This window comes from Zingiber officinale, chromosome 5A, assembly GCF_018446385.1.
Source record: "Zingiber officinale cultivar Zhangliang chromosome 5A, Zo_v1.1, whole genome shotgun sequence".
NCBI classification, from domain to species: Eukaryota; Viridiplantae; Streptophyta; class Magnoliopsida; order Zingiberales; family Zingiberaceae; genus Zingiber; species Zingiber officinale.
Window position 1 is genome coordinate 74344841 of NC_055994.1, and position 144179 is coordinate 74489019.

The 144179-nt window shown below is 39.2% G+C and overlaps 1 protein-coding gene and 3 long non-coding RNA genes across 9 annotated transcripts in view; 1 reads left to right on the top strand and 3 right to left on the bottom strand.

The window, feature by feature from the left end:
* Positions 1-20666: 20666 nt before the first annotated feature.
* On the bottom strand, positions 20667-36998 carry LOC121980602. Of its 4 annotated transcripts, XR_006111617.1 has the most exons (6): positions 36452-36998; positions 32007-35474; positions 30939-31142; positions 29827-30373; positions 27157-29736; positions 20667-21238 (listed from the first exon to the last, which is right to left on the bottom strand). It is a non-coding gene; the product is annotated as an uncharacterized LOC121980602 (long non-coding RNA). The 4 variants fall into 4 exon arrangements; XR_006111616.1 differs by having other exon boundaries at positions 29827-31142; XR_006111619.1 differs by lacking the exon at positions 20667-21238 and adding an exon at positions 25219-25263 and having other exon boundaries at positions 29827-31142.
* Positions 36999-43576: 6578 nt separating this feature from the next.
* LOC121980603 (mannosyl-oligosaccharide 1,2-alpha-mannosidase MNS1-like) lies at positions 43577-67200 on the bottom strand. The gene is made up of 14 exons (XM_042532706.1): positions 66730-67200; positions 66352-66399; positions 66103-66267; positions 65871-65983; positions 64714-64779; positions 64335-64506; positions 47896-47985; positions 47216-47343; positions 47029-47094; positions 46810-46918; positions 46616-46714; positions 46028-46108; positions 45777-45947; positions 43577-44148 (listed from the first exon to the last, which is right to left on the bottom strand). Exons 1-14 carry the CDS (start codon positions 66880-66882, stop codon positions 43882-43884), a joined length of 1728 nt encoding a protein of 575 aa, XP_042388640.1. The 5' UTR covers positions 66883-67200; the 3' UTR covers positions 43577-43881.
* Positions 67201-97103: 29903 nt separating this feature from the next.
* LOC121980604 lies at positions 97104-99162 on the top strand. Of its 3 annotated transcripts, none has more exons than XR_006111621.1 (3): positions 97104-97744; positions 97853-98535; positions 98640-99162. It is a non-coding gene; the product is annotated as an uncharacterized LOC121980604 (long non-coding RNA). The 3 variants fall into 3 exon arrangements; XR_006111622.1 differs by having other exon boundaries at positions 97863-98535; XR_006111620.1 differs by having other exon boundaries at positions 97104-97953; positions 98030-98535; positions 98640-99161.
* A 44368-nt stretch (positions 99163-143530) lies between these two features.
* The window catches only part of LOC121980606, a 1702-nt gene continuing 1053 nt past the window's right edge, over positions 143531-144179 (bottom strand). Inside the window, exon 3 of the long non-coding RNA XR_006111623.1 lies at positions 143531-143737. This is a non-coding gene — a long non-coding RNA (uncharacterized LOC121980606). The remainder of the gene's footprint in view (positions 143738-144179) is intronic.

Sequence of the window (144179 nt, forward strand, 5' to 3'; positions counted from 1 at the left end):
TCCAAATCCTTCCCCCACACTTTAACTTTATTCATCTCAAGCATCCACTCATCAAGATAATCAACCAACACTCAAAATGAAATGGACCAAGCAAAGGTTATTAAAGGTTAAAATGCAAGAGAAAAGTGTTTTAAGAAAATTATGGAGAAGGAAATGGAAAATATGATGGAACAAAATGACAAATATCCTTTATCACCATGCACACAAATGCTATTGTGATTTTGAAAAGAAATTAAGCAAGTTCTAGAGTTTCAATTGTTGTAAGTGCATGTCACACAAAGAAAATAATAATGTCTAGGCTTAAAGTGGTCCTCTCTAGGTATTTTCATGCAATCAAGCTTGATTAATCAAAATGGAATCCACCACCATTTAACCGATATCATATAAGTAAAGCATCCACTCATGTCCCATGATCTAAAATTGATGATCAAATTTAATAAGCTTTTACCATCTTAAAAATATTACTAAACAATTCCATGGAGAATATTATTCAAATGACATGTTATGTATACCAACTAAATGCAAAGTATGAAAGTAAAATGCAAAGTGCAAAGTATAAAACTAAAGAAACGTATAAAGAATTTATTAAAGAAAAACTAAACACAAAGCATGACTCAAAATGCAAGAGAAAGCTAAATTAGAACCAACTCCCCTTTCATTCCCGGTGGTTGAAGAAGATTTAGAAGTAGTATCCACCCCGGAAGTGGAGTATGTAGGATCGAAAAGAATTTAGATATCTCCACAATAGCATGATATTGTTCACTTTGGGCCTAGACCCTCATGGCTTTGCTCTTGGGCTCTCCCCAAAAGGCCTCATGCCAATGGAGATATCTTTCTCTTATAAACCCATGATCTTTTCCATGTGTTTTCAATATGGGACTATGTTTGCAACCTTGCAACCCCAACAATCCCCCCCTCAAACAAAGGACCATGGGCTTCCCACGTCCGATCCTTGACCCACCAGGTCTTCCTGCCCCTCGGTCTACCCGACCTACTAGGACTTCCTTGCCTAGCCACAACTAGGACTTCCTGCCCCTCGGTCCACCCGACCTACTAGGACTTCCTGCCTGGTGTCTGGTCCTCTTGATCCAAACATAGGAGCCCCCACTTTCTTTGTTCGAGGTCAATATTGTACTCACATGGTTCAATCATACCATAGCTCTTGTGCACAGTCGGCGGTTAAACCTTCTGGCAGTCCGGGCTCTGATACCAATTGTAGGATCGAAAAGAATTTAGATATCTCCACAATAGCATGATATTGTCCACTTTGGGCCTAGACCCTCATGGCTTTGCTCTTGGGCTCTCCCCAAAAGGCCTCATGCCAATGGAGATATCTTTCTCTTATAAACCCATGATCTTTTCCATGTGTTTTCAATATGGGACTATGTTTGCAACCTTGCAACCCCAACAGAGTAATCATGGTTCCACTTAAATTCTTTTTATTCATCCTTTTTCCCTTGAAAACTTTTTCCGGAGGTCGTAGACGGTTCAGTTTTAATACCCACTCCGGAAGCTTATGTTCTCCTACAACATCAATAAAACAAAACACCTCCCATACACATGTGGGGCAAAAATAAAATAGGAGAATATCAGTGTGGTTTAAAGATATTTCAAGAAATGAATCACAACTAATAAAATCAACAAATGGTACCTCTATAAAATTCTCTGAAAAATTACACAAAATACTCACCTTGTCATCTTGAGAGGTACCTGGAGTGGTGTTTGTTACCTCTTTCTCCTCAAATAAATGCTCAGACTCCAGTTCAGGTGAATGTTCAACTTCATGTAGTGATTCTTGGGTGCTTGGCTCCATAGCACAAGTCCCTACACTTACATCCTCTATTCTTGGTGATTCTTGAGGTAATGCTTCCAGTAAGCATTCCCCTACACTTAAATTATCTCCCGCAACAATACATGCATCATTCACATCATCTAAAGCAACAACATCAGTAGAATCAGAAATTTTAACAACTACATCATCATCACAAATAAAATTAGATAAATCTTGTGAATAAATGGGAATAGGGTCAGGCCTGACAAAATCACTACTCTCCATCTCTCCACTGGAGTTCTGTGCTTGTAACTGATTAATGGATGATGCAATCTGATCTAACTGACTCTGAATATTCTGTATCCTTGCAAATTGTTGCTTTTGATGCTCTCTCATTTGTTGCATAACTTCATTGCATTTCCACATTGATTCTTCAATTTGTTCTTGTACTTCCTCATACCTATTCCGTAAATTTTAACAACTACATCATCATCACAAATAAAATTAGATAAATCTTGTGAATAAATGGGAATAGGGTCAGGCCTGACAAAATCACTACTCTCCATCTCTCCACTGGAGTTCTGTGCTTGTAACTGATTAATGGATGATGCAATCTGATCAACTGACTCTGAATATTCTGTATCCTTGCAAATTGTTGCTCTTGATGCTCTCTCATTTGTTGCATAACTTCATTGCATTTCCACATTGATTCTTCAATTTGTTCTTGTACTTCCTCATACCTATTCCGTTGCTCCATAGGTAGGTAGGACTGATATTCAAGCTGATAATACTGAATCTGAGGCTGATAAAAATAATTCTCCATCCCATCTCCAAAATACTGATGATATGGATCCATGGTCACATGAATTTCCTGTTCTTACACTGAAACACTAGCAAATAAAATCAGAAGACTCAGGAACAAATAAAATCAAACACATGGATATATAAACATGAAAGCAATCAAAACAATAATCCTAAAATGACTAAACATTGCATATTACAATTCCCCGGCAACGGTGCCAAAATTTGATAAGGCGAATCTGTCACATCCGCTAATCAAATTGTACAAATGTATTTTCCACTGAACCCCTTAATTTTGTAATAACGTTGTAGTAACGAGCCCACGATCGCTCTCGAGGAATCAACAGTATGATGTAATCTAGGATTGTCTTTTTATTCCTATTTTTAGGGTTCTCGATATAAAAATGGAGTTGGGGGTTTTAAAGCTTTGAATATAAATCTACAAAGGAAAACACAGCAGTAAAGAAATTAATCTAAAGCATAACTAAAACCTACCTATGTGCCAACAATCAAACCTTAACGCATTGTCACCCTACGTCGTGATTAAATCATTAACACACTTAAACTAAGCAATGAAATAACAAGACATAAGATAAATCTAATCTTAAGCAGAATTTAATCTTAACTACAGAAACTAACTACTCAACAATATTGAAATTTAAGCTAAAGCAAAATTAACAACAACTTCGAAATTGATTGAAACTAAATTACTCACTACACTTGAATTGCAACAATTAAGCTAAACAAAGAACTATATTAATGAATTCAACTAACATAAACCGAAATGTAAATCTATCAACAGTAAAAGAATGCAGAAATTAAACCCTAAACCATCTCAACATCAAACCAAGTCTCACGGCAACTTCTCCTTGCCGTCACACAAGGAAACAATGGAGAACACTCCAACTGTAATCGGAGAAGACAATCTCAGTAGCTACACTCAGCCCAACCTTTACCAGCACCATCGGAGTCCACTCCAAATGAAGCTGATGAAGATTGGAGCCGCCCAACTCTGGAAATCTGCAAATCTGCAACTGCAACCTCATATCTGAAATGGAGCTGATGGTGGATGGATTGTAGTCGGGAATGGTCCAGAAGCAGTGGAGGAACACCGCCAAAGCTCACGGATGGAAACGGAACCTCGAATCGGAAGAACACCTCCAAATCAGGTTCGGTAGAAGTAGAGGTTTGCGGAGCAGAATTCTCGCCGTAGGACCACATTTGAGCGAGGTCAGATCGCCGGATGTTGGTCGCAAGCAGCTGAGAGCGTCATCGCTGATGAAATTGGCCAGAAAATTGATCTAGAAGTGGAGATGGTGGTCGGAATCTCGGAGAACACCGCGGGACGCGAAGAACGGCGCTGTGGAGAATCGACGAAGAAGCTGGGTACTGTAGCTTCTCATTTAAATCAGATCTGGATCTGGAATGTGTTGGTGCAATATCCCTTAGGTCAAGGTTGACTGGTTTGACCAAGCTTGAGTCTTGGTCATAGTTTCGATGTTTGACAATACATGTAGACACATGGATAATGCAGGTGCAGTTGTTCATATGGGGAGATTCTGATCAGGGACTGATCAGTGTGAGTGAAGCTAGGCAGATGAAAATCCTGGTGAGTGAAGCCAGGTGAAAGTCCTAGTGAGTGAAGCTAGGCAGTATGAAAATCCTGGTGAGTGAAGCCAGGTGAAAGTCCTAGTGAAAATCCTGGTGAGTGAAGCCAGGTGAAAGTCCTAGTGAGTGAAGCTAGGCAGTATGAAAATCCTGGTGAGTGAAGCCAGGTGAAAGTCCTAGTGAGTGAAGTTAGGCAGATGGAAATCCTGGTGAGTGAAGCCAGGTGAAAGTCCTAGTGAGTGAAGCTAGGCAGTATGAAAATCCTGGTGAGTGAAGCCAGGTGAAAGACCTAGTGAGTGAAGCTAGGCAGATTGAAAACCCTAGTGAGTGAAGCTAGGTGAAAGTCCAAGTAGGTCAAGAGAGTGACCGGATACTTGGCATGAAAGAAAAGTCCAAGTGGGTCAAAGGGATTGACCGGACACTTGGTGAGGGAGTCCTAGCAGGTCAAGGGAGTGACTAGATGCTAGGCATGACGTACCAACAGGTTAAGTTTGACCGGATGTTGGTTTGGGAGGTTTGGGACTTGGTTTTGGGCAAAAACCAAGCTCTGGATTGATCAGTGGATCGATCCAGGCTCTTGATCGATCAGAGGATCGATCCAGACCTTTCCCAACGAACAGAAAGCCTCTGGATCGATCAGTGGATCGATCCAGAGGTCCCAATCGATCAGTGGATCGATTGGGACGCTGCTGCTTCGCGCGATAAGCGCTGGATCGATCTGTGGATCGATCCAGGCGTTTTTCCAGAGCACAGAGGCGCTCTGGATCGATCCAAAGCCTCCCCGATCGATTGGGAATAATCGAATCGATTGGGATCCGACCGTTGCGTCGTATTTGAGCCGCAGGCGAGTGTTGTCTTCGGCAATCACTTCACAGATTCATTTCAGATCTTCACCAGCTCCTCCACAACTCTTCTCAAGCTCGAGATCGCCAGTACTTGAAGGTTCTTCCAAGTCAAGAGGTGGATCAAAGCAAGAAGAAGAAACTAGGGTTAGGGTTTGTGCACTCATTGTAAGCTTGTAAGCTTGTATTTCTTTACTACCCTTTCTTCTTCTTGTATTGAGTCTTGTAGGGCTTCTCCGCCCTTGGTAGTTACCATAAAGGAGAGTTTCATTAGTGGAGGGTGCGTGCGTTGTGTGGATCCTTGGATTAGTCACCTCCCTTGGAGGTGGATACCAAGTAAAATCCAAGTGTTAGCGTGTTTGTATTTGTTTCTTTGTATTTCCGCTGCGCATCCTTGAAGAAACAAGCAACGCCGAGCAACGAGCACGCGAAGAGCTATTCACCCCCCTCTAGCTACTTTTCGGTCCTAACAAGTGGTATCAGAGCGAGGCCGCTCTTCACCGGAATCATCGCCGGAAGGGTCAAGCATAACAAGAAGAGCTAGAGGGTGAAGAAGTTGAAGCAAATTCATTAAAAGTCAAAGATTTCAAGAAGCTCAACTTCAAGATGCAATTCCAAGATGGACTTGGATTTGACACAAGGGTGGCTCCACCGTACACATCCACAAGTTTCGATTCTTGGAAATCAAGAATCGAAAATTTTCTTATGATGGATATAGAGCAATGGTTTGCTCTAATGGAAGGCTTCAAAGCTCCAACAAACTCCAAGGGCAAGCTTCTCAAGAAAAGCAAATGGAGCTTGGAGCAAATTCAAAGGAGCGAGGCAAATGATAAAGTGACCAAGCTTTTGGTCAACTTATTGGCTAGCCACATTTTGGCTCAAATCGGAGAATTCAACGATGCCAAGGAGCTTTAGAGCAAATTGGCCAAGCTTCATGAAGAGATCCCCTCCACTGTACAAGAGCAAGAAGAATCCAGAGAGGGTGACTCTTTGGAGCAAGACCAAGAGGAGGACTCCAAGGTTGAGAGATGCTCAACCTCCGAAGAAGAAGTCCAAGAAGAAGCTTCATCTTCAAGGGAGTGCAATGAAGAGAACAAGGAGGAAGCATACTCCTTGTTCCATGTACAAGATGATGAAGCCTCCACCTCTAGGATTGAGGGGGAGCAATCTTCATTGACACCGGATCAAGAGCAAGAAGAATCGTCTACATCCGGGTCAAGAAGAGAAGAGGATGAAGAAGCTTCCACCTCCACAAGTCAAGAAAAATCAAATGGAGGAGCATCACTATCGGATCAAGAGGAAGCCTCTACATCCACATCACATGGAGGAGAAAGCGCCACCCCTACACAAGAAGGTATAAATGTTTCAATTAAAAATAAAAATCATATAATATATTTTGAGTGTAGGGAAAGTGGGCACTACAAGAGCAAGTGCCCCAACTTGGCCAAGAAGAAGGGTCAAGTGACACGAAAGGGCAAGGAGAAGCCAAAGGAGACCACCCCCGGGACAAAGAAGAGCAAGGAGCACATTGTGTGCTTCTTGTGTCAACAAAAAGGGCATTACCGAAGTCAATGCCCCAAGGGGAAGAAGATGGTCAAGGCTCAAGGAGGCACTAGTCAAGGGGGAGCCTCCAAGGTAAAGAAGAAGGTAACATTTATTGAGTCTACCCCTCTACGTTATGGTAAAAAACATGATAGTTCAAATTTTTATCATTTTAATGCAATTTACCATAAGAATAGAAAGCATGAGGGCATTAAGGAAAAGAATGTGGCCCTACATGCCAAGACTACCCAACCTAAGGTTAGGAAGGTAGATAGACATTTGAGCAAAAACACTAAGGATAATAGATACAAGCCCAAGAATAAAAATGCTCATGGATCAAATGAAAAATCAAATACTAAGGACTTAGTAAGGGAAAATCAAGTCTTGAGGTCAAGACTTGATAAATTATAAAAAGATTGGAAAATATCCTATTAGGGCAAAATGAGCATAACCTAGGTTTAGGGGTACAAAAGCCATCCAATGGCCATAGAGATTTGGGATATAAACCTAAGGCTAAGAAGGATGAAATTTCGTACCATAGGGCTCCATATAGTTATGGAACTAACCCTAGGTCTAGTGGTCAAGTCAAGGATACAAGGGAAGATATCCCTAGAAGTACCTTTGCAACCAAAGTGACTAAGACTTCTAAGAAGTCTAAGAAAGTCACTAACAAGGTCACAAGGGAGGCTATCTCTAGAGTTGACCTAGAAAATGTGACCAAGGCTTCTAAGAAGCCCAACAAGGTCACTAGGAAGGTATCTAGGGAAGTTATCCCTAGTGAGTACCTAGAGCATCCAAGGAGCACCAATAGGTGTTGGGTTCCTAGGAGCATCTTCTCTACCCCATAGAGGGGTTAGAGAGTGTCAACTCCGATTGGAAGTGTAGTTAACCCAACTTTGAGGAAATTGACACTCAAGGAGCATTTTCAAGGTTTTTGTTAGCCTTTGAAAATGAAATGGAATTATTATTTACTCCTTAAAAGAGTAAAATGTGCCTATTGGGTGAAAATTTGATTTTATCTTAAAAGGGCATAAATTGGGAAAACCTAGAGAAATACCAAGTTGGGATTTTGGTATTCTCTTAAAAATTTAAGGCACTCCGGGCCTTGATTTATGTGCTACTCTTGTGGGAAAATGAAATATGCCAACACTTGAGGAATATGCTTAATCTTAAGTGGCATAAACAAATCAAGAGAAATAGAAATGTCAATTTAGGTTTTGGCATTTCTTTGAAGCATTTAGGGCAATCTAGATTTAACATTTTAAGTTAAAACAAGTGATATATTTTGGGTTAGCTAAGTGGTTAAGGATACTTAGATAGGTAATCTAGGTATATTTTATTTATGCTAAACCTTGCCATGATTATTTGCCCATCATATGTCATGACATCATGTCTATTTTTGCATTTATGTTTTATTATAAAAAAAAATCTAAAAATACCATGTCATGACATTCATACATCAAGTAGTTATAGGATATTTTCTTTTGAAAATTATTTCATCTTGATGTATGCCATAACATAATCATGCATTAAGTTTAAATTCCTTGAAATTAAGGACAAATGGCATTTAACATCACTTATTAACAAGTGACATCCTAGGTGGATGTTTAATATCTTTAAAATGCCTAGATAGGTATGCATGATCCCTAGAATAGGGTAAAATCAAAATCTCACATCTCACAAGGACTATAAGGTGACATGTATGTGTTTAAGTGCACTTTAGATACAAGTGAGATGTTAGGAAGATGAACAAAACTCAAGATGTTGATTTAGTGCATTCTTCTGAGTTTTAGGTTCATCAAAACACATAGTTATGTGTTTTCCCATCATTGGGAAAGCTAATGTACAAGTCATGTGCATTAAGCCCAAGGAACATGGTGGGATATTGGTTTTGAAAATGTTTTTAAAATGATTTTGGAAAACATTGGTGAAGGCTATCTTTTGATAGTAATCACCATTGAATAGTTAGACACAATCTTGAAGAAAAACACTAAAGTTTTTACAAGTTTTGAAGTTTGTGTCAATATTTGAAAATATGAAGTATTTTCATAGAAAACTATTTTTCCTTGATAGTATATGCCCTAAATAATGCCTACACGAAATTTCATGATTTTTGGATTTTTGTAGAATTTTCTAGGGGTTTCTGAAGTTGGCTGATTTTGAAATTCAGCTACTATCAGAGCTCCGATCGATCCATGGATCGATTGGAGTGCCTGAATCGATCCGTGGATCGATTCAGAAGGCAAGTCTCCCACGAGCAGAAGCTCGCTGGATCGATCAGCCGATCGATCCAGGAAGTCTGAATCGATCAGTGGATCGATTCAGAAAGGTTCAATCGATTGGAACCCAACTCCAATAGATCCAAGTTGCTGATTTTGGCTGGGAAAGCTTATTTTCAGCATTTTGAACCTATTTTAGTCTAGGTAACCATTTCAAACCCCTAAAAATACATTTGTATACATAAAAAGGGTGTTTTCGTGTGGAAAACAAGGATGGATTGGTTAAAGAAGGCTAAGTTGAAGTTTAGGTTGAGGTTTGTTTCAAATTTTGAATATTTGAACCTCAAAACTTCTAAAATTGGGTTTCTTAAAGTTTTGGGGATTCCAAGTCATTGTTGGTGCAATGACAGAAGTTACCACCATGTCTTTAGGGGGAGGGACTCTTTAAAGACATGAAAATTATTTTTCATGAACCTTGGAAGGTGGTCAACCTTCCGTTAAGAACATGCTCAAGGTTGAGCGTTTGAACTATAATGGGGAGTGGATATCCTCATTGTTCAAGTGGCTTCGAGTGGATAATGCTCAAGGATGGGCATTTGCCTACATTAGGGGAGAATGTAGGGTTAAGGTTAATGAAGGGTATGGGTCCTTCATTATCGTGTTGGTCACAACGAGTGAAGTTGTGAACAACGATGAGCAACTCTTCAGGGGGAGAGTTTTCAACGATGGGGCATTTGTTGAAGAGTGCCCAAAATTGAGGCACGGGTTGATGTGTGCTCAAAGATGGGTTGATGTGTGCCAATAGGGGGAGAATGTGTGGTTTAAGTTAGACCTTCATTACCTATGGGGGAGGTCATAGGGGGAGAATGAAGGGAACCAACATTCATACCTTGGCATGAATGGAGTTAAGGCTATGGGATTAGCTTAACTCAGAATGGTCCAAACTTAAAGGTATTGTCAAACATCAAAAAGGGGGAGATTGTTGGTGCAATATCCCTTAGGTCAAGGTTGATTGGTTTGACCAAGCTTGAGTCTTAGTCATAGTTTCGATGTTTGACAATACATGTAGACACATGGACAATGCAGGTGCAGTTGTTCATATGGGGAGATTCTGATCAGGGACTGATCAGTGTGAGTGAAGCTAGGCAGATGAAAATCCTGGTGAGTGAAGCCAGGTGAAAGTCCTAGTGAGTGAAGCTAGGCAGTATGAAAATCCTGGTGAGTGAAGTCAGGTGAAAGTCCTAGTGAAAATCCTGGTGAGTGAAGCCAGGTGAAAGTCCTAGTGAGTGAAGCTAGGCAGTATGAAAATCCTGGTGAGTGAAGCCAGGTGAAAGTCCTAGTGAGTGAAGCTAGGCAGATGGAAATCCTGGTGAGTGAAGCCAGGTGAAAGTCCTAGTGAGTGAAGCTAGGCAGTATGAAAATCCTGGTGAGTGAAGCCAGGTGAAAGACCTAGTGAGTGAAGCTAGGCAGATTGAAAACCCTAGTGAGTGAAGCTAGGTGAAAGTCCAAGTAGGTCAAGAGAGTGACCGGATACTTGGCATGAAAGAAAAGTCCAAGTGGGTCAAAGGGATTGACCGGACACTTGGTGAGGGAGTCCTAGCAGGTCAAGGGAGTGACTAGATGCTAGGCATGACGTACCAACAGGTTAAGGTTGACCGGATGTTGGTTTGGGAGGTTTGGGACTTGGTTTTGGGCAAAAACCAAGTGCTGGATCGATCAGTGGATCGATCCAGGCTCTGGATCGATCAGTGGATCGATCCAGACCTTTCCCAGCGAACAGAAAGCCTCTGGATCGATCAGTGGATCGATCCAGAGGTCCCAATCGATCAGTGGATCGATTGGGACGCTGCTGCTTCGCGCGATAAGCGCTGGATCGATCCGTGGATCGATCCAGGCGTCTTTCCAGAGCACAGAGGCGCTCTGGATCGATCCGTGGATCGATCCAAAGCCTCCCCGATCGATTGGGAATAATCGAATCGATTGGGATCCGACCGTTGCGTCGTATTTGAGCCGCAGGCGAGCGTTGTCTTCGGCAATCACTTCACAGATTCATTTCAGATCTTCACCAGCTCCTCCACAACTCTTCTCAAGCTCGAGATCACCAGTACTTGAAGGTTCTTGGAGGTTCTTCCAAGTCAAGAGGCGGATCAAAGCAAGAAGAAGAAACTAGGGTTAGGGTTTGTGCACTCATTGTAAGCTTGTATTTCTTTACTACCCTTTCTTCTTCTTGTATTGAGTCTTGTAGGGCTTCTCCGCCCTTGGTAGTTACCATAAAGGAGAGTTTCATTAGTGGAGGGTGCGTGCGTTGTGTGGATCCTTGGATTAGTCACCTCCCTTGGAGGTGGATACCAAGTAAAATCCAAGTGTTAGCGTGTTTGTATTTGTTTCTTTGTATTTCCGCTGCGCATCCTTGAAGAAACAAGCAACGCCGAGCAACGAGCACGCGAAGAGCTATTCACCCCCCCCCCCCCCCCTCTAGCTACTTTTCGGTCCTAACAGAATGGACGGTTGAGATGATTCCGGGCTAAATCCACGGTGAAAAGTCATCCAAAATCTGATCCAACGGTACTGATGTTGATCTAGGGTCTGGATCTACCCTCCCTTAGGTCGGATCGATCAGATCATCACTGGATGGCCCAGATCGGCCCAGTCTTCATTGAACGGCCCAGATTAATTCGGCTTGATCAATGGCTAGATCAACTCAGATCTGGATCAAAACTTCTGGATCTTCATCAATGGCTCAGATCTGCTCCCCATTAGGTTGGATCGGCCAGATCTTCAACGGATGGTTCAGATCTCTTCTATTCTTGATAAACGACCCATAATGCTTCAAAGCTTTATCTTCTCGTTTGAACTCCAAATTGATCCAAATCCAAGATCCTTTGATGTCTACAAAATAAGAATCAAATATTAGCATCAAATAACATCAAAAATAATATAATTTGTAATTAAGTCCAAAAATACACACTATGTACAAAATATGATGTAACCATGATTTAAACTATGAAATCAACCTCAAAATATGCATAAATGAATCAAAATAATGCAGTAAAATCATGGTTATCAAGCCCCCCTGAAGAGTAGCACTTAGATGAATGAAGTTTTAAAAATACTTAGCCAATTTAGAAATGCTTAAGTTTTTCAACAAAACTTATATAAGCATAAGTTTTGGAACTCTCATATTTGCTTTTTTACTTTGAAAAATACTTTTATCAAAGACTTAGCTAAACTTTTGAAAATAATACTTTTGTCAAGTATTTAGCCTTAAAAAGACTTAGCTTTTCAAAAAGAATTGTTTTGAAAAACATTTAGCTAAATTTTGAAAATGCTTTGGAAAATATTTAGCGCTTTCAACAAAAACTTAGCAAAATTTAGCATTTGAAAATAATTGCTTTAAGAAACACTTAGCTAAAATTTTAAAAATGCTTCAAAAAAACTTAGCTAAATATTTAGCTAAATTTGAAAATACTTAGCTAAATTTGAAATTCTTTTGAAAAGTCCTTAGCTAAATTTGAAAGGATTTTGAAAAAATATTTAGCTAAATTTGAAAGGCTTTCGAAAAAATATTTTTGAAACTACTTAGCTTAATTTCAAAAAAATTTAGCAAAACTTAAGCTTTTGAAAATAATTGTTGTTTGAAAAACTAAACTCTTAAGATGATTAAAAGTATTGATAAAAACTTGACTTTTAAAATATTTTCTTGATTTTAGTTTAAGTACTTAATTTAAAAAGGATTTACATAAAAGCTTAGCTTAAGTACTTAGTTTTGAAAACATTTAACTTCTAGAAATGTTTTAATTTTAAAGTCAGGTCATAAATAATTTTAATTTTAAAGCCAAGTAAAAAATAATCTATATTTTTTAAGATAAGTCAAAAATAGTTTTTAATTTTGAAGTTAAGTAAAAAAAAAAATTATTTTAAAGAAAAAACTAACTTGGGAAAAAAAATTTCATTCCCCCTTAATTAATGCCTATAGTCCAAGCATGTATTTAAAGGTAATTATTTTCCTAATTTACCATCTCACTCATTCTAGGATATTAAGCAAGTTCACCCATTCTTTGTTTAAATTGTAATTGATATTTAAAATAAGTTTGAGTTTGAATTTCAAATGAGTAAACATTTACAATTACGAATATTTTGAAAATTGAGTTTGAAATTATAATTTGAACATATGTTTTGAAAATTAATTAAGATTTAAAATTAATTTTCATTAAGACTCTTAATATAATTTAAAAATTAATTATTATTAAGATTTTGAATTGATTTGAAAATTAATTAAGATTTAAAAATTAATTATCATTAAGACTATGAATATAATTTAAAAATTAATTATTATTAAGATTTTAAATCAAATTTTATTTGAAAATTATTTAAGATTAAGATTTTGAATTAAATAAGATTTGAAAATTAATTAAGATTAATATTTTGAAAATTAATTAGGATTTGAAAATTATAATTTTGTAAATAATTATTTTGAATTTTGAAATTATTATGATTTATACCTTAATAATAATTAACTTTTTAAGATATAATTTAAATATTAAATATAATATGAAGTGATATTTTGAAATCAATTATGATTTTAAAAATTAATTATAATATCAAATTAAATATGTTTTTTGAAATAATTATTTTAATTTAAATAATTTTTAAAGGATTTTTAAAATAATTTTTTCAATAATTTTTAAAATGATTTTTAAAAATTTTTTAAAATATTTTTTTAAAATATTTTTTAAAGGATGTTTAAAAGGTTTTAAAATAATTTTTAAAGGATTTTTTAAAGGTTTTTAAAATAATGTTTTAAATAAATTTTAAAAGGATTTTTTAAAGGTTTTTAAAATAATTTTTAAAAGAATTTTAAAAAGGGTTTTAAAATAATTTTTAAAAGGTTTTTAAAATAATTTTTAACGTATCTTTAAAAGGTTTTTAAAATAATTTTTAAAGACTTTTTAAAAGGTTTTTAAAATAAATTTTTAAATATTTTTAAAGTATTTTTAAAAGGTTTTTAAAATAGTTTTTAAAATAATTTTTAAAGGGGTTTTTAAAATGTTTTTTTAAATAATTTTTAAAAGGTTTTAAAAATAATTTTAAAAGGATTTTTAAATTGTTTTAAAAATATTTTTTAAATGGATTTTTAAAATAAATTTTTAAATAATTTTTAAAAGAATTTTTAAAAAAAATTAAAATAATTTTTAAAAGTATTTTTAAAAGGTTTTTTTTAATAATTTTTAAAGGATTTTTAAAAAGTTTTTTTTAAAGATAATTTTTTAAAATATTTTTTTAAAAAAATTTTAAATTGATTTTTTTAAATGTTTTTAAAATAATTTTTAAAAGGATTTTTAAAATAAATTTTAAAATAATTTTGAAATAATTTTTAAAAGTATTTTTAAAAGGTTTTTAAAATAATTTTTAAATTATTTTTAAAAGGATTTTTAAAAGGGTTTTTACAAGGGTTTTAAAATAATTTTTAAAAACTATTTTTAAAAGGTTTTTAAAATAATTTTTAGATAATTTTTAAAAGGATTTTGAAAAGTTTTTTTTAAAATAATTTTTTAAATAATTTTTAAAAGGATTTTTAAAAGGGCTTTTAAAATTATTTTTGAAAGGTTTTTTAAAATTATTTTTTAAATAATTTTTAAAAGGATTTTCTAAAGGGGTTTTTAAAATAATTTTTAAAAGGATTTTTAAAAGGGTTTTAAAATAATTTTTTAAATAATTTTTAGAAGAATTTTTTAATGGGGTTTAAAATAATTTTTAAGAGGGTTTTTTAAATAATTTTTAAATAATTTTAAAAAGGGTTTTAAAATAATTTTTTAAAAGGATTTTTAAAAGGGTTTTAAAATAATTTTTAAAAAGTTATCCTAGATCCATCTCACTTGATTCTAAGTTATCAATCAGGGAACCTTATGTAGTTTTTTGAGATGATTATCTTTAATTAAGATTATTTCTAAGGATTAATTTACATTTGAGTTAGACTTAGGTTTTCCAATTAGTCAATTAAATACACATTTCACAAATTGGCTCCTAGGCTGTGGCGAGGTACTAGGTATTCTTGGGTATGAGATCATCCACCACTTCTAGACAAAGCCTTTCTAAGAAATTATATATTTAATTTTCTTTTTGAAACCCCTAGGTTTAACTAATCAAATGTAAATTATGCCTAGGTCCTTAGTCTATCCTAGTCTAAGTATGCATAAAGAAAAGAAGAAACAATCATCAAACAATTTTAATTATTAATAAAGATAGTTTTTCTATTGGCTCCTCCTGGATCATAGCCTCGATATGGTCTATCAAGGTAATGGACTTGATCCTTGGGGACCCAATATTTACCAAGTCCAACTTGATTGACCAAGTTGGACTTAGGTACCCATGCTTGGACTATCTTTCTATTCGGTCTATTAACAAGTGATAGATAAGATCGGTATTTTCTTTTAGTTTTAAATCCTAGTCCGGATCGACTGTATACTGCTTTTTGTTTTCCAAGAATCTAGTCAAGATTCTTGGAACCCAGTGCAAACCGTTCCAATGCTATCTTCAAATCCTTGACTTGAGTTTTCAAGTTGGAATTCTCTTCCTCAAGCTTTTGGACTTGAGTTGAGGTTCCAGTCTGAACAGAGCCAGTCAAGGATTCGGAGTTAGTCATTTTCTTAAGGGTTGTTACCTCCTTTTGGAGTGACTTGACCCGGACATTGGATTTAGCTAATTTCTTTAACAAGTACGGAACTAGGTTTTCTAAATTAATACCAGAAATTAAAGAGCTTACAGTGGAGTTTGGTCCTTCGGAAACGGATACGGATCCGTGGCTTCTCTCAGACTCAGCTTTCGATTCGTCCTTGCTTCCGAACTCGAACTCGAACTCGATTTCGACAATATTTGCTTATACCAGTAGAGCGAAGAAGCTTGCTTGTTCTTCTTTGTCGGATTCGGATTCGCCTGATGACTCAGACCACATTGCCTTCAACACCTTCCTCTTTCTAGCCTCCTTTGTCTTGTTTGTACCTGCAGCCAATGTAATACCATCCTCGACCAAAGTAGTATTAGTATGCTCAAATAGTTCGTCTATTAAATCATGCGTACTTACTTTCATATCAGAAGTACCTTCGTGTAGCTCAATTAGCTTCTCCCATAACTCTTTTGCACTTGAAAATGGGCCGAATCGGTTCAGCTCCTCCTTGGTTAGGCCACATTGAAGAGTATACGTCACTTTGGCATTTGCTTCTACCTTCGTTATCAAAGATGCATCCCAGTTCTCACACGATATCAGCTTGCCGTTGTCGTCAGTTGGGAGTTCAAGGCCGATTTTGATGATCATCTAGACCTCGAAATGAATCTGAAGGTACGAATACATTCGGACCTTCCAGTAGCCGAAGTCTTCTTCAGTGAAGAGCGGTGGGCGAGCGGTGTTATAGCCTTCTTGGAGAGCCATTGATGATTTAGCACACACTAAAAGAAAACAACTTCGTTCCAAGACTCGGTCTTTGATTAGTAGTGCTAGATAAATAAAGAATAACAATTCACTATTTTTGAAAAAAAATAATAAAATATTAAAAAAATATTATTGCAAATTTTTGAAAAAGAGATTTTCGTTAATGTCGACACCAATGGTAAAAAGATGAAAATTAATTTTTTGAAAATAGTTTTGGAGGGACCCCCCTTGCTCGATTGGTGATTTCACCAATTCAGAGCGGCTTGGCTCTGATACCAATTGTTGGATTGAGAAGCTCTAGAGGGGGGGTGATGTGTGTAGATTGTATACACTTGTTTAGTATGTTTTGACGCACATTCACCTATTTTACGCGTGCTTTATCTATGCATTTTTGTACTTCCAGCTTTGCTTTTAGCATGTTTACTCTTTTTGTTTGGAGATCTGCTTTTGTGCATTTTCTGCTTTTGCACACTCACTTGGCTACCATGATTCATAAACTCTACTACTTAGCCTGGAGGTCTAGAGTTCGAATCCTGAGGAAGGAAAAAAACCACTGCTAGGGGTGGAAAGTCCTAGTGAGTAACGACACGACCAAAGGGTCGTCGGTCGACGACATTAGAGGTTACCAAATGGGTCGACGACATAAGGGCCGTCAGTGGGCCGCCGCAAGGGTCGCCTAAGAGGCCAAAGGGCCGGGTCGTTACATAACTTAAGTCGATCACTGCTAATCTCGAAATTGTCCGATAATTGTTGTGCTGCCAACTGAGAATCAAAATAAATTCATACCCGAGTAGCTCCCACATGCCGAGCTGCTTGTAAACCAGCTATCAATGCTTCATATTCTGCTTCATTATTGGAGGCTCTATAACTTAGTCGGATAGAAAGTTGAATCTGATCCTCTCTTGGGGATATAAGAAGAATACCAATACTGCTACCTTGTTTGGTAGAAGACCCATCTACATAAATTTTCGAAGTCCCTTCTTCTTCGAGACCTTGCACTTCTATTATAAAATCTGTCAGAGCTTGTGCTTTAATTGCCGAACGAGGCTGATATTGTATATCATATTCACTAAGCTCGGTTGTCCACTTGATCAGTCACCCGGATGCTTCTGGATTAAGAAGCACTCGACCGAGAGTGCTATTAGTTAGTACAATAATTGTGTGCGATAAGAAGTAAGGGCATAATCTTCTAGCGGTCAAGACCAACGCATAAGCTAATTTCTTGAGTGTAGTATACCTACACTCAACTCCTTTTAATAAATAGCTGAAAAATTACACTGGTTGTTGCTCCTTACCCTCCTACCTCACTAGTGCTGAGCCTATAGCATGCTCATTTGTTGAAAGATAGACCTATAAGGTCTCTCCTACTACAAGCTTAGCTAACACAGGTAGGGTTGACAAGTAATCTTTTAATTCTTGAAATGTGTTGTCACATTCTTCATCCCACTGAAATTTATAGGCCTTTTGAAGTACCTTGAAGAAGTGAAAACTTCGGTCGGCTAATCGAGAGATGAAGCGGGATAATGGAGTGATTCGCCCGGTCAATTTTTGAGCTTCTTTCATATTGTGTGGGGGTTCCATATCCTAGATTGCTCGAACTTTATTGGGATTTGCTTCTATCCCTCACTCTGTCACCATATAGCCTAGGAACTTGTCACTTCTGGCTCCAAACAAGCACTTGCCAGGACTTAGCTTGAGTCCATACTGTCTTAAGGTTCGGCATGTCTCCTCTATATCTCTGCACAAATCAACAGCCTGAGGAGATTTAATCAAAATATCATCCACATATACTTTCATATTTCTTCCTATCTGTTTCCGAAAGACTTTGCTCATAAGCCTCTGATAGGTCGCTCCTACATTCTCTAGTCCAAAAGGCATAACCCTATAACAATAGGTACCTTCAGCTGTAATAAAACTAACCTTTTCCTAGTCGTCTTTAGCAAGAGGTACTTGATGATAGCCCTGTTAGGCATCCAACATACAAATATACTCGCATTCAGCGGTAGAGTCCACCATTTGGTCAATGCGCGACAGAGGATAGTAATCTTTTGGGAAAGCCTTGTTGAGGTCCCGGAAGTCAATACACACTCTCCACTTATTTCCTGGTTTAGGTGTTAGGACAACATTGGCCAACTAGTTAGGAAATTATACCTCCAGAATATATCCCGCCTCCAGTAGCTTATCCACTTCTTCCTTGATGATCTGGTTCTGGTTAGCTCCAAAATCTCTTTTCTTTTGCTTGACAGACCTAGCATCAGGATAAACATGTAATGAATGTTCCATTACTAGAGGAGAAATACCTGTGACCTCCTTGGGAGTCCATGCAAAGACATTGCTATTCCGACTCAAATACTGTATCAGCCCAGTCTTGAGTGGAAGGTCTAAGTCGGTCGCCACATAAGTTACAGCTTCTGGTCGCCCAGCCTATATCTGTACTTCCTCCTTTTCTTCGTATATCAAACCGGGTGATTTCTCATGGATAGCATTAACTTCCATCCTCTGAGTTTTGCGGGCGACATTAGCCTCTATTCGGATGATCTCCACATAGCATTTCCGTGCGAGTAATTGATCTCCGCGAACTTCTTCCACTCGGTCATCAACGGGGAACTTCACCTTCTGGCAGAAAGTAGAAACGACCACTCGAAACTCGTTCAAGGTCGGCCGACCCAGTATAACATTATATGCAGAAGGTGCATCCACCACCATGAAATAGGATCTTCTGGTTCTCATTAGGGTCTCCTCCCCTAAAGAAAAGGTCAGCTTTATCTGGACGAGCGGTTGCACTTCATTGTCCATGAAACCATAAAGAGGGGTCACCATGGGTTGGAGCTAGCTCGAATCTATCTGCAACTGGTCAAAAGCTTCTTTGAAAATAATATTAACAAAACTACTAGTATCAATGAAGGTACGGGAAATATTGTAGTTAGCTATGATAGCTTTTATTATCAGAGCGTCATCATGGGGTACTTCTACCCCCTCCAGATCTTTAGGACCAAAACTAATCTCTGGTCCCGCTGCTTTTTCTATGTTGCATCCTACTGCATGGATCTGCAATCACCGAACGTGTGCTTTCCTCGCCCGATTAGAATTGCCATCAGTAGGTCCACCCGTTATCATATTAATATTTCCTCGGGCGGCATTGCTCCGATTTTCCTCTTGTCAAGCAATCGCTATCTCGGGTTGTGCTGGTTCGAGCGCCCGAGATGGCCCGCCCGACAATTGCAATGCCCCCTATTGTGGCTCAGTCACCTGATATTCCCGCTTAAGCGGACTATTCTGCCTTAGATAGGGTTGTCGGTTAGGAGATCGCCGACGATAATGATTGTTATTTGTCCTCTGATTCCTCAAGGCAAAGCAATCTTCAGTGTAATGAGTACCCAACATATGGTAAGTAGACCATCTTCAGGGGACTTCTTGTGGCATCTCCACATGCTGGACTGCTTGAGGTCTTCATTCAGGCTGACGGTGTGGAGGGGGAGCTTGGTAAGCTCTCCAAATGGATGTCACGAATAAACTCCCAAATTAATGTTATAATCGAAAACTCACAACAATACAAGGAAATGTTATAGTATAAGGGCCGAGTCAAATTTTTCAAGGATCATGCTAAGATTGTATTTGTTTCGGATTCGAACACTCTTTTTGGGTTTTCGAGTTATGAAATGGGGTTTGGCAATAAACTGAAATTTTGAACTAGAAATGGATTTGCAAACACTAAACTAACTGCTGCAAAAACAAGGTGTCACTTAACAAGAGATCAAACTCCACAAAAACCACACTTACAATAAATGAATTTTAATCCAAATTGCAAGTATCAAAACTTACAGGTTCTGAATTACACGAAAACAACTGAAGAACTAGTCTAACCACCAGAAATTAATAATTACTAAATCTACTTAACCAACTAACCCTTCCCACTAAAAATCAGAATTCTTCATTTCAGCCCAGTCATTGCATAAACGAAACATAGCAGAAACTTAACACTACTACTAACTAGTTACACTATCAATTGATCAGTCTACTAAATTCTTAAAATCTATTAAACTAACTAACTTATCAACTAAAGGATTACTAGAACAGGCATTCCTAAACTAAATTGGGAAACAAAATTCTCAGCAGAACTACTGAACAAACAGACAAAACAGAACACAAAAACAGAACTTCGAAAACAGATTCATGCAGAAAATGAATCTACAAACAAATCTAAACTATAAACTAACAAATTCAAAAACAAAATTGCAAGAACAAGATAATCTAAGCTAAGAAACAAACTGCTAAGAACTAAACACCCCTACAATCCAAATCGTAAATCAGTTTGTCTCCTCTTTGCCGTCGCACAAAGAATCCGCAGAGAACACTCCAACAGAAATTGGTCTGATGTCCTCAAACTTCAAGATGAACCTAAATTCACTTGTATCAGCTCACAAAGTTTCAGTGAAATCAGGTTTTTGAAATGGTTCTCTGTCGCACGCTGCTGGGGTCACTGGCGCTGGAATCGCGAGATGGACCAAGGGCCACGAAGCATGAAGTGATGTCAAAAATGGATCAGAAGCACCGGAGGAATGCCGCCGATGGTTCTGTAGAGGAGTGGAAGCTCAAACCGGAGGAACGCCGCCGGACTGAGGAGAAAACCGTGATTCTCAGCTATAGTACCCTGCTCACCAAATCAATTCGCTGATGAAGAACGATGGTCGAAATCTGGTCGTCGGAGGCTGAGGAACTCCTTGCCGATGAGGACAAGCTGGCTCAAAGATCTGGGAGAAGGGAGGAGCAAGTGACGTGCCGTCGAGAGAAACGACACGATGAACAGTAGCGCAAGCTCACTGCTCACCGCGCCAGATTTTTCCTTTTATACCTAGGGTTTTAGCCAATTAAAACCTAAGTTCGTGTCAAGCTCATGTGTGATCTAGCTTGGGTTTAGGCTCCATTGAAATCAATTAAAGTCCAGGTTCAGTTGAGGTCCATTGGGGTTTTGCACTCCATTTGGTTGAGTGAACCAAGCCTCCAATTGAATCATGAATCCCTTAGTACCCTACAAGACCAAATTCACAAAATGAGGAATAAATCATGCATTAAAAGGAAAAACATCATAAAGCTCATAAAAACCTTGTTTGGGGAAACATGATCAAAATTGGAATTTAAAATGTGCAAATATATAAAGAACATCAAATATTAACCCAAAAATAATATATCTAATCGTAGCTTATCAAATCCCCCCACACTTATTCTTGCACGCCTCGTGCAAGTAAGCCAACTAAAATAACAACTAAGATGGTAATTCCTTCTCCTAACTATTTTTGATCATGTCCAAAAGAGAGTAAAAGGAAGTTACCTGAAATTATTAAGTTTCAATAAACTCATTCATGATCTCTATTCTTACCTTGGTTCAACACATAGTAAATTTCATCCATCATGAATAAAATGAAAATGATAACATATCTAAGTCTCACAAGGTAATTTGAAGTGACTCTCATCCTAATCTCAAATCTTTTAAAGGTGGAGATCACTCAAGCTACTCATAGCAAATCCACTACCATAAGCTTGCTTTTCATCTAATTTTTACCTCCATCACAGATATTAAGATGCACAATCATGAAAATTTCCACCCATTAGAAAGGAGAGCAAATTCAGATGTAAATGAAAGAATTAAATTTGGATAAACAAAGAAGAAGACAAGTTCAACTTGAGGTGGAAGACATGGAACTAGAATGCTATGTGGTGTTAAATTTTGGCTATGACATAAAATTCTGTTTTCCCAACTGAAAGATACTCCAATCTGCAATAAACCTCAAAGTCTCCATATGTCTTTTCAAACTTTAACTTGTTCTTTTCAGCTAGTCGTCACATTAAATTCAATCATCCAAAGTTTAATTCCTCACAGAATTGTAATTACTGCATCCTTGCAATTCTAGATCAATGTCGAATTTTAACCTCCCTTGAATTGCTGATTAAACTCGAGGTTAAATCATCAGTGATTCCAGATTAGGACATCAGTTGGCAACTCATTTCAGCTTAATATTTTGGGCAGTTCCAGCTTTTCATCTCTTGATTCTGAAACAGGACCATTTAAACAAAGATTTTCAGCAAATAACCTCCAAAAGATACTCACTAAATATTAATCACAAGGGTCTTGAATCTCATTCATCGCAGATTAGATTCTGTAGGACCGTTAGGCTGGCTAGAAGGGGGTTGAATAGCCCTGAATAAAACACAACCCTTTCTCGAACGATTAAGCTAACACTGAAAAAATAGATTAAGCAGAAAATAAAGCATAAAGACGAGGCACCGGATTTGATTTGGTTACAACCTAGGAGGTTGTTAATCCAAGGAAGATGGTCGCACTAATAACTCCTTCAGGCGGAGAAGCCTCGTTTACAGTAGTGTAGGCACAGAAAGAAAGAAGCTAATCTAAGCAGTGGAAGCACACAAGAGTTGTTACAATTTCTGAACTGATGAAGAGCTTCTGGACAAGGCTATATTTATAGCCTTGGTCAGGGCGCTTGGAAGGGGTTCCGGGCGCCTGGAGGGATAAAACTTTATCCCCAACGCTTAGATCGCGTTTCACGCGATCTGGTCAAAAAACCAGGTCCGGGCGCCCGGGCTGCTCCGGGCGCCCCGGACAGCTCCGGGCGCCCCGAACAGCTCCGGGCGCCCCGGAGCCTAAAAGTCAACAACTGTTGACTTTTTCATCCTAGACCTCTGCTCCGGTTCGGTTCGGCTCGGTCCGGGTCTTCTACTCCGGATCCGTTCGCTTGGATGATCTCTGCCATCCGGAAAAGGGCTCACCCGAACCCAACTTCCGGTCTTCTCGAGCGGGTTTCCCTCCGGCTTCTCGTCCCTCGGAATCATCGCGTGTTTCCTTCTCGTCCGGAGCCCCGAACAGCTCCGAGCGCCCCGGAGCCTAAAAGTCAACAATTGTTGACTTTTTCATCCGAGACCTCTGCTCTGGTTCGGTTCGGCTCGGTCCGGGTCTTCTACTCCGGATCCGTTCGCTTGGATGATCTCTGCCATCCGAAAAAGGGCTCACCCGAACCCAACTTCCGGTCTTCTCGAGCGGGTTTCCCTCCGGCTTCTCGTCCCTCGGAATCATCGCGTGTTTCCTTCCCGTCCGCCGGCGTACTCATCCGTAGTCTTCGTTCCTCGGACGCCCCGCATGTCGTCCTTCTCGCTAGCTGCGTCTCTTGCTCCCCGAGCAATCTTCCGCTCCGGCTTTCGTCCCTCGAAACCACCGTACGCTTCCTTCTCGTCCGCCGGTGTATTCTTCCGCAGCACCTTGTCCCTCGGACTGCCGTCCTTCTCGCTAGCTGCGTCTTCCGCTTGACTACCTATTCTCCTAAGCTCCTGCATACTTAGACACAAGGTTAGAAACACACAAGACCTAACTTAACTTGTTGATCACACCAAAACAACCTTGGGGTTCCAACAATCTCCCCCTTTTTGGTGTGATCAACCCAAGTTAAGCTAAGGTTAAAATAGACATAAAATAAGATGAAGTAAATTAACTTAATTTCCAATTTAAGGGCAAAAAGATAGACAAAAAAACAAAATTAAATCTATCTACCTCCCCCAGACTTATATTTTCCCTTCTCCCCCTTTGATCACAAAAAAATGGGGTTCCAAGAAAAATAATCTAAGGGTCAAAAATTTAGTAAATTTGAAAAAAATATTTAAAAGAAATTCTAAGTTAAAAATAATTCTAAGTTTTACAAGAATTATTTTGAGAAATAATTCTAAGTAAAGTTTTAAAAATCTAACTTAGGCAATTTAAAAAAAAAATTCTAAGTAATTTAGCATAAATTTCTAATTTTAGAGAATCTTTTAACTTAAGAAAAACACTCAAAAAAAAATTTCTAAGTAAAGATTATTTTTGAAAGAAATTTTTCTAACTTAATCATTTGAGAATTTTTAAGAAAATGTTTCCAAAAAAATGACTTAGTCAATTTAAAAAAAATTAAAGTAAGTAAATTTCTAAATTAAAAAAAAATGTTTTGAATAATCTTTTTAAAGCATTAATTAATTCTTGCATTAATGCTTTATTAGTAAGTTAATTAAATATTTATTTCAATATTTTGGCTTCCAGGTCGTGGCGAGGCACTAGCCTTTCTTGGTTATTGGAGCAACAACCACTTCCTTGACAAAGCCTCATAAAGAAATTCTTTGTTTAATTTTCTCACTTAAAGCGCTAAATTTAATTTTAAAATTAATTTAAGCATGACTTTGGAACCCAATATAGGTTCCAGCCTACTGGATTAACCAAAAAATTTTTAGGGACATATTTTCTTGAAATGTTCTTAATTTGTCCCAGGTGATATTTAAAGTACCAATTTAAATTATTAAATCTTTTAAAATTGGTTTTAGATGAACATGCATAGTTTTTCAAGTTATCTACTTGAATTTTCAAATCATCATTTTCAAGTTTCAATTTTTCATTTGCTAATTTTAATTTATCTAATTCTTCTAAGGGACAAGACTTAGCTAGAATTACTTTTAAATTTTTATTTTCACTTTCTAATTTGCAGCAATCTTTTGTTAAAAGTTTAACGAACTTAAACATTTTATCGGGAGGAAGAGATCGTACTTGACTTACCTTGTCGATCTCGTTGTCTGTTTCTCCCCCTGAGCTGCTGCTTTCTTCCGACGTGTCTCCCCCTTCATCGATGCTCTCGATGCTCATTTCGGAAGAGCTTGAATCACAGTCGTCGTCTTGATGACTTGCCATCAGTGCGAGTCCGGAGAATGCTTCGACTTCCGATTCGGACGATGTATCATCCCACGTCGCCTTCATGGCCTTTCATTTTTGGATAGGCTTCTTACCCTTTTCCTTGTCTTTGTTCTTCATCTTGGGGCAGTTGTCTTTGACATGCCCTTCTTCGTCGCAGTGGTAGCAGCGGATTGTCCTTTTCTTTTTCCCCTGCAGATGGTTAGTAGATCTAGATTTACAAAGTTTCTTGAATATTCTTACCATCATTATCATTTCCTCGTCGTCGAGAGAAGATTCCGACTCAGGTTCGTCTCTCGAAGCTTTGAGGGCGACGTTGTTCTTGGGCTCCTTCATTCCTGCACATCTTGAGCACTTCAAATGTTGAAAAAAAATTCTTCTAATGAAATTTTTTCTAAGTCCTTCGAAATGTAAAAAACATCTACTAGTGATGCCCATTTTGAATTTCTCGGAAATGAATTTAACGCGTACCTGAGCGAATCTCGGTTACTTACGAGATTCGTGAGTCCGGTGATGATTTCTTTTATTCTGGAGTGCAGATGTGCGACTGTCTCGTCTTCCCGAAGTCGCAGGCTGGTGAGCTGATTGCGAAGCAGATCTCGTCTAGCGAGCTTGACTTTGGACGTTCTTTCGTGCAGCTGGAGGAACTTCTCCCAAAGTTCCTTCATGGAGTTATAGTTCCCGATCCGGTTGACTTCTTGAGGCGGAAGAACGCTTAGCAGATGGTATTTTGCCTTACCGTTCGCCACGAAGTTGGCCTGCTCCTTTTTGTTCCTTTGATATATTTCCTTATTCTTTGGAGCTTCAAAGCCAAGTTTCATTGTTAAAGTTAATTCAATATCGGTGATAAAGAATACCTGCATATGCTTTTTCCAAGTGGTGAAATCCCCTTCGAATTTCGGCGGATGGATGCTTGGTCCGGCCATCTCTTTGTTGCTTCAGATGGCGGTTAGTCCTTTTGAGGCGTCTCGGCTCTAATACCACTTGTAGGACCGTTGGGCCAGCTAAAAGGGGGGGTTGAATAGCCCTGAATAAAACACAACCATTTCTCGAACAATTAAGCTAACACTTGAAAAATAGATTAAGCAGAAAATAAAGCATAAAGACGAGGCACCGGATTTGACTTGGTTACAACCGGGGAGGTTGTTAATCCAAGGAAGATGGTCGCACTAAGAACTCCTTCAGGCGGAGAAGCCTTGTTTACAGTAGTGTAGGCACAGAAAGAAAGAAGCTAATCTAAGCGGTGGAAGCACACAAGTGTTGTTACAATTTCTGAACTGATGAAGAGCTTCTGGACCAAGGCTATATTTATAGCTTTGGTCGGGGCGCCTAGAAGGGGTTCCGGGCGCCTTGGGGGAATAAAACTTTATCCCCAACGTTCAGATCGCGTTTGACACGATCTGGTCAAAAAAACTAGGTCCGGGCGCCCGGAAGGGTTCCGAGCGCCCCGAGCTGCTCCGGGCGCCCCATAGCCTAAAAGTCAATAGTTGTTGACTTTTTCGTCCGAGACCTCTGCTCCGGTTCAGTTCGGCTCGGTCCGGGTCTTCTACTCCGGATCTGTTCGCTTGGGTGATCTCTGCCATTCGGAAAAGGGCTCACCCGAACCCAACTTCCGGTCTTCTCGAGCGGGCTTCCCTCCGGCTTCTCGTCCCTCGGAATCGCCGCGTGTTTTCTTCTCGTCCGCCGGCGTACTCATCCGCAGTCTTCGTTCCTCGGACGCACCGCCTGCCGTCCTTCTCGCTAGCTGTGTCTCTTGCTCCCCGAACAATCTTCCGCTCCGGCTTTCGTCCCTCGCATCCACCGTACGCTTCCTTCTCGTCCGCTGGTGTACTCTTCCGCAGCACCTCGTCCCTCGGACTGCTGTCCTTCTTGCTAGCTGCGTCTTCCGCTCGACTACCTGTACTCCTTAGCTCCTGCATACTTAGACACAAGGTTAGAAACACACAGAACCTAACTTAATTTGTTGATCACACCAAAACAACCTTGGGGTTCCAACAGATTCAACTAGGAAATTAGATATAGAAATGGACTCTTTGAAATCAGTCTGCAATTTCAAAATTCTTCTCAGCTCAAATTCTAACTGTACACTCTCCTCAAGTTTTGCTAATTCTATTTCAATTCATTCCAACCAACTCGGAAGAAAGTTCATTTGATTACAAGTTAACATGGTTTAACTTCCATTCATTACATGTCAGATTAGCAAGAGGTCATGGCACAAATCAGCAAATTACCTTTAGCCAGAATTTGTCTGCCTTCAAATCAGAATGCAGTTTCAATTGCAGATGTTCACTTCTTTTGTCTTAACATCCTCTTCTACAATTGACCTACTGCAAAACTTAACCTCTTCTCTTGCAATAACACAAAAAAAAATCAGCTGAATTTAACTTCCTCTGCTACAATTTCAGTCCAATACCAAAGCTGCAATTTTGGTTCAGTTTTCAATTTTGTACTTTGTTTTTCCTATTCAGTATCAAATTTCTTGTCTAAAAATCTTGTAGATCTAGAGAAGCAAGATAATCCTTTATCAATACTAGAATAGCAGCTGAGTTTCAAAATTTTTAATGAACAAATGGCCTTGATTCCATTCTGCACAACCATTGCTTAGTCATTTATGCACATTCTGGTCTTTGTACCAATTGCCACTGCTTAGCCTCAAGAAACTTCAATACTTCTTTATATGGCCTCTTCAGACCCTTTACAATGCATAACTGGAAAACTTTCAGGTTTCAGCATCTTCAAACGGTTACAATCCATTTCCCAATTTGGCACAAAATTGCCCAATTCATCCTGCATAATCTGCACTTCTAGGTTGCTACTTCTCTGTAAATTTCTTTCTTTACAGCAAATGTACTATTTTTATCTTCATTACTCCATTTCATATCTGCAGTTGTTTTCCTTGAATTGAGTATCACTTCACAACCCAATCAACCATCACTGTTTCCTTCTATTTCCTCTTCCTGCATCCAGTATCATCCTTCACTGTTGTAAACTGTCATTACTATTTCATCTATGCAGTGTTAAAATTAATCTTGTTAGAAGCTATTGATGCCAACATTCCATTTGTTTCTTCACGTTACAAAACTTCATCTAAGCTTCTCCTTTCCTTGATATCATTTCTAACATTTTGATACTCCATTCTTTCCAAACTACACAGCTTTCCAATTCTTTTCAGAACTGCTCAATTCTACATCTCACCGAATTCTGAATTTCAACTTTGTGCACTTGATATCTTCATTTGATGTTACTGTTTCCTCACTTCAAGCTTCAACAATTTATTCCCATAGAACTTTACAACCAATAAATCAAATAGTAGCTTAAATTCAAATCTTGTCTCAGCTTATAACATCAATTAGAAAGTTTCTGCACTTCAGAATTTCAGCAATTTGTAACTTTCAGCATTTTGTCCAGTAATTTTATAAAGAATGGATAGGGGAATAAACACAAATTGTTGTTTCCATTTGTTTCTTAATTATGTTTCCAGCATTCTCCTCACTGTATAAAGGTCCAATTTGTTGTCCTTTTCTTCAACTTTTCCAAGTAAATGATACTATGTTCAAGTGATTCATTGATGAAATATTACCCACCAATTTGAATTCCTCATTATCATCCATTGTGGTCAGATTTTCAACAGCTACAAAGATTCACTGTTCTGGCATTCTTTTGTGTCCACATAAGTTCTTGAATTCATCTTTCCTTGTTTTGCAGATTCCATAAAGGGTAGCCTACCATTTGTTTCAGCATATTCTTAAATTTCAACTAAGCTTCCACTCATTTGAATCTTGCATTCTGAGTTTTGATAGATCTGCTCTTCACTTTCTACAGAATTCTGTTTCTATAAAAACTGGCCATGCATCAGTTTCTGGATTTCAATTCGTTCACAAGATTTTCAATCAAATATATCAATATTGGAAAAATGACACACACACAAAAATTTAATCCACTGAGCTTCCTTAATTCTGCAGAATTCACTTTCTCCACCTAAACTCAACAAAAGAACTCAATCAAACTAAATACCTCCCCCACACTTACTCTTTTGTTCGTCTCGGCCAAAATGAAATCATCACATAAAATCCAAGGTAACCACATTCAAAGAAAAAGACATTAGAAAAGAACAAAGATATGATGATTCATGACAAGAAAAAATAATAAAGATAAATGTGGGCAATAAGATAATGGAGGAAACTTCATCAAGGTGACTCAATTCTGATTCAGTGGTATTAAACAGATTTGAAGCAAATTCTAGAGTGAAATAAGCCACAAGAGCATCTCTCACATAGGCTCTAACCTCACTAGGTAAATAAAAATTAACATATCATTCCGTCAATCCAGAATCCAACACATAATGTGCACCTCATGTAGTCCTATAGTTCATTCATGCCATAAAGTCTCTAAACTCAATAATCAAATTTAACATTCTTTTTCAAATCTCTAAAGATGACACAAAGAATTGTCAAAAGAAGAAAGTACCATTTATTCCTAAAACAAAGATTACCAAATTCAAAGAAATGATAACTACCATGAACATAAAACCTAAAATCTGAAATACTAATGATGTAAACATAAAAACTACTCAAGAGACTAAGAATTTATTAATGCAACAAGAGAATTCAGATTAAAACCGTAAGCTTATCAAAAGAAATAAAAAGACTACTAGATCCCTAAAATTTATTCATTCTCAAAGAAACAAAAGATAAAGTGAAACCCCCCTTTAACTCGGGTAGATAGCATCGATATGGTCCATTTCCTCCACCACCAAGCCATTAACTCCTTCATGGAACTTCTTAAGCCTATGCCCATTCACTTTAAAGATCCTGCCAGTAGACATATCCTGGATCTCAACCACTCCATAAAGAAAACATTAGTAACGCAATAAGATCATTCCCATCTAGATCTCAACTTACCTTTAATCAATTTGAGACGAGATCGATATAGAAGTACTTTGTCACCAATTTAGAATTCTTTCACCTCAATTTGTTTGTCATGAAATCTCTTGGTCTTTTCTTTATAAATCTGTGAGTTCTCATAGGCTTCCAATCTAATCTCTTCAAGTTCTTGAAGTTACAATTTTCTTTCTTCTCCAATCGTGTCACTATCAAAGTTGCATGCTTTAACCACCCAATATGCCCTATGCTCAATCTCCACGGGTAGATGACAAGCTTTTCCATACACAATCCTGTATGGAGGCATTCCTATAGAGTCTTGAAAGCAGTCATATACGCCCATAGTGCATCTTCAAGTCTTTTGCTCCAATCCTTCCTATCCGGTCTCACGGTCTTTTCAAGAATCGATTTCACCTCCCTGTTAGACACTTCTGCTTGCCCATTTGTTTGAGGGTGATAGGATGTAGAAACTTTGTGTGTAACCCCATACTTATGTAGCAAAGCTTTCATGTGTCTATTACAAAAATGAGACCCTTGATCACTAATGATTGCCCTGGGTACTTCAAACCTGCAAAATATGTGAGACCTGACAAAGCTAATAACAACAGAAGAGTCATCAATCCGAGTGGGAATGACTTCCACCCATTTGGAAACATAATCAACTGCCAATAAAATATATGCAAATCCGAAAGAGACAGGAAATGGACCCATAAAGTCAATACCCCAAACATCAAAAATCTCACAAAATAATATAAATTGTTGAGCCATTTCATTTCTAAGTCCTATGTTCCTAGTTCGTTGACACCTATCACATGATCGATAAAAAGCAAAAGCATCACGAAAAAGGGTAGGCCAGTACAAACCACATTCTAATATTTTCCTAGCAGTTCGTTGTGGTCCAAAATGTCCTCCACACTCAAAAGAATGACAAAAAGTAAGTACAGACTGAAACTCAGAGTCAGGTATGCATCTCCTAATGAACTGATCACTACAAAACTTCCACAGATAAGGATCATCCCAAACATAGAATTTTGAATCACTTTTTAATTTATCTTTTTGAGCTTTCGAAAATTATTTGGGATAAACATGTGCTACTAAGAAATTAGCTAGATCTGCATACCATGGTGACTCACCTTGCAGCTGTAGAAGCTGCTCATCTCTGAAATCATCATCAATAGATGTACGATCCAAGTCTCCTTCAATTCTGCTCAAGTGATCTGCAACCAAGTTCTCCTTCCCGTTCCTATCACGTATCTCTACGTCGAATTCTTGAAGCAGAAGCATCCATCTGATCAACCTAGGTTTTGCATCAGGCTTCTTGAGGAGATATTTCAAGGCTGCATGATCAGAAAAAACAATCACATGAGAACAAAGTAAATATGATCTGAACTTATCTAAAGCAAAAACAATAGAAAGAAGCTCTTTTTATGTCGTGGTGTAGTTTGCTTGAGCTGAATCTAAAGTCTTGGAAGTGTAGCAAATAACGTGTGGTACTCTATCCACTCTCTGTGCAAGTACAACTCCCACTACATAGTCTGAGGCGTCACACATCAACTCAAAAGGTAAGGACCAATCTGGGGGTCTGATGATAGGTGCTGAAGTAAGAGCCTCCTTCAATATGTCAAAAGCCTCTTTACATCTCTGATCGAAATCAAACATAACATCCTTCTGAAGCAACTAAGATAAGGGTAGAGCAATTTTACTAAAGTCCCTAATAAATCTCCTATAGAATCCTGCATGGCCAAGAAAAGCTCTAACCTCCTGCACATATGCGGGGTAAGATAAAGAATATATAGCACTAACTTTAGCAGGATCTGCTTCAATGCCCTTCCTAGAGACTATATGTCCTAAAACAATGCCATGCTCTACCATAAAGTGACACTTTTTAAAATTCAAAACCAAATCCGTATCGATACATCTACTCAAAACTCGAGACGAGTTTTCCAAACATGAATCAAAAGATGAGCCATAAACAGAAAAATCATCCATAAATACTTCTATGCAATGCTCTAACAAATCACCAAAAATACTCACCATACATCGTTGAAAAGTTTCTGGAGCATTGCACAGTCCGAATGGCATCCTACGATATGCGAATGTCCCGAAAGGGCAGGTGAAGGTAGCCTTCTCCTGGTCCTCTGGGTTGATGCAAATTTGAAAATAACCAGTATAACCATCAAGGAAACAATAATGTGATTTACCTGCCAATCTCTCCAACATCTGATCAATAAAAGGAAGTGGATAATGATCCTTTCGACTTGCTTGATTTAGCTTCCTGTAGTCTACACAAACTCTCCAAGAATTCTTCACTCTCGTGGGCACCAACTCGTTCTCTTCATTAGCTACCACTATCACCCATGACTTCTTCGGAACCACATGGATGGGACTTACCCATTTACTGTCAGAAATCGGATAAATAATGCTTGCCTGTAAGAGTCTAGTCACCTCTTTCTTTACCACGTCCAAGATCAAGGGGTTAAGTCGTCTTTATGGCTGTCTCACTGGCTGCACATTCTCCTCCAAATAGATCCTATGCATGCAAATAGAAGGACTGATCCCAGGAATATCTGCCAGAGTCCATCCAATGGCCTTTCTATGGTGTCTCAGAATCTCTAACAATCTTTCCTCCTGATTTGGTTCCAAATTCTAAGCTATAATGACAGGTAGCTGCTGATTCTCTCCTAAATAGGCATACTTCAAATGCTGAGGTAATGGCTTCAACGCCTCCTGTATCTGGTCAACCGAAGGCGATCCTAGGGGTGGAGCTTCTCCTAAGCAATCCCCTACGCATAATTCTTCTTGTCTGGGCAATTCTAGGGGTAATGCTTCTCCTAAGCAATCCCCTACGCATTCATTTGAACTAACATCTGCTCCCACTTCTAAGATATTCTCCAACAATGAAACCAATTCATTCCCTTGGCCAACATCAAAAAAATTTGAATCTAAATCAACTTCTGAAGAGAAATCCATGCTGTCCAGCTCCTCTGAAATATCCAAGCTAAGAATAGAATGATCCTCTCTTGGATGCTTCATAGCCTCAAAAATGCTGAACCGAACCACGGTGTCTCCAATTTCCATGGAAAGAGTTCCTGCATGTACATCAATCTTTGTTCCAGCTGTTTTCAAGAATGGACGTCCAAGGATAAGTGGAGATATGTTTGCAAGCACATCACCCTCCATATCTAAGATGTAAAAATCTGCAGGAAAAATTAACTCTCTCACTTTTACCAAAACATCTTCTATCACTCCAGCTGGGTGTGCTTGACTTCGGTTAGCTAATTGAATTACTACACCTGTAGGCTACAAAGGTCCAATTCTTAATGATTGAAAAACTGATTTCGGCATCACATTTATAGAAGCTCCAAGATCTAACATCGCATCCTCAAAAATACAATCTCTTATAACACAAGACATTGTGAAAACTCCTGGATCTTCACACTTTTGAGGAACTGGCTGAAGTAATGCTGAGACATTTTCCCCCATACTTATCAATTCATTTCCCTTCAATTTCTTCTTATGCACACAAAGATCCTTAAGGAATTTGGCATATTTAGGAATTTGTTTGATCATGGTTAACAAGGGCACATTCACTTCAACCTTGCTGAACAATTTCACCAAATCTTGATATTCTTTAGCCTTTTCTTCCTCCATCTCTTTTCTTGATTGTATACTTCTTTAAGGGAAAGGTAATGGAATGGAAGACTCAGCTCCTTGCTGGTTCAGATTTTTCTCCAGATTCTGTGCTGAGTTTGGAGCTGAATTGCTAGCTGTTGTTGGATTAACTTCTGAACCAAAATCTGCTCCACCAGATTGTGTAAGTTCTGAAGTTGCAGGTTGAGTAAATTGTTGTTGTTTAGCTTTAGAAATGTCATTCTGTGCTGAATCTGTTTGCGCTGGATTTGCTGGAAAATTTTGAAAACTTTGTGAAGTTGAATCTACAGCTGGTTTAGGTAAACTCTACTATGATCCAGCCGAAAAATTTGGATTTGGGTCTAGAATTGTTTTACCACTTCGCAAAGACAATGCACTTATATTTCCTTTAGGATTTGGAGTCGGTTGTGAAGGTAACTGCCTAGATCCCTGATTCTGCATCTGATTAATGTTACTATCTAGCTGCCCAATCTTCCTTTCGATGTTTTGCAATGTTGTATCAGTCCTCTGCTAATGTTGCTGCTATTGCATCATTTGCTGCATCAAATCTTCTATTTTTGAGCTGCTAAAGTTGTGCTGAGGTTGCATTGATCTCGAGCTTGTAGAAGATGGCAGTGCAAGCTAAAATTGATGCTGATTTGCATTACTTGGCTACTGGAAATTCTGCACAGGTAGCTGAATCTGCTGGAAATTTGTTTGTTGATTCTGTGGGTTCTGAAATTGTGGCTAGATCGCATTATGTGACTGCTGGAAATTCTGGAATGGTTGAAATTGCTGATTTTGGCTGAAATTTTGTTGAAATTGTGGCTGCTGAAGCTGCTGATATTGCTGAGAATGAACTGCTGGATGACTCTGAAAATGGTGTTGATTTTGTTGATTCTGGAATGATGACTGATGAATCTATCCTTGTGGTGGTTGTTGATAAAATGTGTTCCCATACCTCAAATTAGGGTGATCCCTCCATCTCGGATTGTAAGTTAAAGAGTTAGGATCATATTTGTGTGATTGATATTGAGGTCTTGAGATGGCTACCATTGATTTATCTTGGTGTAAGTTAGGACAATAATCCGAAGAATGATCTTGGCTTGAACAAATTCCACACAATTTAATCATTGGTAACAGAAAAAATTTAAAACTTTACAAGAATTTTGCAATGCCATTTGCTTCACTAGAGAGGTCAACTCTTGCAAATTATTCCTGATTTCTTGTTGCTCAGTTGAAACCAAATGAGTTTCATTAACCACTCTAGTACCAAGAGCTCTCCTCCCAAATTGCTATGAATTTTCTGCCATATTTGAAATTAACTCTCTTGCTTGATTTGGAGTCTTATTCACCAAAGCTCCTCTAGCTGCTGCATCTATCATGCTTCTATCCATGGGAAGTAGACCCTCATAAAAATATTGAACAAGAAGCTTATCACTAATTTGATGTTGTGGACAACTCGAACACAGCTTCTTGAATCTTTCCCAATAATTATAAAGAGTCTCTCCCACTACTTGCTGAATACCACAAATACTCTTCCTAATAGTTGCAGTCCTAGAAGCTAGGAAAATTTCTCCAAAAATGCTCTCTTCATATCAATCAAACTTATAATGTATCCAGCTAGAAGGCAATATAACTAGTCTTTAGCTACTTCCGTCAAAGAGAATGGAAAAACCCTCAACTTAATGTCTTCTTCTGAAATCCCCTGTGGTTTCATGGTTGAACAAACCACATGGAATTCATGTAGATGCCAGTTGGGATCTTCTCCTGATAGATCTTGAAATTTGGGAAGCAGATGAATAAGTCATGATCTGAGTTCAAAATCGTCTGCCAAATCTGGATAAGTGATGCATGAATACTTATAAGCCACATCTGGAGCTGCAAGCTCTTTCATGGTTTGATTGCTTTCTGTTATTTGATTATCCATATCTAAAATTCTGCTCTCTCAAGTTGCTGCTGACCTAGCTTGCTTCCTCAATGCCCAAAAGGTTCTCTCAATCTCCGGGTCAAGTTCAAGCAATGTTGCAAAGGAAGACCTAGTCATGCAAGCAAATCAACAATCAAAATTCAATATAGATTCAATGAAATCAGTAATACCACAGCTGAGAAAAAGAAAGAAAGAAATTATTCACAATCCAAAACAAACAAACAATTCTAGCAAAGTTATGTATATGTTTCCCTGGCAACGGCGCCAAAATTTGGTAAGCTCTCCAAATGGATGTCACGAATAAACTCCCAAATTAATGTTATGATCGAAAACCCACAACTACACAAGGAAATGTTATAGTATAAGGGTCGAGTCAAAATTTTCGAGGATCATGCTAAGATCGTATTTGTTTTGGATTCGAACACTCTTTTTGGGTTTTCGAGTTATGAAATGGGGTTTGGCAATAAACTGAAATTTTGAACTAGAAATGGATTTGCAAACACTAAACTAACTGCTGCAAAAATAAGGTGTCACTTAACAAGAGATCAAACTCCACAAAAACCACACTTACAATAAATGAATTTTAATCCAAATTACAAGTATCAAAACTTACAGATTCTGAATTACACGAAAACAACTGAAGAACTAGTCTAACCACCAAAATTAATAATTACTAAATCTACTTAACCAACTAACCCTTCCCACTAAAAATCAGAATTCTTCATTTCAGCCTCATTTACTACAGATTACAAACATAGCAGAAACTTAACATATCTACTAACTAGTTACACTATCAATTGATCACTCTATTGAACTAACTAACTAACTTATCAACTAATGAATGGCTCGAACAGAGTGGCCAAACACAAACACAGAAAACAGATAGCTAAAAAAAAAGCTGTAGCACACTTTAAGCTAAATAGAACAAAAGCAAAACACACACAAACAGAACTAAGAAAACAGATTCATGTAGAAAATGAATCTACAAACAAATCTAAACTATAATCTAACAAATTCAAAAACAAAATTGCAAGAACAAGATAATCTAAGCTAAGAAACAAACTGCTAAGAACTAAACATCCCTACAATCCAAATCGTAAATCAGTTTGTCTCCTCTTTGTCGTCGCACAAAGAATCCGCAAAGAACGATCCAACAGAAATCGGTCTGGTGTCCTCAAACTTCAAGATGAACCTAAATTCACTTGTATCGGCTCACAAAGCTTCGGCGAAATCAGGTTTCTGAAATGGTTCTCTGTCGCACGCTGCTGGGGTCACTGGCGCTGGAATCGCGAGATGGACCAAGGGCCACGAAGCATGAAGTGATGTTGGAAATGGATCAGAAGCACCGGAGGAACGCCGTCGATGGTTCTGTAAAGGAGTGGAAGCTCAAACGGAGGAACGCCGCCGGACTGAGGAGAAAACCGCGATTCTCAGCTACAGTACCCTGCTCGCCAAATCAATTCGCTGATGAAGAACGATGGTCAAAATCTGGTCGCCGGAGGCTGAGGAACTCCACGCCGATGAGGACAAGCTGGCTCGAAGATCTGGGAGAAGGGAGGAGCAAGCAATGCGCCGTCGAGAGAAACGACACGATGAACAGTAGCGCAAGCTCACTGCTCACCGTGCTAGATTTTTCCTTTTATACCTAGGGTTTTGGCTAATTAAAACCTAAGTTCGTGTCAAGCTCATGTGTGATCTAGCTTGGGTTTAGGCTCCATTGAAATCAATTAAAGTCCAGGTTCAGTTGAGGTCTATTGGGGTTTTGCACTCCATTTGGTTGAGTGAACCAAGCCTCCACTTGAATCATGAATCCCTTAGTACCCTACAAGACCAAATTCACAAAATGAGGAATAAATCATGCATTAAAAGGAAAAACATCATAAAGCTCATAAAAACTTTGTTTGGGGAAACATGATCAAAATTAGAATTTAAAATGTGCAAATATATAAAGAACACCAAATATTAATCCAAAAATAATGTATCTAATCGTAGCTTATTAGAGCTCTGCGAGGCCCCCTTGGCGGATGAACAGGAGCTGCGGATCCATCGTGAACTGTGACTGAGATAGGCACGACATTTTCCTTCTTGCGAGCTGCTTGAGCTTCTTCGACATTAATGAATTCAGTAGCTCGCTCAATCAATAAATCAAAATTGGTTGGGCGATTACGCACTAAATATTTGAAAAAAATCGTTATCGTTGAGTCCTTGAGAGAAGGCACTTACCAAGATTTCTGTAGTAGCATTAGGGACATCAATGGCTACCTGATTAAACCTCTTAATATATGCCCAGATGCTTTCCTTGGACCCCTGTTTGATATAGAAAAGACTCCAAGGAGTTTTATGATACCTTCGGTTGCTAGAGAAATGATGCAGAAATACTTTGTGGAAATCCTTGAAATGCCGAATAGAGTATTTTGGTAATCGTTTAAACCATCTTTGGGCCACTCCACCAAGGGTGGTAAGGAACATTCGACATTTAACCCCATCAGAAAATTGCTATAACAGAGCAGCGTTCTCAAATTTAGCGAGATGATCTTCTGGATCGGTGGTCCTAGAGTACTCTCTGATATTCAGATTCTGATAGCGCTTTGGCAATAGATCATCAAGAACCCTCTAAGAGAATGGAGTAACAATTTTCTCAAGAGAACTATCACTAGTCACCATTTTCCCCTTGCGTTTTTCTTTTATTAGTGCTTCATCGGAGGATTCTTGCAGCACCGGCTTTCGTCCTCCTTGTTCCATCGGGGAGTGAAAGAATGTTCGAGGATGTCGAGTGGGAGAAACAGGAGCAGGAGTTATATAAGTCACATCATCCTCCTCCATACCTCTATTTTGCGGCGATCTGTAGTCGAGATCGCTGGATTTATCGCTATCGGTAAGGTGCCTCCAGTGTTTGCTTGTTGTTGTTGTTGTTGTTATTGTAATGCCTTTTGAATCCTAGAGTTGATGAGCAACTCCAAGTCTTCTAGGGTCAGAGTAATAGTGTTAGGCTTTCCGGCGTCCTCCATCACGTAGTCTCAGATTCAAGTGAGAGTTCCCACAGACGACACCAAATTTGATCCTGTCTGAGAGTTTGCGGGATGAAGCGTTGGGCGACGATGAGTGGTAACAAATAATGACCGTGATGCCGATGAACAGGGGAGGATCCGAGAAAACCACAGCAGATCTCACAAGAGCCTAAATGTAAAAAAGATAGACCCAAGAAAACCAAAGCGGATCAATGAAGAATACCTCACAAAAATGGACTCTGACGAGGTGCCTTCATGGATCAGTGATGACTCAGCAATCCAATGGATGATCTCCTCTTCCTGCGCACAATGAGACCAACCAACAAAGAGTTAGTGACCTAAGACCGGGGTGGAAATCTCTAGCTAGGCCCTCCCACACACAAGTCAGTTTCCGACGAGAAGAAGAAGAAGCAGTGTGGAAAAGATGAAAATTAGGGTTTGCTTCTGATGCAATGTGTATGTTTGCATACCTGGCCAGTGGAGAGGATTCCCCTTTTTATTCCACCTCATATAACCTCCACAGTCATGAGGTGGACCCCAGTTTGTTAAAATTTGTTAAGAGATAACGTAAGCCAAAACTACAATAATAGTTTAAGGAATCTTTTTCTTAGTCCAGATGTACCTATTTTGTCGTTTACCATACCTATGGAGACTTCTAGAAGCTATCTGCCACCAAATTAATTAAGCTGTCATATGATCACATATTATTATGGTTCACCTGTTACATACACTTGGTTAGTCACATAAGTTCATTCTGTATATATGAGGAATATCTTCTGTTTGTACTAGTCTCAGCCAGTATTCTATACTCGATTGGTTATTTATACCCGACCAGGACTTTACTATTATAAATATGCTAGAAATCGTGAAAGGTTGAAGACCTTTATGCTCGATCTACTTTTCATACTCGGCCGGTCTATTAAGACCGGTCGGTTACACTTTATCGACCGAGATTAACCAGTCCGGCGTATAAAAGCACTATTGCCCGGTAGCCCTTCCTTCGATCAGTCGTATGCTACTAAATGCCTCTGTGCTCGGCCGGTCTATTAAGCACGACCGATCCTAGCTTATTGACCGAGATTAACCAGTCAGGCGCATATAGGCGCTCAGGATAGCTTAATGCTAAGTGCTTCTACGTTCGATCGGTCTCTTACACTCGGCCAGTCTTTGCCTACCGAACTCATATGCTCGGCCGATCTATTGAGCACGCCCGATCCTACCTCATTGACCGAGATCAACCAGTCGGTCGTATAAAAACACTATTACCCGATAGCCCTTCCTTCAGTCAGCCGTATGCTAAGGATCGTGCGAGACTAAATGCCTCTATGCTCGGCCAGTCTACGGAACCCGACCAACCTTTGCCCGCTGAACTTATACGCTTGGCCGGTCTATTACGTTCGTTCGATCTTTGTCTGTTGTGCACAAGGTTAAGAACTTCTACGCTCGGTTGACTCTCTATACTCGGTCGGTTATTCATGCCTGACCGAGCACTCGTGTTATATCGGTCTTTGTTTACCAAACTCATTTGCTCGAGTGGCCTAAGGTTAAACTTTCTTTACACTAGGTCGATCCTTTATACCCGACCGACCATACATACTCAGTCAGTCTTTTATATTCGGTCGAGCTCCGTCTGCCGGTCTTATATGCTCCGCAGATCCACTATGCTCGACCGGTCTATGGAGCTCGATCGATCATGCTTTATCGGCTGAAGTTAATCAGTCGGGCGTATATAATCCTTCTTGCCCAGTCGACCCTCCCTTGGTCGACCTTTGCCTGCCGAACTTATATGCTCGATCAGTCTATTACGTTCGACCGATCTCTGTCTGCCATACGTGTAGCGACCCCCTTACCTGGTAAACTTTTTCTAAGCGGCCCCTCATCTCGCCCTTTTCAGCCTTCCTTGTCCTTGTTATCCCCTTTCCTTCTCCTGCAAAGGGTCCACTTATCATAACTCATATCAAGCAGTATTCCAGTTAAGGGATAAGTCAGTCAAAACTTACAGCAGTTAGGTCTTGGACAAACCCATTGGCCAACCCCATTATAGTGTGACCTTCCATCTGAGTCATCGAGTCCTCCCAAGACTCTGCTAGCAATCCCTTCAGTTGTATCTACCCACAGGCCGGAGAGGGATCCGAAGATGAGGTTACCCCTTGAACAGATGGCATGTCGAAGACTGCCAAGAATTAAAAGTGACTCTTTGACTTGCAGAACGAATTAGGCTCGGAGGAAGCTCCTGTAGGCAAGACGGTTGGATGAGGTGATGATGCTCGAGGAGTTGGGGCTATAGGGGACTAGCTCGATTGGGAAATCGTCTCCCCTTGGATTAGGCTATGGGAGGGCAGAGCGAAAGGAATCTACTCGGAAGATGGGGCCGACGTGCTTTACCTAGCCGGTGTGGATGGGGCGGAAGGCACAATGGACAAAGGCATCCACTCCACTTGGGAGATGGTTATTTAGTAGTGGTAGAGCGGCATCTCTTGTGTTTGACCCTTAGTTGTGTTTCAGGTTCGAGAGAAGGAATTTCCCCCACACTCGTTGTCATGGTTGTACCACCTGCTCGGTTGCTAGAAGCTTCTCTAGAGTGGTCGGCCGACTAATCTTCTCGCTCAGCCAAAAGGGTTTGGCCTCGTCGATTTAGTTCGACTTCCTCCAATCGTAGGATTCAGAAGCTAGAGCCTGGAACATAGTCCTCGTTGCACACAATGGAATGAACCTCAATTAGTGATAACATAAAAACTAAGTTATCAATCCTTACCAAAAGAGAAGGGAAGTGCTACTGGGGCTAGACTCAATCCGAACATATAAAGGAGGCCCTCCTGTAGTAGCTGAGGGATGTTGAATTGCAGATCGGCTAGCTTCTTCAAAGAATAAACGAATGCAAGTTCGTGGTGGTAGTCTCCTAACTTAGGAGGAGGGGAAAGGTCTGCTTGGCAATCGGTCGATCAAGACACGAAATCAGACACTTGGATAAAAAAGAAATGAGATTTCTATCCCTTATTAGACGAAGACAGTTTCTTGAAAAAAAAAACTACCTTAGGACGGGCTTAAAGCAAGACAACCCTATGCTTTGATTTCTTAGGATAATTAAAATAGTAAAAAATACGAGGGGTTAAGGGAGTATCATACAAACAAAATAGGATCATCATTTCACACATCGATTGGAAGGCATTGTAAGCAAGTTGTTGAAACAGAATATGGAAGTAGTGACTTATTTCAGATAGAAAATGGGGGAGGGGGAAGCGCAAACTAGCTTGAATTTGATCTTTGAAGAAGGCGACGTAGCCCAGCGGAGGACGGTGGGGACGGTCATGAGGGCCAAGAATGAGAATGCACAGGTTTTTAGGGATCTCCAACACTAGGTGAATCATCTCAAGGTCACAGCTATTGAAATCAGAGCAAGTGGATGTATACCAAGGAGTAAAAGTTTCTTGGACCATAGATGAACAAAGGAGAGATGCAGAAGAATAAGAAAAAGTACTTACAAGGAAGGTCACGAGAAGGGGAGCATAGTCAATAGAAATTGCCGAAGAAGAAAACTTAAGAAGACAAAACACGAATGAATTACTTCACGGATGTTTAGAGTTTTTAACAAGAGCCAGGAGATATCTTTAAAGCCTAATCATCCGATCAAAATGGCCTGCTTAGTTACAACCGTCGGATCGGAGGGAATGAATTATCATCGGTTCGTATGAAAAGACATGCATCAACTATCGCACCAGAGAAAAGGGAGTTGGTGGAACATGTTGTGCTTGCCCATAAAACTGCATTTATGATGGACAAGATAACCAAATGATTTCACTAGTGCACTCTCACTCGTATATCACCTGCGCCTTACCTTGCATATCAAGCACCTGACATGTATTTTTTTTTTTAGAAAGATAATGTTAACTGCAACATTGAGAGGCGATAAACAAAGTTGGCAGTCGATTGGGTGATCGAACGGTAGTAAGATTCGGGTTTAGTCAGTTGGTCATGAACCTCTTTCGATTAGACTTGAAGGGGAGACTTATGATATAACGCGTGATAAGTGGCCCCAAAGGTAATATGAGGTCAATAGTCAAAATGATGTGATAGTCAAACCCAAAATGATGTGACAGTCAAAGTTAGGGTGCGCACACCCAGACGGACCATTCACCTCCAAGGCTCAGCTCCCCATACTCATGGGTATGTCTTCCAGCAAAAACCCGACCGACCCCAGAGTCGATCGGACTTCGGGAGCTTAGCTCCCCACTATTCATGGGCATGACTCCCAGTAAACACCCGATTGCCCCCAAAGTAGGTCGAAGCTCCGGGGCTCATCTCCCCACTACTCATAGGTATGACTCCCAACAAGCACCCAACCGACCCCAGAGCTGGGTGGACCTATAGAACTCAGCTCTCCACTACTCATGGGCATGACTCCCAGCATACACCAGGTCGGGCCAAGATCGGACTTCCGGGACTCATTTCCCCACTCTCCACATGGGCACGACTCCCAACCTAAATTCGGTCGACTCTAAGTCGATCAGATTCCCTCTAGGAGATAGTATTGTCAAAGAATTGTAACTACATGTCAGAGAATGATAGCTACTCACTAGGGAATATTTCACTATTATGACATATACATGCAACAGAACCTAGAAGCTTAAGAGAGGGTTGTAATACATCGTCTATTACCTAACATATTCTAACATTAGACATCTCCGACGCATCATTATTACAGAGGTTATGAGAGTCAGTATAAAAATGGGTCCTCTCTGTTGGCCAAGTACGCGCACACATGCACACGCATCTACAATTTCTCGATTTTGCTATAATTCTGACTTAAGCGACGAAGTACCAGTGCCAGAGACCCCTCCCTGATTCTCGTTCTAATGCCCCAATTTGCTCTCTTTGTGGAGTGCGCAAATTTATAATTTCTAACTCTAGATCTTTTCTCCATCAACATTCCCACTTACTCACCTATATATATATATATATATATATATATATATATACACACACTTAAATGGAGCCTTAATGCAGTCTAATTAATTCAATATTCTTCCGGGCCAAATATTTTATAAAATATGATATCATGGTAGAATATTTAAATTGTCATCTAAATATTCATAATTTGATCTCAATTATGACGTATTTGTAAGAATATTTTTTCTAAATAGAATTTACAATAAAAAAATACTGAACTTCTGGATTGGCCACAGTACACGCTTCCCGATTTATCTTATTGGTCAATGAAAAATTTTTATAAGAATGAACCTGTCATCTTATAAAAAATTAATAAGACTAACTAGGCTCATCAATAGTTTTTTTTACAGGATCAATGTTATAAACAAGCAAAGTAATCTGTAATCATAGAGGACAGATTCTGTAAGTTAAATACAATTTCGGATAATGCTCCTTGGGTTCAGGGAACCAAATAATGATGGAGATTCTGCTAGCAGGAACAAACCCTGCTTCTTAGTAACATCTGAGGCTGCTATAAGAGGGAATTTGGTTGAACTGAAAATGAAATAAACTACAAAACTGTTAGTTGTGATCAGCTATTCTTCCTTCCTTTCGCCCGAATGGCCGCCGCCTATCGATAACTTTGGATTGAGGTTTTGCCTCATCTTCACCACCCAACTCTGGTACGGTGTCAGTTCTTGGAATGATTCTTAAAGGATGGGCTTCAGTGTTGAAAACCCACTCGTCTAATGAGACGACTGAGGGCGGGGAAAAGAGAAGGTAGAGATACTTGAGTGTCTCTGCTAGGAAGAAGCTCTGCATCATATCGTCCTTCATGCCTGTGTTAACCTGGAAACACAACAGAATATGAGTGAGAACTAATTAAAGATATGTTTGGTCTGTTATTTCTTAATCCCAATCCCAATGATTAATTATGCCAAAAGTGTTGGAGTGAAAGAATAACCAGACGTTTGTTTCAAATCTCATATCATGCTAGATGAAACGGTCGAAACTTTGATATCATTCGGCACTAAAGTTCAAAATTTTGATTTGTGTCATAGTTACGGTCTTTTAACGGAAAAGGATGTTATTCCAATATTGTGTTGACACTCCAATGAAACGGTCGAAACTAGATATCATTCGGCACTAAAGTTCAAAATTTTGATTTGTGTCATAGTTACGGTCTTTAACTGAAAATGATGTTATTCCAATATTGTGTTGACACTCCAATGAAACGGTCGAAACTAGATATCATTCGGCACTAAAGTTCAAAATTTTGATTTGTGTCATAGTTACGGTCTTTAACTGAAAAGGATGTTATTCCAATATTATGTTGACACTCCAATGAATAGTGTCGATGACAGATTGAAGGTTGAAAGTAGAAGAAAATAAGCAAAGGAAAGAGACATTATATGCAAAGTGGTATTGAGTAATTTATTAGAATGATATGTTTCGATTCTTTTGTCCAACATAGTATAAAATTTAAAACAGAAATTGTCTCATTCCTATACTTCATCTCATTCCTTCTTTAGCTCCATTTATTACGGGCATTATACATCAGAACATCGACACGATATAGAAATAATATGGTTCCAGCTAAAGATTAAAATTTCGACCCATCCGTTACCCGGATGGATATTTTGAACCTTGAACCAGACAATCAAAGTTTATAGTATCAAGAAAGCCTACCAAGATTCAGGAAAAAGCAAAGGACATGCTGGTAAACACAGATAAACAGTTTTTTTTTAAAAAAAAAAAAACTAATTATTTGTTACCCACTCAATCCCATTCTCTTATCTTGAGACTCATTATTCAAGTAAATTAGAAATCTAAAGTTGCTAGACTATATTATATTTAATTAGGACAAAAGTATGAAGGACCAAGCAGGTTACACTGGAACTAAAACGTGAACGAACCATGAAGAACCAGTCTAAAATAGCAATTTGAAATAAGACAATGGCCTGAAAAGCTTACGGAGCAATGTTACCCTCAGCAAAAAGTTCCCCCATTGCAAAATCCAGGGTATTGGTTATGGAGAAATCACACGTGCACTGTCAAAGATCGTCTAGCTTATCACTCTAAAGCACACCAACGATATATCTATAAGCCTAGTGGCTTAAACTGAAAATTCTCAGACTGAATCATCTTCCAGGAAGAACCAAGACCAAATGTTCACCTTTCAACACGAAATGAGGACATATTGAAATTATGAATGCAACCTTGTTGGTGAGAAGTAATAAAAAGAAGTTGTAAATGCATAAATTGGGTATAGTATCACCCAGGTTAGCAAAGGGTGATCTTTGGTAGAATTCACTATCAATTAAGAATGGTCTCATTATTGACAAATACAATTATAAAAGACAATCCAAATCCATGTATGGTTAACAAGAACTCATTTCCTTGCTATTTCCTATATCCATTATCAAGAACTTAACACATAAATGCAAATAAATTAAAGATGATATGAGTAGACTTACGTCCTTTAGGCCCACATAACCAGAATCTATACGAGAATTCTTTTCAAATGCTAGAAATATGTTCCAACCCCATTCTTGGTATGTTTTGTTTCCGGTTAAACGCCAAAGGTACATAAGTGATTCAACAGTTTCCGGTCTCAGTATATTCCATGAGGTTCCAACACTCATGTCCTGCAATCATATGTCCGAATCATCATAAACTGAACACTAAAATACCAACTTCAGTGCAGAAGTACAATGAATTATCTGACCTGCCCCTCACGAAAGAGGTAATTTTCTCCAGCTAATTTTGTCTGGGTTACTTGGTAAAAATTATAGCAAGTCCAAGCAAGCTGCACAAATAACTTCACGGTTATTGATAAATCTAAGAAAAAAAAGAGTTATTTGATCAACCATGATGTAAGAGACCTTTGTGAAATTAAAATAAGATAAATATAGCAGAGGATTTCAGCAAGCACCCATCATGGTAGCTAAATAAGGAAGAAATATTATCAAAATTATATAAAATAAAATAAACATGGAAGAGAAGCAAACAACAAGTTTCCAACTTTGTTTACACAATGGTTCAATATGAAATGCTACAATTATAACCACAAATATGCAACAGGTTTTCCTCATCCATAGTAGTAGTAAAAAGGTAGATTAAAGAGGAATTTTCTAGAAGATGAGGAATTTCAACTAGAAGATTTTAGCTTTGGACAATTAATTAACATCTTCCATTTCTTCCATCCCAATAGTGATCAAATCAATCTTTCTACCAGTTCAACTCAAGAAAATGAGATTTGGAATACGTTTTCATGCAAAGGAATAAGAGGGAAGGCAGATGCATAAAAAATTACCTCCTTTGAGAGTGATAACATCTTCTCAGCTTTTTCAGGGGCATAGCCAGAGGATCCTAAAGCTAACATGCCTGGCGCAAAGCATGCCAATTCATCCATCTGCTTAGGCCACAAACATAAACTCCACATCACCCAATTTTAGATAAAGACCAAGATGATCTCAATTTTTTCCACTTGGTTGCAGAAAAGCATACCTTGTCAGATAGAGAGTTTCCAGTTTTCTCACAGATATATGAAAAAGAAGAGGGAGTTGATTTCCGTATCAGACTAACTAACCCTTCCATTGATGTTTCCCACATTTCTCTGCAATCAAATGCTTCAAGATATTAGCAAGTTACCTTCCACCATAACTGCAAACTTATAGGTTACTGACATAATAGTGCCAATAAAAATCAATAACACAACCAACCAACCTATAATGCTTCAAACCTTCTGTTTTGTTTCCTTGTATCCACGCTTTAAGTAAATACTCATAGAAACTGCAGGTAAATAATTCTTAAAATCAATCATTCTAGAGAAGAGACAGAAAAAACAGATAGAAGGTATTAGAAACAAATATAGATAAACAATTAAAAGATGTATCTGACAAAAATTGTTTACCTGTCACCCATAGCACCAAATGTAATAGTTGAATAAGGTTTTGCTACCCCTGAATGTGGATTTATGTATATTGGAAGTAAACCATCACTAGGATATGTTTTCTGCAGTTGCCTGATGACCTTCTCTACCTGGCAAATTGAAAAGCAAGGTTTGTCAGGGAGGTCCTTGAAACTAATATTTATTTCAAGTATCTTATACACAACATGAAATAATAAGCTAGCTCAATGATTAGTCTATAATCTCAAGGGCATACCATTGTGTTGCAAGCACAGAGAAGAACAAATTCATAATAAGTTATTTCCATATTATGCAACCTAATGGAACAATTATGAGCATCTATTTAACTTAACTCTATGCTAATTACAGAGATCTTGTAAAACATAAAAAAATCTCACTTCTTAGTTGATTTGCACCAGAATCAAACAAAGAAAAATACAACAACAAAAGAATCTATTTGCATTATATATATATTAGATCATTTGTCAGCAGATCAGTATCATAAACCTGTTTCCATAATGCCTGTAAGTAGAAAATTGTCTAAATGACCTATAAGATGAAGCTGACAATCAAGAGAGTAGTGTAAAGTCCTCACTGAAACATACAAAAGTGATATCCACTCTATAGTGTCTTTGGCAACCAAATTATACTAAGTATAATGAGATGGAATTTATTGACAATACCTTTTGCTGGTATTTCAGATCTCCTGTTCTTTGGGACAAGGCTATAAATTCAAGCTGTTCAGTGCCAGAATCTGCCAGAATACTTTCTCCCTGCAAAGAAATGGTCAAAGAAAAAAAAAGTTGAAAAATAGTGTAAATGCACAAATAAGAAAAGGGGAAAAGTTAAAATTAAGAATTGTCAAGCAAGAATATCCTGCAATACAACAAAAAGATAAAAAGAAACACTTATAAAGTCCAATTGAAAATCTCGACGCATGAAAATACAATAAAGGTATTCCCCGAATATGATACTTAGTTGTTGATGAGTTCTTGACCATAAATGTGTTTCAAACTTCTTTACTTGAAGATCAACAACAACAACAACAACAACAACAACAAGCAAGCATTATCCTACTAGGTGAGGTCGGCTATATGGATCATTCTAGGCTATTGAGATCCATCCCCAACTATATTATCATTTATATTTAAATAAATTTTATTGTATTTTATTGTTACTAACCAAATCTTTTTTAGACTTCCTCGTTTGATTTGCATATTTATCATAGTTTCACATCGTCTAACGAGAACATTACCATCTTAAACGTGTCTTCAATAGGTATAATTCCGACTTTATCTCTAATATTTTCATTTCTTATTTTGTCCATCCTGTATATCCGCACATTCATAACATCATCATCTCTGTAACTCTCATCTTCTGCTCATGTGCTCGAGTCACAGCCCGACAGTCAGTTCCATATAACATATCAGGTCTAACCATTATTTTGTAAAACTTTCTTTTAAATCTTAGAGAAACTTTATAATCACACCTAACGCTTTTCTCAATTTCAACCATCCTATTTGTATTTTATATAAGACATCTCTCAATCCTTCCATCCTTTTGCAAAAATAATTTTAAATACTTAAAACTCTCGATTAAACACAATTCATCATCTCTTATCTTAACAATTATCTCATTACATCTAATATTGTTAAACTTAAATTTCATATATTGTGTTTTTACTCTACCAAGTCTAAAACCTTTCACTTCTAACATTTCACATCAAGATTCGAGTTTAGCATTTACTTCTTCATGTGTCCCATCTACTAAAACAATATCTGCAAACAACATACGATCAAATGAATTCATCCATGATTAGTGTAAAAAAATAGGGACTTAAAAGTTGATCCTTGATATAACCCTATCTTTATGAAAATGCTTCGGTTAATCTACCTGAAGTCTTCACTCTTGACTCTTGTCATTACATTCCATACATATTCTTAAGTAGTTCAATATATGCTATGATCCTGTCCAAAATCGAGGAAGATGGTGCGCTGGTTACGGGGCATTTATGTTGACCGTGAGAAGACTTCAAGCAACAGAGACCTGGCACCACTATCAGACCTGCATACCATAAAGAAGAACTAGAGGCAAAAAAATGTCAGTCACGGGGCCAGGGAGGGTCCTAGGCGTTGGCAACGCTCAAGTTAGGCGACTGGTGGTGGAGAAGATGAACAATAACGAAGAAGAAATGAACTTTGATAGCGAAGCTTCACGTACCTACGCTTGTAGGTGGAGATCCCCTTATATATTATTACTTTTCCTCTCTACATGAATCTCAATGCATTACCAAAATAGAACCAACCATTACGGCCTTCTGACACCTTTCCTAGAATATGCCCGTAATTCATAGGCTTTGCAGGGTAGAAGCTTCATGTGTACAGCCGGCAAGGGGAATATTCTTCTAATTCCCTGACAACAGTTACACAAGATGTCAAAAAAGAATATTGGGTCGTTGAGCTGATGGGCCCCCACTATGCTTTGATGATAGGCCAACCGAATCCTCTCCAAAGTTCGATCGGACTATGTACTTGGACGAGATTGGGTCGATTGAGTGTTGACTATTCTGAGGACTTAGCCTCCTTAAGGACTCGGTGCTCGTTCGAGCAAGTAGCCCAAGCCGGGCAGACTTGATAATCCATTCGGACAAGATGTGTAATTGAACAGATGGTTTGGCCGAGCCGTATAATTGTGCTGCTCGGATCTGAATTGAACTAGGTCGTAACTTGGGATTCTGTCAAGCTGAGTGAACTTGGCAATCTAATCGGACAAGCTGTCTAATCGGCTAGATGGTTTGCCTGAGCCATACAATTGTGTCGCTCGGATCTGAGCTGAACTAGGTCGCAACTCGGGATTCAGTCGAGCCAAGCGAACTTGGCGGTCCATTCGGACAAGATGTCCGATCGATTGGATGGTCTGAGCGAGCCGTACAATTGTGCAATTCTGTCGAGCCGGGCGAACTTGGGGATCCGATCGGATAAGATATCCGATTAGCTGGATGGTTTAGTCGAGCCATACGATTGTTGACCCCTCCTTGACTTGACCGCTACATCAGCTAGCTTTATTGACTTCGCCTCCAACTTCAAGGGCCCAACCTTATTCATCGTATCACAAACCTCCCCTTCAAGTATAGTCGAAGGAGACTATAAGATCGACTAACTAGATACTTGTGTATTTTTGTGTTTCTCATTTCCCAATCAGACTCGGTAGATTAGCATGAGAGTCTGGGATATAGGCGCGTGAGCAACCACGCTTATAACTCAGCCAATCAGCACGAGAGTGGACATAGGTGCATGAGCAAGCACGCTTATAATTCGGTCAATTGGCACGAAAGTCTGGGACATATGTGCGTGAGTAAGCATGTTTATAAGTCGGTCGATCGACACGAGAGTCTAGGACATAGGCGCGTGAGCAAGCACGCTTATAACTAGATTAATCAGCACGAGAGTCTGGGACATAGGCGCATGAGTAAGCACACTTATAACTTGGTCGATCGGCACGAGAGTCTAGGACATAGGTGTGTATGCAAGCGCCTTATAACTCGGCCGATTGGCACGAGAGTCTCGAACATATGTGCATGAGTAAGCATGCTTATAACTCGGTCGATCGGCATGAGTCTAGGGCATAGGTGCGTGAGCAAGCAAGCTTATAACCCTGTCAATCAGCACGAGTCTGGGATAAAGGCACGTGAGCAAGCACACTTATAACTTGGTCGATCGACACGAGAGTCTGAGACATAGGCGCATGAGCATGCACGCTTGTAACTCGACCGATCGGCACGAGAATCTAGGATATAAGCGCGTGAACAAGCACACTTATAACTCTATCAATCGGCACGAGAGTCTGGGATATAAGCGCGTGAGCAAGAACGCTTATAACTCGGTCGATTGGCACAAGAGTCTGGGACATAGGCGCGTGAGCAAGCACGCTTATAACTTGGTCGATTGGCAAGAGAGTTTAGGACATAGGCATGTGAGCAAACACGCTTATAACTCTGCCAATTGGCACGAGATTCTAGGATATAGACGCATGAGCAAATACACTTATAACTATATAGGCGCGTGAGCATGCATGGTTATAACTCGCTCGATCATCATGAGAGTCTTAGACATATGCACATGAGCAAGCATACTTATAACTCGGTCGATCAACACGAGAGTTTGGGATATAGGCGCGTGAGCAAGCATGCTTATAACTTCGTCGATCATCATGAGAGTCTAGGACATTGGCGCATGAGTAAGCACAGTTATAACTCGATCAATCAGCACGAGAGTTTGGAAATTGGGCTTCTTGAGTTGAGCTTACCTGCGTTCATTAAGCATAAATATTTAACAAGATACATTAACTAATCATAGGTATATTCTCAAGCAGGATAACACTTGATTTATGCTCTATAGCCAATCCAAATTCCTTCCTTTCACATTCTGAAGATACTAGGAGCCCGAGGCGAGCTTTTGCATCACTTTGTATGGCCCGTCTCACTACGGCTCCAACTTACTAACATCCCTAATCAGCTTGATTCGCTTCTAAATTAGGTCGCCCACCTGAAAAAATCTAGGGATGATCATCCGATTATAGTTCTGCTTCATCCACTGGCGATACGCCACCAGCCAAGCTGCTGCCTTATCTCTGACCTCGTCCACTAGATCAAGTTCCATGAGGTGTCGACCGCCATTATCTTCATCATACAATTCCCTCCGATCGGAATCCATGCCAACCTCCATCGGGATAACTGCTTCTCCACCATAAACCACAATATACTAGGCAGTTCATCCACCCAACTCCCTCCAACGTGATCCAACTTGGTTTTGAGTCCTTTGAGGATCTACCAGTTAATGACTTCCGCCTTATCGTTACTATGAGGATAAGCTACAAAGGTGAAAGCTTGTAAATATTATAACTTGAGCACCACTCCCTGATTTTCCGGCCCTGGAACTACCTTCCATTGTCTGAGACGAGCTTGTAGGGAATTCCGAACTGACAAATAATGTTCTGCCATAAGAATTTGATGACCTTTTGTTCGGCTATCTTTGCCAACTCCTTAGCTTCTACCCACTTGAAAAAATAATCCACGGCTACTAAGAGAAATTTTTTCTGAGCGGGTGTCATCAGAAAGGGTCCTATAATATCTATCCCCCATTGATCAAATGGGCATGAAACAATTGCAATCTTCAACAACTCTGTGGGATGGTGCGGGATGTTCTAGTGCTTCTGACACAATAAGCAAGTGGCTCCTAGTCGAGCCGAATCGGCCTACAGGGTGGGCCAAAAATACTCAGCTAACAAAATCTTTTGAGCCAGTGATCGGTCGTCCGCATGGCTCCCACAGGAGCCCTGATAGACTTCTTGTAGAATATACAGTACATCTTCTGGACCTACACACTTGAGCAAGGGGCGAGAGAAAACTTTCTTGTACAAGTGATCTCCTACTAAGATAAACTGACCGGCCCTCTTCTTGATCGTACGCGCTTGCTCTTGACTTGAGGGTAAAATTCCTTGATGGAGGAAAGAAATTAAAGGTGCTCTCTAGTCGCACTATAGTTCCAGCTTGGCTTGCCACTTAATATGGACTATTAAAAGTATTTGTTCCACCAGCCTGTCTAGTGCCCAAGGGACCAAGGCCCCGATTAACTTGGCTAGCTCGTCTGCTTTCTGGTTCTCCGCTCAGGGATTTTCTATAAGGTCCCTTCTTGAAATCCCACTTTTAAGCTCTCAAAGGCATGCACATATAACTTGAGCCGCTCACTGTTGTCTGACAATTGCTAAGCCGTCAGCTGGGAATCTGAGTATATTAAGACTCGGGCAGCTCCCACATGCTTTGCAGCTTGCAGACCGACTATCAATGCTTTATATTCGGCTTCGTTATTAGTGGTCTGGTAATTCAATCGAACCCATGAAAATTTATCGAGTTTCTTCTGACTCCGGGCTCTGTATCTCGGTCACAAAATCGACTAAGGCCTAAGCTTTGATGGTCACTCGGGATTGATACTGTATGTTGTATTCACTCAGCTCTGTGGTCCATTTGATCAATCTTCCCGAATCCTCTGGATTGATGAGCACTTGGCCTAAGGTGTTGTTAGTCAATATAATTATTGAATGAGAAAGAAAGTAGGGACATAACCTCTGAGCGGCTAAGACTAGTCCATATGCTAACTTCTCAAAAGCAGTGTAGCAGCATTCAATATCTTTTAATAAAAAAAGATATTTTATTAAAGAATACATTGATTGTTGCTTCTTGCCCTCCTGTCGTACTAACACCAGCCCGACGACACTTTCAATGGTAGACAAGTATACCTACAGTGGCTCACCAGCTATGGATTTTGCAAGTACACAGATAAATAATTTTTGAGTTTTTCCCGTGTCTTATTGCACTCGGCATCCCATTGGAACTTGGTGGCTCGGCGGAGTATTTTGAAGAATGGTAAACTCTAATTGGACGATCTCGAGATGAACCAAGATAGAGCTGTGATTTGCCTGGTTAGACACTATGCAGGGAGCGCTCGCTCTTAGCCCCGAATAAGCATTTGCTGGGGTTGAGCTTGAGTCCATACTCCCTCAGGGTTCGGCACGTCTCCTTTATGGTATGCACAGATCAGTCGCTCAGAGGGACTTGATCAGGATGCCATCCACGTACACCTCCACATTCCTTCTAATATGCTTCCGGAATACTTTGTTCATAAGTTGTTGGTAAGTTGCCCCTGCATTCTTTAGTCCGAACGACATAACATTATAATAATAATTCCCTTCTGCAGTAATAAAACTGACTTTCTTCTAATCTTCCTTGGCCAAAGGGACCTGATGGTAGCCTTGATATGCATCCAACATGCATATTAGTTCCAACCAACAGTTGAGTCCACCACTTGATTGATGTGTGATAGGGGATAATGATCTTTTGGACACGCCTTGTTCAGATCCCTAAAGTCTACGCAGATGCACCATTTGTTCCTAGTTTAGCCACCAGCACCACATTGGCTAACCAACTGAGGAATTGTACTTCTCGAATTTATCTATCTTGAGTAGCTTGTCTACCTCTGCTCGGATGATTGTGTTCTACTCGGCTTGGAAATCTCGCTTCCTCTGTTTGATTGGCCGAGCATCTAGGCGGACATAGAGCACGTGTTCCATGACTGCCAAGGATATACCTGTGATTTCCTGGGGAGTTTAGGCGAAGGCATCATTGTTACACGTTAAACACGCGATTAGCTTTGCTTTGAATTCTAGGACCGGATTAGCTGCTATTTGAGTGGTGGCCTCTAATCGACCGGGATAGATCTGCAACTCCTCTTTATAAACAAGCGTCGAGGGCACTTCATGGATGGCGTTAACTTCCACTCGCTGAGTATTCTAAGCTGCGCGAGCTTCAATCTTGATCACATCTACATAACACTTGTGTGCTACTAGCTGGTCCCCTTTACTTCTCCCACTGAGTTGTTGACCAAGAACTTGATCTTTTGACAGAAAGTGGAGACAACAACTTGGAATTCATTCAATGTCGATTGATCCAAAATCACATTGTAGGCCGAAGGCATGCCCACCAAAGGTCGATCGGTGGATCCTCATCAAGGGCTCCTCCCCCATAGAGATAGCCAATCGGATTTGTCCTATCGATTGTACCTCGTTGCCCATGAATTCGTACAATGGCGTTGTCATGGGTTGGAGCTCGCTCTTCTCTATCTGTAGCTGCTTGAATGCCTTCTTGAATATGATGTTGACAGAACTCCCCGACAAAAGTACGATAGATGTTGTAATTGGCTATAACAGCCTTGATGATCAAGGCATCATCATGAGGCACTTCTACCCCCTCCAAGTCCTTGGGGCCGAAACTAATCTCTTCCCTTGTGCCTGCTCTCGGCTACACCCGACTGCATGAATCTCTAATTGACTATAAAGTCCGGAATCAGCATATTTTTGTTTTACTCCCCGTAACTCTTCCTCAGCCATGCTTGGGCAGAATAGCGGAGCAAGTATAAGTATTAGTAGCATAGCAAAAATGCGTTCCTCGCCATTAATATGTTTGCTCACGGTAATTGTGGCCTCTCGAGAGAATCGATGACTGCATCTTTGATGAACTGCTAGTACATCATCTGAGAATTCTGAATTGGCTATTTACAAGGGATTATCCCGGATCTACGCCGAGGTATTGACGGCGATTCTCAAATATCGTAGAACAGAATGTGATACGATGAGATAGAATGCAATAGAAACAAAGACAGCGAACGGGTTACCTACTCCTAATGGTCAAAGCGAGCCTTTTAATTCCATTCTTCATTCTTTAATTAAGAATGAATCAAATCTCCCCAAGTAGGATTCGAACCTACGACTAGTCAGTTAACAGCCGACCGCTCTACCACTGTCGGTGTGTGACTTTTTGGCCCGATTAGAATCTTTGTCAATTGTGTCGCCCGTTGTCATTCCTATATCTCCAAGAGCGACATTGTTGCAATTTTCTTCTTCTCAGGTCGGTTGGCACGATGGCTCGGCAGGTGCCTGAGTTGGGGCTTAGTTGCTTCGTTGTTAGGGCTGTTGTTGGTTTCGACCGGCATTCCTAGAGCCTCTCCTCGGCGGTATGCTTAGTCGTTGATAACCTCGATTGTTAGGAGACGACAAATGCTAGCGAAACCCTTGGTCGACTGCTCGGTGCATCTCTTGGTTATACTGGTAAGAGTCTTCAATGTTATGGGTTCTTGACCGGTGGTAAGTGCAGAACTGTGGAGTCCATTGGCGAGGTTCGGGGAATCGCGTCCGCTCAGCTTCCATGTGTTAAACCCCGTTCGACCTTTGCTTATGTGGATGTGATGGATGGATCGCTCGAGGTCTTTTGTGTAACAGAGGAAGGAGAGGGGTTTGGCGCTCGGGGCGGAGACAGGAGTAGGCGAGGTCACCTCTTTTCGACCAAACTATGCCTCCTCCACATTTATGTACTTGGTTGCCCTTCCTATCATATAGTCGAAATCTCTAAGCGGCTTCTTGATCAGACTATGCCTCCTCCACATTTATGTACTTGGTTGCCCTTCCTAGTATATGGTCAAAATCTCTAAACGGCTTCTTGATCAGCGACTGGAAGAAATCCCTATCTGCCCTTGGGAGAAAGCGCTCACCAGAATTTTTGGAGTGGCCAAGAGAACATCCATGGCTATTTGGTTAAACCGCTTGATGTATGCCCTTAGCGTCTCTTTAGACCCTTTCTTGAGGAAAAATAAACTCAATGTGGTCTTGTGGTACCGACGACTACTGGCAAAGTGGTGGAGGAAAGCCTTACGGAAATCTTTGAAACAACAAATGGAATCAACCGACAACCTATTGAATCATCATTGTGTCGAGCCCGAGAGGGTAGTTAGGAACACTCGACACTTAACATCATCTATGTATTGGTGGAGAATAGCTGCATTTTCGAACTTGAGCAGATGATCTTTTAGGTCGGTTGCTCCTCCGTATTCCCCAATTACTAAGCGTCAGAAATGACTCAGCAGTTTGTCCTCCAAGATTTCTAGGGAGAATGACATGCTTATTCACTCGGGGGAGTCATTGGGGATCGGAGCCTTCGCCTTTCGTAAATTTCGAGCAAACACGTCTCCTGAGGATGATCCCTAGGAACTCTTCGGGTGGCCCTATCCTCGAGGGGTGTGGGGAACAACGCTCAGTGGTATGCAATTGCAAATGGTGGCATAAGAGGAAATCCACTCGGTTGTATAGGTGTAAGATACAACAATTAAATAATAAGTGTAATCGGAGAAATAACCTTATAGAATTATATCGGAATTTAAAAAAAATAATAGAATTTAAACGTAGTCTGTATGACACATTTAAGGGGACGAATCAATTAGTCTAAGAGAAAGCTTGTTTGGAATAACCATTAAGTAGGAGTTGATTAAGTTTTAATAACATAAGGTTAGGAGAGAATTGACCTAAGTTGGAGAATATAAACTCAATTTCTCTCCTTTCTTCCTCTCAATTACATTGACGCCCTGATTTCCCTTCTCCACCTGATCCTTCGCCTCTTTCCATCTCCCCCTTTGATCGCTCAAGTTCGACCCGTCGTTGACTGAGTCTCCTTTACCCTTCTTCGAGTCGCCCCACCCCTGCATGAGCCAATCTTTAGCCAAGAGCAAAGAGGCATCGCCGCACTCACCCATCACCTCGATGCCATCACCATTGAAGAGAGGGAGCGGTCAATCTCTCCATCGCACATTCATCACGTGCCCTAGCACCCTCTCACCTGCCATACTTCACGAATGGCATCCTGCATAGTGCTCAGCTCGGCGACACCACTATCGTTCAGTGCTCTAGGGCACCCAATCGGATTCAACACTTGGTGAGGAGGACAACCATTGGAGCATTGCATTCTTTGCGGATTCGAGGAGGAGAGTGCAAATTTCACACAGCTACCTCTGGGATCTCCATCGAATGACAACAGATCGGAGTGGAGAATTCCTTTCTCTACGCTGCTGCATCGAGAGTCCTTCATAAAGTGGCTATAGATCGGATTAGGGAAAGTTGTGATGATGTTTGATTAATACAGAATTGATTCATTTCTGCATTAGATTTGTTAGCTAACTGATGGTTGGGTTGTTATGCTAGCGAGTAAATAGAGTGGGGGCAACAGTAGACCACCACCGTTGGTCATGAACCACCATTAACCGCCTTCGAATTTGGGTGAGTTTTGGAGAATGAATTATGCATGAAACTGATGCAATTTGATGGTGGAATGCTTAGGGATATCAAATTCAATGTAGTTGTGATTGATTATGGATGAGATTAGTCAGTTCTTATTGAGATGAATTAAGTATGGTTGATTCATGATGGTTATTTGGTGATTAGCTGATGTAGATGTTTGCATGATCGTTATTAGGATCATTTGATTGATATTGTGATTTATTATGACGGATTTGTTATCCGATTGATTCAATTAGGATTGATGATAGGTGAACCTAATCTAATCATCGGGATGGATTAGATTAGGGTTAATAAGGGAATAAATCAGATTTAATAAGAAAATTAGAATTAATTAAAGTTAATCATAATCAGGGATTTATTTAATGACCATGTTCGATTATAATTACCCTAATTAATTTTGAGGATTTTATTTAGTTATTTTATTCATATGAATTTAGCTAAATAAAATATATTGATGTAAGACTTTGATTCAAGACGAGCGTTTAGACATGGGATTGTTTTAGCACGATCGATAAATAAAGGCAGACACTTCTTCCTTTTGCTCTATAGTTCATTAAACTTAGTGCAGATTTTTAATTGATAAATTAGGTTGCTTTACCACTCGTATTTATCCATGTTTAATACTTGCGTGCTTGATCTTAGATATAATCTAATTATTTCTTATACAGTCTTAGCTTTGATATCTATACTATGTAGAGTATACACATATAGAGTATGTATTGTAGGAGATACCTTATTGACTAAGTTAACATGCTGATTATGCATATGAGTATACACATGTTTGGTATGTATTAGAGGAATCATGTTGATTATACCTATGTTATGTATGCACACGTGTCTGGTGTATACTATCGAAGGAATCATATTGATTATACTGAACACATATGTCTGGTGTGATTATTGGAGGTATCATGATGATTATCCTTATGTTGTAGGGTGCATACATGTCTGGTGTGTACTATAAGTATTGCTACTTACTGTATTTATTGTTTAATAGACATCTGTTGAATCTACCTATACCTATAGATTTAAGTGTTAGAAGAATCATGCACTGGAGGTATTATTACTGATTGTGTTGTTGCATTAATGATGACTGTATCTGTATCATGATTATTTATATCATATTCATCATTGAACTATATAGATGCTGACGACTATTATTCCCTTGTGGTATGAGTTAATCGTCAGTCATATTCACTACCCATTCAGCCACTCAGGGTGAGTGGTAGCTGGAGTTGGGTTCAGCTTGTCTTGTTGTTGTTAGGACCAAAAGTAACTAGAGGGGGGGGGGTGAATAGCTCGTCGCGTTCGCTCGTTGCTCGGCGTTGCTTGTTCCTTCAAAGATGTGCAGCGGAAAATACAACGCTAACACGGTTGGTTTACTTGGTATCCACCTCACAAGAGGTGACTAATCCAGGATCCACACACGCACGCCACTATAAAACACTCCTTTTGGTAACTCAAGGGCGGAGAAGCCTCTGAGACTCTCGGTACAAGAAGAAGGAAGGAAACAAAATCTGCCTTGCGAGGCTTTGCAGGTACAAAAACCCTAACCAGCTTCTCTTCTTGCCTTTGATGCCTTTTGACTTGGAAGCTTCGAGATCCTTGAGGCGATCGATCTTTGAGAAGCGTGGAGGAGGGCGGATCGAGATGAAATCGTGAAGAGATCAGCGATCGTCACGCTGCGGTATAAGCAGCGCTGCGGTCGGATCCGTCGATCGGTCGTATATTCCCGATCGATCGGGAGGCTTTGGATCGATCACGGATCGATCGAGCGCCCTCGTGCTACGGAAGCGCTGGATCGATCCACGGATCGATCCGGCGATCGCGGCAGCGCCGCGTCCCGATCGATCGCGATCGATTGGGACCTCTGAATCGATCGGATCGATCCGGAGCTCTGACGGTTGGGGCAATGCGGATCGATCCGCGATCGATCCGAGCTGAATCGATCCAGCGATCGATCCGACGCGATTTTGTCGAACCAGTCGAACCTCCCGAACCAACATCGGTCAACCCTTGACTGTTGGTATGTCGTGCATCTAGTCACTTCCTTGACTGCTGCAGGACTTCCTTGCACAGTGTCGGTCGATCCGCTGACCCACTTGGACTTTCTATGTGCAGTGTCATTGATCCTCTGACCTGCCTTGGACTTTTCTTCGTGCAGTATCGATCGATCCTTTGACTGCTTGGACTTCAACACGGATGTCGATCGTCCGATCCGTGGATTTTCCCTTCTATCTTCACTCAGGGTTTCACTAACCGCTTCCAAACACTAGGGTTTTCCGTCGCTGGCTTCACTCACTAGGACTTTCACCTCGCTCAGTTTTCCACTACCTTTGGCTAACCGCACTCTTCAGGACTTCACTTTCACGCTCACGGATTTTTCATGCTGCTAACACTCACGGACTTCCTTCTGGCTTCACTCACGGGACTTTTCTACGCCTAGCTTGCCTGCCAGGACTTCTGTACTACTCAGCGAGGTTTCCTTCTTGCTAGCTTTCACCACTGGGTCTTTCGTTTCTAACATCCAGTTAGGACTTCGATAAGTATCCGGTCAACCTTGACCTACTTGACTCTTCTTCAATCAATATCTTATTGTCAAACATCTAAACCCAAACCAAGACTCAGCTTGGTTACCCAGGTCAACCTTGACCTGAGGGATATTGCACCAACAGTTGTGCTCGCTCGGCCATTCTGAGTAGTGGTAGCTGGAGTCGTGCAGGCAGTTATCCCTCGTTGTAATGTATCTAGATAGCTACTCTGCATCCTGTCCGTCTCGATCATATTGATGTAGTGTTAGGAGGCACGAGCAGTCATCACAATCCTACCCTCTCGGTCACTTAGATGTATATGATGTGCGGTGCATCTTTTAGAGATAATATCTGTTTACTTGTGATTGTTGCATTTGCTGGAAATATGATTGTTGCATATAGATACCATGTTTTATACATATTCATTTATCATACATGTGTATACTGTCGTTTATATTGCTTAGGTGTTACAAGCAGATTTGTTGCTGATCCTTAGTGAGTTTACTAATCACTATATCATGTATGTTAGATCCAGATTAGGTATATGCATTCATTATGTCAGTTATGACTATGTGCATTTATTATGTCATATATGATAATGTTCACTGTATGTTTTGATCTCCATATTTTATATTGACTATGCACTATCTTATCTATTACCCGCTGAGTCACTCAAACTCACCACCCTCATTTGTACTTTTGTGTTTCTCAGGTAACATTTAGATGTTGCCAAGTCACTAGGAGTATCCTCTCTGTCAATCCCACATCATATCTGAGGACGACTCTTACTCTGTTTTATGCTTTACTCATATTTTTTTGGATTTTATAGACTTGGTGTTGTAATAATTTGACTCGGACTTGGTGTTTAGCCTTATGGCTCCTTTTGTGGTTGTTGGTGATTGTTGTGTAAGTCGAGACGGCTCGCAATTTGTCATTTTTGGTTTATATGGGTTTTCCTTATGTCTTCCGCTATGTTTTGTTCCAGCCGTGTGGGTTGTAGGTTATTATACTTTTACAACTGTGTGACTATATATCTAGGTTTTGTATATTATCATAGGGGGAAGATGTTATCTATTTGTCGAACAAGGACTCCTCTGGAATGTGACAACAAGTACCTAATTGACTAGCGGAGGGACCGTGGGAAACTTCGTCAGTCCCTCTGCCCTAGTCCTTCACTCGATGTGAGGTCCTGTCACCGAGAGCGCCGGGTCATTCGGCAAGGGATGTCTGGCAGCTTGCTGTTGTAGCACCAACTTTTGTGCTCATGCGATCACGAGCAACTCAAGGTCCTCTTGTGACAAAGTAACAGATGTAAATCGTCTAGCTGCTTCCATCTTCGTGTTCCAAATTTAGGCGAAGTTGCCACAGATGCACGCCAAATTTAATCTTGTCTCGAATAGGAGAAGATGACGCATTGGTTACGAGGCATTTATGTTGACCATGAGAAAACTTCAAGCAACATCGGACCTGCATACCATAGAGAAGAACTAAAGGTAAAAAAACATCAATCACCGGGCCAAGGAGAAGTCCTAGTGTAGGCACTCCGACACTCAAGTCAAGAGAACGGTGGTGGAGAAGAAGAACAATAACGAAGAAGAAATGAACTTTGATAGTGAAGCTTCACGTATCTGCGCCGGTAGATGGAGATCCCCTTATATAGTATTACTTTTCCTCTCTACATGATTCTCAATGCATTACCAAAATAGAACCAACTATTATGGCATTTTGACACCTTTCATAGAATATGCCCGTAATTCATACGCTTTGCAGGGTAGAAACTTCCTGTGTAGAACTGGCAAGGGGAATATTCCCTTGATTCCCTGACAATGGTTACACAAGATGCCAAAAAGGAATATTGAGTTGTTGAGCTGATGGACCCCCATTATGTTTTCCTGATAGGTCGACTGAATCCTCTCCACCGTCCGGTTGGACTCTATAATTGGACGAGATTGGGTCGACTGAGCGTTGACCATTCTATGGACTTGGCCTCCTTAAGGACTTGGCGCCCACTCGGGCAAGTAACCCAAGCCGGGCAGACTTAGCGATCCATTCGGACAAGATGTCCGATCGGATGGATGGTTTGGCCGAGCCGTATGATTGTGTCGCTCGGATTTGAATTGAAATAGGACGTAACTCGAGATTCCGTCAAGCCGAGCAGACTTGGCGATCTGATCGAACAAGCTATCCAATCGACTGGATGGTTTGTCTGAGTTGTACGATTTGCCACTCGGATTGAACTGAACTAGGTCGCAACTCAGAATTCCATCGAGTTGGCCAGTTTTGGTGATTCGTTCAGATAAGATGTCCGATTGGCTGGATGGTTTAACTAAGTCATACGATTGTGCCACTCGGATCTGAAATGAACTAGGTCACAACTCGGGATTCCGTCAAGCCGGGCGAACTTGGCGATCCGTTAAGGACAAGATGTTCGCTTGGTTGGATGGTTTGGCCGAGTTGTATGATTGTGCAGCTCGGATCTGAACTGAACTAGGTCGCGACTCGGGATTCCATCGAGCCGGGAGGACTTCCAATCGGCTGGATGGTTTGGCCAAGCCATACAATCATTGAACCCTCACTTTCACCGCCACATCAGCCAGCTTTATTGACTTCGACTCCAACTTCAGGGGTCAACCTTATTCGTCGTATCACGATAATGACGATATATTAACACTTCTCTGTTCTAGAATTCTTCATAAAAATTTTCTTGGGACTCTTATCATAAGCTTTTTTTTAGGTTGACTAATACCCCAATACTTTTTGATTAATTGCTAAGAAGATGTATAGTTTCTATTGTCGACCTTACGACATAAATTCAAATTACTTTTTGGACACCGTGGTTTCCTTCCTTAGATTTTTTTAGTACTCTTTCCAAAATTTTCATGTTATGACTCATTAATTTAATGCTCTTATAGTTCACACAATTTTGTACATCTTCTTTATTCTTATATAAGGGAACTAAAGTACTTACCTTCTTTTGATTAAACATTATTTGTTTAGTTTTCAATATTGGGTTATATAAATTTATAAGTCATTTAATACCTTATTTCCATAGACACTTTCATACCTCTATTCAAGTATTATCTGGTTCAACTACTTTTCCATTTTACATCCCATTTAAAACTTATTCTACTACTGAAATTTGAATTCTACGATAAAAATTTCTATATTTATTTGACCTACTTAAATATCTAAGTTAAGTTGGTCACTAAAACCTTCATTAAAAAGTTGATGAAGATATCCCTTCCAATACTTTTTATTTCCTTAGTATTTACTAGTACCCTATTGCATTCATCTTATTTAGATAAGATCTCTTATCTTCCTCTCTCTTAGTTTAGTTATTCTATAAATATCTCTTTCCCTTTCTTTTATGTCCAATTTTTTATATAAGCATTCAAAAGTTTTATTCTGGGCTCCATTCACTATTTTCTTGCTCTCTCTTAGCTACTGTATACTTCTTTTTTAAATTTTCCTCATTCTTACAAGTATGTAATATGCTATAAGCTATTCTTTCACTTTCTCCTACACTTTTTTATTCCACCACCAAGATCTTTTATTTGGTGATGTACGTCCCTTTGACTCACCGAGTACACTTTTGGCTACTATTTTTAATTTTAATGCCCTCTTTATCTCATGTTGTATTTTCAACTTGAAGATCAATTAACAAAAAATGAAGGAAAACAAGCAATACTAAATGAGAGGCTTATAATTTAAAGCAATATTCTTCATCAAATTATTCATAATTCATATGCTTAAACAACCTCGTCCCTAGTCTATCTATTTATGAAGTATCAATGCAAATGTGAAATTATCATGAAGTGCAGAATTCTGAAACCACAAATTAAAAAATCAATGTTAGCTTGATATTTCAACTAGGGGCTATTACGAATGAAGAAGCAAAGTGGGTTTCAGAGATATACCCCCGTCCATCCATGGTTATGAGGGTTTCCATGAGCCAAGTTAATTCTATTGTAAGGAATGCCAGTTGGCGAATCCCATGCTGGTAACAGTCTATCAGCAATGTCTTTAGCCTTGTCAAGAAATAACTTGTCCCCAGACATGTCATACGCACTAAGGAGTCCACCCACAACTCTGAAATTGGAACAGACATAAAATAAGAGATATGAGCACATACATATTTGGGGAAAATTCTAAACCAGCCTGCAATCAGATAACATATTTTTCAAGAAAAGCAAAAGCAGCATTCTAATAAAAAAAAAGTTCAAGATAACTATTTACTACATGTTACCTAGAAAATAAGATTAAAGTAATATAATACATTAAACCTTATAACACCACCTTATGGTTGTCTCGAAAACACTTGCTACATAGTCTTTGTTGAAGTCTAATGAAGTTGCAATCCACCTGCCAATTATTAGTTAAAATCAGTCACTAAGGAAAAAAAATTAAACAAGCTCAAAGCATTCATATTGAGTAGATTAAACAAATGCTATATGTTTTTCTATCACACCAGCTATAAAACTTTAATAACTCTATGTACACTATATTGAGTAGAATTAAACCTTATTGAGTAGAATTAAATATATACACCATATTGTACACCTGCCAACTCTATGTAGACCTGCTCAAAGTAACACACCATATTTAGAATTAAACAAACTCAACCCATTCACTAGTTTCATTTACCTTAAAACCTTTAGTTTCTCAAGTTCCTCTCAGCAATTCAAGCTCAAGTTTATTCTATGTACGCTTCCATCAATAAGCACAATTTACACTATAAATAAAATACACCAAAAAGATTTCTCTTGAATATAATATGTAAAGTTATATTTTACTAAAGGACAAACATGGAGGTGACCTTGATATAAAACTAATTTTAAAAAGGAAATGTTTAATACAGTTTCAATAGCTCTAACACTATTGATTATATTATCATACAAATTTTCTAGCACATTGAACGATTAGATATTCCTCATTTTCTTGCACATTGAGTTGTTAGATATTCCTTCTTTAAAATCCACCACAATAAGAAGGTTTTGCTAATTCAGTCAAATTATATACAAATTCTTCTTTTCTCTATGTTTCTTCATTAGTTGTCTTCTAAATAACATGGCTAATCAATCTTTAAGGCATAAAACTGAATTGATTTTCAAAAAAATAATACATCCATTACTCTTCCCTCCACCACTCTTCCCCCCAATCATGGTATGACATGGGCAGGTAGCCTGGTGCAAAAAATTTGTGAACTTCCTGCCTTACGTGAAGTCAACAACAATATTCATTTTCTATTTAACCCATTCAATGAATATAAATGTACAAAAATTTCCAATATAGTTTTTTTCTTTCAAATCGAACCCCTGTAAATGCATCATGCATTTTTTTCCATATGACACAAGAAGGAAAAAATATGATCAAATTTTCAAGCTTGGTTAATGCAAACAGGAAACTTCAAGTAAGTTAAAATAGACTGCAGAACATGAAAATTCCCAACTTACTCTCTAGCTTTCTGAAATTCATCCTTCAAGCCCATTATGTATAATGTATCCAAAGAGTCTACAAGGGTTGCTCCAAGACCACCAAAACTATTTACACCATTCTTTGATTGTGGCTGGTCAATAAAGGAAAGACATGATGTAATTCAAATTCTTATAAAGAAAATCAGGCACTATTGATTAGCTCATGATTTTATATACTTTAGTTAGAACGCGAGTGTGTTTCACAACATACCTGAAGCTCGTCTTGGCCCCAAGCGTACTCTACATATGAGTTCCATGCATGAAGCATAGCCTTTTTAACCTTTTCCCTACGTTCATAGTTAACAGGATCCATTTCAACTTCCCTAATAAACTTGACATTCTCACTCATCTCGTCTAAAACACTAGATTTCCGCAACTACAAGAAGAAACAGTTGATAAAATCTTCAAGATCCCTTCAAATGTAAAACACAACGGGAAAGTACATAGATATTCCATATACCTGATCTTGCAATCTGTTTAATTCTTCCTGAATTTTAACGATCTCTGCCTGCATTTTTCAGGTGATGTTAATATTCCACCCAGATAAATATAAAGCCATTGGTAGAATTTAAGAAGATACAAGCACTTAGCTAGATGATAATCTATTCTACTTATAGGAACGACACCACCAAATTCTAACTGTAACCTTCTCGGTCTCTCCACAATGCATCAATTCAAAAATCAAAAGGCTGTGAAAATAATGACAAGCGGCTCTACTATTCCAGTTTGTTCGCATGTAAGGAGACAAAAGCAACTCGAAATCAAGCCAGCGATTCATGGTATCAGCAAGAACAAAAACGCGTAGAGAAGCATTGGAAAAAGAAAAGAAAAGGAGGACCTCGTGCTCGCGGATCAGAGACTGCCTATCCCAGATGGCGAAGGTAGCAACCACGAAAACGATAAAGAGGAAGGCAAGCCGCTTCGGCCGCTTCAGGTAGTAGGCGGGGTGGAGGTACCGCCACAGTCCTGAGGCGAACGACCGCCGCACCATCGGATCCTTCCGAGACGGAGCCTGTCGCCGATGAATCCTACGCCCTCGGGATCTCCAGCTTAGGAGAAGAACGAGGGTGGAACTGAGTTCGGATCTGCGCGTCGACGAGTTATTCTGGATGGAGTCGCCGTCTTCCGTGTTGACTTCCTTCCTAATCTACGGATTGGTTCGATCTCTTCATCGTCTTCGGTCCGATACTTGACTATTCATTCCTCTTTGATGATGATATTTTGGAAGCCGATAATCGCGCGTTGGCATGAATCCAGAAAATGGACGACTGGATTGACTGGATTCTGGAAACATGAAAAACTATCTCGAATTGGATGAAAAAGGCTTCTAATCTTTGTAAATCATCACCATCTTTCCAAATGTTCTTACCCAAATTTTATGTATGAAAATTTATTTATGTTGACGGACAACTCAAGTTTGAATTAAATAATCTTAGATTAAGAATTCAACAACGTCTAAACCAATCGAACTCAAATTTGTAAAAAAACAAAAAAAAAATCAATCCAAGTTAAAAACCCCTTTCAACTATATGATACATTTAAAAAACTCTGATTATTTTATAACAACATAAAACTTGACTCTAACGATTATGTCACTTTGTACCTATTAGTCAAAATCAGCTTGAGGACACATTAAACGGATCAATCACTAATTTAATAGTAATTTAGATGTTCAGTTATTCTAACTGATTAATTTGGAAGATGATTAACTTATTATTCTATAAAATTTTCTATCAATTATTAAGATAAAAGGAAAAATATTTATAGAGACCCATCCAAAGCCAACTTTCTTAAGTTTATGATTTCATTTGGAAAAAAAAAAAAATTCCTACGATACACCACAATTTTAACTCACATATTAAATGTTTAATTAATTGTTTGGAGGGTCTACCAACTACATGACACTACTTGATAAGTGTCTTTTAGTTGCTAGGCCCTCCAGATGATTAATTAAGCTAAGATTTGAATCATAACCACATCCTGGTTGATATTGGAGTAAAGAATGGTCGAGGGTCATCAACTATCATCGAATATGAACTTATCATGGATTATTAGAGTGAGATACACTATCTTGAACCAAGTACCTATGTTACTCCTTGATACAAAAGAAATGATCCAACATTCCTTCCTACAAATGTACTCAATCTTTTGAGCTCTGAAAGTTCTTTGATCGGAACTAGAACGTCGCAATGGACCTCTAGCCCATTGATCAGCCCAAGATCATTTCTGAAGTTTCAAGTTCTTGCATGCGACTTGTAGATAGAGATGTAAAAGAATCGAAGATTCATAAACAAGCATAATGTTCAAGTGTCTATGTTCGTTTAATATACATAATCAATTAAATGAATAAACTTGAATAACTTGTTAAACTAAATGAACAATTCTGCAAAAGGTGAAACCTGTCACCCTGCCGACCTCCCATAACTATTTCACACCATTGGGAGGGAGTAAATCAAGTACCGAATAAACCCCTAAATATGAGGGGGTTTCCATTTCTTTTGTTAAAATTTAACCCTTGCTTAATTATGTAAATTTGTCACATAATTACTAGTTTAGTTACGGCTTGGGGACGTTAAACTAAACAAACAAGTTTGGACGCATATGTATGCAATTCGTTCATGTTCATGAACAATATTCGGAAATAATGTTCATGCAATCAATTAGTAGATGTGTATCATGGATAATTCAATTATAAGATTTGCTTGAAGAAAAATTGTAGGTGACAAGTGAAGACATATTAGCTTCTTTAGTAATGTTGTAATAGAATGAGGACCTGTGCGAGTTAGGGGAGCAGTTAATAGCTCCCAATTACTTTGTCTCAATCTTGTATTTGTCGTTTGAACACGCAGTAGAAACCTTGAATCAAACTTGACTCCACATGCAAAACTCCAAGGTTTTACTTGGTATTTGCCTCCTTAAGATGACAAATCCAAGGTTTACTTCTAGTGATCTCCATTCAATATAACAATCTTCTTCTCGGACACCTTCCAGAGGCGAAAAAGCCTCTTACACCCTTGTTCTTACAAGAACACAACAAGAAAGACAAATACAAAAGTAAAATAAACTTTACATATGAAATCTTTGCTTTAGAAGCTTTCTTGTTGCTTTGGATAACCACTTGATGGTTGGAAATGCAGCAGCACTTTTCTCCAAAATTTTCAACAACCGACACCTTCAAATCTCCATGAAACCTCTTTTATAGGGTTACATTTGAGCTGATTTTTGCCTACCAATCGATTGCCATCGAATCTGACAATTTAAACCTGTAGAACATCTAGTTTTTATCTTACCAATCGATAAGGAAGCATTCTGTTTGCTTCTACAGTGCCACCAATCGATTGTTGGAACTCACTAATCAATTGATTCTATAGAAAAATATTGTAGCAGTAACTCTAAGCCTAGCTATTGTAGCAAACCCTAATTATTATAGCAAATCATATTTTTCATAGTTTAGGGTTCGAAACAAATATGTTACTGTAGTAGAAACCCTAGTTCCTATAGTAAATCCTAAAAACACATCAAAATCTCAATTTTGCAGTTTAGAGTCCATCATCAATCGATACAGCCTATCAGTCGACTAATACTCCTGTTTCAACTTTGCTAAGTTGAATTCTTATCTTGCCTAGTAACTAGTTGACATTAATCTACCAAGACTTCCTTTGCTTAACATCCGATCAATCTTGACTTGTCGAGACTTCCCGTTGCCTAGCATTCGGTCAACCCTGTCGGGACTTCCATCATCACCAAGTGTCTGATCTTTTATGACTCACTTGGACTTTCTGTCTCATGCCAACTCCATATTGGATTTCCAATCACCAATTGTTCAATCCTCGTGATCACTTAGACTTTTCTCTTACCAACTTTCCTTTAGACTTTCAATCACCAAATGTTTGGTCAACTTTAACCTACTTAGACTTTCCTTTTATCAACTTCCCGTTGGACTTCCCACTTCTAGTTAAGTATCTGATCAATCTTGACCTACATGACTTCTTGCTAACATATTGATCAAACATTGAAATTCAAACTCGAGTCAACGCGAGCTTGGTCAACTTGATCAATCCTGACCCAATGTCGATTGTACCAACATTGCTCAATTATATAAATCTCCCATATGATTTACCAGCTCAGCTATGCCTTGGGGGCATTAAACTAAATAAACAAATATAAACATATATATATTAGATTCGCTAATATTTATGAATAATATTCATAAATAATGTTCATGAATAACGTTTACAAATAATGATCTCCCTTTAATCAATTAGTAGATGTGTATCGTGGATAATTTAGTTATGTTATTCGTTTGAAGAAAAAATTGTAGGTAACAAGTGCTAAGCATATTGGCTTCTTTAGCAATGCTATATAGCTTTGCAATGTAGTATTGTAATAGCTTTGTAATGTACTACTGAAGAAAACTAATCAACAACTTTTCTGTCTTTTCTTTTAAATTAAAATAAAATTTTCGATTCTCTCTCCAATTATTGCATGCAATAATCACTATAGTACTGATTTTTGAAGGTGGTGTAACTACTACAACATGTAGCAGCTACAATGTAGTAGTTGCTACAACATAATAACCACTATAATATTATAGCACTTATTGTGTAATAGCTACTACCAGACTTGACTCGGGTCGAACTGGACCCAAACCGATTTAATATACCGAACCAAGAGTTTGGTAGACCGACTGGGCTTGGTCCAAATTGCTGAGTTGTGAAATGTTGATATTGAAGATGATGTGGTAAAAGATCTGGTTTTTCTTTATAATTTGGATGAGGATAAGGATAAGCCAGATGATGTGGATAGAGATAAGGCTTGATCCATATATTGTTTTATCCATATATGCTTTATCTAGATATAACTTCATCCAGATAAGAGTTGATCTAGATAAGGATCTGATCTAACTCCATAAAAGGAGATGAAGGCTCTACGTTTAACATATCACTTCTTCTACTACTCATATTCCATATGCTCAAAAGGAAGGCTACGACATGAAGCTCTGCTATTGGGGAAGCTCTAGGAAGAGTGCGCTGCGCTTAGGACTTCCAGATCGGCTCAGCAAAGTTTTTGTTTATATTTCTTTTATTACAAGATCTATTTACTTTATCATTCTTTTATGCTTATATTTGATAAACTATAAGACGGGTTTCTCCGCCTCCAGAAAATTTCCGGAAAGGAGACCATTAGTGGACTCAGGCTTGAGTGAGTAAGCCTTGGACGTACTGACCCTGGGGGGTTGGAAACTAAGTAAATCCCGTGAGTATTATTTTTCTCATACTTTATTTTATATTCCGCTGCTACTAACAACTTTGATAGAAAAAATGGACGAAATTGAAAAGAAAGTGGTAAGTCGAGATTCACCCCCTCTCTTGACCGCATTGATCCTACACACAGTAGCTGCTACAACATTGTAGTAGCTATTTAATAATAGCTACTACAACTACACAGTAGTTGCTATAACATTGTAGCAATTATTATATCGTAGCTGCTACAACATAGTAGTTGCTATAATATTATAGCAGTTATTGTGTAGTAGCTGCTATAACTACACAGTAACTGCTACAACATTGTAGCAGTTACTGTGTAGTAGATACTACAAATACACAGTAACTGCTATAACGTTGTAGCAATTACTATGTAGTAGCTTCTACAATGTGTAGCAGTTACTATGTAGTAGCTACTACAATGTTGTACTAGCTACTATATAGTAACTTCTACACGTTGTAGTAGACATATAGCAGTAACTACGCCACCTTTAAAAACTAACATCATAGTGATTGTTGTATACAATCATAGGAGAGAAGAGGAGAATTTTATTTTAATTTAATAGGAAATAGAGAAAAGTTGTTGCATGCAGATGAGAAAGAACCTCGTCAGATTGCCCATGTCAGATTGTGCTCACAGGTGAATAGCACCCGTTGGGCAGGATAACATAAAAAATAAACAACTCTATTAAATTTATTCATTTTGAATGAAAATTTATAGTGACATACTTGGAAGAGATTTTATGGTGTCGAGAGAAAAAAGAAAAGCAAAGAGAGGAAAATTGAGAAGAAGAGGGGAGAAATCTAATGTTTTAAAAGATTGCGCTCGTTAGAAGAAAGTTGGAGGCAAATAAGATTTTGAGGATGAAAGCTTTAATGATAGTGGCAAGCTTTGAGTAGAAGTAGATTTTGAGATCGAGGAAGAGATGACAACTTTATGAGAAGAGAAGATGTAGATGACATTCTATATGCTATTTATGTTTGATTAAGCTTTAACTCATACCTTTAACGAAAAGCAAAATCTTTGTAATTCAAGTACAATTTAAAAACATATTAGTTTTGCTAGAACTATGGAAGATCTGATAGAATTAATTGTTTTCCCTAGCCTCATGATTTTTAAGAACAAATAAAGAAATCTAAAGAGATAAACAATAAACCTAATCAAGATCTAGTTACATCGTAAACATGACATAATATAAGAAAATATAATAGACAAAGAACCTAATTAAAGAGCCCATGTCTTAGTCTTTTAGTGTCGTCTGGAAGATCCTAAGGAAGAAGAAGAAGAAGAGAAAGCAAATGGGGAGGATCTTCCAAGGGGCTTAGGGGATGGCGACGCCAAAAAACTTCTTGTCAATGGGGAATAAGAAACTAAGTCAAGATGATGTCATAAACCCTTGGAGACCTCCCCTTTATATAGGAATTCAATCTGTTATCAGTCTATAGATAATACGAATTGGGCTAAAGGGTTCTACACATTAAATCCACATTCAATAACCTAAAATCCAATAACTTTAAGTTAGATCACTTAATGAGTTTCGGTATCGTAAGTTTTATAAATCACATGTGAGCCCACCTTAAGAGATATTAAATCTAACAATCTTCCATTTGGGCTATATACGATTATAGACAACACACAAATGTAACTTTAGTTGATATTATACTTTATGGGTACAAGATATCCCTGTAAATAATTTGATCCATTAACTTCATTGGTATAGGACTAAAGAGGTCATAGCTATTATATATAATTGTAACAAGCTCCAATAGTAATTACAATACCAATATCATTAATGACATAGATCAATCTATGAATGTGTAGGGTGAAAATTACTTAAAATGTGATTAATACATGTTAATTTTTAACTAATCCTAAGTGATCCAAAAGGGTCTGGTCATATTTGCAAATACCGTATGCTAAATTTTAATAGTAAATCATGATCTAAACCTTATGATTTCTAAATAATCTATATCATATTTACAAATACCAAATGTTAAACAGTAGTAGTAAATAATGATATTGTATTTCAAAATGTCCAAACAAATAAAATCCCATGAATGTTTTGAACTTTAAGTATGTACAATAATTAAAATAAAATATTTATCTTTATTATCAAATATAGAGTAATAAATATAGACTTCCACTAGATGAATTCTTTTTCCATAAGAATGACTCTCATATCTACAACATGCACATGAAACACCTTAGGTACCAAGCCTTTGATGAGTGGATCAGCCAATATGAAATATGTGCTGATGTGCTCTACCATGATTTAATAACTTCAAACTTTTTCTTTAACTGCTAGAAACTTGATATCAATGTGCTTGTACTTCAACAAACTACAGTTGTTCTTGGCATAAAGTTCTGTGGCTTTATTATCACAGTAGATCCTTAGTAGCATGTCAATGACATCAACAATCTACAATATTGTGATGAAGTTCCAAGCCAAATTCCATATTTGGATGCTTCATAGCATACTATCAGCTCTACCTCTATAGTAGAAGTAGCTATTAGCGTCTGCTTGACACTCTTCCAAGATATAACTCCTTTAGCCAGCATGAAAACATAGTCTAAAGTTGACCTCCTGCTATCCAAGCATCCAACAAAATCAGAGTTTGAATATCCAATCACCTCTAAATGATCTGAATTCCGATAAGTGAGCATATGCCCTTTAGTTCTTTGCAAATATCGTATCATTCTCTTTACCACTTTCTAGTGTGATAGCCCTGGGTTACTTACATATCTACCAAACATCCCCATTATAAATGCTATATTTGGCCGAGTACAAATTTGTGCATACATGAGACATATGGGAATTATTCCATCTCCTTTATTTCAAGTTCAAGCCATGAACACTATTATAAGTTGAACTTGTCACCTCTTGATACAAGTGTGTCACCAGGTATACAGTTTTACATATCATACCTTATAAGCACCTTTTCAATATAAGCCTGTTGTGAAAGTCCAAGAATATCTCTTGAGCGATCACGATAAATCTATATGCCTAAAACAAAGGAATCAAAATCTTTTATTTCAAAATTAATTGATAGAAATAACTTAGTTTGATGTAGTAAACCATTATTATTGCTCACAAGCAATATATCATCTATATATAAAACAAGTATAACAAACTTACTCCTATTAAACTTGACATATATGCATTGATCAAAGAGGTTCTCTTTAAAATCATATGAGGTAACCACTTGATCAAATTTTTGATACCATTGACGGGACGCCTGTTTTAAACCATAAATGAACTTCTTTACTCTATATACTGTTAGATTTTTAGGAATGCCCTAAAGTGATAGCCTTATGATTTTACCATTTATTTAATAAATATATATTCACTATTTGGGTGCACATTCTCTATGTGTATGATTGGATCTTAAACTCATGTACTAAATGTCCACAATTTGATTCATATCATGAGAGAACTTGTTATTGGATCACAACTTGTGAGCATCTCTACATGTGCAATTATGAATGTATTGGAATATTCCCTAGTTGATGAATTGATTATTTTGGACATCATCGATTCTGATAGACTAGCATAGGTTATACTCCTTGGTTTAATCAAGCAGTTGTTTCTCATTGGCTGGAGACATTGGGATATCAAGAGTTAAATGTGGATGCTAGTTATGGTAACTAGTTTATTGGAGTGACTTGCTATAAGACTTCATATGATTCTCTACATATATATAGATATGTCAATGAAGCTTTTACTATAACTCGAGTGAAAGTTTTCTTCGACTTGAGGTATACAAGTCACATTGGTCATGGAGGCTTATACTTTGACATCTTAAGCAAGCATCTCCTTAAAGATGTCGACCCAGGATGATTGGATATAAGTCGAAGTGCCTGAAAGTATTTGGATAGCCCACATAGGATTCACTGCTTCTTACGAGGAGACGTGTATCCTATGGCCACTCATCAGGATTATTACTCAAAGTCTTTAACCAAAGCATTACATGTTAAGAGTATGAGACTCTTATATACATGTCGGAGTAATTTGAATCCACAGGACGAGGAAGTATTACTTAGGCTAGGTGTAACGTAGTCAACCTATTGGGGACTGACACATAGACCATGTCCTGAACCAAGTAGATATAAAATGAGTGAAAGGAACATAGCATGACTTACTATAGTTGTTGAAAGGTTTGGAAGTGGTTCTGAGATCAACCTATGATTTTTCAGTTAATTAGGGATCATGATGTACTACTAGGTGCCACTCATGATTGTTCCATAATTGATGATTAATTGTGGATGACCACATAAATCGAGAACCTATAAGGTCACAGGAACTATGAGTTTATTTAAGAGATATAAACGAGTTTGAGAATTGAATTCTCAGATCGAGAGAGATTAAATCTGATTAGACCAGACAAAGGGTAAATATGGAATTAAAGTGACGCAACGGAAGTGCGAATGAGCCACATATTTTGAAGACGAGTTGGACTCTCTTTAGTTTAATTATAACTAAATTGGTTTGGTTTAATTAAAAGAGGTTCTTGGTTTTAAACCAAACTTAAGGCTATTGGTATAGATTATGGGTTAAAGAATACAGGATTGGATTATATATATATATATATATATATATATAGAGAGAGAGAGAGAGAGAGAGAGAGAGAATGAAAAAAATAATAAGTTTTTTTATTTTTTTCATTCTTCTCTCTCATTTTCTCCCTTCGCCGAAAACAAACAGGGCTCAGAGAGAGAGAGAGAGAGAGAGAGAATGAAAACAAATAGTAAGTTTTTTTATTTTTTTTCTTTCTTCTCTTGTTTTCTGCCTCCGCCAAAAACAAACAGGGCTCTGCCCTATTTTTGTCTCCGCCACCTTCCTATTGCATCATCGGCGCCGAACCTCTGAGTACAACCATTAATCAACAAGCACGAAGGAGGAGTGTCCTTCTTGTGACGCCGCCCTTGTTTGCGAGGGCTGTCCGCGCGCTTGCCATGCCCGAGTGTCATCGCTTGCTATGGCTATCGGAGGACTACATCGTCGGTTGTTCCTTCCAGCTGTCCATGTTGGTTGCCTTCTGAGAAGCTTCGATCACCTACCAGTAGCCATCTCTGCTAACAGCAGGTTCAACAAGCGCTCGACAGAAGCAAGAGGAATTTGTCCTCATGCTGCCGCCACCCATAACCTCATGTCGGAAGCTATTGTAGCTGTCAGACCTTCTGGCTACCTTCCGTTCACTAAGCAGCAGGTAAGGACGTGTTGTAGGATTGAAAAGCACTAGAGGAGGGGTGAATAGTACTCATGACTAATTCATTACTTTTAAAAGAATCGAGTAAATCATAGCGGAATAAGAACAATTAAAGAAAATAATGACACAAGTTGGTTTTACTTGGTTCGGAGCCTGTGAAGACTCTGTTGGTGCGGGAAGCATCCGACGATCGAACCTGTATTTTGATTATGTCAAAGGGTTCAAAGTTAAGTTAGTTTGTTATCTAACATGTGTAAATGAGATTGCAGGAAATTCCTAAGTGTACTTAGGTAAAATTCCTAACTGCGGTTAGGTAGGTGAAAACCATAGGGGGTGGTAATCCTAGGTCCTAGGGGGTGGTAACCCTAGGTGAAGAAAAGTCCTAACTGTGGTTAGGTAAAGGAAAACCCTAGGGGGTGGTAACCCTAGGTCCTAGGGGGTGGTAACCCTAGGCGAAAAGTCTTGGAAGGTCGAAGCTTGAGGCAAAAATCCTAGGGGGCGGTAACCCTAGGTGGAAATCCTGGTGTTGCGAACCAGGTGGAAGTCTGGACGAGTCGTGAAGTGGGCGTCCAGCATGAAGATCGGAAGACTCGAGTGCCGAGAAAAAGTCTAGTCGATCTGGAGGACCGAACTGGCAAAAGGTAACATCTCCTAAGTGGAGTAGGTGAGGACGCATTCCCCGGAAGAAGGAACAATAGGCGTCGGTTCGACCTAGGGTTTTCGGTCGGAAATCCGAAGTCAGAACCAGATAGTCCGGAGACTGTCAAAATATTTCTCTTATTATAGTTATCATGTGCTAACCTTATTTTACAGGATATATTGGTGTTTTGTGAACTAACATGTTTTGCAAGGACTAAAAAGTAAAGTTGGCCTTGAGTGAACAGTACCTGAGGCACCCTCATGGAGCTTGGAGGCACCTTGGGTGCAAAGGAGAAGATGTGCGCGCGGCAAGGCTGGAGGTGCCCTCATGGAAGCTTGAGGTGCCTCGGACAGGCATAGAGGTGCCTTCAAGGGGTATGGAGACACCTTCAAGAGGATAAGTGAGGACTTCTTCAGCGCTCATCCGCGCGACTGACTCAGCAGTGATGGAGGCGACCTCAAGGGGCTTTGAGGCGCCTTCAACACCCTTTATATGGAGGTCTCGACCAGCAGCTCAATTCAATCAATCCTAAAGTGATCATTCAACTGTTTGCTACTCAAGAGACAACCGAGAAGTGCTATAGCAAGTCCCCGACGATCTGGAGCTTAAATTTCTATAATCCTATTGTCGGTATTGTTTAAATTTCTGTATACTCATTTCACACTTGTACTCTTTGCGATATTATAATTGTTGCCCACCGAAAGTGTTCAACGATCGCGGGACTTGGTGTAGGAGTCGCCCAAGGCTCCGAACCAAGTAACTACTTGGGTCTTTCTATGTGTTTTCTTATTTTTGCTGCATTACTCATCGAATTTTCGAATACGAAATAAGTGAAAGCCATGAGTTCTATTCACCCCCCTCTAACACTTCTCGATCCAACAATTGGTATCAGAGTGGGGTCGCCTTGATTTGGTGCAACCACCAGTCAAGCAAATTTTTCATGGTGTTTTTCAGTTTTCCGGAGTTGATCGGAATCGGTATTCTTACCATCTTCCGATCTAGTTTTTCGTAATAGGATTCTTGTCTCGAAGTCGGTGCAACACCACTTGAGATCATCTTTTATTCTTGTTTCAAACCACACTGCTAATCCAAGATCTATTATTGGGACAAGTTTTTTCTTTGCTTTGTGTGCAAGTTTTATCGCAAGTTTCAATGGCTCTTCAAGAAGGGTATAGCACTGCTCGGCCACCGCTCTTCACTGGAGATGACTTCGGTTACTGGAAGGGCCGGATGGAGGTGTATCTCCAGACTCACTTTGAAGTCTGGATGATCATCAAAACCGGCCTTGAACTACCAACTGACGGCACCGACAAGCCAATACCATACGAGAATTGGGACACGACTCTTATAAAATAGGTAGAAGCAAACGCCAAGGCGACCTGGACCCTCCAATGTGGACTAGCGATAGAGGAGCTGAACCACGTCGGCCTGTTCACGAGTGCCAAAAAACTGTTGGAGAAGCTGATCGAGCTTCATGAAGGAACGCCCGACACCAAGGTAAGCAAGAGAGATTTAATTCTTAATAAACTATATAAGATAAAATTGCAGGAAGGTAAAATGGTGAGCTAGTTGCACGCCCGCATTCAAGATCTCCTCAACGATCTGCATGCAATTGGAGCGAAGGTAGAAAATAGAGACATAATAAGGTATTCTCTAAACGCTTTTTCGAGGAATACCTTGTGGGCATCCATGGTAGATGCTTACAAGGTTTCTAAGGATCTCTCTTCAATTAAGTTAGATGAATTATTTGTTGGGTTTTTCGGGCCGCGAAAACCGTTTTTCGCGTCGCGGAAACCCCGAATCACCTAAGGCCAACGGATCCGTGCAAGGAAAACCAAAAATAAATACGAGTACGAGTTTGAAAAACCTTTTAGATCTACTCCTAGATCTATGTGTTAAGAATATACCTTGAAGCGTGCCCTTTCGCGTTCCCGCTCGTCCAAGGAGTTGCCGGATCTCTAGACCGTCAAGCGTCGGTCCTCTAGAAGTATCCACACGAACAATTCTTGATGGAGAAAACCTAAACAAAGGTGTGCTAGCACCTTGATAGGTCACGGCAAGGAAGAGGAGGAAGAGCAAGGAGAGAACACAAGGAGGAAGAAGGAGTTACACCACTTGAATGGAAAAATGAATTCACCATTCAAACCAAAGTGGCCGGCCACTCTTCATTGTGTAACTCCCCATTAAATGCAATTAATGTGAAGTTATTATGAAAATGACTTTGTAACTTCCATGAGGTGGCACCCATGATGATGTGGAACATCATTATTGGTCCACCTAATGCCAACTCACCAATGAGGTGGCAAAAAGGTCAAGTCAAAATTGACCTTTGGTCTTCCTTCTCAAGTCAAGTCAAACTTGACCCAATCTCTACCATGGTTGATCTAATCTAACCATTTGATTCGAGCCAACTTAATATAATGAATCTAATTCATTAAATTAAATTGATTCAATGAGTCAAAATCTAAATTAGACTCATTGAACACATGAATCAACTTGAGTCGAACTCAAGTTAGCCCAATTAGGATTACTCTTAATCCAATTTGATTCATCAAATGAATCTAATCCTCTTGGTTCATCATATGAACCTAATCTCCATCTAATTGTCCTAAGTGTGTGACCCTATAGGTTCTTGTAACGTTGGCAATGCCCCAAACTCATTTAGAAGCATAAGTAATGAGCGGTATCTAGCAACACATCATTACTACCCAAGTTACAAGAATGTCGAGATCCGACATCACCTTGTGACTACTAATTGTGACTCCTCACAATATATGTGACATTGTCCTTCTATCCTAGACATCTAGATTGATCAATATGAGGCATAGACCGTGTCATCCTCTAATCAATCTAAATCTTGAACTCCAAGTAGACTCACTCGATCAAATGAGCTCAACATCTAATGTTGACTCATTTGGGCATGACCATGCACTTAGTGGTCTCACTCTATCAAGAATACCGATGTCGCTCCCGTCATATGGGAGGGATAGATCCCATCTACATCACTCACATCCCTCTACATAATTCGTTATATACCCAGTAATCGCCTTTATAGTCCACCCAGTTACGGGTGACGTTTGACGAAACCAAAGTACATAACTCCTTATGTAGGGATCCATGGTGACTTCAGGTCTAAGGACTAATAGTCATACTAATAGCCACATGAGAAAGTATATGACACTCATATAACGATCCATGATACTTTCTCATGGTGGGTCATTCAGTATACATTCTCTAATGTATACCCATGTGTCAGCTTGATATCTCTATATCCATGACTTGTGAGATCAAGTCATCGAGCTGACCTACATGCTAGTCTTATTGCATTAACATTGTCCCTGAATGTTAATACTCGACTAGGAATGATTTAGTGTAGTGTTCCCTATATCATCTCACTATCGATTCAACTAATCGATTGATATAGGTATGAACCTTCTACTCAAGGACGCTATTATACTTAGTCTATTTGGCACTAATACAAATAAGTATAATAACCAAACAAATGCCTTTATTAATATACAAGAATATGATACAATGAGTCCATACAATCATCAAATGATTGGCTCTAGGGCTCTAACTAACAATCTCCCACTAGCACTAGTGCCAATCAGTATAGGCTCTAAGGCCTAATGACCTAGTGTGACCATCATGCTTTCTCTGTGCCAAAGCCTTGGTCAAGGGATCTGCGATGTTAGCCTCTGTAGGTACTCTGCAAATCTTCACATCTCCTCTATCGATAATCTCTCGAATGAGATGGAAGCGCCGTAGTATGTGCTTGGTCCGCTGGTGTGAGCGAGGTTCCTTTGCCTGTGCTATAGCTCTATTGTTGTCACAATAGAGCTCAATGGGGTCAACAATGCTAGGAACCACCCCAAGTTCAGTGATGAACTTGCGGATCATCGCCTCCTTTCACGCCTCGATGCGAGAATGTACTCGACATTGTAGAATCACTCGTATCCGCAACTCTTCGGTGACACCACCATTAATGCAAAATATGAACCCATTGCGATCTATAGTCATCCCGGTGGGTCGAAGCTAGCATCAACAGTAACCCTTCTGCCTAGCTCATTATTGCCTCCATATATTAAGAAATATTCTTTAGTCCTTCTTAAGTACTTAAGAATATTCTTGACCGCTATCGATGACTTTCACCGGCTGACTGGTATCTACTCGTCATGCTCAAAGCATACGAGACATCGGTCGAGTACATAGCATGGCGTATGATCGATCCTATGGGCTGAGGCATAAGGATCGATCCATGCGGTCTCTCTCCTCTCTAGAAGAAGGACCTTGAGTCTTGAAGACTCACGCCATGTGACATCGGCAGAAATCCCTTCTTGGAATTCTGCATGGCAAACCGAAGGAGTACCTTGTCAATGTATGTACTCTGACTTAGGCCAAGCAATCTCTTAGATCTATCTCTATAGATCTGTATCCTTAGAATGCGGGATGTCTCACCTAAGTCCTTCATTGAGAAGCAACTCCCTAGCCAAGTCTTGACAGACTGAAGCATAGGGATGTCCTTCCCAATGAGTAGTATGTCATCCACATACAATATGAGGAAGACAACTATGTCTCCTACAACCTTCTTGTAGACACAAGGTTCATCTTCGTTCTTGATGAAACCAAACTGTTTGATTGCATCATCGAATCAAAGATTCCAGCTCCGAGAAGCTTGCTTTAGTCCATAAATGGACCTATGCAGCTTGCATACTCTACTAATATGCTGTGGATCTACAAAACCCTCAGGTTGTGTCATATACACATCCTCGAGTAGGTTTCCATTTAGAAACGCAGTTTTGACATCCATCTGCCATATCTCATAGTCATGGTAGGCTGCAATAGCAAGCATGATCCGAATGGACTTAAACATCGCTACTGGAGAAAAGGTTTCATCATAGTCAATACCATGAATCTGCTTGAAACCTTTAGCTACCAAGCGACCCTTATAGATAAGTCCATCCATGTCAGTCTTTCTCTTAAAGACCCACTTGCACCCTATGGGTTTTACCCCTTCAGGTGGATCAACCAAAGTCCATACTTGGTTGGTGTACATGGATTCCATCTCGGATCTCATGGCCTATAGCCATTTCTAATCTGGTCTCATCACAGCTTCCTGATAGGTGGTAGGCTCATCCTCTATGAGCACAATGTCATCATGATCAGACAAGAGAAATGAGTATCTCTCAGGCTGACGACGTACCCTATCAGACCTGCGAAGAGGTATGTCTACATGAACTGGTTGTTGTTCATCAACTCCTTGTGGAACAACATCATCAACAACACTTTGTGGTTCCAGTTCAATTTCCATCGAGGCATCAGTGCTATTGTTCGCATCTTGAACTTCTTCAAGATCGAGCATCCACTAGTCTTTCTAGAAACAAAGTTCCTTTCTAGAAAGACCCCGATCTTTGCCACAACTACCTTGTGCTGATGTAGAAGTAATATCCTTAGTTTCCTTGGGATATCCAATGAAATAACACTTGTCGGATTTGGGTCCTAATTTGTCCGAGACTTGGCGTCGTACGTAAGCCTCATAGCCCCAAATCCTCATGAAAGACACTGGACATCTCTCCTCCATATCTTATATGTTGTCTTTATCACGGCCTTGGATGGAACTCGGTTGAGAATGAAGATCGTGTCTAGAGCATATCCCCATAGATATGTCGGAAGATCATGTGACTCATCATAGATCGTACCATATCTAATAAGTCGATTCCTCCTTTCGGATACACCATTCCACCGTGGTGTTCGGAGGAGTGAGTTGAGATAAAATCCCACACTCAGCTAAGTAGTCACGAAACTCATGGCTTAAGTATTCACCACCTCGATCTGATCGAAGTATCTTAATACTCTTGCCAAGCTGGTTCTGTACTTCATTCTTGAATTCTTTGAACTTTTCAAAGGATTCAGATTTATGTGTCATCAAATACACATAACCATATCTACTGAAGTCATCAGTAAATGTGATGAAGTACCTATAACTGCCTCTAGCAGCGACATTGAAAGGGCCACATACATCACTATGTATGAGTCCTAACAAATCAGTCGCTCTTTCACTGTGCCCACTAAAGGGAGTCTTGGTCATCTTGCCTCGTAGGCATGACTCGCATATCTCATATGATTCAAAATCAAATGAGTCCAGCAAACCATCCTTATGGAGCTGGGATAAGCGCTTGTCATTTATATGACCTAAACGACAGTGCCAGAGATAAGTTTGGTTCATGTCATTTGACTTGAACCTCTTTGTACTAATGTTATAGATAGGGCTCTCAAGGTCTAGAATATAGAGTCCGTTTATTAGTGGTGCACTATAATAAAACATATCTTTTAAATAAACAGAACAACATTTGTCTTTTATTATAAAAGAGTATCCTTTCTTGTCTAAACAAGAAACTGAAACTATGTTCTTAGTAAGAGCAGGCACATAACAACAATCATCTAAATCTAGTACAAGCCCAAAGGGCAGAGATAGCTGATAAGTTCCTATAGCAACCCGTGCTCCATTGCCTACTCGTAGGTCCACCTCGCCCTTTGCCAATGCTCTGCTATTTCTCAACGCCTGCACATCAGTACAAATGTGAGAAGCACATCCAGTATCTAATACCCATGATGTAGAAATAGATAGATTGACTTCTATAACATATATACCTGAAGTGGAAGTCTCACTTCGCTTCTTCTTAAGATCCTCCAAGTATACCTTGCAGTTCCTCTTCCAGTGCCCGGTCTGACCGCAGTGGAAGCAAGTAGCATCCTTGGCGACCCCTCCTTTAGGCTTCAGTGCCTTGCCTTTGCCCTTGGTTTGGGACTTTCCCTTACCTTTGGGCTTGCCCTTGCCCTTGTGCTTCTGGACCATCAGAATGGGCTTAACCTTCTTAAGGTTAATCTCAGCAGTTCGTAACATACTAAGTAGCTCGGGCAGTGGCTTGTCAATCTCGTTCATGTTATAGTTGAGAACGAATTGACTATAGCTATCCGGCAAGGACTGCAAGATCAAGTCAGTGGCCAGCTCTTGGCCAAGTGGGAACCCCAGTCTTTGTAGGTTCTCTATGTACCCAATTATCTTGAGTACATAAGGACCTACAGGAGCCCCGTCTGACATCTTGCACTGAAACAGTGCCTTAGAGATCTCAAATCTCTCATGCCTCGCTTGTCCCTGATATAGTTGGCGAAGATGCTCAACCATATCGTAAGTGCCCATCAACTCATGTTGCTTCTGAAGCTCTGAGTTCATGGTCGCGAGCATTAGACAGGACACATCTAATGCGTCGTCTTGATGCTTCTTGTAAGCATCTTTGTCGGCTCGTGGGGCATTGGCAGGAGGAGCCTCCGGAATGGGCTGCTCCAGAACGTACAGTTTACGTTCTTGGGTGAGAACTATTCTCAAGTTCCTGTACTAGTCCAGGAAATTCGCTCCGTTGAGCTTGTCCTTCTCAAGGACAGATCGCAGGGAGAAGGAATTTGTGTTCGACGTCATGGTTATCTACAACAGAAAATTTACAGAAATAAATATCATATTCTTTTAAAATCATTTAATTAGGCCTTTAACTAAATGATGCTCCAACTGAATACTATAATTCTTGTGGGACAAGATCCACATCATACTAACCCTTGAGTTAGCTTTGGCTAATACGCCCAAGGCTTAGTATGATCGGTAGGTAACGATTACCAATTACATCTCTATGCAACTCTTGTTTATAGAATAAAATCCGCATTTATATTAAAACTCGAGTTAGCTTTGGCTAATACGCCCGAGAATTAATATAAACGTGATTTTGTCCTACCTTTCTAACCATTGGAAGAATGCCTATAGTTGACTCGATCCAACCGAGTAACTAGGAATACTCAATCTAATTGAGTTTGTATTCACCCATGCGTTGATAGGCAGGACCAAGATTGTCCCTCCGTACCCTACCAAGATAATATGTATTGCTCTGCTTTGGCAGATTCAACAATACATGTGATCGAGGTAGTGATAGGTATCACGGCACTGTTAGGCATTAGAGTTGAGTCGATTGAGATCTAATCTAATCGAAAAGGATGCATCTTATGCACGACTTAGATCTAATCTAATCGCAAGGGTGCATCATGTGCACGACTTAGATCTAATCTAATCGTAAGATACTAATTAATTAACTACTTATTAAATATGCATCACATACACAAGCAATTAATTAATCTATTTGTGATTTAGTCATGGCCCTACTACGATCTTCTCAAGCCAATGAGAAGATCGATTGGTCAACCTAGGGTCAACAGCTTCTCCAAGCTCCTCCCTTTGACCACCTTGTGTTGCTCGTGCCCGCCTCGGAATTCCGTCTCGTGTGGACCCTCCACCGCTCCAATTTGTACATTACAATTTGAAACTTGAGTTACATTCGAGTCTAAATCTAATTTACAACAAGAATATAAAAGAAGGCACGACGCGCAGGTCGCGAATATAATACAACACTCGCAAACACATAACGGCACGCAGGCCGTATTATGAATTACAACACAATCCAATCATATTGGGTTTTTGGGACATGACTATCACAAAATTAATATATAATTCAAAATTATATATTTTTCATAATTTTCTGTAATTTTAAAATTAATTTTTACAATTTTACGAGTAAAATTTCCCGGCGGACCCGTTTAGCGGTTTCGGGTGCAATCGCGGAACGGATCCCCTTGCGGGGCCAGGGGCAGCGCCCCTACCTGCGATCTAACCATCACGAGGGTTCCTTTGCGATCCAACAGCGCCTAAACCCGCTGTCCCAAAACGATTTGGGCAGAGACATTGCCGTTTCGGAAAAATCTTCCCGGCGGGTTTGTTTTAGCGATTTCGGGTGCAACCGCGGAGCAAATCCCCTTGCGGGGTTAGGGGCAGTACCCCTACCCGCGATCTAACCATCGCGAGTTGCTCCTAAGCGATCTAATGGCACCCAAGCCCGCTGTCCCAAAAAATTTTGGGGCGAAACGAAGCCGTTTTGGAAAAATCTTTCCGGTAGCCGAAGCCTACAAGTGCCGAGACACTTGTGCTTCGCTTCTACGGAAAAATTACCCATAAAAACTCGAAAATCATAATTTTACAGAAAATTACAGAAACTTTTAGTTTTCATAAAACCGAAAACAAACTCGTACAAGCCTTGCACGTGGCTCTGATACCACTGTTGGGTTTTCCGAGCCGCGAAAATCGCTTTTCGCATCGCGGAAACCCCGAATCACCCAAGGCCAACGGATCCGTGCAAGGAAAACCAAAAATAAATACGAGTACGAGTTTGAAAAACCTTTTAGATCTACTCCTAGATCTATGTGTTAAGAATATACCTTGAAGCGTGCCCTTTCGCGTTCCCGCTCGTCCAAGGAGTTGCCGGATCTCTAGACCGTCAAGCGTCGGTCCTCTAGAAGTATCCACACAAACAATTCTTGATGGAGAAAACCTAAACAAAGGTGTGCTAGCACCTTGATAGGTCATGGCAAGGAAGAGGAGGAAGAGCAAGGAGAGAACACAAGGAAGAAGAAGGAGTTACACCACTTGAATGGAAAAATGAATTCACCATTCAAACCAAAGTGGCCGGCCACTCTTCATTGTGTAACTCCCCATTAAATGCAATTAATGTGAAGTTATTATGAAAATGGCTTTGTAACTTCCATGAGGTGGCACCCATGATGATGTGGAACATCATTATTGGTCCACCTAATGCCAACTCACCAATGAGGTAGCAAAAAGGTCAAGTCAAAATTGACCTTTGGTCTTCCTTCTCAAGTCAAGTCAAACTTGACCCAATCTCTACCATGGTTGATCTAATCTAACCATTTGATTCGAGCCAACTTAATATAATGAATCTAATTCATTAAATTAAATTGATTCAATGAGTCAAAATCTAAATTAGACTCATTGAACACATGAATCAACTTGAGTCGAACTCAAGTTAGCCCAATTATGATTACTCTTAATTCAATTTGATTTATCAAATGAATCTAATCCTCTTGGTTCATCATATGAACCTAATCTCCATCTAATTGTCCTAAGTGTGTGACCCTATAGGTTCTTGTAATGTTGGCAATGCCCTAAACCCATTTAGGAGCATAAGTAATGAGCGGTATCTAGCAACACATCATTACTACCCAAGTTACAAGAATGTCGAGATCCGACATCACCTTGTGACTACTAATTGTGACTCCTCACAATATATGTGACATTGTCCTTCTATCCTAGACATCTAGATTGATCAATATGAGGCATAGACCGTGTCATCCTCTAATCAATCTAAATCTTGAACTCCAAGTAGACTCACTCGATCAAATGAGCTCAACATCTAATGTTGACTCATTTGGGCATGGCCATGCACTTAGTGGTATCACTCTATCAAGAATACCGATGTCGCTCCCGTCATATGGGAGGGATAGATCCCATCTACATCACTCACATCCCTCTACATAATTCGTTATATACCCAGTAATCGCCTTTATAGTCCACCCAATTACGGGTGACGTTTGACGAAACCAAAGTACATAACTCCTTATGTAGGGATCCATGGTGACTTCAGGTCTAAGGACTAATAGTCATACTAATAGCCACATGAGAAAGTATATGACACTCATATAACGATCCATGATACTTTCACATGGCGGGTCATTCAGTATACATTCTCCAATGTATACTCATGTGTCAGCTTGATATCTCTATATCCATGACTTGTGAGATCAAGTCATCGAGCTGACCTACATGCTAGTCTTATTGCATTAACATTGTTCCTGAATGTTAATACTCGACTAGGAATGATTTAGTGTAGTGTTCCCTATATCATCTCACTATCGATTCAACTAATCGATTGATATAGGTATGAACCTTCTACTCAAGGACGCTATTATACTTAGTCTATTTGGCACTAATACAAATAAGTATAATAACCAAACAAATGCCTTTATTAATATACAAGAATATGATACACTGAGTCCATACAATCATCAAATGATTGGCTCTAGGGCTCTAACTAACATTATTTGCAAAATTTGAAATACATGAACAGATAAACTCACGTCCGGTCAAGAAGGGTATAGCTTTGGTTGTAGGTACAGGCAGAGCGCACAAGTCAAAACTAAGACGCAGAACCGAACTGGAACCAGATGAAGAAATGAACTCAAAAGATAACGACGAGATTATGGCCGAACTAGTAAAACTCGTACGAAAGATGTACAAAAAGAAAAAAGGAATTCAAACGAACATGAAGGTCAAAACTGGAGTTACATGTTACGGCTGCAACCAAAAGGGACACTACAAGCCAAATTGCCCAAACCAAAAGCAACGGAGAAGGAAGGTGTTGAAGGCAACATGGTCCAAGTCATCAGATGAATCTGAATCCGACGAAGAAGAACAAGCAAGTTTCGTCACCCAATCGGTACAAGTGAATATTATCAAAACCGAGTCCAAGTTCAAGTCCGAAATCAAGAGCGAATCAGAAATCGAATCCGAGCGAAGCCATGGATTCGTATCCATTTCCGAAGGGCCAAACATCACTGTAAGTTCTCTATTTTTCGAGACTTAATTAGACAATCTACAAAACCTAGTTATTTATTTGTTAAAGAAATTAGCTAAATCCAACATCTGGGTCAAGTCACTCCAAAAGGAGGTAACAACCCTTAAGGAAGTGACTAACTCGAGTCCTTTGACTGAGCTAGTTCAAAGTGGAAACTCAACTCAAGTCCAACAACTTAAGGAAGAAAATTCCAATTTGAAAACTCAAGTTAAAGAATATAAAGACACATTGGAACGACTCACGTTGGGTTCCAAGAATCTTAATCTGATTCTTGGAAAACAAAGAACTGTTTACAATAAATCTGGACTAGGATTTAGAACTAAAAAGAAATATCAGTCTTATTTATCGTTTGTTAACAAACCGACTAGAAAGATAGTCCAAGCATGGGTACCTAAGTCCAACTTGGTCAATCAAGTTGGACTTGGTCAATATTAGATCTCCAAGGATAAAGTACATTACCTTGATAGACCATATCGAGGCTATGATCTAGGGAGAGCCAATAGAAAAACTATCTTGATAAATAGATAAAATTGCTTGATGATTGTTTATTTATTTTCTTTGTAATATGCATGTTTAGATTAGAATAGTTTAAGGATCTAGGCGTAATTTACACTTGATTAGTTAAATCTAGGGGTTTCAAAAGGAAAATTAAATATATAATTTCTTTGAGCGGCTCTATCTAGAAGTGGTGGATGCTCCCATACCCAAGAAGACCTAGTGCCTCACCACAACCTATGAGCCAATTCTTGAAACATATATTTAATTAACTAATTAGAAAACCTAAGTTTAATTCAAATGTAAATTAATCCTTAGAAATAATCTAAATTAAAGTCAACCATCTCACAACAACACATAAGGTTCCCTGATTGATAACTTAGAATCGGGCGAGATGGACCTAAAATGAATTTAGTCGAATTCAATTAATCTAATCTATTTAATCAACCTTAATTCAAATTAATCAATTTAATAAATTTAACCTAATTAACTTTCATCTTAATTTCATAATCATCTTAAATGATTTTGAATATTCAAAATCTTAAATGACAACTACTTTTTAAATCATATTTAAATCTTAAATGATAAATTACTTTTAAGAATCATATTTGATTCAAAATCTTAATCTTAATTAATTTTCAAATCATATTTAAATGATAATGATAATTACTTTTAAAATGAATTTGAAATCTTAAATGATAAATTACTTTTAAAATCATATTTGATTCAAAATCTTAATCTTAATTAATTTTCAAATCATATTGAATATTCAAAATCTTAAATGATAATCAATTTTCAAAATCATATCATCAAAATCTTAATTAAATTTTTAAATCATATTTTCAAGATCTGCAAAATTTTAAATTCATTTGAAATTCAAACTCAAACTTATTTTAAATATCAATATTGATGAAAATTTAAATAAAGTTAACTCCGTCTCACATTTACTCATAAGCTAAACATGCTTGATAACTTAAAATGGACGAGGTGGAAAATTAGGAAAATATAATCATTTTTTTGCTTAGACTATAGGACCCTAAGAATTTATTAAGACATTAATCAAGGGGGAGTGAAGGGAGTCGAGCTAAGTTTTTTTAAAAATCTTTTTCAAACTATTTCCAAAAATTTAATTTATTTTTAAAATGAAAAATTATCTACAAAAACTAAGTATTTGCTCAAGTATTTTTCAAATCACTTACTTAATTAAGTTTTTTCAAGAAAATATTTTTTTGGTTAAGATTTTAACTTTAAATCTAAGATTCTATTAAAATGTTTTCTTAAGCTAAAGCTTTTTATCAAAATCTATTTTAAGTTAAGTTTTGAAAGCTAAGTACTTGACAAAACATTTACTTTCAAAATTTAACTAAGTCTCTGTTGAAAATATAAATGTTTTCAAAGCTAAATACATAAATTAAGATTTTATGAAAATCCTCTTAAAGTTAAGTACTTAAACTAAACTTCTATCAAGAAAATCCTTTTAAAAGTTAAGAATTTATCAATACTTTTACGGGTTTGTCAAAATCTTTCAAAGGCTAAATGCTTTCCAGAGCAATTATTTTCAAATGCTAAGTTTTAACAAGTTTTTTTTTTATTGAAAGAGCTAAGTATTTTTCAAGCTAAAGTACTTAACTATATTTTTTAAAGCTAAATACTTAATCAAGTTTTTTTAAACTAAACTTAGTTAGATTCTGTTTTTAAACTTAGCTATTTGGCAAGGTGTTTTCTCAATGCAATCAATTTTACAGCTGAAAATTTAGCTAAGTTTGTTTTTGGAAAAAGATATAAAAGTTTCTAAGTTTTTGTTGAAAAAGTTAGATATTTTTTAAAATATTTCTAAATTAACTAAGTATTTTCAAAGCTAAATTCAGCTAAGTGCTACTCTTCAGGGAGAGCTTTGACTTACATAGAATTTTTTTTTCAAACTTTAATTTCTCTACTTGTTCTTTTTTATTTATGTCAAAGGGGGAGAGAAAAGTTAATGTTAAGCAAATTAAAATTTTAAATTTCTTGTAAACATAGCATAAGATTCTTTACATTAATGCTCATGTTTAAATTTCTTTATTTATTGTTTGTTATATTTTTACTTAACTTTGAACCGTGTTGCCATAATCAAAAAGGAGGGAGATTATTGGTGTGGGAAGCATTTGACGATCGAACCTGTGTTTTGATTATGTCAAAAGGTTCAAAGTTAAGTTAGTTTGTTATCTAACATGTGTAAATGAGATTGCAGGAAAGTCCTAAGTGTACTTAGGCAAAAGTTCTAATTGCAGTTAGGCAGGTGAAAACCCTAGGGGGTGGTAACCCTAGGTCCTAGGGGATGGTAACCCTAGGTGAAGAAAAGTCCTAGCTGTGATTAGGAAAAGGAAACCCCTAGGGGGTGGTAACCCTAGGCGGAAAGTCTTGGCGGGTCGAAGCTTCGGGCAAAAATCCTAGGGGCGGTAACCCTAGGTGGAAATCCTGGTGTCGCAAACCAGGTGAAAGTCTGGACGAGTCGTGGAGCGGGCGTCCAACATGAAGACTGGAAGACTCGAGCGTCGAGCAAAAGTCCAGTTGGTCTGGAGGGCTGAACTGGCAAAAGGTAACTTCTCTTGAGTGGAGTAGGTGAGGGCGCGTTCATTGGAAGAGGGAACAATAGGCGTCGGTTCGACCTAGGATTTTCGGTTGGAAATCCGAAGTTAGAACCGGATAGTCCGGTGATTGTCAAAATAATTCTCTTATTATATTTATCATGTGCTAACCTTGTTTTACAGGATATGTTGGTGTTTTGTGGATTAACATATTTTGTAGGGACTAAAAAGTAAAGTTAGCCTCGGATAAACAGTACCCAAGGCACCCTCATGGAGCTTGGAGGTGTCTCAGGTGCAAAGGAGAAGATGTGCATGTGGCAAGGCTGGAGGCGCCCTCATGGAAGGTTGAGGCGCCTCGGACAGGCCTGGAGACGCCTTCAAGGGGTATAGAGGCGCCTTCAAGAGGATCAGCGAGGACTTCTTCAGCGCTCATCCGCGCGGCTGACTCGGCAGTGATAGAGGCGCCCTCAAGGGGCTTTGAGGTGCCTTCAACACCCTTTATATGGAGGTCTCGACCAGCAGCTCAATTCAATCAATCCTGAAGCGATCATTCAACTGTTTGCTGTTCAAGAGACAACCCAGAAGTGCTGTAGTAAGTCCCCAATGACTTGAACCTTAAATTTCTATAATTCTGTTGTCGGTATTGTTTAAATTTCTACTGTACTTATTTCACACTTGTACTCTTTAAGATATTATAGTTGTTGCCCACCGAAAGTGATCAACGATCGTAGGCCTTGGAGTAGGAGTCGCCCAAGGCTCCAAACCAAGTAAATACTTGGGTCTTTCTGTGTATTTTCTTATTTCCACTACATTACTCGTCAAATTTCCGAATACGAAATAAGTGAAAGCCACGAGCGCTATTCACCCCCCCCTCTAGTACTTCTCGATCCAACAATTGGTATTAAAGCGAGGTCGCCTTGATTTGGTGTAGCCACCAGTCAAGCAAATTTTTCGTGGTGTTTTTCAGTTTTTCGGAGTCGATCGGAATCGGTATTCTTATCGTCTTCCGATCTAGTTTTTCATAATCGGATTCTTGTCTCGAAGTCGGTGCAACACCACTCGAGATCGTCTTTTATTCTTGTTTCAAACCACACTGCTAATCCAGGATCTATTCTTGGGACAAGTTTTTTGTTTGCTTTGTGTGCAAGTTTTTGTTGGATTGTGGCAGCCGACTAGAAGGGGAGTTGAATAGCCTGAAAATAAAAAATAAACCCTTCTCAAACTCTTAAACTAACACTTGCATAAAATTGAAAAGCAATAACTTAAAAAATAAATACGAGGCACCGGAGTTGACTTGGTTACAACCGGGGAGGTTGTTAATCCAAGGAGAATGATTGTACTAAAAACTCCTTCAGGCGGAGAAGCCTCTTACAACGATGAAACGTAGAAAACAGAATCTTAACTACAGAGAAAGCGTACAAGTGTAGAAAGAATGAATTACTTGAGTTGTTGAAAAAAGCTTCTGGACCAAGGCTATATTTATAGCCTTGGTCGAGGCGGCCTGAGGGTTCCAGGCACCCTGGGGGGGGGATAAATTTTATCCCCAACGTTCAGATTGAGTCAAAACTCGATCTGGTCAAAAAGTCAACTCCAGGCGCCCCGGAGGGAAAAGTCAACCCCATTGACTTTTCCAGCCGGGGTCTTCTGCTCCGGCTCCGTTCGCCTCAGATCGAGTCTTCCACTCGTTTGGGTGATCTCTGTTATCCAGAATAGGACTCACCCGAACCCAACTTCCAGTCTTCTCGAGCAAGCTTTCGCTCTGGCTTCTTGTCCCTCGGAATCGCCGTGTGCTTCTCGTCCGCCAGCGTACTCATCCGCAGTCTTCGTCCATCGGTCGTACCTAGTGGCGACCTTTTCGCTAGCTGTGTCTCTTGCTGCTCGAGCAGTCTTCCGCTCTGGCCTCTCATCTCTCGGAACCACCGCATGCTTCCTTCTCATCCACCGGTATACTCTTTTGCAGCGCCTTGTCCCTCGGACGCACCGTGTGCCGTCCTTCTCGCTAGCTGCGTCTTCTGCTCGACTACTTGTGCTCCTAAGTTCCTGTACACTTAGACATAAGGTTAAAAACACACAGGACCTAACTTAACTTGTTGATCACACCAAAACTACATTGGGGTTCCAACAGTTTTATCGCAAGTTTTAATGGCTCTTCAAGAAGGGTATAGCACTGCTCGCCCACCACTCTTCACCAGAGATGACTTCGGTTACTGGAAGGGTCGGATGGAGGCGTATCTCCAGACTCACTTTAAAGTCTGGATGATCGTCAAACACGGCCTTGAACTACCAACTGACGGCGCCGGCAAGCCAATACCATACGAGAATTGGGACATGACTCTTATAAAAAAGGTAGAAGCAAACACCAAGGCGACCTACACCCTCCAATGTGGACTGATGAAAGAGGAGCTGAACCGCATCGGCTTGTTCACGAGCGCCAAAGAACTGTGGGAGAAGCTAATCGAGCTTCATGAAGAAACGTCCGACACCAAGGTAAGCAAGAGAGATTTAATTCTTAATAAACTATATAATATAAAATTATAGGAAGGTGAAATGGCGAGCCAGTTGCACGTCCGCATTCAAGATCTCCTTAACGGTCTGCATGCAATCGGACAGAAGGTAGAAACAGAGACATAATAAGGTATTCTCTAAACGTTTTTCCGAGGAATACCTTGTAGGCATCCATGGTAGATGCTTACAAGATTTCTAAGGATCTCTCTTCAAATAAGTTAGATGAATTATTTGTAGAATTTGAAATGCATGAACAAATAAACTCACGTCCGACCGAGAAGGGTATAGCTTTGGTTTCATGTACAGGTAGAGTGCGCGAGTCAAAACCAAGACACAGAACCGAACCGGAACCAAATGAAGAAACGAACTCAGAAGACAACAATGAGATTACGGTCGAACTAGTAAAACTCGTACAGAAGATGTGCAAAAAGAAAAAAGGAACTCAAATGAACACGAAGGTCAAAACTGGAGTTACATGTTACGGCTACAACCAAAAGGGACACTACAAGCCAGATTGTCTAAACCAGAAGCAACGAAGAAGGAAGGTGTTGAAGGCAACATGGTCCGAGTCATCAGACAAATCTGAATCCGACGAAGAAGAACAAGCAAGTTTCCTCGCCCTACCGATACAAGCGAATATTATCAAAACTGAGTCTGAGTTCGAGTCCGAAACCGAGAGCAAATCAAAAATCGAGTCCGAGTGAAGCCACGAATCCGTATCCGTTTCCGAAGGGCCAAACATCACTGTAAGTTCTCTATTTATCGAGACTAAATTAGACTATCTATAAAACCTAGTTACTTATTTGTTAAAGAAATTAGCTAAATCCAACGTCCGGGTTAAGTCACTCCAAAAGGAGGTAACTGTTGGTTAATCCTAGGAAAACGTACCGGTTCCACTGTACAAAAATTGTTGTACAAGTGTCGAACCTTTCCTTAAATAACCTATTGTATTCTTTAGAAGTTAAATCAGGAATCGCAGACGGAACTTAACATCATTGATTCCAAATTTAACTTATCTGTTCTTAATGATTTAGATTTGAATCGCAAGCGGAACTTAACACTATTGATTCAAATCTATCTAAGTTATTAATTCCATAAATATTAATTTTCAAAGTTGGCTTCCAGGACTGCATGGCGAGGCACATGACCTTCTTGGATATGGGAGCAACCACCACCGCCTAGGCAAAGCCTTTTAAGGAAAGCTAATATTTATTTCCTTAAATAACTTTAGGTTAACCAAAAAGAACAATCGAATCACAAATTTGAAAAAGAAGAAACACAAAATCGAAAAATAAATTCGATAAACTAGATCTAATTGCCTCTTGCATTTAGAATTCTTACAAAGAAAATAACTAGTATGATGCGGAAGAAAATTACTAGTTATACCTTCTCTTTGTAAGCTAATGACCTCGAGATCTTCTGCTGTATTCCTCGCATCACCTTGGACGTTGTGTGGGTGACAATCCTCCAAGATGAACACCACCCAAAAGAGTCCTTCCTCTTCCTCTAAGATTTGACCACCACCACCACCAAGGAGAAGAGAGCAAAGGGAAAGGGAGAAGGGAGAGAGCCGACCACCAAAAGACCTCCTAGCAATAGAATAAGAGTTGTGTCTCATGAAGCCCCCTCACCCCTTCTTTTATATTACTTGCCCAAGACAAATAAGGAAAAACTTTTTACAAAAAATAAAATCATCCAAGAGTTTTTCCTTTTCCCTTTTAATTTTTCCTTTTCTTTCCTCTTGATTGAATCAATCACCAAATTTAATTTTGTGATGATTTTAAATAATTTAATATGGCCGACCACTTGCTTGGGCACCAAGTAAGGTGGCTGGCCACCTCATCAAGGGTAAAAAGGAATTTTATTTTATAAAATTTTACAAGAAAAACTCTTATAAAATTTTACATGCTCTCTTTCCTAAAGTAGGAGTTAAAAAAGGAAAGTTTCTAAAAATTAAAACCATGTTTTAAAATTTAAAAACTCTCTTATAAAATTTCATTTTTTAACATGATGATAGAAAATTTTAATTTTAAAACTTATCTCCTTTTTTCTTAAACCATGAGGATGGTTAAAAAAGGAAAGTTTTAAAACTTTTAAAACTCTCTATTAAAACATGTGGCCAAATTCAAATAAGGAAAGTTTTTAAAATTAAAATCTCTCTTTTAAAACTTATAGTTTTCTACAAAGAGAAGATTTTAAAAATTCAAAACAACTCTCCTATTTGAATTAATATTGGTCGGCCCCTACAAGCTTGGTTACCAAGCAATAGGGTTGGCCCCTATAAGAGGATGTGGTTGGCCATTGCTTGGTCACCAAGCAATGGTCCGGCCCCCTTCTTGGACACCAAGAAGAGTCTTACATTTGGATGGACTTGAGGCTATAATGAGGCTACGACAGGGACCTAGAGGAGAAATTGGTTTTGGCCTTCCGATGAGCTTGAGTATCCCGTGTTCGCCCCGAACACACAACTCAAGTTCATCGATAATTACTCATTCCACTATAGAGTTATTACCGCACTACCGCACCAATCCCAAATTACATTATGGGCTCCTTCTTATCATGAGTGTGTTAGTCTCCCTGTGTTTAAGATTACGAATGCCCACTAATTAAGTAAGTTACTGGCAACTCACTTAATTAATATCTAGCTCCAAGAGTAGTACCACTCAACTTCATTGCACTACAAGAAAATTGGGATTTAACAACACTTGAAAGACAACGTTTTTTAAAAAAAGCGTTGTATTTTTTTTTTACAACGCTTTTAGTGAAAAGCGTTGTCTATCTCTATATTTTTTTACTAATAGACAACACTTTTTTAAAAACTGTTCTCTATTACTGATTTTTGTAGGTCAAAGACAACGCTTTTTGAAAAGCGTTGTCTATTAGCAATTTTTTAGTGTCTATGACAACAATTTTTAAAAAACGTTGTCTATTGTCAAGTTCTCATCTAAATTTGGAATGATATGAACCGTTGGATAAGTAGTAGAAAACCCTAGATTTCACTCGGCACCCACTTATCTCCCGAATACCCCCGAATCCCTCTCACGCGTCTTCGATCTCCTCCAGAACCCCTCTCACACAAACCTCATCTCACACCCTCTCCGGCGAACTCTTCCATGAACCTCTCCTCCTAACTCCTCTTTGCCAAATGAAGCCAAGCGACATTTCCTTTCCCAGGCATATAGGCAAGAGAACGTGTTCCTAGGGGCACTCACCGTGAGGGAAACCATCACCTACATGGCCCACCTGCGACTTCCGACTACAGGCAAGAGGGAGGCAGAGATGGCAGCAGTGGTGAAGGTGGTGGAGGTGACGATCCTTGAGATGGGGCTGCAGGAGTGCGCAGACCGGTTGATCGGGAACTAGCACATCAGGGGGATCAACGGCGGGGAGAAGAAGAGACTGAGCATCGCGCTGGAGATCCTGATGCGGCCGTGACTCCTCTTCCTCGACGAGCCCACCACCGGGCTCGACAACGCAGCCGCCTTCTTCGTGGTGGAGACGCTGAAGCACATCGTGGTGGACAACAACAAGACCATTGTCTCCTCCATCCACCAGCCTAGCAGCGAGGTCTTCAGCCTCTTCGATGACCTCTACCTCTGATTTGGCGGAGAGGTCGTCCTCTTTGGCGGAGAGGTCGTTGGCTACCCAGGTAACACTTTTAACAAATATCGTCGTTCAAGGAGAGGGGATGATCGCAGTGATTGAATTATTGATCTATAACTTGAGGAAAGATCTAAACTCTGATTTGGTGTTGTAGTTTTTCGCAGATGTTCGAATTTTTTTGACATTTTCCCCTCAATCTCGCTCTTGCTTTCGTTTGGAAGTTGAGCGCTAAAGATGATCAGATCGCCCTGAATGGTTAAATATGTTCTGTGCGATTTCTAAAGGATTGTTGGTAGTTGCTCGTTTTTTAACGTGAAATTATCTTATGTAGGCTGTGATTGTTGAAGATAGGATAACACGCGCTTGTAATCAACGCTTTCGATGTCGGCGACTTTCGCACCGCTTCCTCCCTCTTCTCCGCCATGCGCCATCAAGGCGACGCCAACCTCAACCATTACACGCTTCCCCTCCTCAACTGTGCCTCGGAGAATCAGATTAAGCTCTGAGAAACCTTCCATTCCCTCGCTATCAGGATTGGCCTCGCAGGTGATGTCTATTTATGCAACACCATTATGGAGGTGTACGCTAGGAATGGTCGAGTCCCCTTGGCCCACCAGCTGTTCGAAGAAATGCCTCTTAGGGATGTGGTAACTTGGACGTCCTTGTTATCCAGCTATGTTAGCGTGGGAGACTCTCCCGAGGCCTTCCACTTGTTCTGCCAAAATGCGAGCGGAGGGTCTTGAGGTGAATCAAGTCACAATGGCGGTCTTGCTTCGAGCATGCTATGGTTCCGAAGACAAGGTCGCAGGGTGCCAACTACAAGCATTTGCGAACAAGGTAGGCCTCCAAAGTCATTAGTTGCTTCAAAATTCAATTTTGAGCATGTTCAGTAGATTGGCTTGCTTCGAAGAGGTCATGAAGTTTGTCATCATTCAAAACAGGAGCATTGCCTCTTGGAATATCCTCCTATCATCCTACTCTTTCATAGGGGATGTTTCCAGAGTAGTCAAGTGCTATAGGAAGATGAGACTAGAGGTGACTCCTAGCAATGAGACTCTAACTTTGCCCATCTCTGCATTCGCCAAGTGTGAGCATCTCCCTGGTGGAAGAGAGGTACATTGCAATGCCATCAAAACTTGACAGATTGACTCAGTTCTACGTGCCACTCTCGTCGATTTCTATACTAAATGTGGTGAATTGAAATCAGCAGTCATGTTGCATGATGAATGCCAAGTGAAGTGCAACACCATATGGAGCATCATAATGTGGGGCCTTATTCAGAATGGTGAGTTCTTGGAAGCTGTCAACGTGTTTGAAAGAATGCAAAAGTCTGTAATTAAGCCTTGTAAGGATGCTCTAAGGGCCTTAGTTGTCGCATATACTAACTTGGGAGCTTTGTTGTTGGGTAGAGGAGTCCATAATCTTATGTAGGATGTGATTGTGTAAATAGATTTTTTTTTGTAAATATTATAGTTTTTGTAAACATTCGAATTTACTATTGTGGTAAAAGAAAAATAATCATTTTTTAAATATAAAAATAATAATTTTGTAAATAGATTTTTGTTTATTTTAAAAAGACAACGCTTTTAAAATATTGTAAAAGTATTGTTTTTTGCAAAAAACAACAACGCTTTTAAAGCGTTGAATAATGTTGTTTTTGAAAAAAAAAAAACAATAACGCTTTTAAAACGTTGCAAAAGCGTTGTCATTGCTACAAACGACAACGCTTTTAAAGTGTTGTCGTTGAGCAGACTTTTAACAACAGTGCTTTTAACAACGCTTTTTCAGGCACATAGACAACACTTTTAAAGCGTTGTCTATCAACTTTTTTCTTGTAGTGTTGTCATGTTGGACTAGGTCCACCTGCAGGGTTTAACATGTCAATCCTTATGAGCTCCTTTTGGGGACATTCTCAACCTAGATAACTAGGACACAGATTCCTTCTATAATCAACAACACACACTATAAGTAATATCATTTCCCAACTTATCGGGCATATTGATTTATCGAGCTAAACCTCACCCTTTGATAAGTCAAGGAAATAAATATTAAATATATGTGCTTGTTATTATATTAGGATTAAGAGCACACACTTCCATAATAACTAAGGTCTAGTTCTTTTACTAAGTCAGTACAAAAAGAACTTACCTAAATGGTCCTACTCAATACACTTAAAGTGTATCAGTGTAATTTATTAGTCAAGATAAACTAATACTTAATTACACTACGACTATTCTGATGCTTTGTTCCTTTTCATCTTAATCGTGAGCAACTTGTTTATAATTTATAGAGAACTGACAACATGATCTTCTGAGTGTGACACCACACTCCATGTTATCTACTATATAAATTAATTGAACAATTACATTTAACAAATAAATGTAGATATTGACCAATGTGATGCTTTTATTTCAACAAATAAATGTTTACAAAAGCTAGGCTTTTAGTATACACTCTAACAATCTCCCACTTATACTAAAAGACTAAGGTGCCATATCTGTTGCCTTACATCTGATTCCCATCCCCTCCACATGTCGATCAAAAGCTTTCGCCGGAAGGGCCTTTGTGAAAGGATCTGCTAGGTTATCTTCTGATGCAATCTTAGCGACGACAACTTCTCCTCGCTTGACGATGTCTCGTATCAGGTGGTACTTACGCTCTATATGTTTACTTGCCTTATGAGCTCGTGGTTCCTTCGAGTTTGCAACTGCACCGCTATTATCACAATAAATTGTGATGATCTTGGGCAAACCAGGAATCGCATCTAAGTCCATTAGAAAGTTCCTGAGCCATACAACTTCTTTGGCTACCTCAGAGGCTGCCACATACTCAGCTTCCATGGTTGAGTCCGAGACGCATTTCTGCTTAACACTCCTCCATGCAATGGCTCCACCTCCTAGAGTAAACACATAGCCTGATGTTGACTTACTATTGTCCCTATCTGATTGGAAGTCCGAATCCGTGTAACCCACAGGGAGCAACTCGTCTGCTTGGTAAACTAGCATATAATCTCTAGTCCTTCTCAGGTACTTTAATATATGCTTTATCGCAGTCCAATGTCCTTGTCCAGGGTCTCTGATATCTGCTGACCATGCCCACGGCAAAACAGATATCAGGTCTCGTACACAGCATTGCATACACAAGGCTTCCTACAACCGAAGCATAAGGGACTGCCTTCATTTCCTCCATCTCCTTTGATGTCTTCGGAGACATCTCTTTAGATAAGGCTACTCCATGCCTAAAAGGTAAGAAACCTTTCTTGGAGTTCTGCATGCTAAAACGAGCAAGGACCGTATCTATATATGAAGCTTGGGATAGACACAACATTCTTTTCTTGCGATCCCTTATAACTTTGATCCCAAGAATGTGTGCACATTCTCCTAAGTCCGTCTTATCAAATTGTTTGGACAACCATACCCTTACGCCCGATAATACCTTGACATTGTTGCCAATTAACAAAATATTATCTACGTAAAGTACAAGAAATACCACCACGTTTCCGTTACACTTCTTGTATACACAAGACTCATCCGGACACTGAATAAATCCATATGACTGGATTACTTCATTAAACCGGATGTTCCAAGATCTTGAAGCTTGCTTCAATCCGTAAATGGACCGATTAAGCTTGCACACTAGATGCTCTTTGTCTTTTTCAATGAACCCTTCTGGTTGCTTCATATGGATGCTTTCTTCAAGACTTCCGTTAAGGAAAGCTGTCTTGACATCCATTTGCCAAATCTCATAATCCATATGAGCAGCAATGGACAAGAGTATCCGGATAGACTTAAACATGGCTACCGGTGAAAAAGTCTCTTCATAGTCGATTCCCTCTTTCTGAGTATACCCTTTCACAACAAGCCTTGCTTTGAAGGTTTCTACCTTCCCATCTGTCCCTCTTTTCCTTTTGTAGATCCACTTGCATCCAACGACTTTTACACCATCAGGTGGTTCTACAAGCTCCTAGACCTTATTAGAATACATAGATTCTATTTTGGAATTCATTGCCTTTTGCCAAAATACTGCATCTATATCTTGGAGTGCTTCGTCAAATGTTCGGGGATCAGGTTCATGTTTACCCGGGATCAAGTCTAAAGTTTCTCCCAAAAACATGAATCTCTCAGGTTGCCTCACAACCCTCCCACTACGACGAGGCACCGTCTGTGGTTGTGTATCACGTGTGACACGTGTGACACGTGTTGCAGTCTCATGTTGTAACGACCCGCCTCCTACTAACTATGCTGTAAGGCCGGATCGTCACATTATGCTGTGCTAAACTATAAGGTGCGGAAATCTGGGCTGAATAAAATCTTACTCTGCTAATGACTATTACATCTTGTAAGATTAGGTTCAAAGACCTTTCCATTGACATACATACACTAGGGAAGGAACCCATACTTTCTATTTGCTCAAAAGACTGAATTGAGACCCTTCCAGCTGAAATCAGACACTCCAATCGATCGGCTGATCGATTGGAGTCATCTGATCGATCCACTGATCGATTCAGCGTGCTACTGTGCATGGAAGAATTTATGGATCGATCGGCTGATCGATCTAGCTATGGCTAATCGATCCAGTGATTGATTCAGTGTGCTACTGTGCACGGAAGAAGTTATGGATCGATCGACTGATCGATCCAGCGATCGATTCAGAAGCTCTCTGTTCGCGAGGCTAATGACCCGGTCGATCCAGTGATCGATTCCAGAGCTTACTGTTTGCGGAAATCATCTCTCAATCGATCAACCGATCGATTGAGGTCCCTCCAATCGATCGGTCGATTGATTGGAGTTTCTGATTTCGCTGCAGAACTCTGATTTCAGAGCTCGATCATACACAACTCAATATAATAAACCTAAAATGCCTAGAGAACATTGTAATTAGTCTTCACTAACATTATGCATGATTTACTACTCATCAATAAGCTAGCTAGTGTCCTAGGCATGGCATAAGCATGGTTTCACAATTCAAAATTCTTAAACATTCTAAAAGTGCATAAACATTAAAAGAACAAAAGATTCTAACTCTTTAAATTTGCTAGTTCCCAAGGGTCTTCATTCCAAGTTCCTGCCCACACACATCTTTGTAGCATTGTCCTCCAGCCTCCGCTAATCCATCATTCCTTTACCTTTTTCTGCAGTATAAGGAAAAGAAGTATCTGTAAGCTCGAGAGCTTAGTAAGAAACCATCTACCTCACAAAACATACATACGATGCAATTTATGCTTTTAAAACATGCTATTTGAAATATATGCTGAACATTGCTAAACATGGATTCTAAAACATGGCATAATCACATACGATACATGGCAATCATAGCTAATCATAAAACCATCATGTGGATTCATAAGAACTATACTGAAATAAAAGCTAAGCTATACTACTGCTAACTGATCCTAAGCTGCTCTGTATTCACATAAACTATGTTGTGAAGTGATTGAAAGTTATTTATCATAAATAGATGAAAATACATAATCATGCTGCTGATGGGCCCGACAACTGTACTTGCTGTGCGTGCATCCCTAACTAAACCCGGGGTTGCAAATTCCGAATCTAGTAGGGTTTACTAGATTATCTAAATCTAGGGACGATTGTGGGAGCTTAACCCAATGGACATCTAGTCCAGTACAGTGCCATTGCTAAAAGTAAAATACTATTTTATAACTGAATTATCTTATCTTGCTATTTCTAGGTATCTGAACCTAGAGCTAGGTTATCTGAACCTAGAGGCGACTGTGGGAGCCCACCCATTGGACCGTAGTCCCATATAAGCTGTAGCAAGACTAAATATGTTATTCTAAATGCTTCTACTGCATTTACTGAACCATTAAAATGCCTACGGTCGCATTTTACTGAGCTAAACATTATATCAAGCACTTGGTGTGCACTAGAACACACCCTACGTATTAAAAATCTGCATACTACTAAACTAATGCGTAAAACACACGAATAGCTACTTATACTGCAGGTGAGGGGTTTCTTACCTCCTGCGCTAGATTTCTTACGATTCTAGTCGCTAGTTTTCCGGTGGAGACGATTCCCTCGACGATCCTCTTGCGTCTACGTGCTCCTCTCGCGGAGAGGAACGCCCTCGTGTCGGAGTCGTTGCCGGAAGGTGCCCTTGCGTCTCTAGGAGTGAAACCCTAGGTCTCTCGGGTCCTTGGTGTGTTGTGAGGTGAGGAAGAGGAGGGGGCGGCGTGAGGGTTGAGGAGGAGTTGCCGAAACATGGACAAACCCAATCCCCACTTAAGTTTCCTATTTATATTAAGTGGTTAATTCGGCCAACTTAAATATAAATATAATTGGTTCCCTCTTCTTTCAGCACGGCCCTGCTGGGTTCACTTAGCTACTAGAGCCCTCTATAAGGCATAGGCCCATAGGTCTCAGGTTCAATTCCCGCCTAGACCATTTTACGTTTTTATTTGTTTTTGCTACTTCCGCTACTCTAAAAATTTCATAAAAATATCCTAAAATTCCAGGAAAATAATAGAATATTTCTAATAATTTATTTGGAAATTTTCGTGCGTTACAATCCCCCATACTTTATAAAAAGTTCATCCTCGAACTTAGAATAATTCTGGGTACTTCTGTCTCATACTGGCTTCTGTCTCCTAAGTTGCCTTTTCTGCTGAGTGACTTTGCCAAATAACTTTTACTAATGGTACCTCTTTATTCCGCAATTTCTTAACTGCTCGGTCTATTATCTGAATAGGCCGACTGTCATAGTTGAGATCTTCGCGGACTTGTACCGACTGGGGCTCAATCACCTGGGTGGTATCTGGGATATACTTCTTCAGCATAGAGACATAAAATACATTGTGGATAGTTGACATCTCCTGGGGTAGCTCTAGCTCATATGCTACCTTGCCCACTCTTCTAGTGATAAGGTATGGTCCCATATATCTGGGACTTAATTTGCCCTTCTTCCCAAAAACACATTACTCCCTTCATGGGAGCTACTCTGAGGAATACTGAATCCCCAATTGAAAACTCTAAGGGTCTGCGCCGTGTATCAGCATAGCTTTTCTGGCGGCTCTGAGCTGTCTCTATCCTCTGGCGGATCTGCTGTATAGCTACTGTGGTATCTACTACTAGATCTGTCTGAAGTTCTAGTTCTTTCTGTTCACCACTCTCATACCAGCAGATTGGAGATCTACACCTCCGCCCATAGAGAGCCTCATAGGGTGCCATACCGATAGTGACCTGATAACTGTTGTTGTATGCAAATTCTGCTAAACTCAGATATTTGCACCAACTTCCCTTGAAGTCTAGGGCACATGCTCGGAGCATATCTTTGAGTACCTGATTTACTCGCTCCGTCTGACCTTCTGTCTGAGGATGGAAAGCTGTGCTAAATTTTAACTTGGTGCCCAATGCTGACTGTACACACTCCCAAAAATGTGATGTGAATCTACTGTCTCTGTCTGAAATAATGGTCTGTGGGACTCCATGCAGTCTAACGATCTCCTTGAGATACAACTGAGCTAGCTGTTCCATGGAGTAGGATATCCTGATAGCTAAGAAGTGGGCTGATTTAGTTAACTTGTCGACTATTACCTAGATGGTATCAAAACCATTCGTGGTTCTAGGTAGTCCCACTATGAAATCCATAGAAATGTCTTCCCACTTCCATTCTGGGATCTGGATAGGCTGCAGAACTTCTCTTGGTCTCTGGTGTTCTGCCTTGACCCTCTGGCAGGTCAGACAAATACTAACATATCTAGCGATGTCTCTTTTCATCCCAGGCCACCAAAAACGTCTCTTTAGGTCTTGGTACATCTTGGTGGAACCCGGATGCATCGCATAGGGAATCCTGTGAGCCTCGTCTAAAATCTTTCTCTTTAGTTCCTCCTGATTTGGAACACAGAGTCTGTCACCAAAATGTAATGCCCCACCATCGGATATTCTGAATTCTCCACTTCCTGATTCTGCTAACCCTTGCTTGATTTTCTGAATTTCAGGATCCTGTCCATGAGCTGTCTGGATGTCACCAAGCAAGGTGGATTCTAGCGTCATGGTAGAGAGCTGTCCCACTATAAGTTCGAGACTGAAATCTATGATCTCCTTCTGTAGGGACGGTGACATGGCTGCTAATGATAGTAAGGTGGCGTTGGACTTTCTGCTAAGTGTGTCTGCCACCTTATTGGCTTTTCCTGGATGGTAGAGGATGTCTACATCATAATCTTTGACCAGTTCGAGCCATCTACGCTGTCGCATATTCAGATCCTTCTGAGTAAAGAAGTACTTCAGACTCTGATGATCTGTATACACTCTACACTGAGCTCCATACAGGTAATGTCTCCAAATTTTGAGAGAGAACATGACTGCTGCAAGCTCGAGGTCATGAGTAGGGTAGTTCCTCTCATAATCCTTGAGTTGTCTGGAGGCATAGGCGATCACCTTACCTTCTTGCATCAGTACTGCTCCTAGTCCCAATTTAGAGGCGTCACTGTAAATATCAAAGCTATCTGTGCTTTCTGGTAGAGTCAGAATAGGTGCACTGGTCAATCTCCTTTTTAACTTGCTGAAGCTGTTCTCATAGTCCTCTGTTGACTGAAATTTTCTGTTCTTTCTGGTAAGAGCTGTCAGTGGGGAGGCTATCCTGGAGAAGTCCTCTACGAACTTTCTGTAATAACCTGCTAGTCCCAAAAAACTCCTGATCTCACTGACGTTTTTGGGTCTTTCCCAGTTACTCACAACTTCTATCTTACTGGGATCTACCATGACACCATCCTTGGAGATGATGTGACCTAGGAAGGATACCTGGTCAAGCCAGAATTCACATTTCGTGAACTTGGCGTACAGCTGGTTTTGCTGAAGGATCTACAGTACTATTTTCAGGTGCTCTGCATGTTCTTCCTGAATTCCTGAATAGATAAGAATGTCATCGATGAACACAATAACAAACTTGTCTAAGTATTCTCTGAATACTCTGTTCATAAGGTCCATAAAGGTAGCTAGAGCATTTGTCATGCCAAAGGGCATGACTACGAACTCATAATGTCTGTATCTGGTCCTGAAAGCCGTCTTGGGTATATCACCCTCTTTAACCCTCACTTGGTGATATCCCGATCTGAGATCTATCTTAGAGAATACTGCTGCTCCCTTTAGCTGATCAAAATGGTCATCTATTCTAGGAAGAGATTGTTGGTGCAGGAAGCATCCGACGATCGAACTCGTGTTTTGATAATGGCAAAGAATTCAAAGTTAAGATGTTTTGTAGTCTAACAAGTCTACTTGAGGATTTCAGGAAAGTCCTAGCTGCGGTTAGGCAAAGGGAAAAACCCTAGGAGGTGGTAACCCTAGGTCATAGGGGGTGATAACCCAATGCGGAAAGTCTTGGTAGGTCGATGTCTTCAGGCAAAAGTCCTAGGGGGTGGTAACCCTAGGTGGAAAGTCCTGGTGTCGCGAACCAGGTGAAAGACTGAACTAGCCGGGGAAGCGGATGTCCAGCAGAATGTCCGGAAGCATCGAGTGCTGAGCAAAAGTCTAGTCGATCTGGAGGATCGCACTGGCAACAGGTAAATCTCCTTAGTGGAGTAGGTGAGGACGCGTTCCCCGTAGAGGGAACAGTAGGCGTCGGGTCGACCTAGGGTTTCCGGTTGGAAACTTGAAGTTAGACTCGGATAGTCCGGAGACTGTCTATACTTCATTTATCATGTTTATTGTGCTAACTTTGTGTTGCAGGATAGTGTTTGGGACTAACGTATCTTGCAGGTGTAAAGGAGCAACCTAAAGCCTCGGATGAACAGTGTCCGAGGCGCCTCCATAGAGCTTGGAGGCGCCTCGAGTGCAAAAGCCGAGCTGGCTGCGAAGCAACACTGGAGGTGCCTTGAAGCAGGCAGAAGGAGCCTTGGAAGGCGCCTTGAGTGAGGTTTAAGGCGCCTTAAGCAGATGAACTTCGACCAGATCAGATTTGATCCACGCGGAAGACCAGGCAGCATGGAGGCGCCTTGAACAGCCTTCAAGGCGCCTTGAACACCCTTTATAAGGGGGTTTCGACCAGCACTTCAATGAATCAAGTTCTAGGCCTTCTTCCTTCAACGTGCTGCTAACAAAGTCATTCCGAAGTGCTGCTGCAACATTCCGATGACCCGGAGCTTCATTTTTCTCTTCTTTAAATTGTCGGTACAAAGTTATTCTAATTGCTGTTACAGTTGTAATTTGTAATTCTTATCGAGCTTATAGTTGTTGCCCACTGGAAGCGATCAAGGATCGCGGGCCTTCGAGTAGGAGTCGCCTCAGGCTCCGAACGAAGTAAATCTCTGTGTCCTTCTGTTTGTGTTTGTTTGTTTTAATTCCGCTGCTTTAATTACTCTAACGCTGTTTTCGATTTTGATACGTACAAAATAGCCACGAGCACTATTCACCCCCCTCTAGCGCGTCTCGATCCAACAATTGGTATCAGAGCGGGGTCGTCTTGAATCAGTGCAACCACTATTCAAGACAATTTTTTCGTGGTTTTGTTCGAAGTCGATTAGAATTTAGCCTCATAGCTATATTCTAATTCTTTTCAAATCGGTGTTGCTCAAAGTTGGTCAATACCACTTGGGCTAGTTTTTTTTCTTTTCTCTTCCCGCACTACTAATCCAAGACTCAGTCTTGGAATAGATCTTGTTGTTTCTATTTTTTAGAGCTAAATGGCCCAACAAGAAGGATATAGCACCGTTTGTCCCCCACTATTTTCCGGAGAAGACTTCGGATATTGGAAAGGGCGAATGGAAATATATCTGAAGATCCAGTTCGACACCTGGATGATAGTCAAAACAGGACTGCAACTACCAACTGGTACAGACGGTAAGCCTACATCCTGTGAGAACTGGGAGCCAGCGTTTATCAAAAAGGTGGAAGCCGACGCTAAAGCCACCTGTACCATCCAGTGCGGTCTTACCAAAGAAGAGCTCAACAGAGTCGGTCCATTCTCCTCCGCAAAAGAGCTATGGGAGAAACTGATCGAACTTCACGAGGGCACCTCGGAAACCAAGGTAAGTAAGCGTGATTTGTTACTTAATAAACTATACAATTTGAAAATGCAGGAAGGTGAGACGGCAAGTTCTTTACACGCTCGAATTCAAGATATTCTGAATTCCCTTCATGGAATCGGGCAGAAGGTAGAAAACAGAGATATAATAAGGTATGCTCTTAACTCATTTCCTAGGAGTACATTGTGGGCATCAATGGTAGATGCCTACAAAGTCTCTAAGGATTTGTCTTCCTTAAAATTAGATGAATTATTTAGTGAATTTGAACTCCATGAACAAACTAATGCACAGCCATCCGAGAAGGGCATTGCTTTGGTTGCAGGTACAAGTCGAACACGGGAATCAAGAGTACGGCGAAAGATTGAATCGGAATCAGAAGACGAACCCGACTCAGAAGATTCAGAAGATGAACTGACCAACGAACTAGTGAATCTCGTGAAGAAGCTCTACAAGAAGAAGAAGGGCTTCAACAAGAAAGATCTAAAGAAGGCAGTTCAATCCAAGGAGGCTCAACAGAACTCAAAGGCAAAGTTCGAAGTCACTTGCTACGGGTGCAACCAGAAGGGGCATATAAAAGCTAACTGCCCCAACCAAAAGGAAGCCAAGATGCAAAGAAGAAAGAAGGCCCTAAAGGCAACCTGGGACGAATCTTCTTCAGAGGACGAAGACGACGAACTCGACCAAACGAGTTTACTCGCATTGATGGCCCGGGACCAGATCATCGAATCCGAGAGCGAGTTAGAAGCCGACTCCGAGCAAAGCCACGGATCCGCATCCGTTTCCGAAGGACCAGACTCCGCTGTAAGTATTCCTAGGCTTAATAATTTAGTCAATTATTTACTTCGCAAATTAGCCAAGTCAAATCTGAAAATAAAGTCACTTCTAAAGGAAGTAACTATTCTTAAAGGAGTAACTAACTCAAAATACTTACCTGATCAAGTTCAAACTGAAGATTCAACTCAAGTTCAACAACTTGAGGAAGAAAATTCAAGTTTAAAAAATCAGGTAAAAGACTTAAAAAATACCTTAGAACGGTTTTCCTTGGGCTCCAAGAATCTGGTCCTAATTCTTGGGGCACAAAGAGCCGTCTACAATAGAACTGGGCTAGGATATAAAAGTAAAAAGAAATATAAATCTTATTTATCCCTAATAAACAAACAAAGTAGTAAATCAGTCCAAGCATGGGCCCCCAAGTCCAAATTGATCAATCAAGTTGGACTTGGCCAATACTGGGTTCCGAAGGATCAAATACACTATCTCGACAGACCATATCGAGGCTGTGATCCAGGGAAAGCTAAAATAAAAACGATCTTAAAAATTTGAAACTAAAAAATTCAAAATTAAATTCAAAATTCAAAATTAAACTCAAAATTCAAAATTAAATTATAAATTATAAATTCTAAATTTAAAATTCAAAATTAAACTCAAAATTCAAAATTAAATTATAAATTCTAAATTCTAAATTCTAAATTCAAAATTAAACTCAAAATTCAAAATTAAATTGTAAATTCTAAATTCAAAATTAAATTCAAAATTAAATTATAAACTAAGAAATTCAAAATTAAAAATTCCAAATTAAATTATAAATTCTAAATTCAAAATTCAAAATTCAAAATTAACAATTCGAAATTAAACTATAATTTAGATGGAGGATCCAAACTAGCTGGCAACTCCAACTAAACTACCCGACAGGGTAACTGAACCTAATTTACCCGAAATGGGTAAAACAAGAATAGATTACCCGGCAGGGTAATTAAGGTTAAATTAAAACAGGATAAGTTTAACTTGAACCACAGTACCAGTGAAGTTTTTGGATGATAGTACGTTAGGGAAACTTGGGCATCGCATGTCTAGGAAGATATGGCTTCGACCTGGTGCATTTGGCCAAGTGGAACTTACCGAAGCTACCCTTAAATGGACCCTAACTAGTTAGACTAAGGAGTAGTATTAAGTCCAATGGGTAGGACTATTTGGAAAACCTCGAAAGCATGGTTACTTTAATGAGCTCCGTGTGACTCACCATAGCCCAGAAGTTTATCCAAAGAATGCTTACTTGTTGAACCCAAAGCTAATCCTGAATCTAACACAAAGTTAAACCAGACCCTTAAAATTCAACAATAACTCATCTCACAAAAATTATAGGATTCCCTGATTGAAAATTTAGATCGGGTGAGATGACTAAGTAATTAAAATCAAACTGATAATTAATTCAAATCAAAATTATTTTTAAATTTCAAAATTATTTTTAAAAACTTAAATTTCAAAATTATTTTAAAAAAACTTAAATTTCAAAATTATTAAAAAAAAACTTAAATTTCAAAATAATTTTAAAAACTTAAATTTCAAAATTATTTTAAAAACTTAAATTTCAAAATTATTTTAAAAACTTAAATTTCAAAATTTAAAAAAAAAAAACTTAAATTTCAAAATTATTTTAAAAACTTAAATTTCAAAATTATTTTAAAAACGTAAATTTCAACCATGTTGAGTTCAAATCAAACCTAGCTGACATCTTTACAAAACCCTTACCTGAATTTGAGTTCAGTGTACTTAGAAGGCAAATAGGATTGTGTTGGGTAGACTAGATATCTTACCATTATTGTGTTTCAAATTCTAGGAAAAACAATTTTTTCAAAACTCCAATTTTTGTTAGATTGTTCAAAATTTTGGAATTAGCCTAGGCTTTCCCCCTAGAAATCATGTTCCCCTAGAATTAAGCCAGAGCATCTCACAAACACCTAGGTTTACCTTGATTGTGATTGAAAAACATAGAACGACGTGAGATGCATAGGGTATAGCCTGGACTCAAGAATGCTTATATCTGTGCATCAATATGAGTCTGGGCGTTAAATACGCAATATACATTAATCAAGTTAAGTCCTCCAGCTCTAGCCAAGTCTATCTGGACCAAAATAACTTAACTTGACTAACCAAGTGAAAACTATTGTCCTGTAGACAATCAGCAAATAACTAAAGGTTAGACAGTTGGTAAAAGATACTCAATTTTCTAGTAAAGAATGTTTTGATCTTTAGGGCTCTGATACCTAATAAATCAATCTAGTGAACATGACTTGTGCTTGGACTTAAGGATCAACTGAACTTGAATGAATAACCTTGTCCTAAAACTTAAAATATTATTGAAACTAAGTTCCAATTGACATTAACTTTCAAACCCTAATGAACTTAGCTAACCTGTTGACCTTAGTAAAATCATGTACAACTCAATCAAATACCTATTATTGCCCATTTTTTATATATGGCAAAGGGGGAGAGTAGCAAAAATGTAAACATAAAAATTCAAGTTAAAGTTAAAAATTAAGGGGGAGCATATAAGGCAAATTTGCTTTAGTTACTTTATACATCTATACTTAGCAGATTTGCCTGTGTTAAAAATGTCTATGTATTCGTTTGTTTACTTAACTATGAATTTGAGTTGCTATAATCAAAAAGGGGGAGATTGTTGGTGCAGGAAGGATCCGACGATCGAACTCGTGTTTTGATAATGGCAAAGAATTCAAAGTTAAGATGTTTTGTAGTCTAACAAGTCTACTTGAGGATTTCAGGAAAGTCCTAGCTGCGGTTAGGCAAAGGGAAAAACCCTAGGAGGTGGTAACCCTAGGTCATAGGGGGTGGTAACCCTATCTGGAAGTCTTGGTAGGTCGATGTCTTCAGGCAAAAGTCCTAGGGGGTGGTAACCCTAGGTAGAAAGTCCTGGTGTCGCGAACCAGGTGAAAGACTGGACTAGCCGGGGAAGCGGATGTCCAGCAGAAAGTCCGGAAGCATCAAGTGCTGAGCAAAAGTCCAGTCGATCTGGAGGATCGCACTGGCAACAGGTAAATCTCCTGAGTGGAGTAGGTGAGGACGCGTTCCCCGTAGAGGGAACAGTAGGCGTCGGGTCGACCTAGGGTTTCCGGTTGGAAACCCGAAGTCAGACTCGGACAGTCCGGAGACTGTCTATACTTCATTTATCATGTTTATTGTGCTAACTTTGTGTTGCAGGATAGTGTTTGGGATTAACGTATCTTGCAGGTGCAAAGGAGCAACCTAAAGCCTCGAATGAACAGTGTCCGAGGCGCCTCCATGGAGCTTGGAGGCGCCTCGGGTGCAAAAGCTGAGCTGGCTGCGAAGCAACACTGGAGGCGCCTTGAAGCAGGCAGAAGGCGCCTTGAGTGAGGTTTAAGGCGCCTTAAGCAGATGAACTTCGACCAGATCAGATTTGATCCACGCGGAAGACCAGGCAGCATAGAGGCGCCTTGAACAGCCTTCAAGGCGCCTTGAACACCCTTTATAAGGGGGTTTCGACCAGCACTTCAATGAATCAAGTTCTAGGCCTTCTTCCTTCAACGTGCTGCTAACAAAGTCATTCCGAAGTGCTGCTGCAACATTCCGACGACCCGGAGCTTTGTTTTTCTCTTCTTTAAGTTGTCGGTATAAAGTTATTCTAATTGCTGTTACAGTTGTAATTTGTAATTCTTATCGAGCTTATAGTTGTTGCCCACCGGAAGCGATCAAGGATCGCGGGCCTTCGAGTAGGAGTCGCCTCAGGCTCCGAATGAAGTAAATCTCTGTGTCCTTCTGTTTGCGTTTGTTTGTTTTAATTTCGCTGCTTTAATTACTCTAACGCTGTTTTCGATTCCGATACGTACAAAATAGCCACGAGCGCTATTCACCCCCCCTCTAGCGTGTCTCGATCCAACAGAGGATACCTGTTCTTGATCGTGACTTGGTTTAGTGCTCTGTAATCTATACACAGACGCATGCTCCCGTCCTTCTTCTTTACAAACAGTATAGGCGCTCCCCATGGTGAGTGACTAGGACGTATGAAGCCCTTGTCAAGCAGCTCCTGTAGTTGCTCCTGAAGTTCCTTCAGTTCTGCTGGAGCCATGTGGTAGGGTGCTTTGGAAATGGGATTTGTACCGGGAATGAGTTCTATCTCGAATTCAATCTCCCTGTCTGGTGCTAGGCCTGGTAACTCTTCAGGGAAGACTGCTGGGTAGTTACATACAACTCGGACCTCTTCTAGCTTTTGGTCCTTGTCCTGACTGGTATTGACTACATGCGCTAAAAATCCCGTACATCCTGAATCTAGTAATTTCTGTGCTTTCAGAGCTGAGAGAAATTTCTTGGCTTTTCTCTTTGGTTCTCCGTTGTACTCAAATTGTACTCCTACTTCAGGTTGGAATATGACTTTCTATTTACGACACTCGATAGAGGCACCCTATCTGATTAGGAAGTCCATTCCAAAAATGACATCGTAATCAGTCATATCTAGCACTATCAGATCACAAAAGAGTTCTCTGTCTGCTATAATGACTGGCACTACTCTTAGCCAGTGCTTGGATGCCATAATTTCTCCCGAAGGTAGTGTTGTCAGAAACTGACCACTGAATACCTCTGGGGGTACTGCTAACTTTTCGGTGAATGCCCTGGATATATAAGAATGGGTTGCCCCAGTATCGAATAAGACAGTTGCACTTTGTTGTAAAATACTAATCTGACCTGTAACAACTGTCGAGGCATTCGCTACATCCTCTCTGGTGAGTGAATAGATCCTTGCGTTTGTCGTGGCTGTGGGGGCTTCTAGTCTGCCCTGGCTGATGGATGGACCGTCTAAAGCAGCCTGCATCTGGTGTAACTGGGTTGGCTGGCCTCCATGATGAATCGACTGTGGTTGAGGAAAACAGGTCTTGTTCGGGCATTGCTTAGCCATATGCCCCTCTTGTACACATTCGAAGCATCCCCGTGTGCCCTTGCGACAAACTCCTGGGTGGAATCTCCCACAAGTAGAACACTTGGGATAACTAGGCTGTTTGTTGGCTGGTCCTCCTTTTGGGTAACTCCCTGGTTTGCGTTTGTTGCTGGAGTTCCCTTTCCAGTTAGAGCTGTGGGAGCTGTGGCCCTCGTGTTTTTGAGTATTTGAGCCTCCCTGACCTTTGGACTCTGAGAGGACTTGCTTCTGCTGTTTGATATTGTTCTGGTAGTGCTCGGTGGTCAAAGCACTGCTTACTAGTTCTTCAGTGGTTTGCGGCCTATGGACGCCGCTGGTCACGTTCATTGCTATTTCCGGCCTTAGCATCTTGAGCATCAACCGAACTCGTTCTTTTTCAGTGCTGACTAATCAGGGCATAGACGAGCCAATCTGTTGAATTTCTTCACGGCTTCCTCCACTGAAAGGTTGCCTTGGCGAAATTCAGTGAACTCGTCGTAGTGGCGGTTTGTAACCCGCATGTGAAAGAACTATTCAAAGAATTCTCTCTCGAAGTCAGCCCATGTCATCTGGTTCACTGGGCGCTTCGCTTTAATTCTCTCCCACCACATACGTGCATCCCCTGACAGGCAGAAAGAGACGCATTTCACTTTCTCATGCTCTGGCCAGTCCAGAAGCTCCATCGTACTTTCCAGTGTTTTGAACCAGGCTTGAGCATCCCATGGTTCACTAGTGCCTGAGAAATTCTCCGGCTTAATTTTCTGCCACTGGATCAGATAAGCTTCCCTCCTTGCCCCTGCTGCTGGGGCTACTGGTGCTGCAGGTTGGACTGGTGGAACCACTATTAGTGTTGGGGTTGCCAGGTTAGGTTCCGGAGTGACAGTGGGAGTGTTCTGCTGACTAGCCCTTAAGGTGGCTATCTCCTGTTGATGTTCAGCTAGTTGCTTCTGTAACTGAGCCACTACTGCTGTAAGATCTGAAGGAGGCACTGAGCTGCCTGCCTCATGCTGGGGCTCAGTAGCTGGTGTCTTTCTAGCTAGGCATCCTCGTACCATTTTCTAAAGAAATAGAGGACGTACATAACTAATAAGATCATATTGCATAACTATTATTATCATGTTAGGTACTATCATACATATATAAGCATGCTTTAGTTATCTATAAACATGAAAGCAAAACATAAATGAAGTGAGAGATGTTCTTACTTGGAAGCTGCAGGTTCAATGCTGATGTGTGTGTGAGGAAGTATGGAACTTTTGCTCTGATACCACGCTGTAACAACCCACCTCCTACTAACTATGCTGTAAGGCCGGATCGTCACATTATGCTGTGCTAAACTATAAAGTGCGGAAATCTGGGCTGAATAAAATCTTACTCTGCTAATGACTATTACAGCCTGTAAGATTAGGTTCAAAGACATTTCCATTGACATACATACACTAGGGAAGGAACCCATACTTTCTATTTGCTCAAAAGACTGAATTGAGACCCTTCCAGCTGAAATCAGACACTCCAATCGATCGGCTGATCGATTGGAGTCATCTGATCGATCCACTGATCGATTCAGCGTGCTACTGTGCACGGAAGAATTTATGGATCGATCGGCTGATCGATCCATCTATGGCTAATCGATCCAGTGATCGATTCAGTGTGCTACTGTGCACGGAAGAAGTTATGGATCGATCGACTGATCGATCCAGCTATACCAGTCGATCCAGCGATCGATTCAGAAGCTCTCTGTTCGTGAGGCTAATTCCCCGGTCGATCTTGTGATCGATTCTAGAGCTTACTGTTCGTGGAAATCAGCTCTCAATCTATCAACCGATCGATTGAGGTCCCTCCAATTGATCGGTCGATCGATTGGAGTTTCTGATTTCGCTGCAGAACTCTGATTTCAGAGCTCGATCATACACAACTCAATATAATAAACCTAAAATGCCTAGAGAACATTGTAATTAGTCTTCACTAACATTATGCATGATTTACTACTCATCAATAAGTTAGCTAGTGTCCTAGGCATGACATAAGCATGGTTTCACAATTCAAAATTCTTAAACATTCTAAAAGTGCATAAACATTAAAAGAACAAAAGGTTCTAATTCTTTAAATTTGCTAGTTCCCAAGGGTCTTCATTCCAAGTTCCTGCCCACACACATCTTTGTAGCATTGTCCTCCAGCCTCCGCTAATCCATCCTTCCTTTACCTTTATCTGCAGTATAAGGAAAAGAAGTATCTGTAAGCTCGAGAGCTTAGTAAGAAACCATCTACCTCACAAAACATGCATACGATGCAATTTATGCTTTTAAAACATGCTATTTGAAATATATGCTGAACATTGCTAAACATGGATTCTAAAACATGGCATAATCACATACGATACATGGCAATCATAGCTAAGTATAAAACCATCATGTGGATTCATAAGAACTATACTGAAATAAAAGCTAAGCTATACTACTGCTAACTGATCCTAAGCTGCTCTGTATTCACATAAACTATGTTGTGAAGTGATTGAAAGTTATTTATCATAAATAGATGAAAATACATAATCATGCTGCTGATGGGCCCGACAACTGTACTCGCTGTGCGCGCATCCCTAACTAAACCCGGGGTTGCAAATTTCGAATCTAGTAGGGTTTACTAGGTTATCCAAACCTAGGGACGACTGTGGGAGCCCAACCCAATGGACATCTAGTCCAGTACAGTGCCACTGCTAAAAGTAAAATACTGTTTTATAACTGAATTATCTTATCTTGCTATTTCTAGGTTATCTGAAGCTAGAGGTGACTGTGGGAGCCCACCCATTGGACCGTAGTCCCATATAAGCTGTAGCAAGACTAAATATGTTATTCTAAATGCTTCTACTACATTTACTGAACCATTAAAATGCCTACGGTCGCATTTTACTGAGCTAAACATTATATCAAGCACTTGGTGTGCACTAGAACACACCCTACGTATTGAAAATCTGCATACTACTAAACTAATGAGTAAAACACACAAATAGCTACTTATACTGCAGGTGAGGGGTTTCTTACCTCCTGCGCTAGATTTCTTACGATTCTAGTCGCTAGTTTTCCGGTGGAGACGATTCCCTCGACGATCCTCTTGCGTCTACGTGCTCCTCTCGCGGAGAGGAATGCCCTCGTGTCGGAGTCGTTGTCGGAAGGTGCCCTTGCGTCTCTAGGAGTGAAACCCTAGGTCTCTCGGGTCCTTAGTGTGCCGTGAGGTGAGGAAGAGGAGGGGGCGGCGTGAGGGTTGAGGAGGAGTTGCCGAAACATGGACAAACCCAATCCCCACTTAAGTTTCCTATTTATATTAAGTGGTTAATTCGGCCAACTTAAATATAAATATAATTGGTTCCCTCTTCTTTCAGCATGGCCCTGCTGGGTTCACTTGGCTACTAGAGTCCTCTATAAGGCATAGGGCCCATAGGTCTCGGGTTCAATTCCCGCCTAGACCATTTTACGTTTCTATTTATTTTTACTACTTCTGCTATTCTAAAAATTCCATAAAAATATCCTAAAATTCCAGGAAAATAATAGAATATTTCTAATAATTTTTTTGGAAATTTTCGGGCGTTACACTTGTGGTACTTCATCTTGTACTATTGGTACCGAAGTAGACGTGTCCTCTCTAATTTCTTCTAGAATTATTTCACTCATGGGCTTATGGTTCATTACATAATCTTCTTCTAAAAATTGAGCATTGGTGCTAACAATGATCTTCTGATTTTTAGGATTATAAAACAAACCACCTTTCGTTCCCTTAGGATATCCTACAAATAGACAAACTTCTGTATGTGATTCCAACTTGTCAGTATCTCCCTTCAGCACATGTGCTGGACTACCCCATATCCGGATATGATTCAGACTAGGCTTACGCCCATTTCATAATTCCATGGGAGTAGAAGGAACTGTTTTAGAAGGTACCATATTCAGAATGTACACTGCTATTTCTAAAGCATATCCCCAAAACGAATTTGGTAATTTTGAATAACTCATCATCGATCTAACCATTTCCATAAGAGTCCTATTCCTTCGTTCTGCCACACCATTCTGCTGGGGTGTACCAAGTGCAGTCAATTGGGATTGAATCTCGACTTCTGATAAGTAATTCCTAAACTCTCCAAAGAGGTATTCACCACCAGGGTCAGACCGTAGTGTCTTGATACTTTTACCAAGACGTTTCTCCACATCAGTCCTATATTCTTTGAACTTGTCAAAGCATTCAGACTTGCGGCGCATCAGGTAAATGTATCCGTATCTTGAATAATCGTCTATAAAGGAGACGAAGTATTCATAACCACCTCTTGCCTGGATAGACATAGGACCACACAAATCAGAATAAACCAGTTCTAACGCATCTTTAGCTCTATACCCCTTGGCCTTAAAAGGTCTCTTGGTCATTTTACCTTCCAAGCAGGATTCACATGTTGGAAAGTTTTCCAACTCTAATGAACCCAATAGTCCATCGGCTACAAACCTTTGAATCCTACTTAAGTTAATATGTCCAAGCCTTAGATGCCAAAGATATGTTTGGTTCATTTCCGAAGGTTCTTTTCTCTTATTAGAGTTAGAAGATGTGTTATTAATTTTCATATTTTACTTTGTGGGAGAAATTGGATTTAAAGTGTATAAATTGCCAACCAATGCACCAGAATAGATAATCACCTTATTTCTCTTTATAATGACATTGTTACTAAAGGAAACTGAATATCCATCCAAATATAGTTTAGAAACTGAAATTAAATTCTTTCTAAAACTGGGTAAATAAAAATAATTTCTTAAAATCAAATTTCTATTCCTATCAAAAGATAAGTAGACGTCTTCCACTGCAACAGCTGCCACCTTAGTAGCATTGCCCATGTAGACAGTTATCTCTCCATCAAATAGTCGCCGGGTTTCCTGGAACCCCTGCAAAGAATTGCAGACATGATCAGTGGCTCCCGTATCTACACACCAAGTGCTGGTAGATAACACCGCTAAATATGTTTCAACTACTAGAGTATGAGATATACCTTTATTGTTCTGGTTCCTACGAGGACAGTCCGCTTTCCAATGTCCAGACTGCTTGCAGATGAAGCACTTGCCCTTCGGCTTCTTCATTCCAGCTTTCTGTCCTGTACTCTAAGGTTTATTCACCTTCTTTGCTGAAAAGACCTGTTTCTTCTTCTTCTTGCTTTTCGACTTAGAAGTAGAACCATTTTCAGCATAGTGAATTTGAGAACTGTGACGAAATATTCCTTCTGCTGCCTGTAGTTCTGTCAGAAGTTCCGCCAACGTATACTCTCTTTTGTTCATGTTATAGTTCAGGCGGAACTGCTCAAAACTTCTGGGTAGCGTTTAGAGAATTATATCGACCTGGGTTTCCCCATCAATTTCTCCTCCAAGGACTTGTATTTCATTCAGATAAGCCATCATTTTGAAGATATGGTCCCTTACGGGTGTCCCCTCAGACATGGTGGCTGTCATTAGCTTTCTCATTGCCTCTTGCCTAGCAGTCCGACTCTGGTGCCCAAAGAGTTCTTTGAGATTGTTCATTATATCATAAGCTGTTGGTAAATCTTGATGCTGATGTTGCAATACATTTGACGTTGATGCCAAAATGTAACACCGCACCATCTCATCAGCTTTTACCCATTTCTTATGATACTCAATCTCCTCTGGGGTAGAGTCACCATCAGGTGCATCAGGGCAAGCCTCAGTCAATACAAACTTATAGCTTTCAGCAGTAAAAACAATGTCCAGGTTTCTTTTCCAATCAATATAGTTGGGACCAGTAAGTTTGTTCTCTTTCAGTATAATGGCTAGTGGGTTGAAAGTCATCCTAAGAATCACAAAAATAAACTTTGGTCAAGACTCTAAATTTAGAATAATATTGATTCCTCAAACAATACTATTTTAAATTAACCAACACCTCAAATCACCGTGAACATTGCATGCCACGTTAGTGTGGACGTATACAAATTCATCATTTGTAAGAGGAGGGTGTGACCCATTAATTTTATTATCTTGTCATCCTAACTTTATGACAAATAAAATTAATAGTTGGTTTCACTTTGGTCACACAAGACAATAGCAGTGACTCCGTTGGGGAGGATACTATTGAATGCGTCTAAGTGTATACCATTACTTGATACTAAGTCCATTAAATAGGATTGTGCCCCTTCAGTTGGAGAAGATCACACGCTCCTAAATAATTTCCTATAACCATCCATAAAAGGAAGTTTGATCTAGTGATCAGCAACAAACCCATCCGTTGTGGAGGGAGGCACTCAGAGCCAACACGCAGGCTTGTTGCATCACTTACAAACCAGTAATGGAGACCATGGGATTTATTAAAATCCCTCTCCCACTTAGTTATTTAAAAATGAGGATTTTTAATCTATCCTAGCATACATCACATGCATATAAACATCACAGTAAATAAAAGAAATAAATTTGAAAATTAATTTTCCAACTATTATGGCATTTTCCATCACTGTCTTCAGTATGCTCCAACCCTAGCTGCTGCCATCTTTAGCCACCGCCATCGGGTCGAGTTGTCGCATCCATCTTGCTTCTTATTCCTCTGCGCCTCTGGTGCTCCAAAAGTACCACGCCTCACAAGAATCCGATCAACAACAAAAATAGAATTTTACATATATCGATCCTATATTCCACGAGGGAATGCACATGTATTCTAGATCAAACAAAAATAAAATTCTAAAAATAATACAGCTCCTGCTGTATTTTATACATACAATCATGCACACAAATAATGCCCTTGACATGCCCAAGGGTCCAATCACACACAATATCAATAAGCCATAATAGTTGGAGCCTACAACCAAAGAGTTAGCACATCCTACTATTTTCCTGCCTAAATTATGTATGACATGTGCATAACCTATTTGAATTCTAAACACACAGAGGCAAACCCTAGCTCTGAGACCAATTGTTGGTTAATCCTAGGAAAAAGTACCAGTTCTACTGTACAAAAAATTTTCTACAAGTGTCGAACCTTTCCTTAAATAACCTATTGTGTTCTTTAAAAGTTAAATCAGGAATCGCAGACGAAACTTAACATCATTGATTCCAAATTTAACTTATCTGTTCTTAATGGTTTAGATTTGAATCGCAAGCGGAACTTAACACTATTGATTCAAATCTACCTAAGTTATTAATTCCATAAATATTAATTTCCAAAATTGGCTTCTAGGACTGCATGGCGAGGCACATGACCTTCTTGGATATGGGAGCAACCACCACCGCCTAGGCAAAGCCTTTTAAGGAAACCTAATATTTATTTCCTTAAATAACTTTAGGTTAACCAAAAAGAACAATCGAATCACAAATTCGAAAAAGAAGAAAATACAAAATTGAAAAATAAATTCGATAAACTAGATCTAATTGCCTCTTGTATTTAGAATTCTTACAAAGAAAATAACTAGTATGATGCGGAAGAAAATTACTAGTTATACCTTCTCTTTGTAAGCTAATAACCTTGAGATCTTCTGCCGTATTCCTCGCCTCGCTTTGGACGTCGTGTGGGCGATGATCCTCCAAGATGAACACCACCCAAAAGAGTCCTTCCTCTTCCTCTAAGATTCGACCACCACCCCCACCAAGGAGAAGAGAGCAAAGGGAAAGGGAGAAGGGAGAGGGCCAGCCACCAAAAGACCTCCAAGCAATAGAATAAGAGTTGTGTCTCATGAAGCCCCCTCACCCCTTCTTTTATATTACTTGCCTAAGGCAAATAAGGAAAAACTTTTTACAAAAAATAAAATCATCCAAGAGTTTTTCCTTTTCCCTTTTAATTTTTCCTTTTCTTTCCTCTTGATTGAATCAATCACCAAATTTAAATTTGTGATGATTTTAAATAATTTAATATGGCCGGCCACTTGCTTGGGCACCAAGCAAGGTGGCCGGCCACCTCATCAAGGGGAAAAAGGAATTTTATTTTTATAAAATTTTACAAGAAAAACTCTTATAAAATTTCACATGCTCTCTTTCCTAAAGTAGGAGTTAAAAAAGGAAAGTTTCTAAAAATTAAAACCATGTTTTAAAATTTAAAAACTCTCTTATAAAATTTCCTTTTTTAACATGGTGATAGAAAATTTTAATTTTAAAATTTATCTCCCTTTTTTCTTAAACCATGAGGATGGTTAAAAAAGGAAAGTTTTAAAACTTTTAAAACTTTCTATTAAAACATGTGGCCAAATTCAAATAAGGAAAGTTTTTAAAATTAAAATCTCTCTTTTAAAACTTATAGTTTTCTACAAAGAGAAGATTTTAAAAATTCAAAACAACCCTCCTATTTGAATTAATATTGGCCGGCCCCTACAAGCTTGATCACCAAGCAATAGGGTTGGCCCCTATAAGACGATGTGGCCGGCCATTGCTTGGTCACCAAGCAATGGTCCGGCCCCCTTCTTGGACACCAAGAAGAGTCTTACATTTGGATGGACTTGAGGCTATAATGAGGCTACGATAGGAACCTAGAGGAGAAATTGGTTTTGGCCTTTCGATGAGCTTGAGTATCCCGTGTTCGCCCCGAACACACAACTCAAGTTCATCAATAATAACTCATTCCACTAGAGAGTTATTACCCCACTACCGCACCAATCCCAAATTACATTATGGGCTCCTTCTTATCATGAGTGTGTTAGTCTCCCTATGTTTAAGACTACGAATGCCCACTAATTAAGTAAGTTACTGATAACTCACTTAATTAATATCTAGCTCCAAGAGTAGTACCACTCAACTTCATTATCATGTCGGACTAGGTCCACCTGCAGGGTTTAACATGACAATCCTTATGAGCTCCTCTTGGGGACATTCTCAACCTAGATAACTATGACACAGATTCCTTCTATAATCAACAACACACACTATAAATAATATCATTTCCCAACTTATCAGATATATTGATTTATCGAGCTAAACCTCACCCTTTGATAAGTCAAGGAAATAAATATTAAATATATGTGCTTGTTATTATATTAGGATTAAGAGCACACACTTCCAAAATAACTAAGGTCTAGTTCTTTTACTAAGTCAGTATAAAAAGAACTTACCTAAATGGTCCTACTCAATACACTTAAAGTGTATCAGTGTAATTTATTAGTCAAGATAAACTAATACTTAATTACACTACGACTATTCTGATGCTTTGTTCCTTTTCATCTTAATCGTGAGCAACTTGTTTATAATTTATAGAGAACCGACAACATGATCTTCTGAGTGTGACACCACACTCCATGTTATCTACTATATAAATTAATTGAACAATTACATTTAATAAATAAATGCAGATATTGACCAATGTGATGCTTTTATTTCAACAAATAAATGTTTACAAAAGCTAGGCTTTTAGTATACACTTTAACAGTAACAACCCTTAAGGAAGTGACTAACTTGAGTCCTTTGACTGAGCTAGTTCAAAGTGGAAACTCAACTCAAGTTCAACAACTTGAGGAAGAAAATTCGAATTTGAAAACTCAAGTTAAAGAACTTAAAGACACATTGGAACGGTTCACGTTGGGTTCCAAGAATCTTAATCTAATTCTTGGAAAACAAAGAGCCGTTTACAATAAATCCGGACTAGGATTTAGAACTAAAAAGAAATATCGGTCTTATTTATTGCTTGTTAACAGACCGAATAGAAAGATAGTCCAAGTTGTTGGATCATTGCGACCGACTTAGAAGGGGGTTGGATATCCTACAACAATAAAAAGAAAGACAACCATTCTCGAACTCTTTAAGCTAACACTTGCATAATAAATAGAGCAAATAAATAAAACATTAAGAGACGAGGCACAAGATATTTACTTGGTTACAACCGATGTGGTTGTTAATCCAAGGAAGATTAAGCACTAAAACTCCTTCAGGCTGAGAAGCCTCTTATAGCGTTGAAGCACAGAAAACAGAAGCTCAACTACAACTAGAAGTGCACAAGCGTTGGAATTACAAGTAATGAGTTCGTTCAAAAGCTTCTGGACCAAGGCTATATTTATAGCCTTAGTCGAGGTGCCCCGAAGGGTTTTGGGCGCTCTAGGGGGGATAAACTTTATCCCCCAACGATTAGATCGAGTCAAATCTTAATCTTGGTCAAATTCCAGGTTCGGGCGCCCGGAGCCATTTCGGGCGCCCCAGACCGCCTCGAAGCAAAAAGTCAACAGTTGTTGACTTTTTGTCCGAGACCTCTTCTCTGGTTCAGTCCCGCCTCGGTCCGGGTCTTCTGCTCCAGATCCGCTTGCTTGGGTGATATCTATCATCCGGAATAGGGCTCACCCGAACCCAACTTTCGGTCTTCTCGAGCAGCCTTCCGCTCCGGCTTCTCGTCCCTCGGAATCACCGCGTGCTTCCTTCTCGTCCACCAGTGTACTTAACCGTAGTCTTCGTCCCTCGGTCGCACCCAGTGCCGACCCTCTCGCTAGCTGCGTGTAACGACCCAATTTTTCCTATTTTGAGTTCTAAATGTCTTCAAAAATATTTAGAAATACTTTTAAAATATTCTAGAGGTTTTTAGGAATTTTTAGAGTATTTTTACATAATTTTTGGAGGTTGTTTAGTATGTTTACAAAAAGAGAGAAGTTTTGACAAAAAATCGTTGAAGGTGAGACTCGAACCCATGACCTTGGGTTGAACCCGACCTAACCGGGCGCAGCCAACCAGCTGAGCTACGCGGGTTTTGTTAACCAAATAAGTAGAGATAGATATTTAAGGTATAGTTAGTAATAGAAAACCTAGTTATAAGAAAAGGTTTAGTTTTCTTTTCTCCGGAAACCTAATTCCGTTTCTCCCTTCTCTCGCGCGGCAATTTCTCTCGGGCGGAAATCAACGCCGGCGTTAGGGCTTCTCCTCCGGCGGCCATCCAAGGGGTTAATCGGCGAGCTCTTCTCGGATTCGAGCTCGCCTCATCAAGGAGGACGCACGGACATGAAGGGAACGCCAAAATCGCGAGTTAGCCGAAACCCTAGAAGCCTCTTTTCTTCTCCGGTTGTAAGTTCTAAAAGCTAGGTAAGTACTACTCACCTGTGGTAGGAGTTGCTCCGATCTTTCGGTTTCGTTTCCTTGTTTCCTGAGTTTCTTGAATCTGAAGCATGCTATGAGATTGGGGGTTTTTGATGTTGCTGCCGTGTATTTCAAAGAAGAGTTTAGGGTTAGTTTGCTTATTTAGCATGTGGTTGGTTGCTTAGAATTTTGTAGTTAGAAATTCGGAATTTGGAGTCTTCAGATTTCGGAATCTGCTGGAATTTACAGATTTTGGAATAAGAACAACCCCTGAGGTTTACTATGTATTAGAATTAGTACAGCTCCGGTTCACTCCTTTAGATAGGCAGTTTTAAATCCTTTGTGGCCAAGTAAACAGAAATAAACAGCTAGGAGTGTTTGTTGGATAAGTATAATTGCTTGGTTTCAGTTTGGTTTAAAGCATGCTAAAAGGTTTCCTTTACTCTATAATAACTTAAGCTGTGGATAAGTTTGTATAGGCCTTTTTGTGCTTTGCATTGGGCAAGAGCAGCCCTATAATCATCATTCCTGTTAGACCCTCCTTTTGTGCTAAGTAGTGGGCACGAACAGCCTTAGATCCAGGAACATGGTGTTAGCTTTCTTGCTATTAATAAACATGATCAGTCTTGTTTAGTAGCATTGGAAATTTAGTTTTCTTGCTATTAGAATATCATGTGCAGAATTTTAGGGTAGTTGGATCTCTTTGTATGCAAAATTTTTCATTGTAGCTTAGTCCATCTTTGCTAATTCCATGCACATGATTAGTTTTAAGTTTAGTATCTTAGCCTTGGATTTCCATGTTTCTGAACATGAATAACCTTTGTTATTTAAGCATGTAGTTAGTATTTTCCATTGCTAATAGAAGTGCAGTTTTATTTTTCTAGCTTTTCCTTAGCTTTTTCCTTGCTACTTAAAAAGGCAAGAACAGTTCTTTAATTAGTTAGAATGGTTTAGCATTTTCCTTGCAACTCAAAGGGCAAAAATAACCCTTATTTAGTTAGAAGGCAGCCTTTATTTAAAGTATGCAGTATTAGAATAGCATGAGCCGTATTAGTTTTTAATTCTGGTTCATTCGTAGATTTTTAATGATTCACGTGTGCAAATTTTTGTTATTCGCATGTGCAGATTTTTAGTATTCATATGAACAGATTTTAGCATATAGTAGCATGCTGATTTTTGTTTTCCTTTGCTTTAAGATGTGCATGAACAGATTATAACATATAGTAGTATGCTGATTTTTGTTTCCCTTTGCTTTAAGATATGCATGAACAGATTTTAGCATATACATGTATGCACATAGCATTTAGTTTGGACTTTCCTTGCTATAATGAGCAGCTATAAGTAAGAAAAAGTCCAAGGTCTAGTTAAAAAGAGATAACAAGTAAATTAAAGTAAAATGCTAGTACCCGACTTTCGAGGTTGTTGTTAAACAAATCCAGGTGACTGTTTCCGAGGTCTTGGCCCTGATAAGACCGAGGTCTTTACCCTGTGGGACTACAGCAGTCTCTATTAGGGAGCGCACATAAGATGGTACTAAGCCTGGGCCCAAAAAAAAAAAAAGAAGAAAGAAAAGTAAAAGTAAAAGAAATTAAAAGATTAATTTCAAATAGGAAGTTATAAGTAAATGAAACAAGTATAATCTATGTTTAGAATCAACAGAATCTTAGTTCTTTTAATTCTAAGCATACAACATTAGTTTCATTATTTTCCTATTAGTTTTAATTCTAAGCATACAACATTAGTTTCATTATTTTCCTATTAGTTAGTGAGCATGTTTAGTATTCAGTTTTATTCCTGTATACCATGAGTATATGTATTTTTTTCTTGTAGCATTTCAGTTTTAGTATTGTTGCATTATTTTTATGCACTTCGAGTTTTTGTGAGATAGATTAGTACTTACTAAGCGTTTCACTTATAGTTTTATTTTTCCTCTTACTGCAGATAAAGGAAAAGCTAAAATATGAAAGGAAGGCGACAAGGTGGTGGTGATGAAGGTGTGTGATGACTGGACTATGGAGAGATCCAGAATGAGCTGACAAATTGCCAAGACTTTTCTGTTTAGTTCTTTTAGTTCTCTTTTAATGTTATTATGCAATTGGGGTTGTAGTTGAGTCTATTCCGCACTTGTAATTAGTTTTCTTTTATTATTCGTGGAGTGATATAGTTGTTTACTATTGCTAGAGTAGTTTCTTTCTTCTTATTGTGGTTTTTATCACTGCGTGATTGTGAAAAATATGTTCCAGCCACCTGTGGCTGTGTATACACTGTTTGTATTATTGATTTGGTCACCGGTACAGGGGAGACTCTACCGAAATTTTTCGGTAGGAATTCCTCTGAGCCGTGATAAATCTAACTGATGTTAATAACAACATCAGTGACACTAGTAAGTAGAGTAATAGATAGGTAACGATCACCCTAGAGAGTAGTAGTAAGAAGGGTGGGTTGTTACAGTTGGTATCAGAGCAGCGTTCCATTCTCCAGCATCACACACACATCAGCATCAGCCTTGACGTCTCCAAGAAAGAAAGTATTTAAATTCCTTCTTTATTCTGCTTTCCTTATTATTAACTGCAGTATAGAGTATTTGTTTTTGAATGCTTAAGTAAGATAGAAGATTTTGTTTCCCTTTTCTATATTCATATATAAGTATGATTAGAAGGGTTAGAGAAGCTATCAGGCCTTTTCCTCTGCATAATTAGATGTCAAGAAGAGGACGTCCCCGTACCGTTCATACTGAGGACCGAGTTCAGGAGAACGAAGAGCCCAGAACCCCTGGGCCTATTCTCTCTGAAGTTGTTGCTCAACTTCAGAGACAAGTAGCGAGCAGCAGCAAGTGGAGACTCCAGTGGTAACTGAGGTTCCACCAACTACCCTGGAAGTCGCCACAGCACCTAGAAAACAAGAAGCATACCTCATCCAGTGGCTGAAACTGAAACCAGAAAGCTGAGCCCTGGGGTGCCCAGGCTTGGTTCAAGACACTTGAGAGCACAATGGAGCTTCTTGACTGACCAGAAGTCGAGAAGGGTAAGTGTGCCTCTTTCTGCCTATCTGGAGGTGCTTGTATGTGGTGGGAGCGAGTTAAGAGTAAGAGAGCAGTCAACCAGATGAGCTGGGTTGACTTCGAGACAGAGTTTTACGAAGAAGTCTTCCTTCAACGGATCACCAATAAACAGTATGAGGAGCTTATGGAATTCAGACAAGGTGATCTACCAGTAGAAGAAGTGGTTAAAAGATTTAACAGGCTAGCTCACCTTTGCCTATAGTTAGTAAGTACAGTGAAAGAACGAGTCAGACTGATGCTGTGTATACACTGTTTGTATTATTGATTTGGTCACCGGTACAGGGGAGACTCTGCCAAAATTTTTCGGTAGGAATTCCTCTGAGCCGTGATAAATCTAACTGATGCTAATAACAGCATCAGTGACACTAGTAAGTAGAGTAATAGATAGGTAACGATCACCCTAGAGAGTAGTAGTAAGAAGGGTGGGTTGTTACACTGCGTCTCTTGCTCCCTGAGCAATCTTCCGCTCCGGCTTTCGTCCCTCGGAACCACCACACGCTTCCTTCTCGTCCACCGGGGTAATCTTCCGTAGCGGCTCATCCCTTGGATGCACCACGTGCCGTCCTTTTCGCTAGCTGCGTCTTTTGCTCGAGTACCTGTGCTCCTAAGCTCCTGCACACTTAGACACAAGGTTAAAACAACACAGGACCTAACTTAACTTGTTGATCACACCAAAACAATCTTAGGGTTTCAACAATCTCCCCCTTTTTGATGTGATCAACCCAAGTTAAGCTAGGGTCAAAAATAGACATGAAAATGAAATATTTTATATTGCAATAACATGCAATAAGATAGGAAAAAAAAATAAATTTCAAAAATTCTAATTTTTAATTTCTACCTCCCCCTAGACTTATACTTTTTCTTCTCCCCCTTTGATCAAATAAAAAATTGGGGTTGAAAAAAAAATCTAAGGGTTGACACTTAGAAGAAAAATTATGAAAATCTATTTCAATGATTTTCTGGAAAACATTTCTAAGTCAAGGAAAATTTCTAAGTTCAAAATAACTTTTTGGAAAATTTCTAAGTTTTCGTCATCAAAATTAAGAACTTTCTTAAACCGAAAACTTTATGCAAGAAAATTTAAGAAAATTGATAACATTTAGAAAATTTTCTATACATTTATTTATTTATTTATTTTATTCTAATACTTTTATCAGAAGATTTTAAATTTACATTTTAATTTATCATAACTTCTTAAATCACAATTTTTCAGATTTAAGGCAACAAATGTTAACCATGCAAGAAATTGTATTGACAAAATAATTGGAAAAAATTGTTTGATAATTTTTCTAATTTGCAAGATTCATTCGACAAAATATTTTGTAACTTGCAAGAATCTTTTGGCAATATTTATGATTTGCAAAATTCTTTTGACAAAATAATTTGTAATTCGCAAAAATCTTTCATCAAAGCTTTTTGCAATTCGAGAAACTCTTTCGATAATTGTTAGTTAGAGCCCTAGAGCCAATCATTTGATGATTATATTATGGACTTGTTGTATCATATTCTTATATAAATAAAGACATTTGTTTTGGTTATTATACTTACTTGTATTGGTGCCAAATAAACTAAATATAATAGAGTCCTTGAGTAGAAGGTTCTTACCTATATCAATCGGTTAGTTGAACCGATAGTGAGATGATATAGGGAACACTACTCTTAATCATTCCTAGTCGAGTATTAACATTCAGGGACAATGTTAATACAATAAGACTAGCATGTAGGTCAACTCGATGACTTGATCTCACAAGTCATGGATATAGAGATATCAAGTTGACACATGGGTATGCATTGGAGAATGTATACTGAATGACCCGCCATGAGAAAGTATCATGGATCGTTATATGAGTGTCATATACTTTCTCATGTGGCTATTAGTATGACTACTAGTCCTTGGACCTGAAGTCACCATGGATCCCTACATAAGGAGTTATGTACTTTGGTTTCGTCAAACGTCACCCGTAACTGGGTGGACTATAAAGGCGATTACTGGGTATGTAACGAATTATGTAGAGGGATGTGAGTGATGTAGATGGGATCTATCCCTCCTATATGACGGGAGCGACATCAATATTCTTGATAGAGTGAGACCACGAAGTGCATGGCCATGCCCAAATGAGTCAATATGAGATATTGAGCTCATTTGATTTAGTGAGTCTACTTGGAGTTCAAGATTTAGATTGATTAGAGGATGACATGCTCTATGCCTCACATTGATCAATCTAGATGTCTTGGATAGAAGGACACTTGTCATATATTGTGAGGAGTCACAATTAGTAGTCACAAGGTGATGTTGGATCTCAACATTCTTGTACTTGGGTAGTAATGATGTGTTGCTAGATACCGCTCATTACTTATGCTCCTAATTGGATTTAGGGGCATTGCCAACGTTATAAGAACCTATTGGGTCACACACAAAGAACAAGTGGATGGAGATTAGGTTCATATGATGAGCCAATTGGATTAGGTTCATATGATGCACCAAAGATTGGATTATGATTAATTCAAATTAGACTTATTGAGTTAGACTCAATTAGATTCAATTGTTGAATGAGTCTAATTTAAATTTGATTCATTGAGTCAATTTATATTAATGAATTGAGATTCATTAAATTGAAATTGACTTAAATTAAAGGTTGGATTCAACTCAACAAGGAAAATGGAAGGTCAAGTTTGACTTGACCATTTGCCACATCATTAGTGAGTTGGCAAGATGTGGACCAATGATGATGTTCCACATCATCATGGTGTGCCACCTCATGGAGGTTACATATCCCATTCCATTTAATGTGACCGGCCACATTAAATGAGGGAAGTTACAAAATGTGGCCGGCCACACTAATGTGTGGAGAGGTTTTCATTTTGTGGCATTGATGTGTGATTACTCATTCCATCATTTTCCTTGGTTCTTATTCCTCCTTCTCTACTGTTGCCATGGGTTTCAAGCAAGGGAGAAGGAAGGTGAGTGAATCTAATCCAAGAAGAAACGTTAGTGAAAGTCACATAGAGATTTTAGAGTGTGTTCTCTTCTTTTCTTTTCTTCTTCTTCCAATCCCATCCGAGAGCATCAAGAAGTGCTAGCACACTTGTGGTGTTCTCTTCTCCATCCTTGAGTGTTAGAGAATATTTCTTGTTCGTGTGGATACTTCTAGAGAGTTGTCTATTTTGACAACTTGAAATCCGACATTTTGGACGAGCAGGATTCGCGAAAGGCACGCATCGAAGGTATAAAAGGTTTTTCCCTTTGTAGATCTACTGTAGATCGAAGTTTGTAATCTCGTACTCGTATTTTATTCTATTTTTCTTTGCATGGATCTGGTGGCTGGGGCTTTCGGGGTTTCTGCGACGCGAAAAAGCGATTTTCGCGGCCCGAAAAACCCAACAATAATATTTCTAGTTTGCAAGAATCTTTCGTCAAAACATTTTGTAATTCGAAAAATTCTTTTGATAATATTTCTATTTTGCAAGAAGTGTTCGGCAGTTGATTTTCTAATCCGAAAAATTCTTTTGATTATTCAATTTTTAATTCGCAAAAATCTTCACGTAATTTTTCGATTGATTGAACCAATTGTTCAGAAGGTGGAGGCCATACCTGACTTACCTCGTCGGCTGTTGGTTCTCCCCCTATTGAATTACTTTCTTCCGAAGATTCTCCCCCTCCATCGATGCTCATTGAAGAAGGGCTTTCTCTGTCCTTGGGATGAACTTCGGGTATTTCGCTAGTTTCTTCATTCTCGGACTGTTTCATCGGCGGCTTGGTGTCCATTGAGTTGTCAGCTTCCAAAGGTTCTTCGTAGAGCTTCAAGAACTTCTCCCAAAGTTCTTTTGCGCTTTTATATTCGCCAACTCTATCAAGATATTCATTTGGTATTACGGTTAGAATGTGAAACTCTGCCCGACCGTTTCCATTGACTCGTCACGTTGCTTCTTATTCCAGAGGCGTAGATCGAGTTCTTCTCCATTCGTTGTCTTTGGTGCTTCATAACCACATTTCAATATTAAAGAAATACCAAAATCTGAATTCAAATATACCTCCATTTGTTGCTTCCAGGAAAAAAACTCCCCCTCGAATGCTGGTGGGTAGTCGCTAGCTCCGGCCATCGTTTTGTTGCTTCAGACGACGGTTAGTCCCTCTGAGGCGTACTCTGCTCTGATACCACTTGTTGGACCGTTGCGGCCAGCTTAGAAGGGGGTTGGATATCCTGCAACAATAAAAAGAAAGACAACCCTTCTCGAACTCTTTAAGCTAACACTTGCATAATAAATAGAGCAAATAAATAAAACATTAAGAGACGAGGCACAAGATATTTACTTAGTTACAACCGATGTGGTTGTTAATCCAAAGAAGATTAAGCACTAAAACTCCTTTAGGCAGAGAAACCTCTTACAGCGTTGAAGCACAGAAAACAGAAGCTCAACTACAACTAGATGTGCACAAGCGTTGGAATTACAAGTAATGAGTTCGTTCAAAAGCTTTTGGACCAAGGCTATATTTATAGCCTTGGTCGGGGCACCCCGAAAGGTTCCGGGCGCCCTGGGGGGATAAACTTTATCCACCAACGATTAGATCGAGTTAAATCTCGATCTTGGTCAAATTCCAGGTCCGGGCGCCCAGAGCCATTCTGGGCGCCCCGGACTGCTCTGGGCGCCCGGAATGGTTCCGGGTGCCCCGGAGCAAAAAGTCAATAGTTGTTGACTTTTTGTCCGGGACCTCTTCTTTGGTTCAGTCCCACCTCGGTCTGGATCTTCTGCTCCGGATCCGCTCACTTGGGTGATCTCTGTCATCCGGAATAGGGCTCACCCGAACCCAACTTCTAGTCTTATCGAGCAGCCTTCCGCTCCGGCTTCTCGTCCCTCGGAATCACCGCGTGCTTCCTTCTCGTCCACCAGCGTACTCATCCACAGTCTTCGTCCCTCGGTCGCACCCCGTGCTGACCTTCTCGCTATCTGTGTCTCTTGCTTCCCGAACAATCTTCCGCTCCGACTTTCGTCCCTTGGAACCACCGCACGATTCCTTCTCGTCCACCGGGGTACTCTTCCACAGCGCCTCATCCCTCGGACTCACCACGTGTCATCCTTCTCACTGGCTGTGTCTTCTACTCGAGTACCTGTACTACTAAGCTCCTGCACACTTAGACACAAGGTTAAAACAACACAGGACCTAACTTAACTTGTTGATCACACCAAAACAACCTTGGGGTTCCAACAGAAGTATGAGTACCTAAGTCTAACTTGGTCAATCAAGTTGGACTTGGTCAATATTGGGTTTCCAAGGATCAAGTACATTACCTTGATGGACCATATCGAGGGTATGAACCAGGGGGAGCCAATAGAAAAACTATCTTGATAAATAGATAAAATTGCTTAATGATTGTTTATTTATTTCTTTGTAATATGCATGTTTAGATTAGGATAGTTTAAGGATCTAGGCATAATTTACACTTGATTAGTTAAATCTAAGGGTTTCAAAAGGAAAATTAAATATATAATTTCTTTGAGCGGCTCTATCTAGAAGTGGTGGATGATCCAATATCCAAGAAGGCCTACTGCCTCGCTACAGCCTGGGAGCCAATTCTTGAAACATATATTTAATTAACTAATTAGAAAACGTAAGTTTAATTCAAATGTAAATTAATCCTTAGAAATAATCTAAATTAAAGTCAACCATCTTACAACAACACATAAGGTTCCCTGATTGATAACTTAGAATCGGGCGAGATGGACTTAGAATGAACTTAGTCGAATTCAATTAATCTAATCTATTTAATCAACCTTAATTCAAATTAATCAATTTAATAAATTTAACCTAATTAATTTTCAACTTAATTTCATAATCATCTTAAATGATTTTGAATATTCAAAATCTTAAATGTCAACTACTTTTAAAATCATATTTAAATCTTAAATGATAAATTATTTTTAAAAATCATATTTGATTCAAAATCTTAATCTTAATTAATTTTCAAATCATATTTAAAAGACAATTACTTTTAAAATCATATTGAGGGCGCCTACAACCTCCATAAGAGGCGCCTCCAGCCAAGGTTCTATCCCCATTTCCGCGGTGACGATAAACTTCGCTGTCTGCGCTATTTATCCACCCGAAGGAGCCTCCAAGCTCCATGAAGGGCACCCTTCATCCAGCATTCAAGGTGCTTTCCATCTCCTTGGAAGGCACCTTAGCGCCTTGCTACACGAAACTTTCGACCAAGGCATCCGAGGCGCCTTCAAGCTCCATGGAGGGTACCTCGGGAACTGTTCATCCGAGGCTTTTAAATCCTTTTCTCTCTCTGCAAGATGTGTTAGTCCAAAATATAAAACATATCCTGCAAAATAGAGTTAACATAATAAAATATGAAATAAAAAGTTATTTTAACAGTCTCCGGACTGTCTGATTCTGACTTCATATTTCACCTCCAGAAATCCTAGGTCAAACCGACGCCTACTGTTCCCTTACTGGGGAACGCGTCCTCACCTACTCCTCTCAGAAGAGTTTACCTGTTGCTAGACCAGTCCTCCAGATCGACTGGACATTTGCTCAGCGTCCAAGGCTTCTGGTCTTCATGCTGGGTGTCCGCTCCATGATCCATCCAAACTTCTACTCTGTCCGCGACCACCAGGATTTCAACCTAGAGTCTCAGACTCTAGGATTTTGCCCGAAGTGCTCGACCCGCTAAAACTTTTCACCTTGGGTTACCACCCCCTAGGACTTAGGGTTACCGCCCCCTAGGGTTTTCCACCTGTCTAACCACAGCTAGGACTTTTGCCTAAGAACACTTAGGACTTTTCCTGCAAGCTCAATCAACCTTATTAGATCACAAGAAAACTTAACTTTGGATCCTTTGACATAATCAAAACACAGGTTCGATAGTCTGATGCTCCTTGCACCAACACTTGTTGTGCCACCCGAACAACAGCTGTAAAAGGTTGTCCTCTCTTACCTTTTGTGTCATTGGGTTACTTGCGTCGTCAGGCACAAAAGTTGAGATGTGATGCCTCTCTCGGATCAAACTGCCTCCCACTTTTGGCTAGTACCAAAGCAGAGACACGACTTGGACTTATCGAAGTCATCTTGAAGATAGTTCTGCGTGGATACGAGTAGAGACGAGGTTTCAGAGCGTCACTTGGTCAATCTCCTTCCCACTCCGGATTATCCGATGGAATCTTCTACGCATCATCCGTCAGGTATACCTAGCATAAATTTACTTTCCGTAAAATTTTAATTATGGAATCATGTCTAGTATGTTTATCCTTATATGCATGTAGTGTGTGTGATGTAATAATTAGGAATTATTATTGTTTTTATTTTTTGTTGTGCATGTTTACAAAATGTGTTCTAGCACACTCCTTGTAACAACCCAAATTTCTTCATTATGAGTCCTAATAGTACTTAAAAAATATTTAGAAAGGCTTTAGAAATATTATAGAGATTTTTAAGAATTTTCAGAGTATTTTTATGCAATTTTCGGAGTTCGTTTGGTATTTTTACCAAAAGAAACAAAGTTGAGGCAAAAAGAGGTTGGGCCGAGGTTCGAACCGGAGACCTCTAGTTAAGCAAATTCTTAAGTTGTTTCGGATGACCAGGAACCCAGTAGGGTCGTGCTGATCAAAGAAAGGGCGAAAGTAATTTAAGTAGAAATAGATAACAGAATATCCTAGTTATAAAGGGAGATAAGAGAGGAACTTAGGCTTTTAATTTCTCGTGACCTAACCCTTCCTCTCCTCTCTCTCTCACGTGCGACGACGGTGCTCGGGCAGAAACAAAGAAGGAAGCTAGGGCTTCAACTTCGGCGGTCGGCCAAGGGTCAATCCGAGGGTTTTTTTCACATCCTCACGATCCTCTCGTCAAGGAGAACGTGTAGACACGAGGAGTCGCCGGAAATTTTGAGCTATCCGAAACCCTAGAAGCCTATCTCGGCTGTGAGTCAAGGGAATAAAGGTAAGCGTTACTCACCTGTAGTAAGGGTAGTTTCGAGCTTCGATTTTCTTTTCTCTACTGCCGGAACACGCTGTACCGAATTGAGGTTGCTAGGGATTAAGTTTTTTCTTCTTAGCTTTCGGAATATGCTGTACGTAATTGGTTTGTTAGAGGTTTAAGAATAGTTTCAAAATTTGCCTTCTCCTTTGCATTTCTGCTATAGCATGCTTAAAGATTTCTATTACTCTATAAAAGTATAAGCTTTGAACAAGTTTTACATGGTTTTGTTTTAAAATTCCAGCAAGCTTAACTTGATTTATGCTACAAGAGGGACACGAACAACCTTGGGGCTTACTGTTTTGGGTTTATTTGTGTTGTGCAATGGGCATGAACAACCTTAGTTTTGGGAGTATTCGGTAGATCTTTTATTGCTATTTCTTTAACGTGCAGTTTAGATCTTTTCACTATCTAGTTTAGCAATTCTAGTACAAATTACTTTGTGAATTCTGAGCAACAACAGCCACCAAGTTCATATTAACTATAGGTCCTTTGCTGATTTGTAACCAGGCGTGAACAACCTGTAGTAGCAGTGCAGATTTATTGCTTCTGCCATGCAGAGTTATCATTTTTATGGCTTTGTTTAGTGTGAACGGCTTTAAGAAATTAACATTGTATGCAGATTTTTGTTTAAGCGTTGCAGTTTTAGAATTGTTTAAGCGTTATAGTTTTGTATAAGGCATTCTTTTATTAGAAGTATCAACAAGTAACAAGTGTTTTACTTGAAGAGGCTAGTACCCGACTTCCGAGGTTGTCGTTAAACAAATCCAGGTGACCGGTTCCGAGGTCTCGGCCTTGGTAAGACCAAGGTCTTTACCCTCGTAGGACTGGTGGCTCACTACCTCGGTTTCTATTAGGGAGCGCGCAATGGTGCTAAGCCCGGGCCCAAAAGATTATTATTTTGAAGTATAAGAGTATAAGTTTTGGGAATAAATGAAATAAGTTTTTCATGGGTTTAAAAATCAGTAAGTTTAGTTCTTCTTTTCTAGCATGTTGTTTAGTTTTTCTTACTATTATTTGCTATTAGATGAGCAGCCTTACATGTTTAGCATTTCAATAAGTTTTGATTCCTTTGCTATTAGAAGAGCATGAGCAATTTTTCTTTTAAAGCATTCAATTTTAGTTTTTTGGCATAGATATGTATATACATGCACATTGAGTTTTGTGAGTAGACAGCGTTTACTAAGCATCCGCTTATAGTTGCATTTCCTCTTACTGCAGATAAAGGAAAAGAAAAGCTATAGTGAAGGAAGGCGACAAGGGGGTGCGGGATGGATGTGTGATGCCTGGACTATGGAAGCCTTGGGACCTTGCTAAAGAATTTATTAAGATTTTGCTTTTAGACTGGTTGTGAAATTTAGGTGGATTAAGTCTTTCTTGCATTGTTGGAACTATTCTTTCTTGTTGATGGTCTATTCATAGAATGTTTTATGTATTTAGAATTCTTCCATTTAAATTGCTATGCATATTAGTTCCATTATTTGAGTTGTATCACTGTCGCATACATGTGCAGATTGATATATTTTAGTTGAGAATAAATACTTGAGTAGAATGTTGGGATGAGTTATTATATTTCTAGCTGCTACCAAATTGCATGTTTAGAGTTTTCTGAGAGCTTTAGGAATTACTATCAACATGTCAGCAAGATTAGTTAAGTAAAGTTTATAGTCTAATAACGTCCCACCCTCACAGACTAGTAGAGAGGAGGGTGGGGTCGTTACACTCCTACATTGAGCAACCTAACAGTGGTATCGAACCTGTTCGTGCTTCAGCATAATCGTAAAATTATTTTATGGTTTGTAATTAGTGTTGTAATTATTTTTGGATTTTTTCTGAAATTATTAAGATTTTTCTATTTTTTGAAGTTTCCTAAATTATTAGGAAATTCTATTTTTGAAAAGTTTCAAAAATAATTTTATAAAATTAGATTTAAAAATTTTATGTTAATTTAGAAATTATCATTTCTAGAATTTTTAGAAATTTTAATAAATATTTTATTTTTGAAAAATTTCCTAATTTGCTAGGTAAAACTAAATATGTAAATATTATGAAATTCTTTAAAAATCCATATTTGAGATTTTCTAAATTAATTATAGAAATTGTATTTTTTGAATTTTTTTAATTTATTAAAATATTCTATTTTTAGAAAGTTTCCTAAATTATTAGGAAATACTAATTTGGAAAGATTTAAAAAATAAAAAAAAAATCTAGATTTGAATTATTTTGTAATAAATTAAGAAATATTAATTATTTATTTCCTAAATTGTTAGGAAATTAATTTAAAAATTTGTTTGCAAATTAATTAAAGATGCTTGATTGATAGAAAGATTTTAGATGAGATATATTAATTAAATTTAGAAAATTAGTTTCCTAATTTGATTAGATAAATCTTGGTTTATTAAAATCAGATTTATAATATATTTTTATTTCTAAAATAGAATTATAACATATGTAAATTTATGCCATGTTCATAGCATATTGTATGTCATGTAGATGCATTAATTATAACATGATTAGATTTTACCATGAGTACGATGTGATTAAATCTTGTCATATGTGTAATGTGTCATGCTATGTCATTCGTGCGATATGTCATGTCATCATTTATGTCATGTGTGAGATGTATCATGTCATCATTTATGCTATGCATATGATGTCATGTAGTTTGTAGATTTACATGATGATGATGAAACCTAAATCCCTTACACAAAATATTAAAACCTACACCTTCCGTTAATATGGTAAGAATCAGAGTTTAAGTTCTTGTTTGAGTTGTTAGCCAAAGTTAAGCTCAACATGAAATTAAATATATTCAAACCATAGAGATACATTCTCGTGATTAACGGGTTAGTTTTAACTTGAAGCGTTGATTTGTTGTGCCAAAGCCATGATCAACGTGGATAGAGGTGAAATTGGGTGATATGCATTTGATGTATACTTGTTAATATGTTAACAACATGATGTTAATGCGAATATCAATTAGTTGCTTGCATAATATGATAGTTGCATATAAGTGATATGCAATTGGTAAACCTGTTACCTACCGCTATATCTAAGAATGACTTGTTGGCCAAAGTCAAAGTTCTCATCTATAGTGGATATCAACATACTTGGAGAAAACCTACCATTTCCCGAATTCATAGTAAGGGCTTTTGAATTCGATAAGTGGATTTCTTATTTATATGTAAATTGTTTACATTTACGAAATAAAATCATCTTTCTTAAACATGCTCAATTGTGTATTTCTAGATTATTAGAGTTAGAATATTTTCTTTGAATTTGCGCTCAACTATGGAAACGAACAACTCTGAACTAACTCCAAAGGACCCATATTACCATTGTGATAAGATGTGACATTAGAGAAGAAATGACAAGATTTATCTTGAGTCCATGAAAAAGAGAAAAATGTATCCGATGCCTTATCTCCTATATTTGAGATAGGATATCACACTATTTCTTTAAACACTTAGGTATTGGATACCAAGTGTACCTCACATATATGCAATGTCATAAGTGAGCTAAAGAATAGTAAATGATTAGATAATCAATTAGCTTCCTATATGTGGCAAAAGTCACCTCAGTCATATAAGTAAGAAACACGTATTCGAATTACACTAGTATGCAATTTTAGAATCATTTGAATTTGATTTATTTGATACGTGTGCTTCATGCTTAAAATGCAAGATGACATAGTTACCTTCTATTTGAAAGGGTGAATAGGAGAATGATATATTAGGCCTTATACATACCGATGTATGAGGGCAAATGTCAGCTCATGCACAAGAAAGTTATAACTACTTCATCACCTTTATCGATGATCACTCACAATTAGGGTATATGTATTTAATGAAATACAAGTCCGAGGCTTTTGAAAAGTTCAGAAGGGTTCAGAAATGAAGTAGAGAAATAACTTTACAAAAAGTATTAAAATACTTTAATCTGATTGAGGTGGTGAGTACTTAAGCCAAGAGTTTCAAGATTATATAAGAGACAATGAAATATTATCTCAATGGACTTCGCCTTACATACCACATGTGACGGTATATTTAAAGGTGAAACCGAACCTTGTTGAACATGGTTAGGCTGATAGTAAATCATGCAAGTCTTCCTAAAGCCTTTTGGGGTTACGTACTTGTGACAATTATTTACTTGCTAAACAAACTCACAACTAAGGCAGTCTCAACTAATCCATTTAAGATATGGACTAGTTAAAACCTCAGTTATCTTATTTGAAGATATGAGGTTGTCCTTCTTATGAGAAGAGGACTATATCAGAGAAGTTAGATGCTAAATCTGATAAGTGTCTATTAATTAGATTATCCTAAGGAAACTACGGATTACCAATTCTATGATCCTTTAAAACAAAAGATGTCTATTTTAAGGCATATTGTATATCTAGAGAAAGGATTTCTCTTGCAAGAAAAAAAGTGGGAGTGAGGTTAAACTAAGAGTAGTTCAAGTGACTCTAATATACACAAAAGAGATGCATAAATAAGACCCACAGCTGATTACTCATTGGGATGAGGTAACAATTAAATATGTTAATACACCGCCACTTCATAGATCTAGTAGGACACGTCTAATTTTCGAGAAATATGGATTTCTCATAAGTGAATCGAGAGGTCTATCACCCATTATGGATGAGGAGTCTACTAGTTATGAAGAAGTTCTGAAAAGTTTAGAAAGGGGCTCATGGTTGAGAACCATGAAATCATAAAATGGATTCTATGTTTAACCAAGTTTGGAACTTGGTGCATCCACCCAAAGGTAAGTACTTATTGGGTGCACGTGAGTTTTAAGATAAAAAACTGACATAGATGAGAGTTTTCTTTCTCATAAAAATCCATACGAACCTTGTGTGTATATAAAGGTTAGTGGAAGTGTAATCATCTTCCTAGTATTATAGGTTGTTAACATATTACTTATATAATATGATGTGCCTATTATACAGTCAGTTAAAGTTTGGTTATCTAAGACATTCTCCATGAAAGACATGAGAGAAACAACCTATATCCTTTGGATTTAGATTGATCAAACATGTTGCTTAGTCTTTCGCAGTCTACATATATAGACCAAGTGCTAAAGTGGTTTAGTATGTCGGAATCCAAGAAAGGTCGAGATTAACCTTCCGAAGTCTATGTATGTGCCTAAGCACATATGACGAGAGGATTCACATGAGTAAGATCCATTGGAGCAAGCTATAGGATCAATCATGTGTGCTAAGTTATGTACGAGGCCCGGTATATCGTTTGCTCTTAATGTCACGAGCAGATATCAATCAGATCTAGGCATAGATCGTTGGGTGGCTGTCAAGACAATCCTTGAAAACTAAGGATTTAGTCTTGGTATATAGAAGAGGTAATATGATTATACATAGGTATACTGATACTAGTTTCTAGATGGATAAGGATGATTCCAAATCCAAGCATGGGCATGTATTCACCTTAAAATGTAAGCATAATAAATTGGAAAGGTTCCAAGCAAAAAACGATATAAACATATGCTTCATCGCTATCATATAATCAAGAGAACATGAATAGGAATGAAATGCAAATTGAGAGAAATTTCCACCGAAAGGAACCTAGTGGATCCTTTCATGAAAACTCTACCTCAAAACGAGTTTTGAGAGTCATGTAGAGACCAACGGTGTTGGACACCATGGCGATTGACATTAGGTCAAGTGGGAGTGTTAGTTTTTTAGGGTTGTCCTAAGGTAATCGCCTTATGATTTTATATTTATTTGATAAATATAGATTCACTATGTTATGCCCTAGAGGAGTCATTGCCGACAAAATTTCAGCAGTATCACCCCTGTAACAGTGACAATATGAAGCATATATACAAGAATATTCACACAATATAACCATCAGCCCACACGGCTAGAATATATACACAACCACGCAGTTATATACTCAGCCCACTCGGATGGAACAAAATAAACACAACCACGCAGTTATATATATATTAAACAACCCACTCGGTTGTACTATAAACTAACATAGCGGAAAAATGATAAAGAAAGCCCATACGAACTAAAACAACACACTGCTAGCCGGCTAGGCTTTATACAACACCACAACAACACAAAAGTCAACTCCACATAATAAACTTCAAAAGATAATTGAATTAATATAACACCAAATACAAAATATGAGTAAAGAATAAACGAAACCCGATGCAGTCTTCGGATGTGACGTAGGACTGGCAGCCAAGACTCTCCCAAGCATCCTTGATTCATCTGGGACTCAGCGGGTAAAGGAAAGATAGTGCATGAACATAATTAAGAACTAGAGATACAAAGGTATACAGTCTCATACAAAACGTAATAGCAGATACTATCATGTTATCATAATAAATGTCCATACCTGACACCATATCCTAGGCTAGTAAAATCAAGATTAGAACAACTCTGCTACAGAGCTTCTCATAACTACAAGGGTAACATGTGAGGTATATACATATTACCAATAGGTAAGTCAGTCTAAACACATACAACAGATATATATCTCAACATATGTAAGCATATTAACACAAGTAAGCAACAACAGCATAAGCTAGCGACACCGGCATAAGCAAGCAACAACATCAACCGGTATAATAATAACAGCGTATGCACGGATGGTCACCCCACCCACCTCTCTGCACCATGACTCCTATATGATCGAGAGGCCGGATTGATGACAACTGTACCACCCAAAGGCCGCCACTACTCTCAAATGACCAAGTGGACAGGTGTTGAGTAGCTAACTAGCTACAAAGCGAAGGGGGTCCCTACTACTCGTAACTCCAGCTACCACTACCCATGAGTGGCCGAGTGCGACATGATAGGACAAGTGACATCTGCTCCAGCTACCACTCTCTCGAGTGGCCGAGCGTGCGGTCTTGGTTAACGACTCTCTCAACGGCAAGGGAGAATTTGTCGTTAATATGTATGCAATGATATGATGCGCAAAATACAACAGTCATCATATACATGTAAACATGAATCAGGTATGCTGCATAAAGTCAGCATGCTCAATAGGGTACATAAATAAACAACAATCAAAGCATACAAGGTTGGTATCTAATATCTGCTAAATATTATAGATGACAAAAAGAGACTGTATGGATATAGAAACGAATAACTCAAAGGTTTGAGTGGAAGTATCAAGCACAAGAAAAATACGAGTGGAGTCAAGATAAAACAGTCCTTATCCAAAAATAATAGCTCATACACCAAGTTTCAAAGAACTAAAAAGAGTCAAAGTAAGAAGTACCCGCATTAATGTAGATCGAGCTAAACGCCCTCTGATCTAAGCTCCTGTCACGTATCGGCAATCTGGAATGAGTAACACAATTAACACCCCAACCTAACATAGATCGGATAATGTAAACAAAATCTTAATTAATCCAATCTAATTATCTCATGTATTAAGCTCCCTACTTATACAACATCTCTGATTAACCAATATTTACCCACATCCACATATCACATTCTAATCCCAATCTCTAATTAGTTAACCCTAATTATTAATAGATAATGTATCAATCACCATTAATCAATACATTAACATAAATCATCACTTCTTATGATTCTCTTTCTCGCAATCTAGTAGAGTTTAATTCCATCAACTTGTTAAACTAACCAACATGAACAATTATCCACCGTCAATTACAATCCAAAAATCAAATTATCATCATCCAATTAAGGTTACTGGAAATTGTGGATTGTAAGCTAACAGATTTAATCAACCCAACACAAACCACAATCGCATTCAATT

Coding starts and splice junctions, on each gene's coding strand:
- LOC121980603 (XM_042532706.1), bottom strand. CDS start 66,882: ATGGTGCGGCGGTCGTTCGCCTCAGGACTGTGGCGGTACCTCCACCCC. Junction 66,268..66,351: donor TAAACAGATTGCAAGATCAG/GTATATGGAATA, acceptor TTCTTCTTGTAG/TTGCGGAAATCTAGTGTTTT. Junction 44,149..45,776: donor GTTATGTGGGCCTAAAGGAC/GTAAGTCTACTC, acceptor TTGTGTTTCCAG/GTTAACACAGGCATGAAGGA.